This window comes from Lutjanus erythropterus, chromosome 22 (assembly GCF_056507025.1).
Source record: "Lutjanus erythropterus isolate fLutEry1 chromosome 22, fLutEry1.hap2, whole genome shotgun sequence".
Classification (NCBI taxonomy): Eukaryota; Metazoa; Chordata; class Actinopteri; order Lutjaniformes; family Lutjanidae; genus Lutjanus; species Lutjanus erythropterus.
In genome coordinates, this window is record NC_139338.1 from 10566208 (window position 1) to 10703992 (window position 137785).

General features: G+C 39.7%; 5 protein-coding genes across 6 annotated transcripts in view; 2 read left to right on the plus strand and 3 right to left on the minus strand.

The window, feature by feature from the left end:
- muc5e (mucin 5e) overlaps positions 1-7076 on the minus strand; it is a 21313-nt gene extending 14237 nt beyond the window's left edge. Inside the window, exons 1-11 of the mRNA XM_084711509.1 lie at positions 7028-7076; positions 4915-5140; positions 3431-3560; positions 3189-3252; positions 2257-2339; positions 1765-1960; positions 1537-1662; positions 1302-1422; positions 601-736; positions 429-506; positions 241-310 (exon numbers count right to left, since the gene is read on the minus strand). Of these exons, the coding sequence (XP_084567635.1) occupies positions 241-310; positions 429-506; positions 601-736; positions 1302-1422; positions 1537-1662; positions 1765-1960; positions 2257-2339; positions 3189-3252; positions 3431-3560; positions 4915-5140; positions 7028-7076 (1279 nt within the window). The remainder of the gene's footprint in view (positions 1-240; positions 311-428; positions 507-600; positions 737-1301; positions 1423-1536; positions 1663-1764; positions 1961-2256; positions 2340-3188; positions 3253-3430; positions 3561-4914; positions 5141-7027) is intronic.
- Positions 7077-12068: 4992 nt separating this feature from the next.
- slc2a13a (solute carrier family 2 member 13a) lies at positions 12069-96831 on the plus strand. Of its 2 annotated transcripts, XM_084711491.1 has the most exons (11): positions 12069-12240; positions 12348-12924; positions 25266-25425; positions 27225-27427; positions 62923-63031; positions 87138-87301; positions 87383-87503; positions 92561-92686; positions 92881-92999; positions 93589-93741; positions 95158-96831. In XM_084711491.1, exons 2-11 carry the CDS (start codon positions 12375-12377, stop codon positions 95382-95384), a joined length of 1932 nt encoding a protein of 643 aa, XP_084567617.1. In that variant the 5' UTR covers positions 12069-12240; positions 12348-12374; the 3' UTR covers positions 95385-96831. The 2 variants fall into 2 exon arrangements, with proteins under 2 accessions (XP_084567617.1, XP_084567616.1); XM_084711490.1 differs by having other exon boundaries at positions 12069-12924.
- Positions 43543-46077, minus strand: LOC146306665 (uncharacterized). Its single transcript, XM_084711489.1, has one exon. It carries the CDS (start codon positions 45971-45973, stop codon positions 43796-43798), a length of 2178 nt encoding a protein of 725 aa, XP_084567615.1. The 5' UTR covers positions 45974-46077; the 3' UTR covers positions 43543-43795.
- A 2449-nt stretch (positions 96832-99280) lies between the features above and the next one.
- On the minus strand, positions 99281-106960 carry redic1 (regulator of DNA class I crossover intermediates 1). Its single transcript, XM_084710968.1, has 15 exons — positions 106774-106960; positions 106648-106687; positions 106388-106535; positions 105420-105552; positions 105131-105191; positions 104910-105024; positions 104676-104785; positions 103401-103528; positions 103165-103319; positions 103012-103084; positions 102886-102916; positions 102612-102639; positions 102418-102512; positions 100534-101159; positions 99281-100449 (listed from the first exon to the last, which is right to left on the minus strand). Exons 1-15 carry the CDS (start codon positions 106794-106796, stop codon positions 100257-100259), a joined length of 1959 nt encoding a protein of 652 aa, XP_084567094.1. The 5' UTR covers positions 106797-106960; the 3' UTR covers positions 99281-100256.
- A 1169-nt stretch (positions 106961-108129) lies between these two features.
- On the plus strand, positions 108130-130136 carry abcd2 (ATP-binding cassette, sub-family D (ALD), member 2). Its single transcript, XM_084711256.1, has 10 exons — positions 108130-109314; positions 111817-111997; positions 112687-112808; positions 121056-121218; positions 122644-122738; positions 124708-124853; positions 126953-127098; positions 128242-128326; positions 129635-129760; positions 129899-130136. Exons 1-10 carry the CDS (start codon positions 108370-108372, stop codon positions 130101-130103), a joined length of 2214 nt encoding a protein of 737 aa, XP_084567382.1. The 5' UTR covers positions 108130-108369; the 3' UTR covers positions 130104-130136.
- The last annotated feature ends 7649 nt before the right edge of the window (positions 130137-137785 follow it).

Genomic DNA, 137785 nt, shown 5'->3' on the forward strand with positions numbered 1-137785 from the left:
ACAGGGGTTAGGAAGTGATTGGGTGGGTGAGTAAACAAAGCTACATTTTCCTACTTTTTCCTTTTACTTTATTTTTTAAACATACTCTTACATTCTGTGTCACACAATTAGGACATACTACTTCATCATAACAATGTGCCTTGAACTCTGACATTGTTGCTCGGATTATAGGCTATGAGACATACATATTCACATTAAGGACACCTAAAATAGATGACAACAATACATCACATTTTTTACCAGTCTGATGAAGCTCTGTGATCTCCTCTTCTCCAATTTTAACTATGTTATTTGAGAATGTATACATTTCCTGCAAATCCAAAAAGAAACACATTTATATTTAGTGACTGTACACTACTATTACTTGACATTTGTTTGATTTAGCATGTGATATTTTTATTAATTCAACCTTCACCGGCTACTTGTACCTGAAAAAGCTGAAAAATGACTGTTTTCAGAGACGCTGCCGTTTTGGAAAACTCAACTGTTATTGTCCAATTGAATCCCTTAAAAAAATTTAAAGAGCACTTAATACCAGAAAAAGACAATTGGGTTGTTGTCATATAATGTTAAATATTGGGGTAGTGGGGAAAAACTCACCTGTGAGGCCACATATGTACATTTACCAGGGAGGACATATTGTTTGCCATCAAATGTTGTCACAAACTGCCCTTCAATAAGACATCTGGTGGGGCAGAAGTTGTCTGAGCATCGCCAGTTCCCACTGTCACACACACTGTGGAGAGAAATGAAGATAAAATGTATTGGAAAATTTTAAATGGGTTAATTTTATTGATCCTGAATAGAAATTCACAATTAACCCTTCCAAAGTCCCACCCCATTTGGGACCTTAGCCAACTTTCTCCTTGCCTGCTTCCTGCACTTAGATATGCTATGGGTTACGTTTGTCTATGCTGAAAAGAAAATCTACATCAGTCATTAGCTAGCTGGTTATATCTGATAGCTAATATTAGCAAAATCTAGCTAATCAAGCCTTAGCTAGCTGGTTAGCATTTTTCTATTAGCTAAATTGAGATGTGACTATATTACTTGCACAGATTCCCCAGAAACATCTTGAAATCATCATAAAAATTTGGCTTCCTTTCCAACACAGATGAGCCTAGAACACTTAACTTCGGTTCCACAGGGTACTAACTTTGCTCAACTGCAATAGCAAAAAGGGGCGGGACATGGGATCAATAAGATGAAACACTTTAATGTCTTTGTCTAAATTTTATTTTAAATTTTGTTAAATTTACGGATATTCCTTAAGTACCAAAACAGTTTTTCTGTCCACTTACCATGACTGACACTTGGTGCTGCGTACGTCTCCAGTTGAGTAGCTCTTGCCAGCAAACACACAGGGGCAGCTGGACACACTCACACAGTGGAAGCCGTCTGTTCGATCATTAAGCACCTTCCCTACAACACAAGTTTGTTAACTTGTTCCTCTTCAGTTTTTGTGGGTGAACAAAGCAATTAAACAACAGATCCAGTTAAGTGAAGAGCTAAATCATGCAGTCAGACAGTGCTTACCTGTTGGGCAGACACAGGAGCTCACAAGATCCTGTTTGAAGAATCTGGGGTTCGGGTTGGAGCAGCTGGGAACAAAGGCCGCACCCTGTTCTTCATAAACCAGATCTCCTGGACAACTTGGTTCCTCTGTTTTCAAGCACAGACACAGACAAATCAATCATGAAATAAGTAAAACATACATTTAAGCCAATCTGAAGAGCTCTAAATCAAGTTTTAAAGACCACTTACCACAGGTGGTTAAATATCTCCACCTGTTCCAGACATAGCTGCTGTTTCCACAGTGATGGACAATCTCTTTGAAGAAAGCACAGCTGATGTATTTGTTCTGCTCATAGCTGTAAATGTTCTCCTCACAGAGCTGTATATAATCAGGCGTCGTAGCTTGTAGACAATCCAAGGTGTAAGAAAAGAACAGTCTGCATTCCTGCAAATGTCATCAGAGAAACCACCTGAACATCTGAAACATCTGGGACATATTGTAAGTAAACTGTAACTGTAAAATGTTAAAGTATGACATTTATGGCTCAGTGTTTCAAAACTGACATAATTATATGATGTCATTACTTTATAACTAAACAGCCACTAGAGTCAGTTAGTTTATTCTCTGGGATTTTCCTTTCTATGAGGTCAATGAGTATAAATAACCCAAAGAAACTACAGAACAGCGGTGCAAACATCAGACTAGAAAGCACAGTATCATCTCAACAACACTTTACTCACTGAATTCACAAGGTAGGCAGAATCTCGGGTTTGACATGTGTCATCTGCAAGCACGCTCTCTGTGATCGACCGCTGCTTGTCACCTAATTTCACCAAAAATGTACATTCTCAGAGCAAACTATGCAAAGTTTCCATGGTAACACTGTAGTTGAAGGACGGTGCATAAGACTGACATGACGCTGTCATAACCACGACATGACACCTGTCATGAACATAATAGAGTCTTTATGAATATTAGACTGTTATGTGTCATTTCCTCAATTATGTCAGTTTTAGCCTTGTTATAAAGATGTAATGGAGTTTTATTACACTTTCAAATGATTTTATAATGGTGCCATAAATAATCCTCAACTACAATAAAGTATCGCCATTTGTACCTTTCATTAAGGTGTAATTACATGTTATAAGGCCAGTTATAAAGCAGGAAATACAGTACAAAGGTATTAACAGAGTTTTCTCATGGACAGATAACTGCCTATTTTAGCTACCTTTGGCTAGTTTGTGGTTACTTGTTGCTAAAGTAACCACAAATGACTCAGCCCCAAGGTGACAGGAGCCAAACCCGGAAAGAAACCACTTTGGTACTGTATTACCTGTCGTCAAACTGGCCTCCGTGTGTCTCATACGCTGTGTTCAGTCCTGTTTTGTTCATTACAGGTGTCATTTCATGGTTATGACAGTGTCATATCACCCTTTATGCACACACATTCAGGTAAATCAGATCCTTTTCTAGGCCTAGTTTTCATTCATTTTGTATTTATGGTTTCACTTGACTTTACATGTACAACTCTTTTCTAGCTTGTAATAACTACAAGTTTTACTATTTTTGCTACCAACAACACTATCACTGCTACTGCTACTACATTATAAAAGTATTGCATACTACTACAACAGTCACACTAGTTAGTCCATTCCACATTTCATCATCATACTTGGGATGTTGAATTTTCCACACAGTCCGCTCATTTCTGTGCTCAGCTCCTGTTCCAGCTCCACCTTAACAAGTTTAAAAGAAAAGTGTCAGTGTTAGTGACATGTTAGTACTCTACAGTGCAAATCTAGCTGTAGATGATACACCTAACTTAGGGTGATGCATTATGTGTGTGTGTTTGTGTTTTCTTGTGTATGTATAGTATAGGCTGTCAACATATATGAAGTGTCTGTGTCCTCTCACCCACAAAGTGTCTATTCCTCCAGGTACACTGTGCCAGGTGACAGACAGAGGAAGCAGTGAGCTCCTCAGTTTGGTGTAGATGCCGTAGTGGAAGATATGCTGATAGGTGTGATCGTATGGAAGGGAAACACTGACAACAAATAAACATACAAAGATCTGAGTACAGATGCAGGGAGCAAGTTTTAAAGGCAAATAAGCAAAAATTATTTTAATAAAGGAAAGCAAATAAAGAAAGATATTTAGGTCCCATTTTCACAAAGTAATGCAAATAGGAAGGTTTTTCTTCTACTTAGATTTTTTTGCCCAATATGCATTCAAATCTGTTTGTATTTTTTTTTTCTTTGTTAGACAAAATTAAAGGGATAGTTTAGAGGAAGTGCTGTGGACAGGGTCGGCAGCAAAACATATTGTAGCCACCTAAAAACAATCAATATCAGTTTAAGTATAAGCTATATTTCTACTGGGAATCTGCTGTTACATAAGCCAATTATCTCTCTCTCCAGAACAACCAGACTCCATGGACAAAACCAGTATTAGCATTTATAGGAACTAGATGTGTATTGGTGTTGTATGTCTTGTTTTGTTTTGTTTTCCTTTATGTTCTTGAGTTGGATTGTTTTGACATTAAGATTATGTGTCTTTGTTTTGTCGGTGTGGAAAGTGTTTATTGTATATAATGAAAAATCTAAATCTTGATAAAATTTTGAAAAAAGAATCAAACAACCACTGAAGTAACACAATAACACAAACTAACTAACTGATTCACTCTGTTCTGCACAGAAAATGGCTTTTTGAATTTGGTGACTTTGGAGAGAGTAATATATAGCTTATGACGGCGGTTTCTCATCAGAAAAGTGGTGAAAATATTCTAAATATTGTGTACATTTAAACAGATATTGATCTATTTTGGTGGGCCTTGTTTAAGCAGCTAAAGTTTTCTTTTGCTGCTGACTTTGTCCACAGCAGTTCATATCCTAGCTTCCTGTACCAGTACTCCTGCTAGTTCTCCAAACTGGGAGCATGCCAACTTCCTTCTACTGCAGATAATACACTGACTATGGAAAAGTACCTCATACAACCACATGTCAAATAATCCGAACTATTTCTTTAAGAGCACCACCTGAGGTAAAACAGGTTTTTCTCTCATTTTCTGACAGATCAGAATTTTTTTTTTTCACTTCCTCAACCTGAAAGTCACTTTGAAACATGCAATATCTTTGCATAATACTCAATTTCAATTTAACTTGAATGGAGAGACAAATCATTAATCATGCTCAGTATCCTGGAGTCAAAGCTAATAATCAACTAACATTGATGACATTAAGAATGCATAAAAAAGTCAATCACCTGGCTGTGTGGCTGAGTATGAATACCATTTGAGTGAATGACTTTTGTCTTTGTTACTTCCTTACACTCAGTGTTGTGGCTGAATAATATTATTTTTTCACACTATAATCTTGGGGGGATAGACGAGGAGCCCAAACCTTTTCTTCTCCACCACGATGCTTCCATCGTACAGAACAGTCCTGATTTTGTTGATGATGATCTCGACTTGAGCCAGAAGCCCGCTGTCACCTCGCCTTGTGGTGATGTCGCACTCCACCCGGTTGTGGGTGAAGCGGGTGAGGGTGAACGGGCAGTTGGACCGCACGTAGAAACCTGAACCATTGAAAGGCTGGACAACCCCGCTGCCAAAAGTCTTGCAAATGTCTGATCACAACAAAAGTCAATTTACTGATTAGATGATGGCTGAAGTCAAAAATGAATCCACAAATCAATTCAATTATTTTGTTGCATTGAATTTAGGGTTTAAAATATTACTCTCAGAATCTAATCTGTTATTTGTTTATGTTGCTAAAGGAGTAATCCGCAATACTATTTTTCTAATAATACATTCAGAGCTCAACAATAAAATCTAGTAACTTTGACTTACTTCTGCATAACGATCACTCCAATTATGAAAAAGTCAATTAATTCTTTACATGTAGTACAGTAGATTTATAATGAATAAACCTCATAATCAACTATTACTTCAGTTTTTATAAGACGTGACTTATACTTACATTTCTGAGTTTCTGTTGTTGCGACTGAATTCCCTGTCCTTAAAACTAGGAGACAAATACAGCATCAAGGTGGAGGTAAACATGAATAATTAATAATAATAATAATACTGACAATTATTTTATAGATGTAGTGGTATTGATTTTAAACATCAGTGAAGTAAGCAGCATTCAGATCCTTTCTTTAAACAGAAGTACCAAAACTGTGATATTAAATACTCCATTACATGTTAAAGTCCTGTACTATCAGCTAAAAATCTACTAACAAATGCAACAACTAATGATGCATGACACACTTAAATATAGTAGATTAAACTAAAATGAATACTATAAGAAAACTGTAAATTACTTTTCGTTATTTGTAAAATACAGCTTGGCATTTTCCTGAGCTAATCCTCTTTTGTTGACTGAGGGTTGGTCAATAACTAAATCAGTCATGACTGTGAACATAAAACTGTCACAAAATGGCTTGTAATAATAATAATATCTTAATATTTTTAGGCTATGATCTTGTAGAATATGGTGCATTGCGATGTAACTATCCAACACTATATAAAGCAGGGCTGGGCAATATGGACAAAATCAAATATCATAATATCTTTGACCAAATACCTCTATTAATATTGCAACAATATTGTGGGGATGACTATTGGGGCTTTCATAAAAATATGAACACAATGAGATTTTTGATAAATAATATATAATCAGTAATGTGGATAAAATGACTGAGTGGGTAAAGACAAATAATAAAACAGCTAGAACAATTGGGTAAGTTCAAAAAATTACATCACTTTAGTGTAACGCAGCCTTTAAAAACACAAAAAGACAACACTTATTACATCTCAGGATATCCAAAACTATATCTAGTCTCATATCAACTCATTTCCCCTCAAATTTTAATAAAAGGCAGATTGTACAAAGTCTACATAGAGAATCAAAGAAATTAAATTCTGTTAATTTCTATTTAATTGTTCAGTTATGTTAATTGCTACATTAATTATGTTATTGCATTATTATTAATAAAATAACTAGTAACTAAAGCTGTCAAATAAATGTAGAGGAGTAAAAACATTTTATTGTAATGTAGTAGACATAGAAAGTAGCATGAAGTGGAAAACACTTAAGTAAAGTACAAGTACATCAAGTTTTTTATTAAATTGCTTTATGCCACCATTCAGTACAACATTGATGGGCATTACTCGTCCTACTGTCAGCCAAATGTGATAAAGAAAGTGATGTGACTTTTTCTCTGTGTTTCTCTGTAGGTGAGCATCTTTATCAAGTTAATGTGCCATAAGCCCACTTACAAGCATAAGAAATTGTTATAAATAAGTTATTGTTTTGAAACAAAAAGCAATAAATATATTATAATATATATATATATATATATATATATATATATATATATATATATATATATTTTTTTTTTTTTTTTTTTTTTTTTCCTCTTTATGCTACTAAAATGCAATGGTAACTTTTTTTCTGCTTAGAATAATTAATTCATATTCAAATAACTGAATGAATAAATGTAAGGTACCTGAGGCCAGTGAAAAACAGACAGCCAGCATCCATTGCCGTGAGGTCATGCTGCCTGACGACTCCCTCGCTGCAGGAGAGCAGGTGAAACAGGAGGAACTGCTCAAAAAGGCCACCACACCTCTTATATATGCAGCACACACACACACACACACACAGATATGGGTGTGTAAGATGGTGTGAATTAAGTGCACAGTCACACATGCGCTTGAACTTCTCTCAAAGATAATACCAGGAAACTAGAAACAGGAACAAAAAAATCTGCTTAAACATTAAACTAAATAATAAATAGAAAATATGTAAATTAATTAATTTTAAACATATCCTGCTTATCCTCATTCACAGAAAAAGAAATCTATTTCAAGGTATAACAACACTCCCTCTGATATATACTAGAAATTAGAAGTGTGTGTGTAAAAGAGAGATTGTGATAAGAGGTCAGGATGGCTGCACACAGTCTGGAAGAACAAATCAGACGCTAAAGAAACCTTTGAAACCCAAAACTCTTCTGTTATTCATTTAAACCTCTTGTTTCCTTCCAGAAATGACAACACCTGGGTAATATTTGTGTCACCAATAATGAGTGAATTATTAAGTGGGGTATGAACAATGAGTGATGCTGACTTTTGGCAAACACTGGTGAACCAGACATTGTCTTACTGGTTAGCAGAGGACAAGTGGACAAAGGCAAAATGACAGATGACCCGGATGCATGAACCAGGATGTAGTTAGTTATTTTTCTGTATGAGAGCAGGGGGGAAAGTACCAAATGGCATTTAAACATACGTTCTACACGTACTCAAATTTCTGTTCAGGAAGATTACACAACGTGGAGCAGCAAACTGATTCCAAATCAGTGAGGTGGTAAAAGGATTAAGAGGCTTATCAACAGTCAGCAGGCTACATTAAACCTGAGATCTTTAAACGTAACCCACCACCTGCTAATTACACTTCACTTATTTTAATTGGTATGTGAGTCACACGTGGGTGTAGATATTAGTACTGAGGAGTATAGCTATAACTGTGGTAACTGGGTATTGATTGAAGATAAAACTAAATTCAAATGTAAGTCATTTTTTAAGTAGCTAAATATTGTTGTCATTTCACCGGCATACGGTATAATGAACTTGTCCACTTACCGTAGAAATCACCACATAAACCAAAATCTTTCATAATAGACTTTTTTTGTAGAGAGTCAACCAGGCAACAGTAACAAGTTTTGAAAATCACAAAATGTATCCATTGTCAACCTTTAAAGCTACGTAGATTTACATATGATCTAAATAGAATAGTTTTTTTTTTTTTTTGCTTGCTTGGGGTCAAAAGAGCTCTAAAGCTCCTCCAGGTCCTGACATACTATCCACCTTAAAAGGTTATAGCTAACACGCTAGCAGGCAGTTTGCTAACATTAAGAAAAAGAGCTAAAAACTGGGTGATAATTCTTATTGATTTTAGATTAACACCACCAAACATTTACATTTACACCAGTGTAGGACAGTTATATTTATTCAAATAATTACTTGGGGTGTAAGAAGATATTGATACACTTGAATATTGCATTATCATGTTTTGTGATACCGTATTGATTCTCAAAAACCTGTATCACGATATTGTGATGCGTGCAAAGATTCATGGCTGTGGTTCATTTTGTGTTTGTTATGTTTAAACCCTCGGTTGCTACATAGCTGTATTGTTATCTATCTTAATAGATCCGATTGTATAAAAAAGAAAACTTTTAAGTCAGATTCCATGCCTGTGGTGGTGTATTCTTTATACTATCACATTTTTTCCTAAAATAACAATATTACTTATTACCAGTATCATAATAAATTGCAATATATTGTATAGTAACCCCTATATCGCGACACGTATCGTATTGCTAGATACTTGCCAGTGATTACAATTATGAAAGGTTGAGATTTGGTTACACTTCCTTAATTTAACCTTATTGTCTCGCCTTCATTCCGCTTCACTCATGCATAACCTGCCCTGCAGTCCCTGTTCTCCAGCTTCACGCTCCTAGGCTCAACTAGCAGAGCTCTGCACTCTACTGAGTGCACTCTTCCAGTTACACCTCTGCTGATCTTCCTGCAGTCAAAATGCCTGCTGTGAAAAAGGTCCACAGGTTTTAGATGCCAGCCCACTGGGCACAGTAGGTTCAGAAAACCGAGCTCCTGTTCTCTTGCCTCTTTTAGAACTGTTGCTGCATTGCTTTCATGTTCTCCGTAGGTTGCAGACCAGTCATTACACAGTTTCCCTCCCACAGGATTGAGTTCTCTTAAGCCTGTACTTTCTTTCTGTAATGTTGTTCTTCAGCCTGCCCGACAGACTCATTTTAATCTTTGCAATGCTGCAAATGTTCATGGTGGTGATTTGTTTGATTGCACAAATTAAGTTTGAGTATGGAGACTTGATTAAAGGAAGAAATGGCTCTGTTAGTGTGATGAACACCCCAATAAAAAGTTGTGTATATCGACCCTTGTGACGCTACCACCTGAGGCTGGGCAATCTTACACCCCATCAGGATTTGTCTTCTACCATTTTTCAAGATGGTTCTTCCCTTCTTGGCTGCAAACAACACACAGACAGTCAATATATAATAGGAACACAATGGAAGCTCTTGTCTTAGTGCAGATCAATGAAGGAACACAATTGAACTCGCACTTCAGGGCAGAGCCAGTTTATTTCCAATATCTGGATGGAAATGCATTAAAAACATGAACACATAGTTCAGCGTGTTAAAGAAAGTAACATAGGGTGTTACTTTGTGATGGATTTTGATCATTATCTCCACACTATGTTCCTTCTCAAATGGCATGACTGAATGACAGGACAGTCTACAAGACATTGAGAGAGATCAAGGATATCTCATGCCTGATATATGGAGCTGAATTTAGATCTTTTTGTCCCTTTTTATAGTGCACTTTTGATATTTAACCATTAATAAGTTCTCAACCTGTAGAGGCACATTTATTAGTTAGCTAGCTGGCAACAGCACGATCAGTCAGGTTATCACACGCACACTTTTTAATGTTCAAATCAAATTTCGCCCACCACGATCCTGTTTCACTTGGAAATAGGTCATGATATGGAAGCTAGATACTCTAGAAAGGCCGTTTCATCTGGACTTTATGTAGTAAGCACTTGGTTAATCCTCTGAGGAGGATACATTTGGCACTTTTTTTGGAATCTGAGCATGTTTTCAGTTTTCCTTATGTAGGAGTGTGGCAACATTGACCTGATGTTGGTGCTAGAGAAAAGATCATGGATTTCAAATAATCAGGCCAGTCGTTGTCAAGTGTTGGACGTCTTGACAGAATGACTGACAAACATTGACACCCGTAGATGCTGCTAGTCAATCAACCGAGTCACAAGGTTAATTTCCAGGGAAGAGACATCATAGGTTTTCACCATGAAACCATCTACATCACTATGTGTGCAGGAAACATGTCCCATTATTGCCCTCTGTCTCTAATGGGATCAATCATGAGCCATTATCAGCCTGTGCTCGTTCTCCATTTTGTGTGACACCACTGTCCACATATTGATCCCCCTGCATGCATGAATGCATTTATAGCCATTTCATTTCTCCAGGCTGCAGCCGTGCAGCATGTTAGCAGAGATTACTTTTTCTCTGTTTTAAGAGTGATCAATAATGAAGAAGGTGGGCAATGACGGTGGTTGAGTGTGTGAAGAGGAGAGACGAAGGATTTCATGGAGTCATGGAGACATTTTGTTGAGTCTTTGGCTTTAAAAAGACAGTTAGGCATTAGGATGAGGGATGATACTTTGATCCTTTCCTTTGTCTTATGTGATAATAAAGTGAATATATATAAGTTGTGGACCATTAGTTTAACAAAACAAGTGATTTGAAGACATCACCGTGCACTTTGGGAAATTTTATAGACCAAATGATTAATGATTAAATTAAAAATAAAAACAACTGGCAGATTAATGGATCAATTCTAAAAAGGTTTGTTAGTTGCTGCCCTAATTCTCTCACACATGAGTGTAGCTTTTTTCAGCAACTCTGATTCAGTAAAATGTGAACAGTGTGATAATGTTCCAAATGTCCAAATCAAGATTAATGTGACTCAGTAAACTGCACTGCCTTTAGTCCAAGACACTCATCAATCTTTTGTTAGTGTTGTACATTGTTTTAGCAAATGTTAGGTAGAGCTTAAGTAAAATAGCTATTTTGATAATCAATAATTTAATTATTTTAAAATGCCAAATATGTTACTGGTTTCAGGTTCTCAAATGTGAATATTTGCTGGTTTTATTATTATTATATCATTAAACTAAACGTCTTTGGGTTTTGAGCTGTTTATTGGATAATACAAGCAATTTGAAAATGTAAACGGGCTTTCTGCGGGCTTTTCATAATATAATACTACTTAAATGCTTGAGAACCAAATCTCCAGACACATGGACCTGTAATACCAGAGTCAGGCCTGCAGGGGGCAGCCCTTATCCTATTAATAATGCCCGAGGCAGCCTGTTGTACGGTAACAGGTGAAACATGAAGCCAGTTTGAAATGAGTTTCATTAAGAATCTATATCAATATAGATATACTGTAATTTCATTTATAGCTCATAGGTATGCGTATCAATAAGTAGGCAATGGACCTTTTCTGCGGCAGCCATATTGATCTAAATAGTAGGGTCAACACGGACTAAATCTTAATTAGTATTATTCCTAACACCTGTGTTCACCCTACCATTTCATTTAAAAGTGGCTGCCATAAAAAGGTCTGTTCCTCATGTCTGAATAAAACTTTTTAGACCTTGCCTGGATGTTTTCACGAACCCAAAACATTAAGCACAGACTGCCTTATGCCATTAGTTAATTTTATTGTATTTCTATTGGATTTATTAATCTGTGGCGTTTCTTTGTAACGGACTGAATCCTCACGTGCATGACGCTTTCAAAACAATGTTTGTTTGCGTCACGCCGACGCTGGTGATGACGAGCTGCTCCACTACACTCCTCCTATCCATCTCACCTTTCCTCCCCACTCTTCTGCAACTCTCCCATCAGGACCACAGGGATGTGAGACACTGAGACACACCACACAGGGCTGGAGAACAACTTTACTCAGCAGCCGGCAGCAGCGTTGCGTCTGGGAGTGGTGTTTTTTTTTTTTTGGAGACGCACCGCGGCAGCAGTAACTCCAGACTGAGGGAGGGGAGGGGGGTAAATTAGTTCAGTGGGTGAGTGTGTTTTTGTTTTCTTTTTTGTTTTTCTTTCTTGGAAAGGTTCAGACACAACTCAGCAGCCCTGTGTACTGTGTTGTGTTTCCCATATGTCGCGAAAGCAGGTCGACCATGACTACAACCTCCGTAGTATGAGCAACCTGATGGGCGAGCGGTGGAAGAAAGTGAACGACGGGGGAGAGCGGAGTCTCATCAAGGCTCCGTCCAGCGCCAGCATCAGCAGCCAGGGCGCCTCCGCCTCCGCCTCCGCCGCCGCTTCCACCGCCCCAGCACCAGCACCCTCCTCCTCTTCCACCGCCACCAACACCGGGGACCTGGAGAGGGCTGCCCGCAAGCAGTTCCAGCAGGATGTCACGCCCGGCTTCGTCTATGTCCTGGCCGCCTTCTCCGCCCTGGGGGGCTTCCTGTTCGGGTACGACACCGGGGTGATTTCCGGGGCGATGCTCCTGCTGAAGAGGGAGCTGGACCTGAGCGCCCTGTGGCAGGAGCTGCTCATATCAAGTACTGTAGCCGCGGCCGCCCTCTCCGCCCTGCTGGGCGGCTTCCTCAACGGGCTGTTCGGGCGCAGGGTGTGCATCCTGCTGGCCAGCTTCTTCTTCACCGTCGGCGGGATCGTGCTGAGCACCGCCCCTGGCAAGGAGGCGCTCCTGGCGGGGAGACTCATCGTTGGAGTGGGGCTTGGTAAGTAAGACTAAACTAAAGACTAAATGCTTGTTTGACCATCACCAGTTTTTTAGCCTATAGTGCATTTTAAACCCTGCAGAATAGGCTCACTTTATGTGAAAGTAAGTAAAATTCACTTTGCATCAGTTTTAAATATATCATTTTATTTAACTAGAGAAGGCAGTTTCTGAAGAAATTATTAGTGTGAATGCTGGATCTTGAAAAATTAAAAATGTTAAAAGCCCTTCAACATTTCACTGAGCCAGAAAAGAGTTGGAAATCCACGAATGCACAGAAAAAGTGGAATATTTCATAAAGTATTAAGAGCAACAGTAATGTACTAATTTAGTTTTATTTTTATTTTTGGTCTAATTAAGTTTCTACGTTGAAAAATGTGGAAGGAGGTAAAATCATCACAGAGGAATAATGATTATAGAGAAGTGTTTTGTAGAGGAACTCGTGAATGCATTCACACCAAAATACTTGCCTCAATACATTACATTGAGCCTATGCTGTATTTTAAGCCACACAAACACATTCTGTTTTTGTGAGAGCAAGTAAACATTACTGGGTGAAGCATTTGCAGCAGTTTTAAATATCATCTTTTAACAAGAGACAGCAGTTTCTGAAGAAGGTGTGAATGCTTTATGTTGAAAATGTGTGAAAGATGTGGAAGATGTAGATGTTTGAATTGTGAAAGTGTGAGTGGGAAAGATTTGAAAATGCATGAAAAAAATGTATCTAATAAATCCAATATTTATCAGCTACAATTTCAGCATTGAAATAATAAATAAAAAAAATTCTCATTATCAGCCAATAATTTATCAGTCCTGATATTTACTGTGTGCAAACCTAATTAACACTGTCACTGAGGGAAAGACAAAGTAGCTTGTAATTGGAAACCAGTAAAATTATCTCACCTCACTGGCAGCGCTAATGATGATGTGATACTTTATTGATTTTTACCTTAACATTTCCCCTGCACTTGCTCTCCATCACAGAGTTCAGAGGTCAGACTCAGCTTAAGTGCACCTTGGTGTCACGGGTCTAAAAGCCCACTTTCTGCCTCCTGCCCCACATTGAATACCTTTGGTTTGCTGCTGTCTCTCCTCACTCTGCCTCCCTCTTCCTCAGGCCTGGTATTTGCAATTACTCACAGCTTCTAATTACACAGCGTGGCCCTGTGCTCGCTCAGGCTGCACGCCACTGGCTGTTAGACATCTTGCTGTCTTTGTTATTATCATCATTAAGATTATTATTAGTAGCAGTTGGGTACCATTAAGTGATAAGGGAGAACTCATTCTGAATAAGAGGAGGATATTCGTCACAGCACGCCCAAAAGGAAACTCACAGGAGACTTTTAGTGTCAATAAGGTCGTCTCACTGATGTCAGACTTGCATTTATCTGATTGGCTGGCCTCGTCCCTGCTTCTGCTTCCTTCCCCGCATGAATATTTTTCACTCTCTGCATCCTCTTCTTTTGAATCATCCCTCTCGCTGCCTGTTCATCCCTCCACTCTCCACTCTGCTTGCTTTTACATGCGATGCGGCTTTTGATCAGAATTCAATGTACCCCAAATTATTTATAGTGGCTGCTGTTACACATGAGTCACGGCCTCTGAGGAAAGGGCCGTTAAAACTGGTTTTCCAGGCTGAGCGCTGCGTTGATGGCACTCTTCTGCCGCCTCCGTTGAGAGTAGTAAGCGCTCTCCTCAGTGATATGTGGAGGAATTGCAGACCATTATCTGTCCTTAGTCAACCACTGGGACTGGAGAGGAACCTTGAAGGGATACTTTGGATTATTTGATGTAGGTTTGTATAAGGTATTTATTGATAGTCAGTGTATTACCTACAGAGATAGCAGTCAGTACATCCCTAGTTTGGAGAAGCAGAGAGGAGTTCCTAGCTAAGCAATAAGCTACATTTAACATGATATTGATTTTTTTAACCCATTTTAAGTGGCTAGAATGCCTTTTGTTGCTGACTGTGTCCACAGCAGTGCTTTGCTTAGCTTTTGTGCAGGTACTTCTGCTACTTCTCCAAACTAGGCAACCATCTACTGTAGGTGATGCACTGATTATAGATAAGCACCAATGCAACCTTGCATTAGATAATCTGAACTATCCCCCTGACTAAAGTGAAGAAGAGCCCTGTGTTCACATCTTCTGCAAGCTATTTTCCATCAGACCCCTTTTAGAACCGTTTGTAATGCTTCTTGTGATAAATGGATGTAGTCTGGTTTCTTGTTGTGTGATCTAAATTAACCATACTATAATTAGCATATTTGGCATCATAAATGTGCACGATGAGTGTTTCTTTGTTAATTTTCCACAAGGTGGGAAGGTGTGAGGGCATCACTGCTGAATGAATGGCTGAGATAAGCAGGATATGATGATTTAAACGGAGATGTCATTTCCCATAATTATGTTTCAGTGCATGTTGGATGCAGAGTAAACTTTTCTGTTGAGATAAAAAGTGCAGACCGGATGCAACACCAAACTCTGTTTTAGTTTTTAGGAACTCCCCTTTTTTATTGTGGGCGACCAGGTGATTGACAACTAAGTGCTGATATGAAAACACCATGACTCAGCTTTGACGTAACTAAATTAAAACTTCATGTTTCCTTTGACAACTTATACAGCTTGGGTAACTTATAAGTCTGTGGAAAATGCTGTTCTTACAGGACAAGAAAAGAGCAAATCAGAGATTTGGCAGAGCTTGTGAAAATGAAGCTTAATACCCTCAGATACCATCTGTCCAAACACCACTTACTTAAATTTCCTTTTACTAAAACAGTTCTTCAGCGATGGCTATAAAGGCGACAATTGTGACTGCTCTGATTTCTCTTATCTTTCCTGTGATGTAATTCTCCAAACATGTTTTCTATGTGAAATCAATTAGAGCTATTTCAGTAGAAAAGGAGATCAGCTAATTACAACAAAGTGCTGGCACTTTTTATGATGAAAATGAATTAAACAGAATGTGTAATTTTGAGTAATTAACATAGCAAATTAGTCTGATTGTTTGTAATTATACCAATTTTCCAAAAGTGTAATACAGAAATGTGAGCTTAAAATGATCCATCCATCCACCATATCCTATTACACATTTTGAATGTGTTCATAAAACACCTGAATGAAACCTTATCAGGATCAGTTTACTTGTTATAGGGAGTATTACTCTGTGAAAACTGTTGAGTAATGTCTCCTGTGGCTGTGGAGGAGCTTTCTGCAGTCTGATAAAGAATTACCTTCAGTGTTAACTTCTGTTTGAGAGACTACATTTATACCAGAAAGCCTTTGCTACAAACTAGGAATAAGAGTTTGAAAAACCTGACCATTCCAATGAAGACATGCTATTTAGATGCATTATGGGAAATGGGAAATGATGGATCCACATGTTGCATGCCAAAAATGGAGCGGGACAAAAACAAGCTATATTGTAGGGCAGAAACAATTAGTCGGTTCCTTGATTAGTCGATGGTAGTCCAAAGTCTTTAGGGTGGTCCTTCATATCGGGGCTTACTACTGAAGAGGGGGCGGAGCATTGTGTCCGGTAAGGTGTGTCCTTCAAAAAACGTAAGGGGAGTAGGTTTGTTACTGGTTGTATGCACCGTTCTACCAACTACCTTGCATTTACAAATCCCTAGACAATCGGTAGGCGAGGAGATTGTCTGGTATTGTGAGACAGGCAAGATGGTGTGTAATGGAAATCAATAAATACAATAATTGTTAGTCACAAGCCTAAATCAAAACTAGAGTTTGTGTAAGTAAAACAACCCCAAAGTTTGCCACCTTAATTCATTGAAACACACAATATGTAAGTTCTGCTGCTCTCACATTTAAACAATAACAAAAGATGGAGTTTGATAATGTTGTGAAGTAGTGTGGGATCATGGGAGTTTTCATTGTTAAACAACCATTAAAATTTATCTGAGATGACTCAGGCAGAAATCATGTTCATGTATGAGGTAATAGTTTTATTCACATAATATTTAGTTAGTCCGTTACATTGCCTTCCTTTCTTACTCACATATCCGAAGTATCCCATGTTTTCCTTACCTTGCGAGGCAGCTGGATTCACAAGATCGCAAGATCACTCTAGAATCCATCTTACTTGCTTAAAGTTATCCTTTTGTGTCTGCACCAAAAGCGGTGCAGCCAATCAGCGTCCTAGGAGGGACTACTGGCAGCTACCAGTGTGGTTTTAGGTGTGACGATAGCAAGAAGCATCCATGAAAGCGACTGGTCTTGAACAAACAATCGTGACTCCTCTGAAGCTCTGAAGGGGTTAGCATAGATACTGTGATAGCATCAGTTATATCAGAGCTGGTGCTGAATACAGAACGGCTCTGAAGGCTTTTCTCAACGGAAGAGATGTTCTTGCTCTTCTCCTGACCAGCTTTGGCAAGAGGTGTATCTGACTGGTTGAAGTTAGCTTATGTTAGACGTGATAGACAGATGGCTCATCCAGTGACCTGCCAAGTGGTTTTTGAAAGTGCCTGCCCTTTTCCAAACAGTTTCTGAGGATGACTTCCCACATGGGTCTCTGTAACAAACCATCTGTCTTGTCAGGTTAGTATTTTCCCAAAAGTTACAGCAGCTAGATGCGCTGTTACAATGAATAAATTTGAGATTTCCTGGGGTTTCACCTTGTGTTGTCAAAACTATTGAAATATCAATGTATTGCACTGCCATGTTTCCACAGTAGCTTAGAATATATATGTACATATATATATATGTATAAAAATAGAAGGTCAGGAAATTATATTGCCTTTTCCCCAATGGCCATGTGAAATGAGGACTGAAAATGTAGCAGCTTCATTTACACACACAAGCTGTGATTGCTAATATGGGGAAGAAACTAATCACCCGGGTCATTTGAGCTGTTACATTATAAGTGGCTGTTTCATTATAAGTATCCCCTCCCCTTTCTGCATCACAATCTTTTTCCACACAGTCGTCTTCATTACACAAGCATGCTCGAGCTGGCCCTGATAGATAATGAAACACATTCTGGTGGCACAATTAGCCACCGGAGACGCTAATAAGGCAACATTTTTCATCGCGTGCAATTATTCTGGGCCGTGCCTGTCACCTGCACGCTCACATTAACATGACCGCCGGTCCTCAGGAAAGCTAGTTGCTTTGCATTTCTGAACTGAACTCAACAGAAAGGTCATTGGAGCTGTTTGTCAAACCAGGAAAGGCCATACGCCGCCAATACCTGCCTCCCCTTATTTCTACCCAGAAGCCTCTGGTTTGACTGCTACCAGCCGGTTATTGTTGATCTGACCTTTGCCTGTGCACATGGACTGTTTTGTGATACGAGCCGTGGCTGGCAGTATTGAACCGGACTGTCAGGACAGACAAGGATTCATCACATAACTTGGCATTTTCAATCAAATTAAGAGGTTTTCTTGCTGCACAGGATATTTGTAGAAAGATGTTTCAATCTTGGAGGTGAAATCTACTCATGTTAACTAGCTCAGATGTGTGATTTGTGTTGTAAAATTGAACTTACTTCATAACTAAGCTAAGTAATTTCCTCTAACCAGTCTTCTCCACACAAACAGTTAGTGATTTCCTACATAACAAAAGCAAGGAAGACTCTAAACAGTTTAGTTGTTTCAGGAAGGTGGTATTGGTATCAGCAGATACTCAAGGTTAAGTTATCGCTGACAAACGTGTATCAGTTAAAAGTACATTTTCAGGGACACCTGAACTACGACTAATGACGACTTTGGCTGTTTCTATTAGTCACGTGACCATCGCCCTGCGGGATCACAAGAGTCTCGCTCTCAAATAATGTATTCTTTGTGTGCTCTCTGTGGCGACAGCTCGACTTAGAGGGTCAAAAATAACCATAAAATGTTTCTCTTAAAAGAAACCTGCTCTGATGCCTTCAGCCTTCGTTAGTCATAATCCACCGACTCACACAAAGACACACAGTCACCCTCACAGTGTGTGTATAATCATGTTTTCTGGCTAAATTATCCAGCAGTCGGAAATGTTGAATTGTTTTGTCCTTGGAAACAGTTGAAGACGGGGCTGCTTAAAGATAGTGCTGTTAATTACAATGTAATAACATTTAATTATTACCTGGGGGCTTGATAATTAATTGGTTGGTTTATGTAATTAAGTCACATCTCTCCTCCTAACTAGGTGGAAGCTGAGTGTAGATTTAATGAGGAGTTTGTTTACGCGCATATTATTGTTTTAATGTGGAAATCACACCACTAAAATGTCAAGTGTACAGAAATGAGCTGTTCTTGGCTTGACATTTGTACATTTATTTATTTTTTTTCCCCCATAAATGTTTTTACGAGAACATGAAGTCATAGAATTTGCAGTTAAATGGTATATTATGCTTTAATTTGCCTTTAAACAAACACATTTGCGTTGGTAAAATCCAATATGAAATTAGGCACACTTTGCTGGATTTAATTAAAAAAGGGGACAACCTCTCCTGCTTTTTTACCACTGAATTTAATCACCACTCACAGCACTTGGCCATTTGAAAGTAAACAACGGCTTTATCTGGGGGAGCTTTATCTTTTCCCCACTCCGCATTTTCAAGGATCCTCCATTAGCCTCTAATTAGCTTCCTCCATCACAAACAGCTACTTAGCAGCAGAAAATGTCCAGCCTGTCTCTTTTCTACACCACAGTGATGGAGGGCCTGGTGAAGTATCTCACTCATACTCTGATCAAGTGAGTCAGTGCCTACAGGCTGCCTTCACAAGACCAGACAGAGCCTTTGTTTAAGTGTGCTGCGCTGCTTTGAGGCCGAGGCTGACCAGACGTTGACTTCAGAAGCTGTGTGTTTGTGCGTGTGTGTGTGTGTGTGTGTGTGTGTGTGTGTGTGTGTGTGTGTGTGTGTGTGTGTGTGTGTGTGTGTGTGGAGAAGGGAGTGCTGGGGGCTGTCCCTGGTGCTGAAAGGAGAGCTCATTAACGAGACAGGAAACACAGGGCGACTGTGTTTGTAAGGGATTCACATCCAAGCAAGAGAAAGAATCTGGAATATGTTTTTTTGCTTGTTTTCAGCACAGTGGAGAACAACAGACAAATATGAATACTTGTATCAAAATAATGTCACTTGACTCTAGATATGTCCTCTACTGATACAGGACAAGATTTACTCAAATTAAATCCACTGTCTTTCTGCTTTCCCTGCTGAGTGTAGTAAATCTTTTGCAAGAAAAGTCAGCTGTACGCAGTAGAGCTGCAACAGTTAATCGATTAGTTGTCAACTATTAAATTATTCACCAGCTATTTTGATAATCAATTAATTGGTTTGAGCCATTTAAAAAAAAAGTCCAAATTCACTGATTTCAGTCTCTCAAATGGGAATATTTTCTGGTTTATTTAGTCCTCTATCACCACGTTGGTGCTGATGATGATGTTGATGTTGTGCGAGATGAGAATGGTTTCACACAAAACTAACTGGTACTTTATCTTTTACAAATATGGCACAAACAGGATTAAAAAATTTTTTGTCCCTTGCCATTGGGAGAAGGGGAGGAATTCAGTCTCTGTACTGGTCCAGCTAACTTTACACTTAATAATTCAAACACTTCCTTATGACTCCGAACACTGAAAGTAAACACAGAAATGAATTAGCTATAATAGATAATGGATCATTCTACTTCGTATATTGGGGCAGGTAGCTCGAGTCTCTTCACTCTTTCCAAATAAACGTTTACATAAATGATTTCAAGGCTTTCCTCTGAGTCTGAAGTAAACACAGACGTTAGCCCCCCTGGATAAACTATTTTTCCTAACTGCAGAGAAAATCACCTTTTGGAGCAAAGACTGGGCTAACAAGGTTAGCCTTTTGGTTAGCAAATTTCCTCTCAGCAAAACAATGAAACTCAACAATCAACCCGACCCAAAGTGTTGGTATTTGATGACCTGGAAATGAGACTCAGCAATCAGCCATCTTTCTAGAGAATTGCTCTCCCCATCTTTAAATCAGATTCTAGCATTATCAGCTTAAAAAATGAATAAATCTTCATTTTGAAAGCCAATGCGAAATGAGATGAGTGTGTAGCTGGCCTCTAGACACTCTTAATTTCAGGCAGTCAATAAGCTGAAGTGAAACTTTACAGTATTTGACCTTTTTACTGCCCTGTAATGGTATTAGCTTTAATGGGCTCAAGCATATTTTCCCCGTCACCACCTGCAGCAGGATGTGAAATGGAAATGATCCATTACTCAGTAAATGCATCAATATCAGCTGTAGTATCTCACTTATAGGCATATGGGCTGTTTGTGGCAGCAGGAGTGGCTCAGGCCTGAGACAGACTGGTGATACATATGACTAACAGATAAAACAGGGACACTGAAGGAAAGCAGCAAGAAGAGAGGAGGATGAGCTCTGGCTGTATGAGGTGAATGCAGATAGAGGCATTACAACAGATAAGGGTCTTTAGGAAGTGTTTGTGTTAAATGTGTTTAAATCTGTGCTTGTCCGTCTGTGTGTGAGTCTGCATAATGTCATGTAAGTGTGCAAACACACAGTTCAAACACACGCAGGAGCTGTCAGATAGAAAAAAAAGCAAACAGATTTCAGAGCTTTTGGTGTTTGCTGTCTCCACTGATGAACCACTCTGCAGGTTGGCATGAAATCTGTCTGCTGCTCTGTCTACCTGTTACATCCAAACTTCATACTTATTCTAATATTACACAAACCTGTTTTCAAACATGCTGGATTGAACTGCATTCAGCCACGTACCACAAAATTTATGGAGCTCTCAGCCACATCTTGTAGCCCCTCATCAGTGAATAGAGTCTGCTTAGTCTCCAAGGAGATGACACACTTGACCTAAATATGGAATTTCAGTGATGTGATAATAGTTGAGGGGGGTTGTAATCCCTGCCTCTGTTCGAGGAAAGCATTTGCTGTTCAAGGGAGTGAATGAAAATAAAAAAAAATATTACATTAAATATCAAACAGAGCACACGTAGAATAGTGAATGTGTGAAGAGATAGCTCTGAGATACAGTAGTTTTAGGGAATTTTACTGTTGTTTCCAACTTTCCCAGAGTCAGAAAGCAATAAATGCCTCAGCACAGACCTATTTTATGTATTTGGTGTAGTCTGAAGAGTGTCCATGTAGTCAAACTACTATAAGAGGTCACTCACCTCTGATTGATTTAGTCATAATTTGCACATGAATTCTTGAGTTATGGCAAAAAAATGTGTTTGGTGAGCTCACCAAAATCTTAGTAGTTCACCCTTGATTCCAAGTGGATGTTTGTACCAAATTTGAAGAAATTCCCTCTAAATCTTCCTTAGATGTCACATTTATTAGAGTGGGATGGACGTCAGGTTACACTGACCTTTGGCCTTTCAAAACCTAATGAGCTACTTCCTGCCTGAGTAACCTTTGCTAAAAATAACAGTTGTTTGGAAGTTGCTAAAACTAAAATGAAAAAAATGAAAGAATATGTCTGTAATTGAGAGCTGGGAAATTGCGCAATGGGAAGGCAAGTAGTCTTTTTGTGGGACAGACAATATTGTTAGCCCTATCCTCTGAATCTACTCCATCATATTCAACCAAAGATTGATGCCTTATTGTAATTTAAAATTGGTACACTCACACTTAGAAGTCAGTGCCCTTACAGTATAACAGGTATTTATAGACATCTATGAGCCTACAGCAGCTCTTCCCAATACAAGCCAGGGAACAAGATGAAACTGACTCATGTTTCATTTGCTCTGGCAGATATATCTGGCCACCCTCCCCTTCAGACAGATTTCAGCCTGTCCTGCATCTCCTTGGATATAAAAAAACTCACATCAAACACTCAAACTAGGCAGTGCTGATCAAATATGAATCAAGATGCTGTTAGTGCATTGCCTATTTCGTGCCTCAAATGTTTTCAGAAACACATTTTAGTGCACTGTTTAGCCATAATTTGAGAAACCAGGATGCTATTTTGCATGGCCCAATGTTGGGAGTGACCATCGCCTGCCAACAAATGTCTTGACACAAAGAAAAGATGTGAATTCGCACCCACTCCCCTTAATTCATGTTTGTTGTGACTGGACCTTGTTGGTTGTGGGTCTATCCAATTGGCAGAGGCATTTTGGTCTGCACCTGCTGATAATCCCCCCTGGAAATAAAAAAAAATAATTTTCATTTGCATTTGTGAATAATTTTGGTGATGCCAGGCTAGCCAAGTTCAGCTACAAGGTGAAAAGGAGTATAAAGGTGTAGGTGTAGGTTGTGAATCTGCAGCCTTGTGTCTTTCTAATGTTTCTGAAGCGCAGAGCAGCAGAGTAGTGACCACTGTAGCTGAGTGTTAAAACAAAAGTCTCTTAACATACAGTTCTTCTACACACTGGCCACTATATGTTTCCAGAAAAATCAGATTGTGCTTAGAGACTTGCAGACGGTGTCACAGATGGTACATACCATGCCTAACTGCTCTGTAACCTACGTCACAGAGGTTAGCTTTTCCTCCTGTCTGTGGTTCTGCAGCATCTCTCAAAAGCTTATGAGTGTATTTTCATGAAATTGGCCCGAGCAGACAGACTCAATGCCAAAGTGCAGTTGATTAGATTTGGGCAGTGATCTGGATCTCGGATTTCCGCCATCAGATGATAATCCTTTTTTAAGCCATAACCAAGATAAAGACTTGCCTGCAAATCCTTGGGGTATGTTTGCACAGTCAAGAAATCAATTTGAATTTAAAAACGTCAGAGACCAGACTGGTATCTCTGGGTGTAACAGCAGGCTGGAGAGACTGCGAGTGCCTCTCCTCTGATCATTCAACACTGAACAGTAATCCAGGCTGAGATGTGAACGCAGGGCTTTAAACTGTGCCTGTTAACTTTTACCATAGTACAGAAGTATGTTGTTATGTTGTGCACTCTTTCAAGTACTGTAACAGTGCTTTGAAATGTTGATGATGGCGATTTTCTCTCCCAGAGCGCTCCGCTCTCCTCTGTGCGGTGTCGTGTGAGAAAGCAAGAAAAACAAGAAGAAATCCTCCTTGTTCTCGGTTATCGATTTCCCTTCCCCAGAGCTGCCACAGTGTGGTGCCCGCTCAGAGATGGCTCGGCTGGATTCCCAGCAAAGCGGTTGCCATAGCAACAGGTAGCCACGTAGTCATGGCGGCCATCGAGGGCAGGGTGGTGGCAGCAGAGAGGGGAGGAGAAGGGTGTACAGAGAGCAGTGGCAGACTATTAATAGAGCTTATCAGGAGCCAGCTGCAGAAAGCTGCGGTCTCATGGCACCTCGTCACATACGTCCCAGACAAACACACTCTGTTTGTTCTGTGCGTGTGTGTGTGTGTGAGGACAGAGGCGTGCATGTCACTGTATGTGTGTGTTGTTGTGAATGCGTATACAGTGGTTGTGAGTGAAAATTGATGTTTTCCAGATCAGAGTAGTGCAGAGCCCATTACTGAGACACTCTGTAGTATTTGTTTGTGTCTCCTGGGTGACGTCACTGTTGCTGTTGTTGATGTCAGGGTAAAGGTCAAAGTCATTTTAAATAAGCCATGCTTTACGGACAATAGAAATTATTGAAATATCTGTAAGCAGTAATAATGATTTAAAACTCACTCACTCTGTAAAACACTTTTATACGATTTTAAAGTGAACAATGTAAAGCTGATTTCTTTTCAAAGAATGTCAATTCCCCCTATGTATATGTGTGTATTTTTCACAGTGCTTTAATTAAGTTAGTGTTACATTTCTACAGTTGCTTTGTTCAGTCTCACTTTTGAATGCATTTTTCAGAAACATTTTTGTTGTGATCACTAAAAAAAATAAAATAAAATAAAAGCAACATGGAACCAATAACCACTATTGTGCAGCTTGCCCCAGTTTATTGGGGCACACTCAGCTGCTGGACTTGGACTGGCACGTGGTCTAAACATCAGTCATATAAAAGGAGTTTCAAACCATGTTTTGTGATTCAGACATCACTAAAACCTTTACACTTTTTTTGCCAGCATGGATGTGAAGTAGGTCTTAAATTGCATTTATTGTCAGATAGAGTTTCAAAGGCAAAGGTGGTTGTTAAATGATGAAGACAACAACTCCCCTGATCCCACACCACTTCACAACATCATCAACCTACGTCTTTTGTTATTGTTTTAATGTGAGAGACCTGTAGTATGTTGCCTTTAAACATGCCTTAATGGGTTTTTTCATTTTCATTTTTCATACAAACGGTATGTAATGAAAATAATTGCAGCTCTTTTAATCTAAGCCCACATTTCCTTGGAGATCAGGAAACATCTGCTGTACAAGGCTCAACCTCTGAGTGCCTGTCGCCTTGCTGAGCAGAACCTCCCGCTAACAGTCTCCTCTCTCCTTCTTTTTCCCCCCCCTGCTGTGTAGGTATTGCTTCTATGACCGTGCCTGTGTACATTGCTGAGGCCTCTCCGCCCCATCTCAGGGGGCAGCTGGTGACGGTTAACACCCTCTTCATAACCGGCGGACAGTTCACTGCCAGCCTCATCGATGGCGCCTTCAGCTACATGCAGCGCGACGGGTGGAGGTCAGACACAGAGACACGCAATTCACACGTACAGGAGATGTATTAAGTCACAATTCAGAAGAATAAAGCAAGAAATAACATGAAGCACCTAGTATGCCCATATAAATATACTTCAGGGACTTTTCAAAGGCTACGATCTTCCTTTACGATGGACCGTATAGTCAGATATGATATTAATGTCTTTTCTTTGCGTTCTGATCACATCAAATGCCAGAAAAAGTCATTCGAAATGTCAACACATGCACAGGTCAGCCCCTAACATTTGCTGAGAGCAGCCATACAGTTGGTTTGAAACATACAGTATGTCACTTTCTCTGTCCTTCTTTTCTCTTTTATCTGTTAAAGTCTTTGCTCTTTTCTGCTTCTGTTTGCATCCCGTCCTGCTGTCGCACTCGCTGCAGGTTTACAGCCTCCAGAGTGTTTGAACATCGAGCTGTGAGACGCTGTAGATAAGAATCATCCTTTCTGCAAGGATTTGCTTCAGCTACGGTTCTGACGGAGATGGCGGAAATCGTTTAGAAGCCCCTAGATTGGTGTGATTCATACATGATAATGGCCTTTTGCAGACACTTATCGAGTTTAGAGCATGAATGTTGTCTGATTGACGTCTTTGCCAGTGCAGCAGAAGAAAAGCCGTATAAGTCTGGGTGTTCACGTCAGTAAAACTATATGGATTTTTTGGAGTTGTATATAATGGCAAACTGCTGCTTCTCCACTTCTTCTACCACTGGAGATAAAACTCTCTAATACTATATCATTATCACAGTCTTTTCCTCCTTCATCCCTGGCTCTTGTACCTTCTTTCTTCACCTTCCTGCCTCATCATTTTTTGATTTTGTACAACAACCCTTTTATAGAATGTGTTGAATCCTGATTCTGTGCATGAGTTGATACAAAGAAAATTTTCCTCTCAGCATAATAGTTCAGTGTATCAGTGGTTTCATTTGGGTTAAGTTATTCAGTCAGGATATTGGCAATTAACGTTTTATAGTTTTAGTTTGATGTCATAAATACAGAAGTTAAACACCAAAGATTAGTTTAATCTAAGATTAGTTCTAGTGTTTGGCAAGACTATGTTTAAAATGAGTAAATCCAGATGTAAAACTGAGCAGAGCTCTGTTGCATGACTAAGCTCTGGTAAAATGTAGTAAAAGTTTATTGATGTAAACCAAACTTCATTTGAACCAATATGGAAATGTTTGCTTACCCACTTTAAAATTAATAGAAAATAAATTCCAGTCCTGTTGGGACTGAGTAGGCTAGACTAGCAAGTATATTCTTTGAAATTGATTATTCATCTCAGAAAGGTAGTTATTTTAAAAGTTAAATCCCCTCAAGTGTTGGTTAGAAGTTAAAACTGGATCAAATATTAAATCGAAGTTTGGTGCAAAATGAATCTTTGTTGATGCAACCCAGCCTTTGAGAATATCTGAAGAAATGCTTTGCACTACATGCTTCTACTAACTGAATCTACTTATTACAGCACGTCATCTGTTACATTCAAGTTAAATGCTAAATGTAAATGTTAAGGTTATTTTAAGCCGAAGAATCTGAATGAAGCCTTGACATTTTCCACAGCGTTTTAATTTTAATGAACTAAGCCACCTGATGCTTGCTGGTAAATAGCTCAACATAAACTGAACACAGTGGCGACAGTAACAAATGTTCAAGGAATTAAAATTTGCTTGTCTCACAAAGCTTGCAAACAACAAAACAACAACAAAAAAACACCTGCTTATGTAATTTCTGTGATTGTGGTTAGATGTCTCACTCCGTCTATTCCCTCCCTGCCTCTCCAGGTACATGTTGGGTCTGTCGGTGCTTCCCGCCGCTCTCCAGTTCATCGGATTCCTGTTCCTGCCAGAGAGCCCTCGCTGGTTAATCCAGCGAGGGCTGACCCAGAAGGCCCGCCGTGTGCTCAGTCAGATCCGGGGCAACCAGAACATCGACGAGGAGTATGACAGCATCAAGAACAGCATTGATGAGGAGGACAGCGGAGGAGGTAAGCAGGGAGGATTGGGACAAGAGAGCAGCACAGGAATCAAACATTTTTGCTTTTTATTTTAATGACATTTGCATTACAACCTACACAGGTATCCAAACAGTGGGTAGCTGTTGTTTTATTTGTATTGAATTTCAGTCTAGCAAAGGTTACCTCCTGATGTTTGATGCAGGAATTAGCTTCCTGGTGTAGCTCACTGCGTGCACTGATCAGTGCTGCCCCTGCCTGTGCATAGAATCTACACATGTACATACAAGTCAGTCTGATTAAACTGTAAAATCTGAGGCACCCTGTGAACTTTGTAAACCTTTTTGTCCTTCATCTGCATGCACATGAAATCTCACACATGTACCTGTAGCACGAGGCGAGGAGATACACACTCCTGCTGACAGTTTCTTGGCAAACATAGTAATTATCCAGAAAGGGCAGGAAAGAAAAAGCTAGCAAACAAGAAGTAAACAATGCGGGATCGGGGGTGGTGGTGGTCAGATGTTTTATGAGGAAAGAAATGAACTCAACATGTTTGTTAGGTGTTGATACACATGATGTATTTTGGTGAGAAACACTGTAATGTTTGTTTGCTTACAAGGAAAAACCCCAGGGTACCTTTAATATCCTGTGTTTCCTCTCCCACTGACTGACAGAAACAAAATATTTGGTATTTACGTAATTGATATGCACTCTTTTTATTTCAGTTCAGAATCAGAGAGTGCGTTTTGCTCACGGTCGTAGTTTCTCTCCTCTCCTCTGGCGGCTCCACACAGACAGGAGCAGAGGAGGTACAGGTGAAGAACTATAATTAAAATGACCAGTAAAAGCTTCCCATCAAGAGCAGTTTATCAGTGTAATCTGTCCAAAGATTTATGTGTGGCTGCTGAATGAATGACAGACATAAATGAAAACTGTGAGCCAGGCAGAAGGAGCTGTAGGATAATATTAGCCATGACAGCTGTCAGTTTGTAATACAGCAGCTCGGGGGCTGCATCAGTCAGCTAATCCAGTCTTTTACTGAAAAAAAGTGTTGCTATTTCAATGGAAATGAAGTGTAACTAGAGCAATAGATGACCTCCTCTACGGCGAAGGCGTACAATGTTGTGGAAGTCAAGGAATGATTACAAACATGTTGGAAAATCGCTGTCTAATTCTTGGGTTCGCATTATTAACACCTCCCAGCTGACAGTCACGACCCTCGAAGCCTTGACGGCAGCAGCTTCCTTTTCATTCACTTTGATGTCCTCCTTGGCGAGGCTGATTAGACCGTTCATGCTCCCTCCCGCTGCGTGATAAAGTCTGTCCTATTGAAACAACAGTAAGCCATTCAGTCACTCTGTTGACTCCCATGGCGACAATGGCGACCCACCAGTCAAACAGTGTGAGCAGTAACCTGTAATTTTTTCTCACGGAGCTCTTGTGTCTGTCTCAAGACGACTTTGTAGTTCTTCTGTTTATTGAGAAAGACACCTGCTGCCGCTAGAAATATAAAACACATCATTTAATGTACAAAAATGAATGCAGAAGCAGGTAATAATAGCTTTGTTGAAGCTTTCATTAATTGATTGAATCCTTTGGTGTTTGCCATCCCCTGAAAATGTCACAGATTACTCTTCTGAGCTGAAATATTTTCAATTTTCACACCCACGGCTTTACATGGTGAAGTCGCTGTAATCAACATTATATAATTTCAGCTTTCAACAAGGTGAATCAGCGCTGTTGTTGCTATAAAGGCAACCAAACAGAGTGGAGGAGGTTAATTTGACGAGTAGATAGAAAATACTCTCTTCTTCACGGTCAATTATTGTGTGAGCTGACCTTTGCTTGACCACACGGAGGCTGCTGTTTGTTATGAAGCTCTGCCAGCGTGAGCAGACGGTATCGAACAAGCTTGTCAGGATGACTGAGCTTTATTAGCTAATATTGCAGCTTCATAACACCACTTCTGACAATCATGAGATTTTTTCAAAGGTACACTCCAGTCCTACCTTCTAATCTTTTTTTTCAGCCCGTGTGCAAACCAGTCCACAAAGCAGCCACTCAAAAACAAAGCAAGCGCACACTCATATTTACCCACATTTTTATCATACTCTTTATCCGCCATCTGTTTATGCTTGGGTGTGTGAAAGAGAGCAAAAGTGAAGTCCAATTAAATCCACAAAAGAGAGACATTATGCACATTCACACACACAGAGCATATGGTGTCATAATCAGCGCAGTGATGTGGATTTGAATCCAATCCCAAAAACTGTCTCTGAGTTTCTGTCACGCTTTACAACCACTCAGTTTCTTTCTGGAACCCTTACTATCAAAATTCTGGTCAGTTTGTTTAGTTCAGTTACATAGGTTTAGTTCAGTTTTTTTTATTTAACATTTACTTCACTGTAAATGTGCCAGTGTTAGCGAAATGGCAAATTTTCAACTGTTTTCCTTTAATTAGCCATTAACGTCACAATAAAGAAAACAACGTGCAATATTATAACAGGAAAAGGCAGGCAAGAAAACACAAGCAGAAGATAAAAAGATAAAGGCGCTCTTTTACAAGGTTCTCCTTTTAAAATGTGCCTGGAAACAATAAAAAGTCAGCCGAAGACAGTGTTTACAACCACCTGACTAAGCTAAAGTTAGGTTAATTAGCTAGGTAGCTGTAGCTGATAAAACAACGGTTGTTGTTTCAGCCAGCAGATCAGTGTTTGTATTGCATTTTTAATGGAAGGACAGTGGTGTGTTCAGTTGGTGAGTCGCTCATTTTTACAGGGGGTACGGCAGCCGAGACGCTACTTAAAGAGAAATATAGGAATAGTTAGTGTATCTCTATGATCCTCTTGTTCCTCTGTGACTACACATCGTTGCTTATTACTTTGATCATGAATCCATGATCCAAGATGAAACTGACAGAAGGGCGGAGCACTATGATACAGATCGGTCTGCTACTTCAGCACGTTGGACGGCGCCATGGATTTATCGATACACTGCACAGTTTCAGGGCCATGGTCGGGGCAGTAAGTTCTAACTTGCATAAATCTCAGTCACATAAAGGACTCATGAGTCAGGCAGACCAGACTAACATATTCAACTAAACAACATCTCTGCCCCTGCGTTCTCTCTGCTACTGGGAGGTGGAGATGGAGGATGACAGGTTTTGCTAACAAGGAGGCATCAAGGAGTTTTTCAAGGATGTTGAGAGCCTTCACATTGTCAGGCTTTTATTATTGTATCCATTGTAAGAGACCAAGTGGATAAACATTATTTTTAGTGTGAGAGAATCATAGTGTGAGCCTAGATTTTTGCAGCTTGAGGGATTTTTGAATTAATTTAACACATTGTAGGTTGAATTTGGATTTTGCAACAACACGCAGAACTTGTTTTTTGAAGCTTAGTCTGAGCTGAAGTTAAAATTTGGTGCATTGTGGAGTGTATTGGAGGAGCTACAAGCCACAGAAATGGAATATGGTTCCCTGCTGTGTATCTAAAAATTTGGACGCAATGTTCCAATTTCTCAGTAATTGGCGATGAGATCCATGCTGACTGTGCGAGGACATCAGAGTGATACTTGTATCTTATTCTCTGGTGTTTTTTTTGTTTTTATAACTTCCTCTACGGAGCTTATTGTTAGTCTGAGCCTGTCTGCAATCAGCAGAGTCTGGGCAGGTTGGTGCAGTGGAGATGGGACACTCGATTAACAGGCGGGAGAGGACAAGTGGCCAAAAGACTGAAAGACCAGTAAAAGAAGGAGGACGAGGGGAGAGGAAGGAGGAGAGGAGAGGAAATTGGATTCATCCTGCAGCTAATCAACCTTGACAACAGAGAACACCATGTCTCTGGAGTGGCATGCATAGATCCCCTGGGTCCATGTGGCCTGCAGTGAAGAAGAGCCTCTATCACACACACACATATAATCACACTTTGGCGTATAAAAACACAGTGGAGTGGCGTCCTTGTGCGGCTCAGTGTGTGTCCAGCAGTTTTCTTTTTATTTCAGTATCTCTCCTCCCTCTAACTCATCCCTGAGGTCATCATCAGCTTGTTACCTTGTAGCCACTGGTTACCACTTTGATTCTATGTGAATTGTGGGTATTGGACAGATTTTTAGGAATGTTTAGCCTGAGTTCGTTACAGATTTCAGCTTCTCTGTAATTCCGATGAGTCTGGCAGTAGATTGAAGAGCATTTCTGGTGTTTCTGCAGAGATGTCGCTATTACACTGTATATAGTGCATCTTTCATTTGGTTTTGGTTAGGATGATGATGGAGTTGGAAGATTGAATCGATAGCATGCCCACGGCACATTCATTAAAAGCCAAGTGAGTAATAACAGTACTGCACACTCAAACATGCCAATTTGCACTAAAATTTCACTCTGGCTGGCTGTTTCTTCTTAAATGTCCCTGAAATATTGTGTGCACTCTGCAGCCATATTGTCATGTTTATGCTGTTTGATCACCTAGATCAGGGGTTCTCAAAGTGTTTATGAGTGCCGTCTTTAGCTAACAGCACTAGCATAGATATTCCTGACCTGACAGAGGCTTGTTGCCAGGGTGCAGGTTGACACAGTTCCTGATTAGTATATTAAAACTAGTCCACTGAAAGTATTAAGATAGAGCACGGAAGATTAAACTAAACTGAATTTCATATTTTGTTTGGGGGTCGCACAAAATGTTTCTGGGGGCTGCCACTTTGAAAATTCACAACTTAATAATAATAAAGGCGAGATTCAAGAGCATCTCCTGAGCTCAGCATATTTCAATATTTTGTCAGTTCTCCGTTCTAACTATTTGTTTTGTTTACCTCAAAATATAAAAAAATCTTGAGGTAAATTAAAACCGACAGATGCAACATATGCAAGCATTTTGAATGAGTGGTTATTTAGAGGATAAACCTCTTGAGATGCATCATCATATCGTTGAAATGACGTATGTTATGTGACTTCCATGACATACTTAAGGATCAGTACGCCTTGGTCATGTCTGTTATTTTGGCACTTAACCAGATCTGTCTGGATATGTCAATTTAAAGAAAATAAAGAGGTATGTATCAATGATTTAATAATGAAATAAATCTAAACTATTGAAAGTAACATTTTAAGGTAAATTTGACTCAATAGTATTACACACTATATAATCCAGAGGGGATTTGGTAGCAAGTTATTTTGCCCAGAAGACCTTGATTTACTTTTAATAACAGCATACATATGTGGAGTTTGGAAGAAAGCTGAGAATCGATAATAATACCAAGGTGTTTTATTAAATCAAGTTGTGACATTAAAGACTCATCAGTGCTTGTAATTGAAAAGGTATTTGAGGATTCACTGTTTGGTGTCAAGAGAGATTTCTTTTTTATTAAGAAGCAGCTTCTTGAAATGAAACTGTCTCTGCATGGAATAAAAATCTGAGTTTAATTCACATGAGATTTTCATATATCTTCAACTTTTATTTTGAAGTCATAAATGTAGCCTTGTCATCCAGTTATGTAAGTTGAACAGTAACAATCTATTTAATGGGGTGTGCATTAGACTTACACTGTCATAAGCGTGTCATGACTCCTATCTTGAAATAAACCTTCATAAAGACTCCTTCACGTGTAATGACAATTTTATGCACACTCTTTTAAACGTGTTACCAATCAAACCTTAAATCCTAAATAATATATCCTAACATAACAAGTCTTTGAAACTTTTATTAGAACTTTGTGAGGAAAGAGCAGAAAAGACAGACACTACATGACACAGCACCATTTGACCTTTATAATTTACCTCCACCTTTCAGCAGAACATAATTTGCTCATGTACCCTCCTTTTCTGTCATCCAAATTCAGCGTTGTTCCTTTCTTTTTCTTTTTTCTTTTTTTTTGTAGCCCACATGTGTTCAGACGCTCCAGCTCAGGATACTTTGCAGCACTATCTGGTGAAAAACACCTCAGTGTTTGGTGTTAAAGAATCTTTTGCTGTGTGACCACCATCTATGCCACATCATTTCATGCCTGCACCTCTAGTACGTTTGCAACTGACATGCTCTTTTTAGGGCCGACATACAACCTGTCGCTTAGCAACCAGACAGACAGATAGGCAGATGGAGAGGATAGAGAGATTGGTAGACAGACAGATGGAGGGAGAATCAACAAGAAAAAAAAAAACACTCTCAAGGGTTCAAAACTATTTATTAGGTTACCGAGCATCCTGATTGGCTCGGTCATGGTCAGGTGACATCAAACATACACCTGATTGATCCCGGAGCAGGAGGTTCTTGTAGATAGCAGGGCTGAAGTCAGAGAGATGCTGCTGTAGGGCTGAGTCTGAATAGTATTGCTTTTTTTTCCTTGATGGAAAAAATATCTGACAAGGAGAGGTGTGCTAAAATGCAGAAATCATGAGAAGTTAGGAAAAGATTTATTTTATTTTATCTGGTAAATGTCCTGGGTTTTCAGACAGCAATCAATGTCAGAAGAGTGTTTCTACAAACACTTTTACATTTTTACATATGTTTTCCAAAATAGTTCTTAAGAGGGAGTGCATGTACACACTGTTAAGACTCCTTAATGTCAGCTTGCTGTGGTTTTGGAGTGACACTTGAATACACTTAGACGTAATGTTGTGAATTTGACTTAAAGAGACAGTTCAACATCATATCAAAGATACATATTTTTCCTCCGGCCTGTAGTGCTGTTTATCCATCTAGATAGTTGTGGTGTGAGTTGCAGGGTTTTGGAGATATCAGCCGTAGAGACGTCTGACCTCTCTCCAGTGTAATGGGACTAAATATCACTCGGCTTGTGGTGCTCAAAGCGCCAACAAAATACATTTCAAAAGTTCAAAACCAGTGACTCTTTCCAAAAATCATGACCAGGTTACTGGAGATAATCCATGATTTCTGGAGAGAGACAAATCCAAAAACATCAAACTGCTTTAAACTATTTTATCTTTTGTTGCCTCAGCTCCCTACCAGGTCCTACCGACTGTGAGAGAGGTGAACTGAGTTTTATTAGCTGTGTTTTTTACCTCCTCTGTCAAAGTAAACTGCTCCACAAGGCAGGAAAGGTTAGCAAGTCAAATAACAGTTTACCAGAGAAAATACCAGGGTGAGTAAACTGTACAGAGAAAATGGGGAGAGCGGGGAACTATTGTTACTGACTACCACAACTAGTCGACTAAACCTGAGAGGCCACTGAGTTACTACAACCACATATTCCATGTGGGCATTAAAGGTCCAGTGTGTAGGATTTGCAGGGATGTATTAGCAGAATATGGCACAAGTGCAGTATGATATCATGTTGCTCCACCATGTTTCAGTCGTCCTGAAAGGACAAACCAAACACAGGCTCAAGATACATCCTTGTGTAATGGCCACCGTAGGTTCTCCTACACATTTGGAACAACAGGAAGTGTTTGCAGTGTCCAGACTCACCACTAGATGCCACTAAATCATACACACCGGATCTTTAAGAAGTTAAGTCTTAAGTTAAGATGCTTTTAGGAAACACCTCTTCAGCTTAATGAGGTTTGTAGGACTGATTTAGATGGGAGAGGGAAGTGGAATCTTGGATAGAAATATTTGGTCCTGCAAAATAAAGTGAATCTGTCTCCAACATGCAGAAAGTTCGGTGTGAGTGACAGATTTTTCTACATGCATTATAAGACCGTTTGTGTAAAAGATTACTGTAATAAACATTAAAGGTTGTAAGGCCATGTAAAGTGCAAAAGAATAGCAGGAATTCCATCAATTTGTCTGTGTTGCCCTTTAGAGGACTCATTAAATGTGCTGTTACACTGCAGCTGAGGGTTCTCCCACGAGGAACCTGGTTCAGGTCCTCAAACGCCATAATTAACCTTTTTCTCTGTAAGACCTGGTCCTCTGGTTTGCTGTGTTTGTCCCTTGGCCCTTGTAACTGGTGGTCAGCGGCTCTACTCATGACTCCAGCAAAAGATATGGATGTTTAGCTGGAGCTTCGTAGTGTGTGTGTGTGTGTATGCGTGTGTGTGTGCGTGTGTGTGTGTGTGTGTGTGTGTGTGTTCTCACCTGGAAAACAAAGGCAAACCGTGCCCCTTCTCTGACATGTCAGTTACCATGGAAACAACACTTCACACTTCCCTTTTCATCTCACCTTAGACGTAACAGTGATTATAGTGTGTAAAACCCTTTATTTTTCCTCTCTCTCTCTCTCTCTCTCTCTCTCTCTCTCTCTCTCTCTCTCTCTCTCTCTCTCTCTCTCTCTCTCACTCACACACACACACTCTTAACACATTGTGAATTTCCAATGGCATAAAAGGCCCAGTGGTCAAGAACTGATAATGACAGAGGGATTAATATAGAACTAACAGCAGCACACACAGCGATCACCATGTGGCTTTCATCACCTCCTGTCAAAACCTTAGACTCGTTCGCCCGGAGAATAGACGAGATCAGGCGGCCGCAGCAGGAGGTGGTGACAAAACGCTGCAGTCAGGTTGGACAGGTTCCAGCAGACCTCAGAGACCACGTTTATAGCCCAAGTAATAAAGTGCGTTCTTGATCTCTGATTGGTGTTGAAATAGAAGAGATCCCCCCTCTGTTACATGGAGCATCTGTTCTTTTATCTGCCTTGTAAAACTGTTCATTTGATAAGTCATATGGCCTTTATTATTATTATCATCTGCTCGATGACAGATTTAAACTTCATTGCACAACATCAGACTAATATATCCAGCGTTAAATATTACAGTTACAAATATTTTATACAACACGTGGTGTTTATTGTCAAAATTAAGAGCCAATTGGAGCCTGTCAGCTCATCAATCAGGTGACAGCCAGGCGCTTGCAGTTAGTGGAGAGCAACTGCAGCGCCTGGTTCTAAAAACTGTGGCCACCTCGATCTTGTGAGGTTATTATCGCCCCATGCATGTGTGTGACATCAGAGCGAGTCAGGCTCAAGTCGGACACAAATATAACTGGCGTGCATTGTGTGGCGATCGCCGGTGATCCATTCTGTGCAGGCCTGGCTCATGTCAAATGCATCTCTTGTCAGTGTCCTATTTAAGGAGCAATTTATATACGGTTTTCAGAGGTGTGCGTGACAAGTAAAGAAAATAAATAATACGCTTGTAGACTGTTAAAATTAAGGTGAATTCATGGTCTGTCATAATGTTAAAAGCAGCTGTTAAGGCTGAGAAGTGGACTCAAAATAAAGACATGGATATTGAGCAGGTGGCTCAAATGATAAAATAACGAAAGTCGATGTACAAAATCTCACAGAGCAGTCCAACAAAGGAAAACAAATTTAAAAGAGGAGGCAGAAAAATCAGAGTCCAGAAAACAAGAAAAAAAAATCCAAAAGTCACAGAGGGGGAAAAAACAATGGGAAAAAATCCAAAAGATACACAAGGAAAAGGAAACACCAGGACGCTTGACAGAAGATGAAAACAAATTAGGAACTAAGGAGGGAAAGACACCCGACTAAATACAGAGGGAAAGTAATCAGGGGCAGGTGAAAACAATCTGAGATCAAAAAAGGAAAAGGAAAAAGACAAAGACGGGAAGCAAAACCAGAAACAAGATAAAGATAAATTCATGGTAGAAGCAAAAAAAGCAAGAAGCAAGAAAACAGAAGTAGGTGGGCAAAATGCTCCACTGCTGAAATACTTCTGAAACGCTGCTGGCGGGGTTTGCAGCAGTGTAAAGGACGGATCAGACCGTGCTTGGTGGCATCAACTGGTTAGAGGGAAGTTCTTGCTATGGAAACACACAATGAATGATGATTCATGATTACAGAATCATGAATCATGATTATTTCTCCCCAGTCTTCATGTGCTGACATTTGTTCAGTAGAAACAAAAATCCACTCAACAGAACTATACCGTTTAAATTGCAGAATAAAAGAAAAGTCTTCCTTTTCTTCTAGACATTGTTTAATAAAACTAATTTTTCAAGCCAAGACAAGTCAATTCCTGCTGAAAACATGACTACATAAGATGATGGTAGCCTTTGTTCTCAGAGAACAAATTCTGTCATAAAAATTAAATAAATCTTCAGTTTTCCTGCTGATTTAAATATGTGGGTTTCATTTTAGTTCCTTGTCTTGATCAAAGCTGCTTATTTCCAATTAAAGATATTGAATCTATGATTGACCTGTGTTTTTGGTACTTAAACATCAGACTAATGTGGAAGGAAGGATGTGGAAAAGTCTGAGCGCCTGCTTCATCTTTTGATGTGTTGTCAGCCACAAGTCAATGAGCTCTGAGTACCGTCTTTCCAGCCCGAGAGGCGGAGACGGATGAGAGGTGGGGGGAGGAAAAGAAAGGAGGGTAGGAGAGGTCGATGACAAAGAGAAAGTGGAGTGGAAAATGAAGGTGTTGGGGCAGGAATTATGATGGAGACGCAATACCCTGGCAATATTGCGGGCCAATTCTGTCAGCCATTATATTGTCATTCTTCATGAGAAGCTTCACAGCGCAATGTATTGAAAACATTGATTTCTTTGGAAGGCTTGTTCGTAACAATCTTGTTCACAAACAACGCTGAATGGGCTCAGATGTAACCTCACAAAAACAAAGGTCATAAATGGACACTGAGCTATGGAGGCAGCAGAACACTTTAAATACCAGCCGCGAGAAATATTTTTCTCTTTTTCTACAGCAATCAAGGTTAAAGCAAAAAGCAATAAAATTCTAACCTATATTTTGTCTAATTTTGCAGAAAGGATTATTGGTGACTACAATCTGTTTTCACTGTCGAACAACTCCCTTCAAAGTGATAGATCACCCAATATCTGACTGCTGAATATATGTGACACTCTCCCACTAGACTTTAACGGTCAGTTGAAGGCTGTGGCCCGCTTCGCTTCATGGCGGTAAAATGTTCTGAACCACTCTAACAGAACAATCCACTTCTCTGCTGTCTATATTCAAGTTGTTGCTAGAAGTACTAAGCCTTCTCACTTCTCAAGCACCACCCTGTCACTCGTGTGATAAAGTGTATATAGTTTGTAGTTTTGTTAGCTTTTTTTCCATCTCTTCTATCAGGCAGATCAAGTTTGTACTAGCTCTTCTCATGTTTTTGTCCACTTAGCAAAGATAAATCCAATTTTTATTCTTCTTTTAGCTCTGTTTTGGTCTCATCACCTCCCAAGAAAGTTATATTTGGTTCCTTAGCTGCTAAAAGTTCCGCTATGTGCGCTATTTGATGACTGCTAATAAATAAAACGATTAATACAGGGGCAAATAAAAATTGACACCAGGCAGGTAGATTTCTGACCCGCTTATCTGACTGAGCAAGTGAGAAAAAGGTCAGTGGAAGAGGGGCAGGACAAAAACCACAAACTGTGTCCCTCTCATATGAAAGTGCTCTTGAACCCGGCTCAATTCAACCTCAGCTCTAGATCCAAGAGATGATACTTACTGAGATGTTTCCTCGCCCACAAAAATGTCATCAGAGCTTTCCAGATGCAGCTGAAGAGCTGAAGAGAATGCCAAAGTTGTGTGATAATTCTCTATAATGGGCTTTTCGCAACTTCTTTTGCATTTCACACATCCAACATAAAAAGATTTGATAGACTTGGGGCGCAGTATCCCTTTAAAAAAGTTCACTTTCAGTCTGCTTTTCCATTCTGAACGAATCAGTTTTGATTTGAAAAGGAGAGATGAAAGAAATTGCTCAATGTCAAGCGCGTTTGACATCAGTTCAGCACAATGAAATCACTGCATTACCTAAGACGTTTTAATTGGCAAACAGGCACAGCCAGTAATCCTGATGAATAGGTATATCATTTAAAGTAAGGCTTCGTTTGAAAGCTAAAAGAGACTGTCTGTACCAGCACATACTTAATCACAACATCGGGTAACATGTAAGAAAACAAATCAGTGTTACATAGAGGCTGTTTTATGTTTATTTATTCATATTAGCTGGAAGAGAAAATTGTTTTTCCCTGTGTTTATTCAAGTAATCTCCTCTTCAACCTGCTGTTCTCTTTGGCTCGTGCTTGTTTTTAACCATCTGTTTCCAGGTAATTGAATGGTACACTGTGTGAGCTATCAACAAAAGCGGGCTGCATTTATGTCCCTGCGGTGCATCTGTGAATTATTAATTTTTTGCCATTATAATCGCTACTTATTCACGTGAACACACAGGCCGCAGACACACCTGATAGATGTCTGAGGGAGTTTTAGCATCTACCTCCATCGCAGTCCTAATTCTCCCACTGATCATTAATAATTCAGGATATTTGAACATTTTATGAAACTCCACTGCTGCTCTGGGTCTGTTTAAATCCACAAGGAAATCATTATGAAACCAGGGCTTCATACAGAGGGAGGAGTGTGTGGAGTCACCAAACAAAAGTCTCTTCACTATCTTAAAATTAAAGGGATGGTTTGGATTTTTTACTGTGGGGTTATATGAGGTACCTATTGATAAGTTTAGTTTATTTAAGAAGCAGAGAGGAGTACCAGCACAGAGGCTGAGCAATGTACTGCTGTAAATGGGGTCAGGAAACAAAAGGTACTTTAGCAATTTAAAAAAAGGTCCTCCTAAAAATGTATATATGTCACTTTAGGTGTACACTATATTTAGAATATTTTCACCCCTTTACTTTGCCACCAGACAGCCTTTTGTTGTGGGAAACCACCAGATATCATCTCTCCAATCCAACCAAACTCCATTGGCAAAACCAGTAATTTTACCTTGAAGTACACAGGGATTGCTGGTTTATAGCTGCTTCAATCTGTTCATGTGTTTGAGTTATTGTGTGATTTCAGTGTTTCAAAAAGTTTGTTTGTTTTCACCAAAGTCACACAATAATACAAATGAACTAAAACATCGAGGCAGTGGTGGACCAGCAACTCCCATTTTCTGTGAGGTAAAATTACTGACTTTCCCAATGGAGTTTGGTAAGTTTGGAGAGAGTACTATTTGGCTTATGTAATAACGGTGTCCTGTCAGAAAAGGCTGTTTGATGACACATGAAAGCAGTGAAAATATAAATATAATGTACACTTATAACTAATATTGTTTTTTGAGGAGAAACTTTTTTAGGCGACTACCTTTGTTGATGACTCCATGCACAGCATTTCATTGCTTAGCTTCTGTGCTGGTGCTCCTCTCTGCTTCTCCAAACTGGGGGCATGTCAACCGCCGTCTACTGCAAGAATACACTGACTATTGATAAGTACCTCATACAACCCCACTTCAAATAATACAAACTGTCCCTTTAAGCATGACCTTCTCCTTTAAAATTGTGTTTATAGATGTCCTTGTTGGTCAAAATGCTTTACCATCACTGTCATTAAACCAAACTCAACTGGTTTCAAAGTAGCTCACAGTAGTCAGCTCACAGCCAATCATCACTATTTACTGACATAAGCTGGGTTCACTGCTCCGCTTCCAAATAAGACTTAATTGAATCTAAACATGCTAGAGGCTTTGTCTCCCCTGCTAATCTATTTTTCCGTAAATATGCTTTCTGCTCTAGTGGTTTTCATCCCCGCTTCTTGTTCCACCTCTCATGCTTTCGCGTTAACAAACCCAAATCAGCTGCCTGACAAATATGTTCACAGGGGTAATATGAACAAATATTTTGATATGAGACTATTGGAAACGACACATTTCTGCCCTTGTTGTCATCAGCTTGAACAACAATGAGCTGACGGTGGGGGTTGCAGGGTGGAGTGCAGGAAAATGAAACCAGAGTCCCAACTGGGAAATTATCATGGAGGCTGCATTAGCAGAGGATGCAAAGCAAGACAAGCTGCTTCTGATGAAAGCAAAGAGGGGAGATTAGGGAATTATCTTTCTCTTTACTTCAGTAATTGGCTTGTTTCTAAGCCTACTTAGTTCTTGTGAGTCCAAAAACAAAAATATAAATGCAACTTTTGATTCATGTCATCCAATATTTTATTGCTGTAAGAAATGAGTAAGTGACTCATCATCAGCCACAGAATTTCATTGATCTTCTAGTAATTAGCAGGCGTTTGTAGGTGTTTACAGCATTCATTAGTTTTTGTTAAAAAAAATCAATACACAGCATAAACAGTGGGGAGCATGGGAATAGCTTTTTTTGTATTTTCAGCAAAGTAGAAAAATACAAATAAGCCTGCAAATTTGCAAGTCAATAGTCAGAAATAAGCTGTTGATGATACATGGAGGATGGGTACCTCTGGTAATTGTATTTTTAATAAATAAGTTAAACAGAACAAAAACAAAAAAGTCTAAGTTTGAAGCCATGAACCTGTTGCATTAAAATGAGGCATAAACCGCAGCACAAAGAGAGAAATGTGAAGATCAGTACCAGTCTTATATTTGTCCTTTAAACCAATTAAACCTGTCCTTACCATTTTAAAAAAAAAGCTAAATAATAATCAACTTATTAAAGGTTCAGTGTGTACGATTTACTGGAATATATTTCAGAATAGGGCAAAAATGTATGAGTATTCATAGCGGTGTTTTTATTTGTGTATAATCACCTGGAAATAAGCCCCCTGATATGTTACGTGTGATTTGTCTATGTTAAAAAGAAAACCAGATTTTGAAGGTGGTTAAAAGTTGACAGACCTGTAAAAGTGACATAAATGCACACTTAAGTTAACTGTTAGCAAAATGCTAGCTAACTAGCTAACCAGTGTACATAAAGTATTAGCTAAATAGTTAGCTGGGGTTTTGCCAGAGTTAGTGTTTCTGAGTTTTGCTAACTTAATTTAACATTAGCTCGCTTAAGATGTGAAATTTTATGGTGCTTTTACAGGAAAAGGAGAAAGTTGACTGAGGTAAGTTTGCTCAACTGTTACTGGAGCGCAGAGCAAAAGGGGCGGGACTTATGGAATGGTCAATCTTTGTTTTTTTTGTTACCTTAGAATGAGCCGTTTATATCTGCAGAGGATGCTGGCTCCTCTTCCATGGAGTTCGCCATGTTGCACTGCCATGTAGTGCACAATGGACAAACCAAACACAAGCTCTACAGGGGGACTTCTTGCACCTTTAAATGTGGCTGTTCAGAACAGCTATAAACATCTATAAGCATACTGAGAACTTAAATAGGACAATTTTAGGCAGGATTTTTGCCATCCTGGACGAGTCCCCAGTTTATTATCGCCTCGCTCTGTAGCCATGGCAAAAGAGATAGAGATGCAGGCTGAAGGCAAACAAAATGTATTTTATTTAAGTAAGGAAACAGGTGAGCATGAGAGCTAAGCTAAGGATAGGTATGACTAACAAGAGATGTATAGTTGCAAATAAAAACCGCAATGCACAGGAGAAGGGAAGAAAGACTAGAAGCTGAGAGCAACGGGCGCAGGTGCATCCAACTCGGCTGATCGGTCCGTCCCTCAAGTACCTGCTGCATTATAGAGAACACAGGATGACTAAACAGGCCAGGGAACGTTCACATCATAGAGAGCAAAAAAAGATAAAGAAGTTTGAGTTGTATTTTTCAGCATATTGAATTTTTTCAGCTTTGAATACTCATTACTCTTTGTCAACTCACAATGGAGGAACAACAAAAGGAGATTTTAAATGCACCACTGGAGCTTTTCACTTATTCGAATTGCAGGGCAGAATGTGATTGAAATGAAGGCTACACTAGCATGCAGCAGCGTTCTTCTGAGGACGCTATTCCAGGGTCCCAGTTTCCACATGTAATGACGCCAGTGAACCTGTGACTCATCCAGAGATGCCTTATTCAATTAAAATACGCTTGTTGAATTGGTATGTTTTGGGTGCAGAGGCCCTAATGTGCCCTGAGTGAAATTAACAAGCACAGTAATGGTTATGACTCAGATGTTTCATCCATAATTGTGGGTTTATTAGGCCAGTAAATTATCTTTGGCAAAATGAGCATCCAAGTAGGCATTAAACAAAGAAATGAGAAATTATGATGATATAGGTAACAGTGCTTATGCTTGCTGTTTGCCCAAAGCCTCTATGACTCATAATCTCTTATTTCTGTGTCTGCGTCTGTGTGTGTGTGTGTGTGTGTGTGTATATGTGCGCCCGTGCCCCTAAGGAAGACCCTTGTCATTTGCATTAGGGCAGGTGTGCAGCTGGGAAGCCATGAATCTCAATAACTCTGTAGATTGATTACCAGCAGACTTCAAAATGGCTCTAGAGATCTTAAGGGATTAAATCGATCGCAACTGGACTGGTAAAATTGTCTTAGAAGACGTTTCGCCTCTCATCCGAGCAGGCTTCATCAGTTCATGCTCATCAGACTAGATAGGACAGCTCTAGTCTGATGAACAGTAGTTGGAATTCAGTTATTTATCCTCTAGGAGAGGCCGCCTCCAGACCAAGAATGGTTTCACTCCCTATTGTGAGGCCTAACGACAGTCGTTTGGGTTGAGTGGGGTGAAACCCCAGTGAGCCAACAACCGTCGTTGGGGGGGTCTCACTCGTTAGTGTTCCATTCTGTTCTAACGATGGTCGTTAGGGGCACCTGGAGCCAGGTGTGGCTGGACTGTGTTGTTGGTTTCTAGAGGCTAAATTATTGAATCTTTTGGGAAGGGATGAAAGGACAGCATTGTAAGTTGGGGATAGGTGGTGTCTTAGGCCTCCCCCTCTGTTCAGGGATGGCTTCTCAACCTTGACATAGATGGCTTCCCTTACTCCTCTTTCAAACCATCTGTCTTCTCTGTCAAGAATATGTACATCTTCGTCCTCAAAAGAGTGTGTTGTCTCTTTGAGGTGTAAGTAAACAGCAGAGTCTTGGCCTGAAGCGTTAGCCCGTCTGTGTTGTGCCATGCGCATACTTAGTTTTTGTTTAGTTTCCCCAATATAAAGGCTGGAGCATTCCTCGCCGCACTGGACCGCATACACCAGATTGTTCTTCTGGGTATGAGGCGTGCGGTCTTTAGGGTGTACCAACCTTTGTCTGAGGGTGTTACCAGGCTTGAAATGTACTGGGATGTTGTGTTTGCTGAAAACCCTTCTGAGTTTCTCAGATAAACCTGAGACATATGGAATGACAATGTTGTTTCGTCTGTCCTTCTTTTCTTTCTCCACCAAAATGTCATTTTTCCTCCTGGAATTAGCCGCGCTTTTTGCAAAGGACCAGCTGGGATAACCACAGGTTTTTAGGGCCTCCCTTAGGTGTTTATGTTCTTTTTCTCTGGCCTGTCGGCTGGTGGGAACATTATCAGCTCTGTGTTGTAGAGTTCTGATAACCCCCAGTTTATGCTCCAGTGGATGGTGTGAGTCAAAAAGTAGGTACTGGTCTGTGTGTGTGGGTTTTCTGTATACCCCAATGTGGAGGCTTCTGTTGTCTCCAATGTGGACGTCACAATCCAAGAAGGGCAACCTGTTGTCTTTGACATCTTCCCGAGTGAACTTGATGTATTCATCCACTGAGTTAATGTGCTCGGTGAAGGCCTGCACTTCTTGTCTTTGGATTTTGACCCATGTGTCATCCACATATCTGTACCAGTGACTTGGTGTTGTTCCCTCAAAGGAGTTTAAAGCCTTTGCTTCCATGTCTTCCATGTACAGATTGGCCACAATGGGGGACACTGGTGAACCCATAGCACAGCCATGTTTTTGCCTATAAAACTTCCCCTTAAATTGAAAATAAGTGGTGTTTAGGCAGAGTTCCAGTAGGCGACAGATCTGATCCGCGTTGAGAGAGGATCTGTTTTGGAGTGTTGTGTCATGTAAGAGCCGTTTTCTCACAGTTTCTACTGCATCCTGAGTTGGAATGCAGGTGAACAAGGATGTGACGTCGAAGGAAACCATTGTTTCATTGTGATCCAGTTTCAGGCCTCTGACTCTATCTACGAAGTCCATAGAGTTTTTGATGTGATGTGGGGTTTTGCCCACAAGGGGTGCTAAGATGTTGGCAACATACTTAGCAATGTTGTATGTCACTGAGTTAATGCTGCTGACAATGGGTCTGAGTGGAGCCCCTTCTTTGTGTATTTTCGGGAGCCCATAAATGCCGGGAATGGTTTCCTGAGGATATAACCGGTGATATTGTAGACGGTCAATAGTTCCTTCTTTTTGTAATTCCTGTAGGTAGTGTATGATTTTCCTCTTGTAACCACTGGTTGGGTCACGTTTTAGGCTCTCGTATGTGTGAGTATCACTGAGAAGCGAGAGGATTTTGTCATGGTAGTTAGTTGTATTGAGAATTACCGTGCATCTCCCCTTATCAGCTGGCAGGATGGTGATGTTCTCATCCTTGCTCAGCGATGCCACAGCTCTTCTTTCCTCGAAAGTGAGGTTGGAAGGGGGGGGCTTGGCATTGGAGAGAGCTGCCGACACTTTCAACCTCAGTTGTTCCCCTTCAGTTTCATTTAGGTTGTTTTTCCTTATAGCTGATTCAGTAGCCGTGATGAGATCAACTATAGGAAGTTGTTTTGGTGTCATGGCAAAATTCAATCCTTTGGACAAAACCTCCTTTTCCGGTTGGGTAAGTTCTCTGTCTGACAAGTTCTTTACCCATCTATTCTGCATGTCATTCTGTGTTGGATTCTCAGCTCTTTGCCTCCAAGTGAGCAAATGTGTTTGTGAAAGGTTGTTATTTTTCCGCTGTAACTCTTTAAACTTTCTTGTGTGCCTTTCCTTTGTTTTGTTATGTTGTGCCATTTGAGCTTTCATGGTAAAGTCCATGACTTTTCCATAAACCCCTTCAGGCAGTAATGCTGTCAGTTTGTGGAGTATGTTATCAATTTTCACCTTTAAGTTATCAATCGTATAATGGGTCTGTCTCACTCTCTCATTGAGTAGCTGTTTCTGTGCCTTTTTCAGGATGCTATCGGTCCTGTAGCCTTTCAAAGTGGAGCGTAGGCGTAGGCATGATGGTGTGAGGCCATTTTGTCTGCATCTCAGGTTGAACCTGAACAGAGGGGGAGGCCTAAGACACCACCTATCCCCAACTTACAATGCTGTCCTTTCATCCCTTCCCAAAAGATTCAATAATTTAGCCTCTAGAAACCAACAACACAGTCCAGCCACACCTGGCTCCAGGTGCCCCTAACGACCATCGTTAGAACAGAATGGAACACTAACGAGTGAGACCCCCCCAACGACGGTTGTTGGCTCACTGGGGTTTCACCCCACTCAACCCAAACGACTGTCGTTAGGCCTCACAATAGGGAGTGAAACCATTCTTGGTCTGGAGGCGGCCTCTCCTAGAGGATAAATAACTGAATTCCAACTACTGTTCATCAGACTAGAGCTGTCCTATCTAGTCTGATGAGCATGAACTGATGAAGCCTGCTCGGATGAGAGGCGAAACGTCTTCTAAGACAATTTTACCAGTCCAGTTGCGATCGATTTAATCCCTTAAGATAACTATGACCTGGATGAATGAGAATATTCACAGGCATGGCTCTAGAGATGTTATTACTGGCCAGTGGGAATGGATAGATGGATGAGGTTGTGTGTTTGCATATATGTGTGTGTGTGTGTGTTTGAATGTAGTTGTAAAAGCTGGATTCACCACATTTACAGCACAACTGTTTGGCAGGTTTTCGTCAAACCTCAGGGCAGTTATTCATTTAGACTGGTTCATTTCGCCTGCTTAGAACAAACCTGATCAAACCAAGGTATCAGAAAAGATTTCCTCAGTATTTATAAGCAACAAGCGTTCTTTCTTTTGCTTTAAGCATAAATACTCCATGGGAAAAGCCCCATCTGGACTGATTAAGCTACTCTGACCAGACAAGAACACAACTAGTCAAAGTTGCCAACCAGTGGTGACAACATGCTCTTTCCTGCTCTGTAAAGTTAAGTTTACTTAAAAAACATAGGATACCGATTACTTTGGGGAAAAGAAAGTAAAAGTACTTAACTGTGTCAAGTTGGGCATTACTGCCACCAAGTTACTCAGAAAAAAACAAGTAAATATGATAGAATGAAACAAGTATGAGGGCAAAAAGTACTGGAAACTCAGTATAAGACTTGCATAAAAGGTGCCGCAGTGCACCAGAGCAGCACACTTTTATTTTGCTCCAGTGAGGGTGACCAGGTGAGAATGCATGAAATTCAACATCAGACACTTATTCTGATCATTTGTTTTTTATATTATGAAGACTTATCACTTTCTCAGGATGAAATGAAGCACAGTATCCTGGTATAATGGACCATCACACACAGGTGTGTTACAGTCATTATAGAAATCACTGAGCAGCTAAGATTGTCATTAAGCTGCAGGAGCTAACAAACACATTTTTATCACGAATTCCTCACACAGTGTTGTCCTCGCTCTCTGTCATCTGGTTTAAAAAAGGTTGAATGACATCAACAGTTTGTTGTGTAATCTGTGCAATAGACAAGTGAAAACACATCTGTTGGTGTGTGCAGATGATAATTTATTTGATCAAGCCACTCCTTTCTTCGTAACTTGGTCATATTATCAAAAAATAAATTTGTCTGGTCACCCTAAAGTGAGAAAACAGAATATTCCCAGTACCAGTTCAAATTCATAATTTCAGTCAGTTATGGTTGACTCATACATGTGAACTTGCCACCATGGGAACAGGAACAGTGGTTACATAACCTTTGAATCAAGCCTCATGTTAACCATGCACATGTGGTACTTAAACAAATAACACCACACTGTAAAAACAGAAAATCTGAGAAAGCCAAACTCAAACTCTTAAAAAGTTTTATCAACTACTAATCTTTTGTTGATATCATTTTCTTCTCTAGATAAACTTGAATCTTTAAGCTTTAGAAACACAAAAAAGTTGTATTTTAAACATGATTAAATAAAGTCAAAGAAGTGAAAACAAGTAGTAGTTAATTTTTCAAGTTTCACTGCTCACAGGACCAATTTTTGAATTTTTTTTGCAAAACTGAAAACATTCAAACTAATCTAAAAGAAGAAACAGAAATTTTCTCAACTAAAGTTTAAAGGTTGTCAAAACTTGTATTTTTAGTTTAAACTCAAAAATCTATTGCAGTAAACTGCCGTGAAATTCCGAGTTGTCTCAACTTTTTGTTTGTCAAATAAAAAACTTGACAAAGGAACATTTTCCTCTGTGCTGTCACTGAAACTAAAGAAATGAAAAGATTTACTCTCTTTTTGTATCTGTCCAAAAGTTGTCCGCTGGTTTCCTCACAGCAGCACAGTTTTCTGATCGCTTTCTGGAGACAAATCTCTCTAAGATCTCGCTTTCTCCTCAACACACGTTTGCTTCCTTTTATCCAAATTTTAAAGCACCGAGCTCTCTCAAATCACTGAGCCAGCATTTTAAAGCTCTGATAAGAAGTTTCAAAGGAGTATTTCATTCACTCTGTATCTCGCTGTTACTGGGTCGTATCGTCCTCCTGAAACTAGCTTTTCTCCCCGAATCTCAATCTTTTTTTGTCCTCATCTGTATCTATTTGCCACTTTGTCTTTTCCGCAGATAGCTGAATGGATCAGCCAGACATCGATTTGTTTACTTTATCTTCTTTTAGAGGCTTTGTTTTGAGCGAGGCTGTCTCGACACATTGTGAACCGCTGCCTCTCACTGTGTAGTACAATTGCTGGGTACATGTGCTACCAAAACCCACTCAGTTTGTCTCAAGGCTGCTGCTGAGACAATAGGTACCAGTGACTCATGCCGAGACGAGACGGTGTTTAAAAAGATTTTGACAGGAACAGATGTGTGAACTTCTTTGCTACTAAACTCTTATCGCCTCCAGGTGAATATTTTGAGATGCTGCTAAATCTGTGATAGCAGCTGCGACGTTGAAGTCTGGGAAGGGAAAAGCCTCATATCAACATTTTGTTTTTTTGTTTCTCAGTTTTTAGTGAACTTTTTAAAGAGTGACATTAGTTTTTTGTTACCTGTAGTTATTGTGGCACCGGCTTAAAGGTTTCCTAATGCTGCGCTATTAATTATTTACGCATCAGTGCAGTAACAGACAAAGTGAGTACATGTGTAGATGCTGTCTGAATTAAAGCAGCATTATGAAGATGCCATGGCAGTTAAAACACCAGCAGGTTAAATATGGACGACAGCCTGCTGTTTCCAATGACAACAGATCCCTTTTCCCCCTGTAGGTCTCCGCTCACCTCTTCTTAACTCGCAGCAGCGTGACAGCTGCTAATTTCATTTCCTCTTATTTCATTCCCTGTACCACTCTTTCCTGTCTTCTCCTTTACCTCTCTTCTGTGTCCTTTCGATTTCCTTTCCTTTCCTTTCCTTTCCCAGTGTTTCCTTTACTTTACTTCTGTTCCCTTCCCTTTTTCTTTTCTTCACCTCTCGCTTCTCCTTTTCCCAATATTTCTTTCATTCTGTCTCATTTCCCTCCATTTGTTTTCTTTAATTTACTTTGTTTTCCTCTCCTCTCCCCTCTGGTCATGTCCTTCCCTTTGTCCATTTCTCTCTAGTCCTGTCCTCTCCTTTTCTTTCTTTTACCCTCCAGTCCTTTTCTTCCCCTTTTTGTCCATTCCTTTCCTTTTCTTTTCTCGCATTTCCTTCCCTCTTTCTTATCTCTTATTTGGTTTCCCTTCACCTTATTTTCTTTAGCTGTCCCCTCCTCTCATTTCCTTTTCTCTGCTCTCCTCCTCTCTGTCTTCCCATCTCTCTTTTCTTTTCCTCTCTGATCTTGTATTTTTTATTCCTCTTCTTATCCCTCCTTAATTTTCCTTCACATTTTTCTTTAATTCACTTCGTTGTCCTCTCACCCCCCCAGCCATTTCATTTCATTTCCTCTCCCTTTTTCCCCATCCTCTCCATGATATTCCTTCCCTGTTCTCTCTTTCCTGTCCTCTCCTCTCCTTGTCCTCTTATCCAATGTCTTTCCCTTTACTTTCCTCTCTTGTCCTTTCTTCATCTTCTTCTCTTTTCTTTATCTCACTTTTTCCTTCCTTCCCTTTCATTTCCTTTAATTTCCTGTCCTTTGTTGTCTTTCATTTCTTTTCTGACTCCTCTCCAGTCCCCTCCATTACTTTGTACACTTTTCCTCTCATTTCCTTTTCTCTTCAGTCGTTTCATCTCCTTCTGTTTTCTTTTCCTCTCCAGCCCTCTCTTTGACATCCCTTTCCTTTCCTGCCCTCTGTTTTCCTTCTCTCTCTTTCCTTCCTCTCCTCCTCTCTCACACGGAAACATATTTGACCAATTAAACTGACTGTGTAGCAGATCAGATTCAGATCACAAGTCACTCCACCCAGCAGACATGAAGGTCATCTGTGCAGCTTTTGAAATGCAGATCACACTTTGCTCCCCTGCAGCTTAACACACTCTTTTACCAATGAGTCTCTTAGAAACGCTGACATCGCCAATCACTCTGCTTTTGTGAGTCATGTTTGGGATTACTCGTCTTCTACACAGATTGGTGCGCAGATTGGACTCACTGTCTGCATTCAAAATATGTGCCATCTGTTTGGTGATTGACTCTTGACTTGAGTGGAATGAGACTGAGCAATCATATCCTCCTATGTAGAACTAACTGTAAGAAAAGCATCGTCAGTGTTATCTTCCACCTGTCTTTGCAGTTTTATTCTTAATTCTTTCTTTACATAGTTCAGTATATAAATAACTCCTTTGATATAAAGCGCTCTGCGTAACAGCAGGTGAACGGAGAAGGGAATGGGAAAGGATAAAATCTGAAGTCCAGAGAGATGACAGAGATATAAGGTTGAAATAAAAGCACCATACAGTAATAATAAAAAAGTGAGACTGCAAGTACTAATACATTCCCATCTATTGTAAAGATGCTATGAACTACATTACAGCCTTACTGCCAGTTTTTCCCAGTGGCCACTCACTGTATTGAAGCGAAAAATTTCCCATCAGCCCAAAAAGCATTTTCCCCCTTATGCCACTGTTATAACAGAGACGTCTGTAAAACTGTTGACAGGACACCTTGAACTGCAAAGAAGGTCAGTTATGACTCTATTATGAATTTTGATCCATAGAGTTTTTTTTATATTATATATAGTAAAACTTTCTCGAAGCTGAACAAAGCTGTTAAAAGATCTGTGACGTCATCACAGGGTGGGCTGAGTGGAAACTCACAGGAGGGGGGAAGGTGGGGAAACACGGCTGCGCATATTCAGTGGTATAACCAGGAAGTAAACATGGAAGCTAGAAAACTTCTTCGGCTCATGAGCCAGGAGAGCAACTCTCATTGGACTGAATGGAAACCATCTTTGCGTTGCACTGCATTCTAGTTCCTAATAATATGTGTATTGCAGAAACATAACATACAGAGTGACAGGAAGTGGAAAAAAGCTTCACAACACAAGAATTCATACCTGTTGCAACATGGTTAGGACACTAGAGTGTGTGTGAATTAACTGAATGTAGCTGTAGGTGAGCAGACACAATGTAGTGTATGGAATAATACAGAAATATCTGTATGCGTAGACAGACTCCAGCAGAGATCGTTCCACCCTCTACCAATCAATTTAAAAGGGATAATATAATATTTTCTTAGCCAGAGTCAAAAATGTACTGAATGTTCTCATCTAGCTGAGTGGATTCATACAGTGGCCATGGGCTGTACCTTTTTTAAGAAATTGTGGAATGAAAAAGATAACGAATAATAGTTTTTTAGTCTCGAGTCTCTGCCTCTCCAAATATGTGTCAGCAGTCTTCAAACTAAGTCTGATGAGTGTGCGTGGGTCATTATGTTGCAGAATAAGCAGCGAGGAAAAGCAACAGTGACAAATAGTGAACAAAAGAGCCTCTTTCTCACACTCTGTTCCCCCATAGGTTTTAAGCAGCTTATTAATAATTGAGCGAGGAGAGTTGTGCGATGGCAGATCTATCATGATTCCCCCTCTGCGCCTGTCACAAGCCCTGCATGCTTAGATGGATATTGAACCAGCCTCTTTCACACTCTCGAGCGCAGGGTGTTTTTGGGTGGGGGCACAGGAGGGCCAGCTGCATCATTTCACTGTTTAAAAATGTGATAATGAATTTCTGTCGTCGCAGAAGTTGGCTCAGGCTGTAGGAGAAAATCCCCACATGTCAGATGAGACAGGATCTGTGGAAAAAAAGAATACAGTATTTGCATGTAATGTGTGTGTATATTTAGTTCAAACGCAGTGTTTTCACAATGGTGTATCATCCATGTGTCACAGAGTTATTAAAATGCCTGTCACAGTGTTTTGTGTGTGTGTGTGTGTGTGTCCAGTGAAATAGTTCATCTCTACTACACAATAATGAGAAAGAAAATGGAAAATGTATGTGCATAGTTTTGTGTGTATAGTATGTGTGCTTTTTTGCCTGTTTCCCTGAGGCCATCAAGATGCCTCATTTCTTTCAAACACACACACATGCGTACACACACACACACACACACACACACACACACACACACACACACACACACACACACACACACACACACAAGTCTTTCCTCTCTGCTCATGTCCCTCAACTACCCACCAGTTTTGGGTCAAACTGGCAGCAGCAGCTGATTCTTGCATAACATTTAGTTTAAACATGCACAAAATACTACAGTACGACACAGAGAAATAAAGGTGCTAACTAGAACCACTTGGAACACTTTCAGAGAGTTCTACCTGAAGTCCAACACAGACAATTAAAGGTAAATCATTTGTGAACTGTTTCCCTCAAAACCCCATGAGAGGTTCCGCAGAGGACCTTTCTATGATGTAATTGTTGCACCAAGAACCCTCTGTAGGGGTTCTATCAAGAACAATTCCACCTTCTGGGTGCTGGGTTCGACGGAGAACCCTTTTCTGTTTCAAAAGTTTTGTCTAGAACCCTTTATATTCCAAACATTTGATTTTCCAAAGGTCATGTGTTCAACCCACTTGGGGCGGGCTTTGCTGAGAACCTTTTGATATTTGAAGGATTTTATCTAGAACCAAGAATCCTTTTCTATTATGGTACAAAGAACTCCTGACCAACCCTTGATTAAAGGATCGTTCAGATGCTTGAAGGATTCTGAGGGTTCTATCATGAACCTTTACACCTTCTGAGTGCAAGAAACCACTCAGAAGGTTCTACCAAGAACCCTTTTATATTCCAAACCTTTCATCTAGAACCTACTAAGGGGTTCTACCACCCTTTCATATTCCAAAAGTTATCTAGAACCCATCTTATGGTTTCTACTGAGATCCCTTTTATATTCCAAAGGTTTTATCTGGAACCCACCTGGGAGGTTCTACTGAGAACCCTTTTGTATTTCAAAGGTTTTATCTAGAACCCTCCCAGGGGGTTTTACTGAGAACCTTTTTATAGTATGATATAAAGAACCCTTGACCAACCCTTGATGAAAGAGTTCTTCAATGATTTTAACCATCATTGAAGAATTATTTTTTTCAAAAAGGTATTTTTTAGATGAAAAGAGTTCTTAATGAAACATTCAGTCTTACAAAGAACCTTTAATGAACCCTGTCTTTAACAAAGCATTCTTCAGAGGCAAATGGTTCTCAATAGAACCTCAGCTCTTGAGGAAGAACTCTTACTTCTAAGAGTGTGTATAGGTGTCATTTCCTCACTGAGCTGTCATTTACACTCATAAAATCAGTTCTGTTCACAGAACCAAAGAAAGTCATCCTCAAACTTTCTGGCTGTGAAACTTTGCATTTAATGGCAGACAGTGTGTCTGAGGGGAAAGCTGTGTAGCTGCTGAATAATAGAAATCTCAGTTGGAAAATCAGATGGAGTTTAAAAATGAATGTGCCTCTGTGTTGAGTCCTCCTCTCACCTTCAGGTAGCACTATTGCCTGCTGGTATGATCTGATTCTGGGTTACATAACCAGGCAGGCGGTGACTTTTTCAACACTTTTCTAACCAAGATGGAGAAACTTGCACTTTCTGGCTTCATTACCGCTCCTGTTTCTTTCTCTGCCTTTTCTTGTATAACCCTTTTTCTTTAGCCACCAGTCTATAGACCTGATCGGCAACCTGCAGTGCTCTACTGATTGATTTCTTTGATGTGATTAGTTTTTTAGAAAGTTCTCCCTGAGTTTTGACACCCTGCATTACTTTGTTACAAATTTTCCTCATACTATAATGTACAAAGTAGGCTTATATTGTGTACTGATATTAAGTTGAACTTTCTTTTTTTGCTACTGATAAAAATCAATATGGACTTTATTTAAACTTTCTGTCTTTGGCTTCTAGTCAACTGTTGTAATGGTTTAGCTATTGTGGAGCTATCCACTGGAGACCCTGGCTGATGGAGCATGGTGCAAACCGGACCAAAAAAAACATGATTCAACTTCAGAGAGACCAGAGCTGATGTTGAAGGTTGGAAGGTGTTCAATTTCAAACATGAGGGAAGAAGCGCTTCAGCTTGTGTGTGGATGCGAGCTGCTTGCTGGGTCAACATATTTGTAATAGGGCCCTTTAGGTTTGTGCAAGAGATGCTCATCTTTAGCCGTAGGGTCAAACTGAATCTGCAGCTTGTACAGGAATTTCACAGACTTTTCACATCAAAGTCTGTTTATAGGTCTTGGGGAGTACTACTGCATAAGTAAAAAAAAAAAAAAAAAGTAGTATAAAGGCTTTGTGTGGAGCTGTGTGAAGTCTGATGTCACTTAAAGCAGTGTTGGTTTGGGTGTTGAAGATAAAAAGTTTGCAAATGAAAAAATGTAATGGTGCAAATGGGGTTTGTTGGGTTTGTTTGGAGTTGGAAAGAAGTGAGCTTACCAGACCGCTGAATTTAGCTGCTACTAGCATAACACACAAATCTCAGACAGAACTGTCCGCGGTGGAGTTGCAGTGTGGCGCCAGGTTCTGATGGAAGACAAATTGATGCTATAAAAAAAAAAATCTTTTGTTCCACTACATCAGTTTTGATCCTTTTGGCCAGAGGAAAATGCTTCTGTGTTGTCAGTTCCATCCTTGTGGTTGAGACGTCTCAAGAACATCCTTACGGAATTCCTTCAAACTGGGATGAACTGATTGGATTTTGGTGGTCAGAAGTCACTGTGACCTCACGTTTGTCCCATCCTTGTGAACCTGAGACACCCCTTGAGGACGTTTCTTGAAATATGGAAGAAATGTCCACTTGAATTCAAGGAAGAACTGATTGGATTCTCATGGCCAGGGGTCAGGGTCACTGTGATCTCACAAACATAATTTTGGCTCAAGAATTCATACACTAATTATGATAAAATTACACACAAAGGCTTAATAGGATAAAATGATGTGGTGATAACATTTTAAATCCCAAAGGTCAACCTCACTGTGACATTATAATATTCAGTTCTCTATCAGTCCTCCACAGCACGTTTCTCATGGAAATTATTCACTGCAATCATTACATGTCAATACAGTGATAACTTTTATTTTATAACAGGTAACAATCACACAAGCTTTAAAGGAATTTGAACCTATTGAGTAAAGGACAAATCTGCTGCATCTGCTTACTATTTAAATTTGGTGAATATTTGCTCAGGTCTAAGTAATACACAACAATTCTGCTATGCTACCACATGTGTACCATGCTGATAATATATAAGAATGTTGAGCTAGTATAATCTCAAGCGTTGTGCATCTAGTTCTGTCCGTCACAGTGTGTGAAGACTCCATTCATCCATCTAGTCTTCCATCCATCTGTCTGGTGCTCAGCTCCTGGCAACCGCTGGCCCCACAGTGCCCTTAGATAAACACAGCTGCTCCCCTGCATCTGCAGACAGGACTCTCTGCTGCTGACAAGATTTGATCAGCTCCACTTAAAATGCTGTTTCATCCTAACGCTACAGGTCCAGAGCGATTCACAATTATCCAGGAAAGATCCTCGCTCTACAAAAAACCACAAATCTCTAGGATGTATTACCACAAACTGTCTTTCACATCTGTAATATTAATACCGCATCATGTGTCTTGTACGTAATATTATCACAACAGGCCACACATGCTTCACGTGCAGGCGCCAAGCAAGTTTTTCTTCCCTCAAACTGACATAAGTACTTGCAGCATCTTCTTTGGCTGATTCGATTTTCTTCTTCTTCCTCAAGGAGTACAGAAGGCTCCCACTCACGCTAAAAAAAATCTAATCAGCTGAATGTAATTTTACCATGTGGCAATTTCCACATAAAATAATCAGATTAATATACCTGTCTTATTGTGATTGCTTCATGTAATTAAATTGTTAATACTGAAAATATCAGTGACATTGAGCCAATGAGATTTACCTCACACTCAAATTTGGCTGGGGACTTTTTCTTCAAGTCATATGTAACTATATCATCATAATTTAACATTTATATTACATTGACCTAATGTAATTTTCTGGTTGGTCTAACATGACTATGTTACATTAATATAATGTTTTTCTCCATCAGTTAAATATTCCAAAATTATATTTCTCAAATGCATTTTTTTGTCCATATTAGCCACACCAATACAAGTGTGAATATGTAGTAGTTGCTTGCTAAAACCATTTCTTTCATGCTGTCGTATTTTAAGTCCAGTGTGATTGAAAAAAAAACAGGAGAGGCTCCCTGTCTCTAAAAATCACAAGCTAATTATGAGAAGCTTGCGGGCAGTGGTTCATGGTGCTATAGCCTCCCTTTAGTTCATTAAAAAGTATTTAAAAGAAAACAAACAATCTGTAAAAAGGCTAAATTGACTTCTGGTACCAGATTGAACCAGGCCTGTCATAATTATTACATAATTACCTGATCACAATTATTTAGGCTTACCACAATTATTCTGTAGAATCATTTCCACAGATTTCCACAGATATGTATATATAAAGTTCAGTAATGAACCTGAATGGAGAATCAACGCCTTTGTAATAAGTTATAATATTTGCATAATGGTAGTGGATTGTTACAAGAATAGGACCCCCCCCAAAAAAAATTTGCTTTGTGTTGCATACAGAGCTTTCTGTTAACAACTATGTTCGCTAAATCACCAATGTGTCTAGTTCATTTCACGAGGTGGGAGTACAACTCTGATGCAGATGAGAATAGTTTTAACAATGTGACATGAACACAGTAACAGCTAGGGGATGTTAGCTTAGTTTAGCCTAGCATAAAGACTGGAAACATGAAACAGGTTGCTGGGCTCCTTCCAAATGTAACAAAATTTGCTAAGCTTACTGATGAACTTGTTATATCTCTTTTGTTTTATCTGTACAAAAAATTAAGTGTAAAAGTGACACTTTATGGTTTTAGCATGATTTTTTTGCCTAGCAACCATATGATGATGACAACAGTCACTGCTCTCTGCCAAGAAATAGTCCCACACATAACTCACTATTAAGGGTGGGATCACAACTAAAGGTCTGCTTCCTGAATTGAATCAATACAAGAATGATTAATTGTTTTAATTCTCCAGTTGGTCCAGTTTGCGTTCACGTTTCTTAACTAATTGGTTAAGAAACAACAGATACATGATATGCTTGTCTAATTGGTATGAATGATATTCACACCAGAAATGAACCACCCCTTCAAGGTGGACCAGAGAATGGCCGGTTGGTCCGCACCAGAGTTCGAGCCAGCGTTCACACCGACCCAAACAAACAGCTCCAAGGGGGTTAACGCTCCAGGGTTTGGTTCAGACAGACTAAACAAGGCCAGTGTGAACCTGCCCTAACTCTCAGCAATAAAATGAATAAGAACATGTCCCAAAATGACAAACTCCTCCTTTAACATGATGGCATAAAAGCTTTGCCTAGTGTAGCTTTAAATAGAGATAGAGTTTGATTTCATGGTGGCTATTTAGTCGTAACATTAACAGTTTGGAAACAGCCATTTCGTTTCGTAATTTAGCGAAATGGGCTGCATAGCAGTTCCAAAAAACCCACTGCAGTGATAGACCTAATTGCTATTCTCCATTAGCTCTGACCTTCTGTTCTGATCCTCAGTGTGAGCAGTGTGAGGTACCATGATCCTACTCTGATGAGGAAGAGGAGGAGAGGTGTGAAAGGAGAGAAGAAGGGAAGTATGTAGAAGGAATAATTAGAGGCGAGGCCAGGGTTGAGGCAGGAGGGCTGCAGATTGCCTGTTCAGGCTTGGGTCCTTGATTGCAGCCCGCTCGGTTACGTAAGTAAAGCCCGTTTCCAGCCACTTACATCCCGAGGACGTGTGATTGGACGGATAGAAAGCTTCTTTTATAGACTGACTTCTATCTTTATAATTCCTCCTGTGCTTCCATCCACCACCTTTTTGTTTCCGTGATTGGCCATTGTTCAGCACCAGCTTTTCCCCTCTTGATACCGTTGACCGCATATTGACCCATGGATAGAAATACATTCAACTGATTAACAAAGGATTGACTATATACTATCAATATGGGGATCAGTAATCATACAGTAAGTCCTGCGAATGGATACCTGCCAACGTTCCTGGAAAGCGAGCCACCCTTCCTCTCCTCCTTTCTCGCCTCGCCGTGTGCTTCATTAAGCCGACTGTGACACGTGTGTCAAGCATGAATAAAAAGAAACATCTGACAGGGCTCGCACAGCTAAACGGGTGCTCTAATTGGCCGCGGGGGTTGTTGTACGGAGAAATTGTGGTGTTTCCTGAAAGCAGGTAGCCGAGGATGAGAGCTAATTGGAGATTCCTTCAGTGAATATCAAAGAGGAGAAGAAAAAAGAAGAAGAGGGGCCCAATTCTCATTACAAAACACATTCCAGGCTTTCCTCGCTCACTGTGCAAACAAACCGTATCATGGTCTTAGAGTGAGGCTATTAGTGTTTGCTGGATTGAATGCTGATAAGATGTGAAATCAAAGGGGATCTGAGCAGGTAGAGACGGCTGAGAATGATCACAGAGCTCGTGTGAATAGACTGACATAATAAAAGAGAGTTGTGTGTGTGTTGTGCTGTCTACATTTGGGATTTGTGTGCTTTATAGTCACCATCAGCACTTGTCTCTCATAAGAAATGTGGTGTTGCTGACTTGTATTGTTTGTGCTTCTAGCCATGAAAGGATCATATTTAAGGCTAGTGGTTCTGCATTTTCTAAAGTGTTGTGACATTTATTATTAAATAGATGCACAATATGACGGGGGATGTAATCTCAAGGGGTTAAAAAGGCATTTTCTAAATGTCATCTCGTCTTGAAAGTTTTCTGTGTATTTAGTTGCGCATTCAGTATAGAGTAAATTAAAGTAAGTAAATGAGATAAAAGATACAGTTGAAAAGGTTCAATGTGGAACAGTGACGTGCAATTATACTGCTGTGCTGTGAGACTTAATCACCGTGCTTGTGGCTTGCTGGTAGCTCGTTGACTTGTTTTTCACTGCCATGCTTCTTCTTCAATATCTCATCTGATTAAATTACAGCTGGGTGGTGTTCAACTGAGGAAATGAAGCTGTGTGTTTTGTAAGCTTGTGTGTGTTTGTGCATGTATGTGAGACTGTCTGTCTGACTCATATATACATATATTAGCGAGTGTGAATATGTGTATTTTAAATACTGTTTTTGCAGAAAAACATAGATATGTGCTGTATTTTTAACCCCGAAGAGTGCAAGAGGGGGAAGGATACTGTGTTGTCATGCTTGTGTGTGTGTGTTTTTGCGGAGTAAATTTAGCTCTTCAGGCGGCCATCGGGCCTTCACTCTCTCGATACTTGACTTCAGCCCATGAATCCTGATTTCCCTGTCGGCTAATCAGATAACAGTCCCCTGCTCTGGTCTCTAGGGATCAACCAATCACACTCCACCAGGTTAACGCAGTTGGAAATGGCTCATCCCATAAACACATCACTTCCTCTTCACTGTCTGAGGTTTAGAGCTCTGCTTTACATTAAGCCTTGACTTTGAAAGCTGAAACTGAAACTTATAGTAACTTATTTAAGACCTAAATCTGACAAAAAAAGCTGTGATTAACTATTTTCCATCAATATTTTTCTAAAATATTTGTAGGCTAATAGATGCATTTTACCTAACCTGAGCGAAAAACTCAGTATCAGCACACAATAGAAAGATATTAAAAGAATATAGATACCCTGACTTTTAATCTATTACTCCTAATGCACCTGTCCATTCATTAGATGCCCCCTGCCTGATAAATGCCCATATCTTTCTAACTCTTGTCCCAAGTTCGTAACAAAGAACCTAAAGCCTCAGTGGCGCAATTAGCCAAGTTTGCTGACTAGATATTATATGTTATTTATATCAAAGTAGAGCCATCATTTTTTCACTACTGCACAAATGTGTGGCGTGGGTGGATGGTAATACACAGCAGGTGCTGGTTGTTAATGATAAACATGTGAATATTGTAGTATATGATATTATCATATATGCTTTACCAACGACTGAGCTGCCATTTGAGAACTCTGGCATGTATTTGAATCGCTCTGTGATGCAACACTAATTACATTATCATTGTAGAAAATAAGCACGATCCTTTTGGAGGTGCTGCATTTAATTAAACTGTAAACTGTGATATGATCCAGTTATTTGGTATTAATTTGTGAGTCCCAGGAACTCAGTCATTGAAGTATAAAAATAGATTAAAGAACAAACGAACAAGAAAACCAATAGATTTAACTGACAAAACACCACTACAAAACTGTAGGGGTAAACTTTTCTGATTTTGACCACTGCGTTGTCACATCATAGACAAGAGTTTTGCAACTCAGAGGTTCTTAAATTATGTAGTTTTTTTGTACTGCCAAGAGTACCTCAGCAATGTCTGGGAGGTAAACTGGTGCTTTCTAGCTACCAGTCTGCACTCTGTGCTGGATTTGAACCATCCACCAGTTCCCAAGCCAAGTTCCTCGCAGACCGGGACAGTCCCACCACAAAAAAGTCAGTGGTAGTGGTGTTGTACTTGTCAGTGATATAGATGCAGTACTACATGAGTAAATACACAAAACCTGATGGCCAAAGATACAAGTTTCTAGTTTGATTGCATAAACTGAGATTAATTTCAAGATTTTATGAAAATTACAACTCATAAAGTTTTGACTGCTTCAGAGCGTTCTGTGAAAATTGCCTCTCCGCCCTTTGAAAGCACAAGAAGGGGCTTCCGCAGTGAAAATGAGGACAAATAGGTGACAGTTAAAACACATCTTTCAGCAAGTCAGAACCGAAAGAAATCAGGGATGACGGAAAGAAAGAAGTCTGACGGGCAGCCATCAAAAGGAAGGCTTAAGTGTGTTTGTATGTCAGCAGGAGCCTCCTTTACAGAGTCTGCTCTGCTTGTCAAGCAGCTAAAAAAGAGATGTTCACTGGTTCAGAGTCCTCCCACACACAGCTGCTCCCCAATAATCAGCCTGTGTGTGTGTATGTGTGTCAATTTATATGTGCAGGCTCATGCATCCTTGTTTATGACATGTTTATGATATGCTTGTGTTTGCACGGTCACTTGTGTATTCTAGCACGCAGTCGTACGTGTCACCGGTGTGTTTCTTTGTGTGTTCAGGCTTGTTTATCAGATCTTTTGGCACCGCGTGTGTCTCCCTCTTTATCCGACAGCTCCATGCCTGTCCAGCCGCACTCTCATCCTATTAAGACTTTTTCTCCCAAAGAATCTGCTTATGTGTGTGTGTGTGTGTGTGTGTGTTGGAGATCACAGTCTGGCTCTGCTGCTGAGCCAAGTGGGACTCCGCGAAGGCCAAAGCTGGGGTGTCAAATATTTGTTTCATCCCAAACTGAGATCTGAAAAAGAACAAAAGGCAGATGCTGTGCGATACTGATCCTCAAGAGAGAACTTTCTGTTTTTACACTTCTCCAGCACCATAGGATGGCCAGAGGTCAAAAGAAACAGGGCACCTCCCTGAGCAAATAAAACCTTTAGTGTCTTGGTGTCATTTGTGAAGAAATGTCAAACAGGCAGATGTCACAAAGGCTTTAACAAGGTAGAAGAGCATGCCAACTTAATGCCCAAGTCATAAATATATTATGAATATGGGAATTTAGCTAACAGCAGTGATAAAATAGGTGATTTCTCTGTATGTACTTTGGGTATACGAACATATTCTTGCTTGCTTGTTTTGTTTTTTTGATGACTCTAATCAGTTAAATAAACGCTGTGATTTGCCTAGCATTAAAGGAAAAGTTCAGTAGTTCCATAATAACCTTTAAGCATAATGTAATCCAGGTGGTCAGGGATAAAATTCCCATTCCCAAAACGCCAGTATTTGACAACCTGGGAATGAGACTCAACAGTCAACCGTCTTTCTCCAGAATTGCTTTCTGCACCTTTAAGGTGCAGCCAGAAGCTGGTAAGCTTAGCATCGCACAAAAACTGGAAACAGGGGGAAACATCTAGCCTGGTTTTCTCCAAAGGTAACTACCAGCACCTCTAAACCTCACTACTTAAGACATAATGTCTTATTTCCTTGATCCTTACAAAAAACAAAGTGTAAAAACACCAAGTTGTCCATTAATGGGAGTTTATGTGCTCGGCCAGGAGCAGTAACTTCCTGGAGTCTTGTGCTAAGCTAAGCTAAGCAGCTTCTGGTGGTAGCAACATCATCAAATTACACTCTGCAAGAAGGTCAATAGAAGAAATGTCAAACTATTCCCTCAATGGTTGTCTTGTGTTTGTAGTATTTTATTTTTTATTACCATTACATTACATTGGCCATACTTGTGTAGCATCAGATATCTTCTTCTTATGATTAGTAGCTTACTTTGGTATGAAACTCTATTAATGTCTGGGTAGTGTTCACAGTGAAGTCATGCTGAGTTTGAAATTAATTTCTGCTGTGCCTTTGCTTGCGTGTCTCCAGATGGCCCGGTGATCTGGCGGATGCTTACCTACCCCCCGACTCGGCGAGCGCTCCTGGTGGGCTGTGGTCTTCAGATGTTCCAGCAGCTTTCAGGAATCAACACAGTCATGTGAGTGAAAACCATCCCTCCAGGTCATCCAGGACAGGTCTGAATTATTCTCCCATTCGGGTTATGACCGTATAAAATCTAGAATCATCAGCGTAAAAGGGAGTATAATGGACCAAAAACAGTCACTATTTGTAGTTAATAAGTATGCAGCTGTTTAGGATTCAAAGATTCATGGTTTGATGCCAAGTCTCTTTACACAATAACAGTTTCTAATGCCTTCTAATGTGTTTGAAGTATTTAAAAAATACATTTGAGTCTGCTGCATGTGGTGCATGGACTTAGAAGAGCAGTTAGATTTAGCAGGTTTTGCTTTTTGCAGTATACCTCACATGCACGACTCAAGTTTCCTTCATTTCCACGCTCATCTTAGTATCCCTAACTGCATTTAAAGTGAATTTTGCTCCATAGAAATGACTTGAAAAGAAAAATTATATACAGCCAGAGGTCTGTCACATTTAATTTTCAAAAAGCTGACTATAAATTGTTCTGACAGACTTTTAAATGAGGATTAATCACAAAAAAACCCATTCCCCTTTGAAGTAAAGCTTTTGAAGTCCAGTTCCTGTATGTTAGACCAATGGGTTAGCAGCTGTGCATGTTGACTACTTAACTGATCTACAATTTGTACCCAAGGAAATTATCAGTGTCAAAATTCAGGGCAGTTGGAGAGAGAATTATTGATCAAGGTCATATTCACACCAAGGATGCATTTACTGTTTTAGTCCAGTTCAACTTACATTGAGACAAGAAATCACACCAGAGGAACCACGCCCACTGAAAATCTTAATTAGGAGCAAGAACATTGAACTAAACTACAAGTTGACCATAGAAAGCCTAAATATACAGAGGATGAAACTGATTGTCTCCTCTGATCAAATTCTGTAAATCCAGAGATTAAGCCAGAGCTTAGCAAAACCCTGATAAGCTTCTAAATGTTGTGAACCTAGCTTAGCAGCAAAATATAAAATAGCAGCATATGTAACACAAACTCTTCCACTATTCAGTCAAGGGAAAACACATCATGTTCAGATAGATAATAACACTGCCCGTAAAAATGTAGCACACTCATTCCTTTTTAATGAGACTAGATAACATTTTATTTACCCCAACTTTTGCCAGCAAAGCATTGTCTCCGATGTTTAACCTACTGTTGAGAAGGTGGATAAAATAATTGTTGCCATAACTTTCTGGAGCTATAAATCATGCTGCCGTGCAGTGTTCTAGCATCTGACAAGCCTTTAAATTCATTGATCTGTTACCCGAATCCACCTTCCTGGATTGTATTTCATCTTTTCACCTGTACACACCCACAGTAACACAGGGTTGTTTTCAGTCTGAACACTGAATAATGGATACGAAACAATTATATTTCCCATGAAAACATTAGTGGAGCGCTTATCGCTTGTGTGTTTCCTCTAAAACAGATAGCTATGGGGGGTCTTGTCTTGGACAATGATTGGTGTTTACAGTAGCCAGTAGTGCTGAAGCTGTCTGGCTCTCCCAGACTGATACCTCCTAGTAAACGTTGCCGGACCAGGACCGAAACAACCCCTGAGACCAATGGAGGAAAGTTTGATGATAGGGAATACAGTACTGAGGTGGTTTTCTTGCTGGGTTTGGCTCCCAGCAGCCCAGGCTGAGTCCTGGCTAACCGAGCCAATGGCAGGTAGTGGTTAGCTGTTACTTTAGCAACAAGTAAAGCTATCTCTCAATCAGGAAACTCTGTAAATGACTTTCACTGTATCCTTGTGGTGTCATAAATTGTCATTTGACCAATTTAGTGTATGCCCTGGAGTGCAGGATTAGTCAGCAACTGTTTTTAATCAGTTTACAGGAAAAGACAAACCTGCCTTTAAAAATTAGAGCCCGACTGATATTATCAGCCAGATATTGGCAGCTGTATCAGCCTATATAGCTATCGGGATAAATGTTGTCCAATATGGGCTGACATGAACATCCCCAAAAATCCAATGTGAATTGGCCAAATTAAAAATACCCAAGCATACCTACAAAACAATGTCATTGTTGGACCATATACTGGCGTATAGGTGATGTAAAGGTCAATAAATACATCATAAAAACACTCAAACATCAGTTCTGATGTCTTGGGAAAACATATACGACAGTATGCGTACTTACATATACATATACATACATTAAAATCATGTACTAATACTGTATACTTAAATATATCTCCTACCTGATAACTGGCTGGTCCTTTAATGTGTGAAATCACAATAAATGTACTGGTGCCACTTGAGACTGTGTGACTGTGTCACTTATCTGTGCCATAGATCAAACTGGAGAGACTCATATTACCACTGAAAAGAAACAGTTCAAGTATGCTTTTATCTCTTTGGCCCTCAGGGTTAATCAAAGCAATGACCAGACACGACAGTGAATCTGTCACCAGCGTCCCGTTTCAAACACAAGAGTGCTCCAGACAGATGTATTTGGTTTAGCAGCATAGTATTAAATCACAAAGCATTTCTTTCATCTTTCATAACACATCTCACACCAGGGAGCAGCAGCCTCATCGTGTTACTGCCCACTTGTCTGTGAAGGGACGGACCACCTTTCCTCTTTTATTCTTTTTATCTCTCCATCTGAGGAGATTGTGTCATCTGTCTCTGTCTCGCCTCCCCTTTGAGATGAACTATATTACAAGCTCTGTAAACAATCTGTGGATATGTGCTGTTGCTTAGCAACCGTCGGAGGTGAGAGCAATAGGATAAGTGTGCGCCTCTGTTTATGTGTGTCTGCATGCATGTGTGATTTAATGCACAAAATGTGACACTATGGACTTCAAGGACGGCGCATGCGCACCTGTGTGACGTGTGTATGTGACATGTGAGCTCACGTGGATGTGTATGTGTGTATGTATGTGGTTGGAGTTCAGTGTGTGTCTGAAGGTTTGGACATTTGCATACATGTGACTGCAAGGTGAGATTTGACTTGAGGAAGTTGAGGAGAGAGAATGAGAGGATAGACAGACTCTTAGAGAAATAAAGGTGATAACTACAACCTTAAAGGGTTCTTTGGTTTGTCCTCACAGTAGAACCTTTTATGAAGGTTCTGCTTGGAACAGTTTTAGAGAATTCTACCTAGGAATCAATGCAAAAGGTTATACCTACAACCAGGAGGAGGTTTCCCATAAAACCCCATATGAGAGGTATCTATAGAGAACCCTCATATGGTGTAATGGTTTCATAAAGAATCCTCACTTAGGGTTCAATCAAGAACCTTTCCACCTTCTTGGTGTTAACAAAAAAACACCCCCCAGAGGTTCTAACAAGAACTTTTCTAAATTCCAAAGCTTTTATCTAGAACCTGCCCAGGTGGTTTTACTAAAAACTCTTTAATATTTCAAATGTTTTATCTAGAACCTACTCAGGGGGTTCAACCAAGATCTATTTTATGTTATGGTACAAAGAACCTTTGACAAACCTTGGACAAAAAAGTTGATCCAGGATTTCAACAAATCCTTGAAGAACTCTTTCTTTCAAAAAAGAACGTTTTCATATTCAAAAGCTTTTATCTAGAACTCACCCAGAACCCTTTTATATTAAAAGAAAGAACCTTTGACAAACCTTTTAAAAAAAGTTAATCAACAATTTCAACAATCTTTAAAGAACTTTCTTTTGTGTTTTAGATGAAAAGGACTCATAATGTTACCTTCAGACATACAAAGAACCCTTGACAAACTTTGTCTTCAACAAAGAGTACCTCGGAAACAAATATTTCTGGGTAGAACCCCAGCCCTTCAGAAAAAACCTTTTTGAAACCCTTATTTGTACGCGTGTAGGAGTGGTGGCACACTTGATGTGTCACAAATGTCTTTAAATACTGGTTTCTGTCTTTTGACTGTCTGTGTATTCATCTTCATCTCCTTTTGAACAGTCTGAACAGCAGAGGACAAACTAAATCTGTCACAGCTCTGTCCCTATCCACCTCTCCGTCTCTCTGACTTGTGTATCTGCCAGTCGCGTCTTTCTGAAAAGGTCTGCCTGCTACTTTATCTGTGTCAGCAGTGGCCCATTTCTACTGAGCGGTGTGTTATGTTTACACCTGCCATTAAAATGTGCCTCCGGTCTACAAATTGAAATCTGATTGCCCTTTTATTTGCAGAAATACCTGCTGTGGCTCCCTTTGGTGATGATTACATCCTTAAGAACTGACATTAAAGACTTTATCCTGCTGACAATCAATTTATGACAATAATGTCTCAATTTGATTTGTTTTTCCACTTTGTACCATTCCCTGCTTGGAAAAGTTGTATTCAACTCGTGCAATTATATTAGAGCTATATCAGAGTCATATTAAAAAGTCAACTTGAAGGTGAGCAGAGATTTGCTGTTTGTTACAGGCAAGTCCATATACCTTATAAGTAATATACTTACAAATACTGCTAAAACTGATGATACGTTTTGAAGGTATCTAGTCTTAACAGATGCACCACAATTAACCAAAAATTGAGGAAAATGTGCCATGTTCATGTCTTGGTTATTACAGGTTTCTGACTTCCAAGTTGTAATTACGACTAGGAAAATCAGATTTGTCCATAAGCTACGATATTTATAAAATACAAAGGTGAAAACCAAGCAAACAATGTCCAATGAAATAATTTTTTGCATTGCAGAACAGTTACATCAAACTCATGCATATACGCTGTTGGAAACTTGTGTGGTTTTGTTTCACTGAGAGGGATGACAGTGTGCTAGTTGTAATAATATTAATAATAAATTTTATTCATGTGGCAACTTTCCAAAGCAGGGTTTACAAGGTGCTTTACAGAATAAAAGCATCAGGTGCTAAGTCTTCCTCCTGGAGACTGTGTTGTGGGTTTCCTCAGGGTTTAGTTCTTGGGCCGGACATATACTTGCTGTTTAACCATGCATTTGTTAGTGTTAATTTCTGAGGACACGCACAACCATCACTCCAAATGGACGCAGGATACATGAGGAACACGGTTTTAAATTCCAGTAATACCATGTATTCAACACTGCCACTGCTTCTTAACCGAGCACCAAGTCCATTACCACTACGTTAAAAGATCCAATCAGGGAGAATAACTGGAGGCACGTGTGTAAACTGAACATGGATATGGGTTTTAAAAAGAACCATGGAGGTGGTTTGTGCAGTGAGATTCAAACTCTTGTCTTTAGTTGTATTTCTACTATCCAGTCATCCAGGATATGTTAATTCCAGATGTAACTTTTTCAAAAACACCTCTTAGACAAAATATCATCACATCCTGGTTGTAATCATGTGGAGTGCCAGAATCAAAATGCAGACAGCAGAGGCTTGCCAGGTGCAACTGAAGGAGACTTCACTCTTAGATAATCCTATAATCAATACAAGCTCGAAACAGCAGACGGACTGGCTGTATGAGCAACAGACAAGAACAACAAGAAAGGGGACACCAAGAACACCAGGATAACAAGATGCAGCTGATGACTTTTAAGATTTTTAGACTACATACTAATTATAAGCAGGTTTTCAGTGTGAAAACTGCACAAGTACAAATAAGCATTATAAGGTTGAAGAGCATAACGTTGTTTCGTTGTGGTATCCCAGCAAATAACACTATATTTCAATACTTACGGTAAAAGGGAGCTTCAGTTGTTCAATAGCTCCTTGCAGGCTCGTGGCCTAGCTGTGTCTCACAGGCCTAACAACGACCTCAAGCCTGTATTTACGCTTCAAGTCCATTTTTCGACAATGCACTTGTAAGTGGAAGGTTGTTGCCCACTAAAAACACACTGAATAATTATAATGTATTTAACTACATTTTGCAATCTAGACATATCATAGCCATGGCCAGGATTTCCCATTATGCATTTAAAATAAATGCAGTGCTGGACTGAGTAGTGTCTATTTTACATTATTTCATTACACCAGCTGTGTTTTGTTATGTTCACAAACTTTCTGGCACCTCTTTAGAAATTAATCCATAAAGTCCTGTCGATGACACATTACATTACTTTGTTGCAGCTAAAAGTAATTTATTATGGAAACGTGTGACATGATTTTTGTTTTTGTGACTCTACAACAACATTGCAACCTAAAGCGCACACATTTGCATTCTAATGTCACAATTTGATAAATGTCCATCTGCACATGTATTGCATTATTTTTTTGTCAGTATAAAAAAGAAAATTACATTAATTTCACGTCTAACAACTAATGAGACACTATACTATGATACAAACGGTATTCATCAACCAGATACTGTCTAAGATGAGTATGGTGCTGGGTGCTGGCTGTGTTACTGTGAAAACACTATTCAGTAGTCCACTATATAGTATTCATCTTTTGTTATACTCTATATTCTGGACATTTATTATCCCTCAGTGCAACATGAAAAGGGGTTTGCACTCTATGGTTATTACTCAAGAGCTAACTACCATTATGCATCGCACAGGCATAAAAAGGTACATGTAGACGACTGATACAGGATAAAGGGACTGACCTGAATGGTGTCTAAATGTGTTTTTTTGATTTTGGAATCAAATTAAAGTCCCTGGTCAATCAGTGAGGGATGGCTGGGTGACAAAAACTAAATATTGAACTCAACTTAAAAATTGATGGCAAGATTGTCTTTTTTTTTTACTGGCCTTGAGTCTACATGGTGAGTTCTACCATCCATGTCTGTACCTTATGTTTTAGTCATTCTGGACAGCTTTCTGTCTTTTTTCTTTCCAGCACTGATGTCACTCATCCTGTGTGCTTCTTACCTCTGTATACTTTGCCAGCCTGTCTGTTTACCACCTGCCTTTCTGTTCCCATGCGGAGCTGCCAGGCTTGCCCTATTAGCCAGCGAGATATAAAGGAGGTCTGGGGACCCAGTAAATCAGCCGGGCTTAGAGACAAGCTCCACTCTGCCTGTCCCCAGCTGCTTTCCCTGATTAAACCACCGGGCTGGCACAGAGAGAGGAGGAAAAGGGCAACGAGAGGAGCTGCAGACTGGCTGAAAAAAAAGGAAAGAAAATGCAAATCAAAGTAGAGAGGCACATATTGTCTGTCACTCTGCTCGAACAGTCCGCTCCCTCAACTTGGGAACTTGACAGGAGCGGATTGATGGAGTTCACAGATTTTTTTTTCCCATCAAATATGCTCACTCAAAGTTCATATTAGCACATTGTCCCACTCTTCCTGTCTTGAAGTAAAAGTTTCAACAGAAGTGAACCTTTGTGGTCATCAGCAAGGGGAAAAGGACTGCCAATAGTGTAATCGAACAGCCGACTCAGACAATGATGTAGTTCGCCAACACATTTCTCATAAATCTGCCCTTTCAGGTCTGACTCACTTGCTGCCTCTGAGAAATGTTTGTATATGAATCCCAGTCTGTCAAACACCACAGATACATGAGACGACTCCTGATATGCCACTGTGATGTAGATGGGAATTTGTTCATCCCAACATGATGCAATCAAACCAGCTGTCTATGCTCAGCTCTGTACTGCAGCATGGATGTACAGTACGATCAAAACTGGATACAGTGTTCAAGATGCAATTTTAGCAGCAATTTAGAGGTACATATGGCCTAATAAATGCAGAGCTGAGATTATGAATCTTCGGCTAGGCACAGAATCTTGGGTCAAAAGTGCACTTTTTATTCTTGATCCTCCCCTGTTCTTTGGTCAGACATGTTTTAATTGGGTGGCTCAGGTGCACAGAAACAGACGGGGGTCACAGAGAGGCTGGCGGACTGTCAGGACGAGACAAGTTTGACAGAGAGGCTGTGAAGAACAGCAGAGGTGCCGTGGAGCCTGGACACTTTGATGGGAGTGGTGTGAACCCAGTAGTCGCTCATCACAGAGAACAGCACTGACATCCTCTCTGTCCTTAAGTCACACTCACACCGAACACACAGTTCATGAGAATCACAGTGTTCTGCCAAAATCAAGTATCATCAGTTCAATAATCCCACCTTCCATACAGCAGTGATTAACTCACTCAGAGATGCTGGTTGGATGATCAGTGCTTGTTCAGCTGCAGACATGCTTGCAGATGACACTTGCGTGCTAATTAGTTTCCTCAGTGGTGGCAGTGTGCTGTCTATAATCACATGCACAATCAAATTCATTTATGCACGCAAGTTTGCATAAACATATTCCAGTAAAACCTATGAATATACAGACTAATAGTATATTTATCAATTAGACATAATTGGCAGACAAGAGGGTCAAACAACTCTTAGTAGTAATTGCATGACAGTTTGCATGACCAGATGACCAACTCTGTAGGATGTTTGGTAGTGTTTGTGTCTGAGGCTGTACTTAGTTATAGTGGTGGCTTGAGCTAAATGCTAACCAACATGCTAAAATGCTCACAATGGAAATGGTATGATTCCTACCATGTATTATATAGAGACAGGTGAAAATAGACAGGAAATGGGGTAGCGACAGGGGAAGATATGCAGCAAAGAGCCTCAGGTTGGAACTGAACCAGAGCACTGATAGCCTCAGTACATGGGGCGCGCACTATCTGAGTTTACCTCCTTTCTCACCAAGTTGCCAGCCAGCACCAACATTTTTGAAAAAATTCACTGATTTTGCAACTCCCACAGAATATTCAGTTCTGTGAATATGTTAACATGGAATATAACAAAAGAAAGAACAGATCTTCTAGTTTCAGACACAAAAACTGTTTTGTTCCAGCTTCATTTATTCTTTTTTATGAGCACTTGAATGTTAGTTTGTTGCATCAGAAAATTCCAGACAAAAAACAGAGAAAACAGTATTTTTGTAAAAGAGATATTTTTGAGCAGAATATCGACTTTGTGTTTTTATTATAGTTCTTTTTAATCCATTCATATTCATATTCATCAGTCTGGTTAACATTAGATGTGTGTGACCCACCCCCCCCATACTAATTGCATACTAATTAGGGAGATTGAACATGTTCTTGGCCTGATCACGACCGCAACCATAGCTCCTGAAAAAGGTGTAGCTGCTCACCTACCTAGCCTGTGGTATGGTTGATTTATGTGTTTAACCAGCATAAACAGCCAGACGGGCCAAGAACCTTGCTGTCTGCTGCACATCAAAACATATTTTGTGACCACTGACCCGGTATGTACTGAAAACTGCAGAATAATATGCTGCATGACAGGTATGTGAGTACATCGTCACACAAATAACACTATTTTTCACAGTAGGTTGAGTTGAACTCATATGTCAGGAACACTCTCTCTGCACTCTGGTTGTTATGTGAATAACCTCCCAGCCTTCACACTCACAAACACACACACACACACACTCGCATCACTCACACTCACTATAGGCCTGTCAGGGACGCCTGTGTGGTGAGAGATGCGTTTGTCAATAATACATCTCTCAGGAACTAAAGAAGTGTCAGGTGGTGTGTCTGGTCTGCTTGTCTTTCTGCCCGCATGAGTTTGTGTCCCTGAATGCCTCGTCGCCTGACTGTCTGCCAGCGGATGAAGGGACAGATAGGTGTACAGATTACATAGATAGAGAGACAGGTAGATTTTTCTTTTCTCAGCTAATTGTCCTCTTTGTTATCCTTATTTCCCTCCCTGTTGTTCAGTTCAAATGCAGAAAAAAGTGTGGTACAGCAGTGGATCAAACTAGATACATCCACCACTGGATCATTTTGATTCAATTAGCCGCATAATCTAGCATGTAAAGGTCACTGTGGGCTGGTGGGGACTGCTGTGTGTGTGTGTGCTTGTATCTTGTCAGGGCAGGTCAGCAGACTGTGTTGACAAAGCGGTGAGGGAAAGAGGGGGAAGGAAGACAGAGAGAGATTAATTGAGCAGGAGAGGGGAGGAAAAAGAGACAGATAGGGTAGGAAAGGAGGGGAGAGGAGGGCGGAGGGGAGATGACATTGATGGTGATGCGGTGGAGGAAGGCGTGGAGGGGGATTAAGGCAGATGACAGGCGGACAGGAGGGTAAAATAGATTTATGGGGGAAGACAGAAAAAGGGACAAGAATTATTGAGTACAGGAGGTGTGGAAGAAAAACACGTCTGTTGTGTCATTTGTTTTGTTGCTGATGCTTTGATGCATTTTGAAACAGCAGTTTCTGCTCCTGAGTTCTGGTTTCTCAGGAGTAAAAGAAAAAATTTTATTATTTTGTGTCTTTTTATTTGCCACAGTCAACTTGTTCCCTGTTTTGCACTTGAGGCTGTGATGTTCATAATGTGAAATTGCATCGGTAGGAAGGGGAACAAGGAAGCAATTGGTGAAAAGTCCTGGTGTGACAAAAATATCTGTGGATTGTTGACACATTAGCCGTGTTTCCCTCGCCCAGCTCTACAGGAAGAGGTCAGTGTTAAAAACTATTTTGTCAGTGACGATGGAAGATGAAGTGAAAAAAAAATAAATTCTCGGTTCCTGATAGCTCAGTTGGTGGATCATGCGCCCCATGTACTGAGGCTGAATCCTCGGCAGCAGCTCTGGTTTGATTCTCATCCCTCCCGTCTGTCCCCGTTTTCCTATAAAGTCTTCAGCTGTCCTGTCTAATAAGAGTAAAAGTGAAAAAAAATAAGAAGAAAATTCTGCCATTGCTGTGCTAGCAATAAAATGTTGCAAGCTTACGTCTACATTTTTGTGTCAAAAAGGACCAACGACTAGTGAGTAGTTTTCTTGTTCTTGTACCACGCTAACAATGTTAGCTAACCTTATGTCAGGATACAGAGGGGCGTCCTATTTTCCCACACAGGCAGCTAATAATTTTCTTTGCCTGTGCTTAGATTTAAGCCCTTCTTACACAGAGATCGCACAATACTGCTGTAACAAAGACTCGCTTGTATTTTGGACAGAGATCTCTTTAGCTCCACAAACTCGACATGACTTATCACAAAGGGATAACTGCTCCACACAAGTGCTCAAAGTGAAGCAATGAGCGACCTGTTCTCCTCCTCCTCCTCCTCCAAATGTGTAACTCCAGACATAGATTCAGTAGGCCAAAAACGTCTCATTTGTCTGGCAGCCTGTTATTCAAAAAACCACCAGCCATGGCTCCACAAGTAAACTCTCCCTGTAGCTGTCAGTCCAGTGCCTGTTGGTGCTGTCCATGGTGCTGAATCTGTGGGGATTTTGCCCCTTTTTTTTTTTACTGTTGCAGAGAAACTGATAATGATGGAATAAAATCATGAGAGCTGATGCACGCCTTTATCACCCAAGACATTGGGTTGTGGTTCTGGTTAGAACTGCAGGGAGAATGCCTATCTTCAGAGCAATGGGTGTTTCTTTTGGGGATAACAGGCTGTCAGACAAATTGGCTTTCTATTCAGTGGGATATTTTATTGACAATTAGGGATTCGGAATAATGGGTCGTTTGAACAGTGGCATAGTACACATTGTACACTACCATGGAACACCAATTAAGGAGCATAAACTGTCTATATGGGGTGTTATTAATCCAGTTCTATCATTGCATAACATCCAAAAAAGCAGAAAAAGATGCCTTGTGAATCTATAATATGTCATGTTATGATATGATGACTGTGTGTTGTTGTTGTCAGCGGGCAACTAGATGTTTTGTCGTCGACACAGGCCAGTTGGCCCTCACAGATGGTCCCACAGACAAATGTCATGTTGGAAATGTCACAAAACGGCAGTTTTTACATGGTCACTCTGCTGGCAAGCCTGCTAGGAGCTGGCAGAGTTCACTCTGTTGTGTGTGCGTGTGTTTTGTGCGCATGGTGAGAGAAATGCCCAAATTGGAATCGTTTTTTAATGTGCTCCTGTGTGTGTTTGTATGTTTTCAAGCGTTCATAAGCAGCTTAATCATGCCGACCTGCTCCACTGTCTCCAGTAGAGTCGCATCGAGATACTCTTTAATGAGAAATATTCTAATTTCCCCTCTAATCAAAAGCACATACACAAACACATTATGCTCATACACCCCTCACCTCAGCACAAATATCTCATTTACTTGGCACAGCAAGATGTCATTTGTGAGGCATGCAAGATGTCATATGCCAAGCATGCTTATTCTTTAGATGGTATTGCATTTCCGATGTGTAAATGCAATCCCTTTTGTTCATTACAAATGCAAAAGTCCCTCACTCTCCACTGCAATCTTTATGATTTGGTGGGTTGGATGTCACTGACCACTCACAGACAACAGCAGTGATATATTTTCATCTAAAAAGCTACATCCAGCCTACCTCTCTACCTTTGTCGTGTCAGCTCTGGTTAACAGCTACACTCCTCCAAGTGGTTTCTCAGGTTTTAACTGATCTGGGGAAAGTGGCTTTTTCCTACTATGCACCGTGCACCAGATCTTAAATTAGATAAACTCATATCCATTGATAAATTTAAGGGCATCATAAAGAATGTGGTGATGGAGACATGCTTGTTTTTCTTGAGAAGCCACTATGTTTTAATAGCTGTTGTTGTTTTATTGTGGATTTTGTTTGATATGTTGTATTTGTGACATTTTGAAATGTTGTGATGGCTGATACCTTGGTCAGGGCTCTCTTGGGAGATGGGAGATCCTGGTTAAATAAAGGTAAAATAAAAAATAAACAAATGAATATAATACATATTTAAATAAATGCAAATATTACACAAAGTCTTATATAATAGATAAAGCCATGCAAAATACAGAGAATTGCCAGCAAATTGAACAGACTGAAAACTTCATTCTGAGTTTATTCACCCACACAAGTGTTTTCACTTGTTGCCTGAGTAGACCTCTTCTCAGAACTGTGGGTGTGTGCAGACTCTGCTTGACTGGCATCCCCCTCAGCCTCTTGTTAGTTTTGAACCTAAAAGGTACAAACAACAAAATATACAACAAAATAACAAAATGTTGACATCAATAGTATCAAAGCACCAAGGCTGTATGTCAGACTTTATCATCCTGCTTGAAATTAGGCTTGAAGCACAGCAAAACCATGACTTATTCTGGACCAGTGCAGGTTGTTAATTTTTAAAAGAAAAAAAAAATTCCATTTTGTGGACCTGTGGCTGGTATTTTTTTCTTTTTGTTGTTGTATCAAAAGAATTGTTGAGTATTGGGTTTTTACACTAGTATTGAATTAATTGTTTTATGACAAATCTAAAGTTCATGGAGTTCAGTTTCCTCGTATACTTGTCTTTTTTTTTTTCTCAGCCTGAGCAATTAGTGAGGCTATTAGAAACACCTGCGTTCATGTGCAGGACCTTTAATTAGTAATTAAGCAGAGATATTAAAATGCAGTGCAGGTAAGTTAGGGTGAGCAAGTTTAAAATAAATGGAAATTTATTGACTGTAATATGCCAAATAACTTAACGGGCTGGGCTTTGAAATATCTAAATATGCAAAGCTATAACATTACACTTGTTTTGTCCCCTGTTCTGTTATTTCTGTGATTGGTTTGGATGATCTTCACTAGACAGGCCAGAAAGCAGTTGTTTGGTCCGTGCCGTGGATGGACCATGGATGTACTGGTCCTTTGCAACTTTGCAAGTTTATTGTTTACTGCTTGTTTGTAAAGAGAACAGCGAATCCAGTTAACTCAAAAGTGATTAAACTGGCGTAGTTATTTACAGTAGTAAATACTGTTTGGTGTTGCATAACTGTGCCTTGTGTTTGTTGTTGATACGCGTCTGTTCATTTTGCCACTTCTTGGGGGTCAGTGAGGCGAAGAAAGCTGTGTTTTCATTCAGTGAAGATGATAGACATCTGCAGATGCTACAGTTTGTACCTCGTGTGTGTGTGTGTGTGTGTGTGTGTGTGTGTGTGTGTGTGTGTGTGTGTTGTTCTGAATCAAAACATTCAATCTGCAGTGAGTGTATGTATTTGGGCTGAGCGTTTTTGTTCCAGCGCATAAATGTGACGACGCAGCTCTGTGTTCGTATGCATTCATTTGAAAAATAGGCCAGTTCCCATGAGACTCTCCATGTCTCTCTCTCTCTCTCTCTCTCTCTCTCTCTGTGTGTGTGTGTGTGTGTGTGTGTGTGTGTGTGTGTCTCCATCTCTCTGTGTCTCTCCAGCCACATTTTTTCCTGCCTGTCCATTTGTTCTGATTTTCACACCCACATCCTTCCTTCTCTATTTTCTCCAGCCATTCATTCTTCTTCTCGCCTCTCCATCCTTTTCTCACTTACTTCCTCTCTCGGTGAGTCGGTCACTCACACTCGCACACACCCAAGCGCTCAGTCGCTTGTTCATTTGCACCCACTCACACACTATGTGCCCACTCACATACACACTTACACTTGTTTGCTCACTCAATCGTCCCTCTTACAGTGGATCCTTCCCTCTGTCTCTGACTCCCTTTGAATCCATACTATTAGGTTACATAATTAGATCAGTGTTCTGTCAATAAGCAGCACTCTGTTAGAGCGATTCTGTCATATACATGAGGGAACTCTTCCCTGTAGTTCTCTTTCACACCCTCACACACACAAATACAGGTTTGTCATCAGTCATCATTAACTTCCTCCAGCAGCATCATGACCTTCTCTGTCACTCAGGCAGCTTCCTTTGTTTTCTATGTAAGACAAAGAGAACTTCTGGGAGATTTTGAACAATCATAACATTGATTTAGCATGTTTTATTTTTTATAAATAATGCAGTGTAACCATTTTCATAGAAAACTTATTGTTTACTGTCTAGGTTTGATTATCTGATGGCATAGCAATAAGTCCATATACGTCAGATCATGGTCATGAGTCAAGATTAGAAAAAAGTGTGCCAAATGGATTAAAAATTAATTTGACCCAGGGCTGCACAATGAAGTGCTACAGAGATGTCCTGACCAACAAAGCTTGTTCTCCAGATGTAAAAAAAAATGTTTGTTTGGTAAAGACCCAACAAATGTTACGTCATCATGATTTTTGATAATTGTTCCAGTGAAAATGAAAAGTATGATGCAAAAATGATCATTCCCACTAATTGTGAATCATAGTGCAATCACAATATCTGAAAATCATTACAATCTAGTATTTTTTAACCATATAGTGCAGCCCTAACTTTGACCATAAGCAGCACGATTAAGAGGTTAGGAGAAGCTTTGCTTTCCCAAAACAATCAGTGAAAAAAAAAAATTAAAAATTTTAAAAACTGACCTTCAACAAAACTGTCAAGCATTAACTCAACACTAATTTTAAGCTTTTATTTATTTATTTATAATGATGATACATGGTAACCTAGGTTATCTGCATCATTTCCTTTTCCTAGGATGCAAAATCTTAAGCTAGTTGTGAAAGTAGTCACTGATAAGGTCCAGTAAAAAGAAAGGAACCCCTTGATAGGACAGAAAACACAAAGTCAGGACAGAATCTCTTAATCTACCCCCTTCAATCGAGGGTCAGTCCACGGAGGGTGAGCCTCCCGTATTGGTAAGCACTCCAGCAGATAAAGATGCAGATACCTGCTGTCCTTCTGACGTGGGGAATAAGGATAGCTGTCCTGGACTGCTTTCCTGCAAGAGTATCCTAAAATAAAACTTGGACTTGAGACTTGAGCTTTGAATATTTCAAAATATTTTCATAGCTTGAGCATAGCAAGCGGGTAGATGCCATATTCTGTTTCTCATGCTGACAGTGTGTGTGCAGTGTTTGGAGCCCAGTTTTTTCTCATGGTGGGGTCAGTGACTGGAGAAATAGCCTATGAAGAAAAATCAGTACCATAGTGAATCTGTTCAACACGAATGTGGAAAAGTGGCAGCTCTATTAAACGTCAAAGCTAAGTGACTCTGTCACTGCTCAAATGAGCACAGCTCACAAGAAAACCATGAAAGACAATCTGGCATATACCATCTCCACTGCTGAGTATTATCTTGTTTTTGGGAAAGTACTGGATTGCTTTTAGAGGACATAATGGAAGTGAAAGCTCAAGCAAACAATCTTTTCATTCATATGTATGAGTGTGATCATCTCAGACAATAATAAAACAAACATCTCTGACTGGTAAAGGCAAATTGACCTCAGGGTAAATGAATGTTAATCTGTGTGAAGAAGGATAATGAGAAATTTGATTGTAATCTTGAGTCAAGTGCTCACAGTAAATAAGGTTTATTGAGCCGTATTTTGTCAAGATGAGAACTTTCTTATTTGTGTGCAAGTCAAAAGCAAGTCTCGACGTTCAAGTCTCAAGCAAGTCCCAAGTTACTGTGGTGAGAATCAAGTCCAGTCCCTGCTGTAAGTCAAGCCAGTCACACGTCAACTCATACAAAATTGTGAAAAAGACACGTTCATGTACCTTTCTTGAAGGGTTTTATGGTGATGGATGAAGTTGGGTGGGATTTTTGAGTTGCAGATCACCTTACTGCTGTTCTCTTCTTACTAACTTTCATCAACATAATCTTTGAATCAAAATTTATTATTATTATTATTATTTTTGGACAAGTGCCTTCCATGATAGCTGAATTGTGCATTGTCCTCTGCTGGTCTACCGCGTCCTAGTGGGTTGCACTAGAAATCACCCAACCATTTTTCCAAACCAAAATGCAACTTAGTCCTTTTGAGTCATTTTGAGCCTTTTGAGTCATCTGTCTCAAGCCATGAATACCAAGACAAAGTCAAGTCTTTTGTCAATTTGTTGGGTTAAGCAAGAGTTGGACTGACCATTGGGAGCACCCAAGGGACTTTGATTGTGCACTGTGATCATTGTTGGCACTGCTAGAGAATAACCTGACACGCCAGATGGTTTGTTACACAAAAACATCTGGGAAGTCCTCATTAGAAGGGCAGGCACTTTCAAAAAACAGTAGCCAGTAGTCCCTCCTAAGATGCACACAAATGCACATATGGACACAAATGGATAACTTGAAGCCTGGCAAGATGGATCTTGCGACTCCTGCTGCCTCACAAAGTAAGCTAAAAAATGCTTGTCAGGAAGATTTAATCATGTCAATGAGGCATTTAAAACAAATTGTTTTTAGGTTTAGCCTATGATAGAAATAACTGAAAAAGGTCTCTGTCTGATGCAAAGCAAAGCAACTGTAAAACTTGTGTGAAACTTTGGAAAGTGGTTTGCAGAAAAGTAAGGAGTCATTTACGGCTAAGGGGCTTCAAAATACAAAGCCACCAGTGCGGTCCTTAAAGACCTCATGTTGTGTACTCCAAAGTGTCAGCAGTCTCCAAGATGATCCAGTAATGTGTCAGTAAATGTCAACCATGAGTCAGCGACTTCTTTTCACCACCACCCATGTGAAATTGGCTAAGAACAGCGGGGAGCGAAACAGCAATCAGGCCTGTATTCATTTTACAAGTGCTGCACTCATCCGATGAGTCTCCTGTGCAAATATTTATTTTCAGTGGTGATGTGAAGTAGACACTGACAGAAGGAGATTGACAGACTTACCAACCACGTCTAAAAAACATATTTGGCTGGAGTCTGGTTTCAGTGATTTGATTTATTCCACTCTGAGCTGGTGTAAGTGACTACCTGACAAGTTGACGACATGTGATACAAGAACTAAAATGGATCCATAAAAGAACCTGTGAAACGTGTCAGTGCCATTATATTGTCTCCTCTACCTGTCACTCTTCACCCGTTTGCTCCCTACAGCTATCTCAGTTCTCTCCTCTCATTGCGTCTCCCTCTTCCCTGATGCTGGAGTTGTCGCTCCCCTTTAATGTCCTGAATGAGAGGTTTGGAATCGAGGCGTGACAGGAGCGTGGATCCGCGTTTCCATTTTTAGATCAGGGTCAGGGCCGGATCACACCTTCTCATGTTTGCTTCGCACCGTCGCTCTGCAGGGTCTCTTATGTAAAACACAGTGGGTGTGTTTGTGCAATGACGGTGTGCCTGAGTGTGTTAGCAGGACGGAGACAGATGACATCTCTGTTGCTTGGTGTGTGTGTGGTGTGTACAGGAAATAGAGTGCGACACTCAACCACTACCTCTATAATTTATTTTTTTTACCAGCTCAGGTAAAGATGATCACTTTGTGGAGGTTTTACTTATCAAACCAAAATTACTTCAATACGGTCTGATCATCAGGATTTTACCTCATAACCATCTACAAACATGTTTTACTGTGACAGAGGAGGTTAAATGAAAGTGTATTGTGCGGCACAGCTTCCTGTATTTTGGACTCTTTGGCTCTTTGTTCTATCAGTGGTCAGCACTGTCAATACTGTTTGCCATTGGTCGGAAGCGCAAATTTGCATATCAGAGTTCACCAAAGTTAGTCTTCGGGAAACATTTGTTCAGATTAATTTCACGTCCTCCATTGGATCCTCTGATCACAGTAATTCCACTGGAATGAATATATTCTGCAGCAAAATTTTAAATCCCGGTGTGAGCAGACCGACAGTCAGCAGTTTCAGTCTTGTCTGCGCCTTTGACTCTTTAGACTGTCCTTCCAACCAAGCAAAGAATCAGCTTCTTCATAAAGCTCGGTGAAGACCCATAGCTGTTGGTGTGTGACGTAGTGCCGTACGGTTTTATGGCAAATCTTGCTTCTTTTTATTCATAGTCTTTTGACTTGCCTTTCATTTAGTCATCTGAATTGTTTTAGTTTTAGTCTAGTTTTAGTCAACTAAATATAATAAGATTTTTGTTGTATTTATTTGTTGTAATTGACAGTGGATTTAGTTGACTAAAGTGAAATGCAAAGTTTCTCTAGAATCTCTAGATCTAACTCATACTCCTGGTGGAAACATTAACCTGTTATTGACTGTAACATTAAGAATACTATATTTCTTCACATTTCTTCTTGTTTTTGTTACCTTTTTCATATATATATACAAGGGCAAATTGCTAATCTATGGTTATATTTATTGGTATGTATTATAGGCCTGACCTCTATGAATAGTTCCAAAATTATAAACCATGATCATGCACGTTATTGCACTGCTTTGCAGAGTGTGTGGTAAGACTGTGCAGAGCAGAGGGCAGCTTACCCACAGCCGGCTTCTGAAAGCCGGAGGCCGAGGCAGAGCGTCTGGAGGAATGAATATCCCGAGTCATATCAAATTCTGCTCTAATTTGATGTACTTTACTTCATGAGTGCACACAGACATACAGACAGGAAACAACCAAAGTCTCTTGAGTGCACGGTTCAGTCTGAGGCTGAACTGACACACCATCAGTGCTGCCTTGGAGACTGGGTCCATCCAGTTCACTCGTCCCTCCCAAACTTTTTCTTCTAGTTTTTATTTCTTGTCCACTCAGCCAAAGTTACATAGCGCAAGAACAGGCATTTGTGCTCGGAGTGGGAATGACAGAGGCACCATTCTGCCTATTACAAGTTAGTGTAGTCAGTGTACCATGAAAATGATTACAAAGCCGTTATTTTAAGGCAAAAAGTTGCATAATGTTGCTTTAATTAACAACTGCTCAGAATGAAAACATCCTGGATCTTGGTGGATGAAGAACCAGGCGACTCCATAAAAAAGTGTTGAGTAAAAACAACCCTTCAGGTAGCTTAATCCTCCAAATTGAAAGGCACAGAATGGCTGCATAATGGCAGCATTTTCCATTTTCATCCCCTCAGCGCAGTTGATAAAATCACTGCAGGACAGCAGCAATTCACTGCAGCTCCCAGAGGTCCAGGTAATTGGACCATATCCAGTCCTGACTGATCTCTGACCCCCAAATGACAACCTATGATTAAAGCCAGCTCCCATTGTGAACACAGTTGTCACTGTTCAATGAAAGACTGTACCCTTTTCTCCCACTCAGATGTTCATATGGATGAAGGGTTTTTTAGGTTTATTGTCAAAGGCTGGTCTGTGTCTAACAGGATCAAATGAAAAGCAAGATGAAGAAGATGTATATTTTTTGACACTTTATCCGGCATCTGGAACTGCCTCGGAGGTGTGTGTCATTCAGGTCCTGCTTTACTGTCAAGGAGTATTTCTTGTCACTTTGCGATTTGTGTTAATAGTTGACAAGAAGTGGGAGTTTCAGACTGAGAGGTGTCACTTTCTATCAGGGGTGACAGCTTAAACCTGTCCCATTCTGGCTTGCAGCACTGCCAAAAAATATAAATCTGCAATATCATGAATATCATAGAGAAGGCATTCCAAAAACTAGAAATTAAGCAAGAAGTTTAAAAGGTTAGTTCATATTTATTAGATATATTTATATGTAGAATATTTTCACCCCTTTATTTTGCTGTCAGAGAGCCTTTTCTTTTAGGAAACCGCTGTTACATAATCCAAAAACCACTCTCCCCAAACCAACCAAACTCTAGTGGTGAAATTAGTCATTTTACCTCACAGAACACAGGGGTTGCTGGTCTACCATTGCCTTGATACGGTAGAGAGTGAGTGTTATTGTGTGACTTTGGTGAATCTGATATAATATTTTAAAATACAGAAGTCACACGATAACACAAACAAGGCAGCAGTAGACAAGCAACTCCTCTGTTCTGAAAGGTAAAATTAGTGATTTTGCCAATGGAGTTTGGTGGCTTTGGAGAAAGCAATATTTCGCTCATGTAACAGTGGTTTTCCATTAGAAAAGGTTGCAGTAAAGCCGTGAAAAATCCTAATAAATATTGTCTACCCTTTAACTGATATTTTGTTTATATGGACCCTTTTTAAATGGTTAAATTATGTTGTTGGTGACCCCGTCCACAGAGGTTCATTGCTTGTCTTCCGCTCTGGTACTCCTCTCTGCTTCTACAGACTGAAAGCTTGCTGACCACCTCTTTTAGGTGATAGATTGACTATCAAAATTTCTGTCATACAACTGTACTTCAAATAATCCATACAGTCCCTTTAACTTTTTTCACTTTTAGCCAGTGTATATCGCCACTATTAAAATATAACCTTTGTATTTCCAGCATAAAACAGACATCATTGTCATTCATACCGATTCTACTCACAAAGAAATACCTTGGCTCATTAAGTGCACATTTTTAGCAAGAAAATATAAACAAACACTCAACAGCTTTCTGTACCACAGTGTTCTGTCTGTGTGTACCCATTATAATGATGGAGAATATTTCCATGAGAGTGCTGAGCAGCACTTCTTCATGCACTGATCTCTTGTACCCAAATTTCGGTTTGTCTCCAACTATTTTTCCCCTTGAGGCTGTGAGATGATGAGCAAAAAAAGCTGGCTCATAAGCAAAGCTGATGCTCTTTGCAGATCTGCAGGGAGACACAGAATTAGCACGAGCACAAATGAAGCTGCACACTAATATTTTCAAGGTGCTGCCTTTTCTTCTCCCGCAGACAGCGATTCAGTCACCTGTTACGAAAATAACAACTTAACACTTTTCACAGGAGTACTCGGGGGAGTATACAAGGGTGCAGAGGATGGATGATGACAGTTATCAGAAATTAGGCAGGCTCAAGATCACTCCGTGAGTGTCTGTCGGGGGCTTTTTAAGGCTGAGGTTCCATTTCTGAGATGCTTTTAACACGAGATACACTTCTTGGCACTGTGGTCAGAAAAAAATGATCGCTTCGTCGCAGGCTGTTATTCACAGTAGTTTTCGAGTCAGTGAGTGTGTGTGTGTGCTGCAATCAGTAAAATGCAGGGCTGGAGATGGAACACAGCAGGCTGCACTGCTGAGAACAGAAATAGTGTTTTTACTCCCGCAGCTGCTCCAAAACCAACGCACTCTTGTGTTTCTGAATGTGTATGCGTGTATTTGCGTCTGCATGTGTGTGTCCGTTCAGTACATGTATGTGTGGGGTAGTATGAGGTTCTTATTGATAGTCAGATAGTCAGCAGCAGGTGTAAGCTAAGGTGAAGCTAAGCAATGTACGCATATGTATGTCAGTGTATTTTTGTTTACATGTACACTAGGTGTATTTTCACTGCTATACCTTGTTGTCGGTCAGCCTTTTCTGATGGGAAATTCCTGTTATATAAGCTAAAAAATTGCTGTTTCTTGCTCTGTCTGTTCTTGCTGGTCCTTCGCTGCCTCGATCTGTCAGTTAGTTTCACTTATGTTATTTATTGTGACAAAGTGGGTAAGATCACACCATTTGTCCCATTTTCATCAATTTCATATCCAAAATTTATGGTTAAAGTAAAATACGCACAAGTAATTGTTAAGTTTAGTCATCGTTTATTGGGTTTGTTTTGCGTTACTCAGGTTAATTCATTCATGTTATTGTTTGGACCAAGGACAAAAACAGGGAGGAGTCCATCAGTCTCTGTATTTATACCCTGGGTGACATCACTAGTGATGTCAGTAAACTGAATCAGCAAATATGCTTGCTAAACCAGACTCCACTGACAAAAACAGTGAACACGGGAGTTGCTGGTCTACCACTGCCTCAATCTGTTATTTTGTGTGTCCTATTATTTATACTGTTTGTGTGACTTAAGTGTTTTAAAAGGTTAGTTTAATTTCACAAAAGTAACACAATAACACAAACAAGCTAACAAATCAAGGCAGTGGCAGACGAGCAACTTCCATGTTCTGTGAGATAAAATCACTGATTTCTCCAACGGAGTTGAGCAAGAGAGAATGATAGGCAGCAGTTTCCATTTGGAATAGCCTGTCTTAAGGTAAAGTGGAGAAAATATTCTAAATATATTGTACACTTAAATTGATATTGATTTTTTTCTATCTGTCTTTTTTTAAGTGGCTAAAATTTGCAGCTGACTCCACAGCAGTTCATTACTCAGGTTCTGTGCTGATACTCCTTTCTGCGTCTCCAAACTGGGGGCATGTTGAAAAGCATCTACTGTAGGTGACACACTGACTATCCATAAGTGCCTCACTCCACCCCACTTCAAATAATCCAAACTATCCCTTTAAATTTGCAGATGATGAATAAGGCCATCTGTAACTTTAATCACCTGTCAAAACTTGCACGAGTGCAGGTCAAGCTTTTAAAACGGTGAATTTTATGCCATCTCATGTCTTTTCCTGTTCTCGTTCTGTCTGAGTGGATACCATGACAGAAAAGTAAAGAGTTATTATGCAAATCCCTCAATTGAATGTCTTTGTTTTGGGGGGGGAGAGAGAGCAAGAGAGAGATAACAATTCTTTTGAAGAGATGAAAAGCAGAATGCTAATTCTGAGTCGCCTGTAGAGACACGGAGAGGCACACAATGCTGGAGACTTTTTATTTTGGATTTTTGTTTAATGAGTAGTACCTTCTTTGTATTTGTGTTGCATTCTCTGAGGGATTTTGAATGCCATGTGTTTGTATGCAGCTTGTGTGCATGTGTACGCACCTCTCTGTGGCTAAGAGTACCTGTTTTTCCCTCAGTCGAGCACATCATTTCCATAATGATGCCTTAAATAGAGTCCTTGCAGGTGCATGTGTTTGCATGGCCGTCATATGTGTACTTGTACCCCCGATCATAGTTACATCAAATCATAGGCTAATTTAAGTGGGAAATGGACCACATGCAGGTGTCTGCATTGTTGACCACAGCCTGTTTAGAGCCGTGTTGATGATGATTGGAGGTAATCTGCCTACGTGGAGCAACACGGTGCCAGAGCTGCAAGTATAATTATACTGTGACAGAGGGAGAGAAAAAGAGAGGGGAAGAGCCATTGAAAGTGACTGGTGAGAGGCTATTTATAGCTGATCGCTAACTGTCTCTAAATGAGTGGCTGGTACTCAAGTAGAGAGGACATGATTGGTGGATGAGTGGTTGGCTTTTAAGAAGAGATGTTATGGTTGGTTTGCCAACTTGTCTTGACTAATTAGCTCATATTAATTTTTTCAGAAAATTCTTTTGAGACGTATGTATTATTACTGCAAACATGTTTATGTGGCGAGGATAATTCCATAATTTTCTGGGTATCCCTGCATCATGTATGTACAATTTAATGGCAGCAACATGTTGAATGTTTTCTTCTGTGGCGTCTAAAGTTGTTGTTAATTGTATGTAAAGCATATTGTAATTTTTAGACTTCAGTTTTTGTACAGATTAAACAAACAAAATATAAGGTGTTAATAAACAAGTTTTAGAGATGCTGATAGGTGGATTTAGTCACCCCTGGACAGAGCCAGGCTAGCTAGCTATTTCCTGTCTTTTTGCTAAGCTAAGCTAGCCAATTGCTAGCTCCAGCTACAGGGTTACTGTGCAGATGTTAGAATGGTAATGGTCTTCTCAGCGCACATCTGATGAGGTGTATGGGGAAGTCACACAGGACAGAGCAGAGTGTTTTCAAAACTTCTCTATTGGATTGGGATAATCGTTTTTTAATGTGACAATGACACTTACTTTTTCTTTTTTTTTCTGTCTTTGTGTCCCACAGGTACTACAGCGCCACCATTCTGCAGATGTCAGGAGTGCGGGACGACAGGCTGGCCATCTGGCTGGCTGGACTCACCACCCTCACCAACTTCCTGTTCACTCTGCTGGGAGTGTGGCTGGTGGAAAGAGTCGGCCGTCGGAAGCTCACCTTGGGCAGCATCATAGGTAAGTCACACATCGGGTAGCGACATCTTCAGATCCGAATGGTCATTTTTTTCATGTTGTGTGTGTCATGTTTTTTGACAGGCACATGTTTGAGTTTGAGTCTGTTGGCCTTCGGTTTTCTGATGTCTGCCCAGCACAGTCCTCCTGTCACCTTCCATCCATTAGACCCAGCTATGGCCAACTCCACCTGCTCTAAATACCAGTGAGTACAAACCTCTACAGTTCAGTTTGGTTCCAAGTTACAGTGGACCCAGTGCTGCTGGGAAACTGTCTGCTCTGCTATGAACCATAAACCTTTTATCATCTTCTTTCGCTACCAGCCAGCATCACTTTTTTAATGGGGTGTGCATAAGACTCTCATTATACTGTCATAACCATGTCATGACACCCATCATGACCATGATGGAGTCTTTATGAATGATTATGACCATTGTCATTAAGTGTCATTCGGTACATTATGTCATTTTAATGCAAAGTTGACATGGTTTGACGTGTTTGTTCTGACAACTTTACATTAATCAAGCCAGTAATGTCTTTGTTATGACAGCTTGATATTAAACATAACCAATCATGTCGTGGTTCTGACAACTTGACATTAATCAAGACAAAAATGACAAACTGAGCCAGTTTGATGACAGGAAATACAGAACTCAAGTGGTTTTCTCTCTGGGTTTGGTTTCTGACTCCTCTGCTAATTAGGTGGCTAGCTCCACAGCTAACTGAGCTAACTAGCTAACACCAGCTACAGATTACAGCAAACAGTGGATAGCCTATTTTAGCAACAAGTAAACTGCTCTTTACTCTGTATGCTAAATCACCATGGTACTGCACTCTGTCGTTAAACTGGCTGTATAACATTTAATGACATCTTTATATGAAGTGGTCATGACACACTTATAATGGTCTCATGACAGCCAGTGTCAAAACCAACCACATATATGGCAGTATAATTTAATGTTAAAACATATAGATAAATAGCATCTTTAAGTTTGATAATGTCATGTTGTCATGACAAAGACATTGACAGGTTGTATTGTCTTGGTTAATGTCAAGTTGTCATTAAAAAAAAAACAAAAAAACATTTGTCTCATAATGAAGACAATATTGGTTTGATTAAGGTCAAGTTGTCATAACAAAGACGTCTCAAACAATGTCATCTGTGCATTACATATGATGTAAATGACTGAATAACACTTAACGACAACAGTCATAAACATTCATAAATACTCCTTTGTGGTCATGACAGGTGCCATGACATGGTTGTGACAGTCTCATGTACATTATGTCATGTGGAACACCGTTATCCCACATATTCTGATACTATGGTCTAAATAAGAGCTGTTAAAAACTGCTCAGCACCTAAAATTGATTGGTTTGAGCCCTGGGACTATTCCTGCTGCTTATTACCATCTCAGAAATAAAACAGAAGTATTGTGTTTAGATACTGAATAATTCAACATTCATGCGTCTTCTGAGGATTGAGCTGCAAACATTTGAGATGTTTATTTAATAATTAGAAACTTTTTTAAGAGTACCAGAGGAAGTATTGGAGAGATTGAAGGAGTACTCCGCTTGCTCTTCACAGAGGTTGATATGAAGTGTCATTATTCACACTTTGTCACATTATGCACAGGTGTAGATGAACACTGAGAGCTATGGCGAGACCACTATTCACCTCGGAGCACTTCTGCTCTTTGTAAAAGCACTCAATACTTTGCAATGTCAGAATATCAATCCAGAGAGCACACTCAGTGGTGGAGAGCTCCAGAGGATAAAACCTCTTCTAAAAGGATATTTTCATAGACGTTATTGCAGGTTTTCACACATACATTAATAAAGATCTCTATATTTTTCAGCACTCAGACTCAAACTCAAAATTAGTGCCAGAATATATTAAGGCAGAGTCCCGCAAAGTGTGAACTAGTTGAACGCTTGGGCTAATTAATCCAAAGATGAAGAAAAAAACACAGCTGCCACAAGTCTGTAACCCTCTTCTCTTCCTATACTCTTTATACTCCTGTTAATCTTCACCAAAACAGCATGACAGTACAGTACAGCCAACTTTACTCTTTGGGTTTCACAGCAGAGTCGTCACTCTCACCTGTCCCTCATAAACAATGGAAGATAGGAACTAATTAACTCTTAAAACAATAGTTAGTGTTAGATAACCAGCAGGAAACAGCAACAACAATTTGTTAGAAAGTGAAGAACATCTGATGAAAATAAAACACATTTTTTAAAGTCATTATAAGAACTTTGATGGCGTTATTAAGTACTATGTGCTCAGTATCAGCGTATGTAAATGTAAGTACTCTGAAAAAAAGTGATATCAGTGCATCCCTGTCACAGAGAGGTGAGGCGGAGCAGCTAGGCGACATCGGAGGGAAGACCAGAAAACATTTTCTCCATAAAATATGATTTTGTTTCACCAAAATAAGTGACATAGTTGGTTGTTTGTGGCTTTTGATCAATTTGGCCCGAGAACAGATTCACCCAAATCCCTGATGAGGACTTCTCAGGCTGTTGTGGAATTCAAGCCATCGTAATCACAATGTACTGTGATAGCATCTATTTTTCACCAGATATTATGACTGGAGAGATTCGAATATTTCACACTCACATAGATTTTCCTGGTAAAAGAAAAAAACAGTAATTACCAGATAACAGAAACTCTGACATTAGATATGGTCTGAGTCATATTGTTCTAGATACACGATTTATTGTGTTTCCTCTGACCGACCTATTAATAACTGGATAAAACAATGAGTTGTCTTGGAAACAATACTCTAAAGATGTTTTGTAAATATTGTTCATGTCTATATGGCTTTTCTCACAAACCTTAGTACTAAACTGCAGTTCACTTCATTGTCTTCAGTGGCAACAAAAGGCAAACACACACAGAACAGTGTGTTTCATGTAAGCCGGAGATCAGGTGCCTCTGTGTCCCAATTTACTCTCACTTACACGAACACAAGATGAAACTCGTGTGTAACAGCGGCCTTTCATCATAACAACAAACAGCGCCTAATGGACTCGCCGTCCAGCTCCCACACACTGTAACAGGCCACACGCCACCGCGCGCACACACACAAACAAACACAAACACTGAGGTAATTTGAAGAGATGAGTGCTTTTACCACACTACAGTGGCTTCATCGAGTTCACTTTACTTTGTTTGAGCCCACACGTCCTCTCGCTGACCACGGCAGCGTCACAGGAGCACCAGAGCCACCACAGGCATCTCACATGATTTTGTCAGCAGATTGACCACTCAGAATTCTTAATTGTTTTAAAAGAAAGGGTCCTGATTTCTAGCCGGTCACCATCAACATTTCCAGCTGAAATGTCAACTCCAGCTTGCAGATTTAGTTAGTTCCAGCTAGCTAGGTAATTATGTTAACATTAGCTTCATGAGTTGGTTGAAAATGCATTTCCGACTGATTGTTTAATGCTGCCAGCTAGCTTGTTTTTAAAACAGTAAACCCGTGAAAGAGGTAATGCTAAAAGCTTGAGGCTAAAACCAGGCAGAAATCATCAGCTGCTGACGGCCATTCAGATTTCTCAGTAATCTTTCAAACAAGCAGTCCTTTCAGACAGAGATGGACAAAGGCAGTGTCCAAATTTCTAGCCAGGAACCATTAATTTTACCAGCTGAAATGTCAACTGCTACTACCAAAATGTATTAGTTCTAGCTTGCTAGCTAATTAAGCCAACTTTAGCTCCATGAGTTGGTTGAAATGCTTTTTTGACTTATCGTGTAATTCTTCCAACTGTAGAAGGGGTCTTATATATGTGCAGTTGAAGGATACATACATGGTATTGTGTTAAAACCCCAAGGCTGAAGCCAGGCTTTAGGTCCCATAGGCCAAAAAGTGTCCCAGTGGACCAAAATTCCATTGTTCTGAAACCACACACCCATTGCGCCGAAGGCCAATTAGTCAGGAAGTACACTCTCCCTTCAGTTGCTAACCCTAACCCATAATGACTCTGGTGACGGGTCAGTGCACCAACTGAAGTAAAACTCTCATGATTTTATTCAGATATTGGAAATTTGTCTGTGACAGTAAAATTGCTTGAAATGTTGTTTGGTGTAAGAACAGAAAGTAGCCTTTTAAAGGCAGAACCCCAACCAATTCAGAACCATGGACAGGAATATAAAACGGAGACTTAGTTTTATACTTTTTGCATTTCTGTCCAGCACCCAGTAGTCACAGTTTTTGGATGTGGATGCTGTTTTTTTAATATCTTTGCAGTCCCTAGTTAGTCCTAGTATCAGTAAAGTATGATGTTGTGTAAACCTGCCCAAAATGTAATAAAGAACAGGGCAGAGCTGCTAATGTTATCCTAAATATAGTACCATCCAGGGGCAGCTTCCACACAGTGGGAAAATTGTACAACCTGCAGCTTAGTGCAGATAAACTCACTTAATTCCATTCCTTTTCGTTTTCCTCTAGTCACATGTCCACTGAATAATAGATTTTATTAAAGGTTTTACACACAAGCCGTACATAAGCCTAATATGACCAATATTATACACATTTTCAAACGTCACCCTCTGAGTTTTAGCTGTTGCTGAGCTGTTGAACGTCTCCCCTCACCTTCCCACAGTATTTACTTTAGCTTCCCTGTGGCACTAATACATGGTTTTATTTTAGCCTACGTGACATCAGTGTGTAATGAGAGCAAGGTGCCCTGCACAGGGACTTCAAAAATAGACCTCTGAAACAAAAGACACACATTTCGTGCACTTCCATCAGCCACTACAACAAGAACAATCCTGATGACAATGCACGAACAACACAGTGTGTCCTTGTGAAAATTTAATTTGTGAGTAGGTCAGCGCTTGAAACCATCTTACATGTGGACTGCTAATCACATAACTGACTGTAGCACATGACAAGATGTACTTTTAATAAACAAAGACATGACAGAGAGATAAAACAGGATAAAGATGTAATGATGGTGCATAATTTTGATTAATCTCTTCCCGTATGTGGAGAACAGTGCATACATTAATTGAATTTGGGTAATGAGGGAAATCTCAATTAGAGTCTTAATTAGAGGAGGTGGACTGTTGTTTTCTGTTATGGTCCCATCTTGTGAAGTGGTATAGGCAGATAAATGTTTTTCAGTATACTACAGATGTCACTCAAAAAAAAAAAAAAGACAATGAAAAGTAAATGATAGTGACTCCAAGAGCTACTGTGCTGTGTGATTGATTGCATTCAGTGAAATTATAGCTAATGTTTCTGCTCGCAGGCTGTGTGAGCCGTGCATGCTGGACCCTGGATGTGGTTTCTGTTACCGTGAGAATGGCTCAGCGCTCCTCACCTCCTCCTGTGTACCAGTCAATAAGGCCTCCACTGAGCAAGCAGCATGGGGCAGGTGAGTCACAGGATGCTGAGCGAGTACAGTACGTGCGTGTTTAGGATGCAGCAGAGGGAGGGAACACTGTAGTGGAAGAACAGGATTAGAATATGTGTTTAGAGCTTTTGATCAAATCCAACCGCTTAATGTGAAAAGACACATTTCACTTTGAATGATTAACAACAGCCGATGAGTGTGCCTCCTTCTTCCAGGTGCTCCAACTCCAGCCTGATGAGAGATCACACCTACTGGGCCTACAACTACTGTCCCACCTCCTTCTCCTGGCTGGTTTTACTGGGTCTGGTGCTCTACCTGGCTGCTTTTGCTCCAGGTAACAAATTGAGCCTGTGTTTTTTTTTCTTTGTTCTTTGATTCAACTTTTGTGTTTGGTTGCAGTTATACTTATCATTACTGTGCTGCTTCAGCCATGCCAGTATGATTTTAATGCATATTTATGACTATATGCTCTATCCTCTTAACCAGCTGATAGGTAGCTCAAAGACATGAACAACTGCTAGGCTAAAAACAAGTCTCAAGTTTGAACTTAGTATCTGGTTTATTGTTTCCTTATTAGGTTTATATAGTTAGTTGAACCCAGATCACCCAGTTACAATACCATTACACTATGCTATGCATCTTTTGACATGAAAGACCAGGCTAGACAAAAAGACACAACACTGTACTGTACAAAAAACCTTTGCAGACCTTCACTGTTTACATCTGGCAGTTGTTTGCATTGCAGTAGATACTCCAACATCTGTTTCCTAGCAATGCATATTGAAGCTTTGACTGTCCTCTCATACAAAAGACACGAGTGCGGACAGGTGGAATGTGATCTCTATGTGTAGGAGTCAACCAACCCAAGATATACTATATCTCACTATTGACCTTCCTGTTGAAATTTGTCTCCATGTCCTCAGGGATGGGTCCCATGCCATGGACCATCAACTCAGAGATCTACCCTCTGTGGGCGAGGAGCACAGGGAACGCCTGTGCAGCCGGAGTCAACTGGACCTTCAACATCCTGGTTTCTCTCACCTTCCTCCACGTGGCTCAGTACTTCACCTACTATGGTAAGTTTCTGGGCTGCAGAATTTTGAGCAAATAAATTACCTTTAGAGCTTTTCTTCTTTGTTTTTTGTGAAACGAGGAGATAAAGGAGGTGAACTCATGTAATTTAAATAAGACTAAACACTCTGGTCAAGAACGATCACAACCAGTTACTGACGCTGTCAGTCCTTATCCAATGCTGCCGATCCTTACCATCCAACCCTTTCGGCAGATATTGTGTAATATGCATTCATCCTTACCTTATGTCAAAACCAACAAGGAGCTGACAGCTGATTGATACCCCAAGGTGTTTCAAACCTTTTTCCTTTTTTCCGTCCTTCATCTATACCTCCTCAGTCAATGTGTCTCAACAGCAGGTTTCTCCTCAGACAGGAAGGAACTGACCTTTCATGGGAGCTAGCGATCGATCCATCAGGGGTGATTGTGGAGGCATCCTGAAGATGCGCCGGGGTTAATGATCGATTTGACTTGCTCATCTGGTTTATCAGAATAATTCACCAAGAACGAAAAACATAATGATGTTGTCATAGAAACAGTAATGGTATTTAGCATAATTCGCACATGGTTGTAGCTTCAAAGTGTCATTCTGCTCTGACAAGAAGAAAATAGAGGTCACAGTGGGCAAGAAATCTCATTAAACCTGTCACGGTGTTTCAGTATGAAGGCTTGTTTCTAGGTGCCTTAACACTGCAGTAATGTCGTTTTGGCGAGGGCATGTTTTTCCACTTTTAAGTTATTGTATGCTGAGCCTGAAAGCAATATTTCAATTTGGAGAAACATTTTCATCTGTTTGCACACTCACATCTGTGTACACTCTTTGAAATAAGGGTGTTAACCAGAACCATAAAGGGCTAATTGGCTTGAGAACTCTTTTTAGTTCCTAGTAGAACCTTTTCTGAAGGTAGCACTTGGAACCCTTTCAGAATGTCCTACTTAGAACCACACACAAAGGGTCATATCTTGAAATATCTGTCAAACTTTTCAACCAGAACCTCTGATGAGAGGTTCTACACAGAACCCTTCTTTCTTTAAGGATTTCAACAATCCTTGAATAACATTTTTCCAAAAAAAGGTTCTAAGGATGCTTGAGCCAGAACGGTGCTGGTTCCATGTTGGTGGAAAAGGACCCTTAAAACCCTTTCTTCAAAAAAGGGTTTTTTTAGAAGCACAGGGCTCTGGGTAGAACCTACCTCAGCCCTTTTGGAACCCTTATCTTTAAAAGTGTAGAGGTTCGTGGGCATCCAGCATTCATTGCCCTCAGGATCTGCTGTCACCACCAGTTTTTCTTTTCCTGTTGATAAATGAGAACAAGAAAACTTATTTAGTAAAGTGACACAGCGCTCAAAAAGCTGCGGCAGTGTGTTCCTTGTGTTTGTGGGTGGCTGTCCTTGGTGACAGTGCGCTCTTTTGTTTCTCAGGAGCGTTTTTCTTCTACTCCAGCCTGGCTTTGCTGGGTTTCTTCTTCATCTATGGCTGCCTCCCGGAGACCAAAGCCCGGCGTCTCGAGGAGATCGAAGCCCTGTTCGAGAACCAGCTTTGTTCCTGCGGCGCCTCCGATTCAGACGAGGGACGACAGGTGGAATATATCCGAGTCAAAGGTTCAAATTACCATCTATCGGACAACGACGCGTCCGACGTGGACTAGGAGTTTGAGCATTTCTAACCTGCCTCTGGGTGTTTCATTTGCTTCAGTGATTATTGAAACATGCAGAGTGGTTGGGTCTGTAATATCTTTGTCGTTCTGAGTGTGAGCTGGGAAACCACTGGTTACCCTCACCTGTTAAGAGGTTAAGAATCAGTTTCAAAGGCCTTTTGCTCATATCAGTAATGTGAGTGAGTTCACTTTCAATCCAGTCACTTCAGGAATCCAAAATCAATGACATTGTGTGAGCAGTTAGCAGGATATTATTCTCTGAATTGAGGGTGAACTGACGCAAATCTGGAGTTAAACCCACACATATCTCAATTAAGGAAGGCTAAAACATTGCCTTTTCCACACTTAACAGACGTGTCTTTTTCATGGACACTTGGACAGGAAACATGACTGTTGAAAACACACTGTATGTACAAAATATAAGGGACACTTCATCTCTCATGAAGTCCACTGCTGATGATGTACTTTACCTGGGCTGCAGCTCAATATAAGAAAGATGTCCCTAATATTTTGTACATTTGCTGACTAAATGTCATGTATAATTTATATATGATATTGTACATACAGTATAAAAAGTACTCAACCACCCTACAATGTTCTGCTTGAATATGTTTCTGTTCAAATTCCATTTAAAAAGGTACAGTAAATGTGGTCTCAGGTTTGTGTGTCCACAAGACCTTTGTTGACATGACTGCAGTTGTAATTTATTGTTGATCTATAGTACCATTATGCCTTTCTATATGAGCCACATGTCAGTTAAATGTTGTTTAAGCTTGTAGCATAGCACAATAATGTCAGTTCCACATCTGATGACAGTCCTAGGTTGTGGTCGTTTGGATATTTTTATGAAACGCAAACACCAGAGATGTACAGTATAATGTTCAAGTTTAGAAAACTTGTTTTGTCAGTTGGTGCCTAAACAAAAACACTCACCAATCTAGTAGCACTGAAAGGAATCCAAGTTCTGTTACTATGGTTTATTTTTTTATTGATTAATTTATTGAAATAATATTATTTATCAATCAGCTTTGCAACAAATTACTGAATAACCCTTCCTAAGTCCTGCCCTCTACCTCTGGCATTTTTCTTCTTTCCTGTTTCATGTACGTCAATATGCTATGTGCTAGGGTCATCTATGTTGAAAAGAAAAATACATTTTGAAGATGGTTAAAAGATGTTGCAGGAGGACCTGTATAAGCTGCGTAATGTAAAAAGAAGCCCGCTAGCTAACTAGCTAGAAAATCTACATTAGTGGTTAGCTAGCTACAGCTAGTTACATCTGATAGCTAAAGCTACTAACTAGCTGGCTAAACAAAATCAAGTGTTAGCTAGCTAGTTACATCTGATAGCTGATGTAATAAAAATGTGGGCTTACTTGCTAACTAATCTACATGAGCTGTTTGTTAGGTAGTTAGCTTTTCTTGTTTCTTGTTTTTTAAACAATGGCTAACTTAAGATGTTACTGCAGTATATGTTGCCTTTACAGTTCTTTCATCAATCTTCTAATCATCTACAAAATTTGGTTTTCTTTTCAACACATGCAAGCCTGGCACATAGCATATCTAAGTACTGGAAACAGAAAAGGAGAAAGTTGACAAAGGTTCAGTCGGGTTCCGAGTTTGCTTAACTGTTATTGGAACACAGAACAAAAAGGGACGGGACTTGGAAAGGGTCGGTTTGCTTTAACATAATCTAATCTTTGTTTCTATTCTGTTGCTTACCTGCCTCTAAATATTAGTATAGGTTTTTAATAATACAGTCTTGTGTCAGTTTGTCACTTGGTTGCCAAAACCTAAACTATGGACCCATGTTATTAACCTACGTATGTCATGAACCATGGTTGTTATTGCTGGGTATTAAACGTGTCATGTCCCACAAAGAAAGTAGTCAGTTAAAACCATGGTTTTATGATTAAGGCATCATTTGTTTTTCATTCTATCTTTATCACAATAATATTAGTGCCTGTGTATTGTGAAGGTGCCTAATGGCCGTTTTTCAGTCCAAATCCCGAAGTGGATGTATTGTATCATGTTATGATAATTAAGTCTACATAGCTTTTTTTTATTTGACATGTACATACTGTATTTGCATTTCACCTGTGATGGAATAATATTTTTTTACTCTTATTTAATGTATTTTGATTTTTGTCTTCCTCCATAGCCTTATGTACAAATAGCAGAGCATATCATTTATGTGGTTCTTGTGTCAGAAGTTGAGAAATAGGCTTTAGTGTAATTTGCCAATGTTATTTTGTAAAATTGTAAAACTGTGTGAGATTACACCTTGTTAGTCAAATACACATATGTTTGTGTGTAGCAAAAATTGTTTAAAAGTAGACTACAGAGTAACTTTGTGTAACAAAACAGGTAATAAGGCGTTAACAAGCAGCGCTGTTCGTGTCCAATGAACGGGTTTCTCATGTCAAGTGAAGGACAGTCCATACTTTTTGGCATGTGGGTCCTAACCCGTCATGAATTAATAAGATATAATACCTCTTTTTAATAAACTTTTCAAATAAGACGTTTATCAAATGTTGTGGCACAATGTAGTGACATTTTCAGTGGCACGTCAAAGTTGAATGAAGTATTCGCACCAAGTATTGATATTTTTAGTGCTGTCAAGGTGTCACATTTGGATGCCTATGGTAATGGTTAATAAAGGCACGACAGTACTAAAATGCCATATAAACACTGACATGAGGAAACCCTATAACTGTATTTTAAACAGCTTTTAAAGCACCATTTTCAGCCCATTATTTGCAAATCATTGTATTTTATAACCGCAGACCATTTTCCAAAGCATGATTAATTTACCTCGGCAGCAGTCATTGATTTCATATCAATAATCAATGACAATCAGCTTACACAGACTTTTACTTTGCTTGAAATAGTAATGGGTACAAAATGATGGAGAAAACTAATAATGCTGCACAACAAACTGATAAGGTCATAGTATGCTTTTGAAAATGATCAGCAACATCATAATATAATATGCCCTTCCTACGCCCTGCCCCTTTTTGTTCTGTGCTCCAAAAACAGTTGAGCAACCATGGTACCTGGCGGACCCTCGATCAGCTATCTCCTTTTGTGTCATGTACTTAGGTATGCATTGTGTTAGGGTTGTCTATGTTGAAAAGAAAACCAAATTTTGAGGACGGTTAAAAGTCATTGCTGCGGCACTTGTAAAAATGACATAGTCACATGTTATGCTAGCTAATGTTAGCAAAATACTAGCTGGCTATCTAGCTAATTCTTGATGTAGATTAGTTAGGGAGGCTTTTGCTAAGATAAGTGATTAGATTAACTAGCTTTCTAACATTTGATGTAATGTTAGCTAGCTTTTTGCTACAGAGCTAGCTAACTATTGAGCTAACAACTAATGTAGATTAGCTTGCCAGCTGAAACGTTATTGGAGCACATAGCCAAAAGTGGCAGGTCTTAGGTCTTAAAAAGGGCCTATTAAGGGACTAATGGTGACTATATTCGAGTACAAGTTATAAAAAACTTTTTTGTGCTTGATAAAAATACATTCCATGGTATTGTGTGCATACAGACACTGTAGGAACATGTACACAGACAGTACTGTATGTACGACTGATTTAATGAGACACAACTACAAATGAACAGCTTTCACTATTGTTGATGCGCGGAGCAGCCATATTGGATATTGAGGTCAGGGTTAGTGACTTTCCAAGTCGGAAATCTGACTTCTGGGGGCCTTCCAGTTGAAATTTCCAATTGGGAACTTGGAAATTCTGATTTCCCAGTTCAAATGGAACGCACCATTAGGCCATATACACACATGCGTACAGGCCATTGCCTGGCAAGGCAAACAAGACATACACACATCTTTGCTATTTGTTGAGGCTGTGACCCCGCCTCTCAGAGTTCACCAAAGTTGAACTAGAAGCAAAGAAAAGGACACAAATTTGTGTATGAATGACTGCGCAATAAAACGTGCAAAATCTCCTGTGTATGGTCTTTGAAGCCGATAAGGCAAATGAACCAACAGCCTGGGCTACATCATGCTTGGAAACCAGTTTTCTACATTGTGAATTGTAGTTAAGTCAAAAGTTATTCATTTGTCCTTCAGTTTCCCAAAATGGGCCTGCTCACATTTCCATCCAAAGGGAGATTACTGTATTTTAAAGGTGAAGAAAATGACTTGAATATAATTCAAAATGTGAAGGTCTTGTTTTATCTGTGCAATTTTCATTTGGTCTGGGATGAGCTGTCTTAAAACCACACAAACTAGTTTTGTACTGAAAGTATTACTACCGGTTAAACACACACACGGATGAAACTCCATAACACAGATTGTGTGATGAAACTCGTGTTGACCAAACATTTAACGTGATTGTTTCAAGGCTGTTTCACTTCGTCAAAGATCATGTGGTGTTCAGCCGTTAACATCTACTTGTGCTAACACCGTCCTCCACCAAAGCGGGGACATTTAATGTGTACTTCTGGTGAAATGGTTGCATTTTTTTTTCAATGTGAACCAATTATGTGTGTTTCTACAGTTTACGAGGAATTACAAAAAATACTAATTAAAAAAAAGAGTGCTGTATAGTATATTTGATTAATGTTCAAGCTGTAAATGTTTTGCTAGAGTTTATATTCTATAAAGAATAACTATCTTCATGAAATCTTAACACTTGAATATGTATATGGCGACAGAAATAAACTCGTGAATCAGAGTTATGCTTTGGGGCTTTATTTCAGTTTGTCTATCGCAACATTTTGAACAAACACTGCATATTTTATGTGGTTTCTATCATTAAAACATATACTTTTAATTAAAAAACATGCACAGAACAGGCATGTTTTTTTCCTTTCTCCCTTCCGTCCTTCCTTATTGCCCCTACTTCTCCCTCTGCCTGAACAAGAGCAAAATGTCTGCTATTTCCTGTAGTGTTTTGGCCTCTTCTGAGTGTCCACTTACTCTTTTGAGAGATGTGACCTCCTCCCTCACTTCAGTGGAGAGATCTTCCATCAGGTGACCATTTTCTTGTTGCCCTCTCTCATCAGAAACAAGAGCAGAAAACACAGTTAGGTAACAGTTATTAGTAACAAAATGCACAAAAAATGAATTTCTCAATTTACACATGAAGTGACACTGAAAATTGTAACTTTCATGTCATACCTCTTCCAGAAGGGGGTTTATGGGTCCCTGTAGGATCACTTTGTTTCCTGACGGGGAATCAGCCCAGGATTTTTTCTTGCTCCAGGGTGTGTGACGCCCTCTGCTCCTTGTCTCGCCTGGTGAAGGTGTGTGAGCATTTGGCTCTGCAGTAGTGTCAGTCTGCCTCCCTGTGGCTGGACGCTGCACTGACACATCAACAGGTGGCGGGCACAAGCTCAACCCAGATGCTTTGGCAGGACTGTATAAAGCAAAGCTGCACTGAGTCGAGGCGTCGCACGTTTCAGCCCTGGGCTTGTCGACAGTTTGAGTTCCAGCATTGTGAGTTTCTGTGGGTGTTTTCTTGCATTTGCACGACTCTGAGTTCTGAGTTTTAGGAGAATCAGACTGAGCTGTGTTGCTTCCTAAGGCTTTATCTGATTGAGCCGCATTCTTCATCACTTTCTGATCATCTCTGAAGTTAGTTTTGGGGTTTGGGAGTGGACTGAGAACCATGGGCTGGCTGTGCCTTTGTTTTGGATTCCCCTGAGAGCCCAAGTTTAGGTTTAGGCTATCTGCACAACAGGCTTGGACCATATATGAAGAGGCAGTCTGGAGACACAACTTACAGCTGGGTTCTTCTTCCTAAAACAAAGTAAGAAAAGGGAAACACAGGAGAGAATATAGAGGGAAAAATATTACAATAATTTTTATATCAGTGGTCCAGAAAAAATGCCATGATACAAGATGTTGGAGATAATGTGGCACAAATAAAGCAAATCACTTTCATGTTTTTTGGTGTTGCCCCCCTATTGGCCCTTATTGGCAGGAGGTAAGTAAATATCGAGGCTAAAATTTTGACTTACATTTTAAGACATTTAGGGGAATTGAATGTAAAAGAGCAGAGTTTCTGCAGGTTTCAACAAGTTCAATTTAAGACTTTTTAAGATCATTATTAGTGCAATTTAAGACTTATCTCACATCTGTACTGGCAAAAAAAAGTACAAGCACCGTTTGCATTAGTGGTTATTGGGTCAATGTTGGTTTAGATTTATGACTGTTGCATGATCAATACAAATGTTCCTAAAAACAAACTTAAGTTAACACAGCTTTACAAAAGTAATGTTAATGTCATAATTCAATCAAATTTTAAGACCTGTCAAAATCGTATTTCAGACACTTTTCACATTTTAAGGCCTGAAATTCAGATTATTGGATTTTAGACTTTTTAAGTACCTGCAGAAACCCTGAAACAGACAAACATATGTTCAGGATCATGTTTACTGATATACTTCAGTATCGCGATATTATGGCTGTGATGCTGTATCGATTTTCAAAAGACAGTATTGTGATACATGCAAACATTTGTGGCAGTGGTTCATTTTGGGGGTAGTAAAGGACAGATGAAGACACATAAGTAAAAATGGAGAGAGATTTGAGAATATTCTTTGATGTACCTTTTTCTTTTTAGTTATTTATTGTTTGTTTAATTGAAATACCTAATCTAAAGTGAAAGCTCAATAAAAAGAGAATTTAATAAAAGGGAATAACACAACAGTGTGTGTGTGGTTACAAGTGATACTTGAATCTCAAGCAATCTATCATGGGAAATCAGTGGCACTCATTTCCTGTGATAACTACTGCTGACAGGTGTTGACTGGAAGGGTTTTTGCCTGCCAGTATTATACTGTATTCAAAATCGATGGCTGCAGTCACTGGCACAGTGGTGATGTGTGATTTACACTCCAGGTTTCATTAAAAGCAGTGGCTGACTTGGACATCTCTCTAGTAAAAATCTCACTTTTACTGTATTGACTTTATATCTTTTTAATTCTGAGGTGATGGTGGAGTCACAGTCCAGCAACAAGGTACGCAAAAAACCTGTGGATGTAGCTTAACTTACATCAGTTGAGTCTGAACTGAGGTAACCTCTGCCACAAGCGTAACTTGGCGAACAGTCACAGCCTTTCACAGGATCATTGTTGTGTTCAGGACATGCTGTGGGATTGGGAAAAAAAATCTATTCAAGTTATTGTCAGTTCTCCAGCATATGCACAATGCATGAGTAGCTTAATTGGAGATGCTTGAGACACTTACAAAAGTTCGTGTCGGTGCAGTTGGAGAGCTGTGAATGAAACAGAATTAGCATGTAAAACTGCAACTGCCCACATCAGAAGTGCACTGAGCCCTCGTACCAGCTATCAACTATCATGATAAATGAACAAATATTGGTAGAACAGCTCAATATAACTGGAGAACCAGGTTATATCTTTAACATCTACTTAGTGCTTATTTCTATTATGTCAGTTCCTGGCAGTTACAAACTCTACCACTTGGTGGCAGTAAAAGGCTAACTTCTGTGGTAGCTTACCTCCACTCTGCACTGTGGGTCAGGGACAGTTCTGACAGTAAAATAAAGATAGTCCAATATAAAAACAAATTACATTACATATCAATTATAACAGTGTTTGATTATATTCTATGTATGAACACGTACTGTGGTGTTGAAGATTTGACTGGTGTTTCATCTTTCAGACGTATCTTTAATTTTCCTCTCCCAAAATGAGAAGCTGAAATCGTATTTAATGTTAGCCTGAGGAAAAAAAACAAAACTCATTGTGTTTGTGTTAAAGTTTCAAACAGTATTCACCTTCTCCAGTACTGAAGCCCCTGAAGATGTCATCCTCAATCTGCTGCTCGTTTTCTGACTGGTTGAAAGTGAAGTCCAACACAGGCTCACTGCCCTCTGGTTGGTTGAGAGAGAAGGGGACCTCACGTCTTGTATGGTCTCTGGCCTCTGTGTTACTGTAATGACACACACATGCCTTGAGTGGTTACAAAATGCCGATTGAAAAATAACCCATCAATTTCTAGTGCTGTTCTCACTATGGTTCTGCTCCTCCAAACAGGTCTTGGGGTGCCGCAGGTGTCTCCAGCTGGTAGAAGGGTGGGTTTGATCCACAGAACCAGGGGATACTGTCTGTCATACCTCTGGGCTGAGAGAAAGGCTGAAACTAGCAAAATTAAATCAGACCGGATATTAGAGAAGAAAATGCTCAAACGTTACAAATCCATATAATTTACATTCCTTTGTTGTATTAGATGGTACTTAACAGAAGTGTTAAGGTGTGTATATATTTGAAACACAAACATTTTCATTTGTTTAAATGAAACCACATTTTAATAGTTGAAATGCACAATATGCAAGTTTTGCCGCTAGAGGTCTCTCTCACATTAAAAAGATAAAAGATAGAGTTTGATGATGTTGTGAAGTAGAATGGGACCATGGGAGTTGTTGTCTTCACTGTTAAACAACCACCATCGCTGATGAAAATCTCTCTGACATAACTGAGGCAGAAATCATGTTCACAGACGAGGTAATGTATTAAAAGTTTTATTCACATTATGTTTGGTGAAGTTCACTGACTTCCTTCCAAACTCTCTTCTGTAGCCTGTACCCTGGCTCGTAGGAAATGCACTGTTACCACATCTGGGATAAGGTACTTAAACAACTCAATAAAATAACTTAAGTCTAGCATTTTTACAAATTTAAAGATGATAAAATGCAGACCAGGGTTCTAGTAGGTTGAACACTGATGTTTTGCTTTCAGCAAAAATAGAAAGGCAAGTGAAAAAAAAAAAAAAAAAAAGATTTGCACCTAGTATGAAAACAGACAGTGTATCTGACATGTTGTCCAGATCATGTTTACACCTACCCAAGGACTACCGCCAGTTGTTGTCAAGCAGATCTGATCAGATTCTAATCTTGTTGCATTTACATTTCATGTAGCAAATTTCCATTCGCATTAACATGTGTTTTTCCTTATCTAGATATCATACCTTGATACAGGTTGTATTTTAATACCAGGTGTAAACAGGGTGTTTGTCCGGTCTCTGATGTGTTTTTTACCTGTTCTTCAGACACAAACACACACGCTACAATAAATAATTTACATGTATGAAAATTCTACTTCCCTTTCTTAGCATGTCTGTATTTAGTCAGCACATTACACGCACAGTAGGTCCCAGTAAGACCTATGAAGCTACACATGGAGTCTAATGTTCCCATGCCTGTGTCTTAACTACAGCTGTAGCCATGACATAATGTGGTTAGTGAGGTGTGACTTATGATTCTAAAAATATTATTCCTCTTTTCACTACCTTGGTCCGCTCCAGACCTGAGGTGTCCCAGGGTGGAGGTGAACAGTGTGGAGGGAGCTGTGCCTGTGTCTGGCTTCTCTGCTGGAGGTTCATCTGCAGAGGGAACATGCCTGAGGAGACCAGTTTGACTGATTGTATAAAAATATACTCACGCAGAGCAAAAGAAAAAGCACAGTTACTCTTATGCAATTTAAATCATGAAAGTTTGTTCTATGAAATACTTTGCAACACCACCTTGGCCTGAAGAAGCTGATGAGGTGGAGGAGAAGGGGCTGGGAGGATCAGTTATGGGTGGCAGGTAATCAGATGCACTGATGTCTGAGAAGGCTGACTCCTGCACTGGTGACAGCTACAGGGACAGAAAATAAGTGACTTTTAATCAGAGGATCATAACATGTTCATGTTCAGTAACGATTAGAAATGCCTTTAGAGAGACTATGTGGAAAGTTACTGACCTGCTGACACTTGAATCCTTGTGGAATAACTTTTAAATTTCCCTTTCTTTTTCCTTGAACACTAGACATTGGCACAAAATAGACAAAATGAAAGACTGATTGGACCTTTCATTCATAGGTCAGAGGTTTGACTCAGCACGAGTATACAGCACCATGTTAAGGACTCAGTTTTCAGTTTCTACAAATGTGATAAAAAAAAACTGCAGTTTGGAAATCTCAAAAAGCTACAATGTGATCAGTATTGTGGTTGTGAGTGAAAGTGCCTTAATAAACCACAGTCCAGCTCTACCTGTACTCAGGCTGGCTCTCAGCAAAACTCAGCTGTGATGGAGAGCAGGGGCTCATTGGGAGAACCAGGGGCTCATTTCTGTTATGCTTAGATCCCCTTTTGGAGCTGCCAAGAACTCCAACTGTAGGATGATCTGAAGAAGACAAATATTGTGTACTTGCATAATTTTCTTTTCTGAGGGACTGTTTACAAGGACACTGCTGGATAGAACATTCATACTTGTAAAATACTGTTATTTGATCTTTTCATATTTGGAAAATACTTTATTTTCATGTATTATTTTTATTAGCTTTCACACATTTCATTTGTTTTAGTTGTGGAGGAAGTGATAACATGTTTTACTTAAGTAAAAGTACCAATACAACAGAGTAAAAACACTTACAAGTAAAAGCCCTGCATTAAAAATTATATTTAAATAAATGAACAAAAGTATTGACAGAGAGATATACAGATAGACAGACTGCAATTTTATTATTTCAGAATTATATATCATATGTATTATATTACTGGATTAAAATTACTGATTCATTAGTGTGTTGATTGTTTCAATGTTGCAGCTAGTAAAGGTGAGGCTTGTTCAAATTATTGTATATACTGTTGGGTAGCTTAATCTATAATAATACATCATAATTCATTATTTGATTATTTTATATTAATTATCTAAATCTGCAAAGTAACTAGTGACTAAAGTCATCAAATAAATGAAGATGATTATAAAGTACAATATTTATATATAATAGAATACAATATAATATAACCTTGATTAATGCCTTGATGTTTGTCTCCAAAAGATAGTAAAAGTATAAAGTGGCAGAAAATGAAAATATTAAAGTAAATTAAGCACAACACTTGAGTGAATGTGGGGAGGGAGAGTCCAAGGGATACAGTCTTAATCTTTAATTAACTTTTTAATAACCATGGTTGTTGACCTGAAATATCATCGTCCTTTACCTGCTGTTATTTCCCACCTTTATTTTCTTTCTTGGCAGCAATCTGGTTGACGACGAACAAAGTCACCAGGTCCAGGCTGCCAGAGCTCGTGCCTCGGGGGGATGCTGGCAGAGCTATTCCCAACTTTTTCAACCTATTTTGCATCTTCCTTTTTTCAAAGAACTCCTGACAAAAAAAACAACAACACCAAAACATTTAAGTATATGAATATATGCAAATAAGACTATAGTTACCACTTGCCTTGTAAAGTTGTGTAAATTGTATGTAGGTATCTCACCCTCTGTCTCTTTGCTTCATTCCTCATCACTAACCGGCTCCTGTAATGACAGGCGTTACAACGTCATTTAGCTTAGCTAACGTTTATATGCTAATGGTAATATTAGCACATCCTTCACTCTCTTACCTTGAACCACCAACCCAATTCATTTTCAACGGCTGTAACTACCAGGGAAGCGACGAAACCTTCAATACAGTGAGTGTGACAACAAACAGCTAACTTATGTGAGTATGAAAGTTCACTGATAATGTTAGCATGATATGTTTGATAGGTCACTACCTAACGTTCAATTAATAAAGCTGTTCATAAAATTTGTCGATATGCGCGAGGAACAATCACTGTGCTGTCATTCGCCACAAAGAAGTATTCACAAAGGTTTTTTTCTTTAATTACCGGTGAAAAACCTCGTAAAATTGCTAACGTTGCTTCTAGTATTACATTTTCTTGGATATAAAATTACTTTGATACATTTTGACAAAACCGAAATTACTGGGATACCACAAAATACAGTGTTTCTGATCACCGGCTGCGTCGGTCCAGTTGGAAACCCCAGAATTGCGACGCTCTCGCGAGATCTGTATGTGTTACAACGTCCGTGTACATACTACAAACTAATTATGTTTACTAACGTGACAATGCTGTGGTTAAGATCCGTTTAGGTGTGGGGACAAATGATTACTTGTTTAGGGTTAGTGAAAGATCACGATTTGGGTTGAAACGATCACTCTCGCAGGATTGTTCGCGGGCCTGGGGTTCCCATCTACGTGTGACCTCCATCACCACCATACAACCAATCGTCTTTTGCCGGGGGCGCGACCAATGAAAAAAGCCACTGGTAAAAGCGTTGGGCGGAAACATAGACGTAGCGTCAAGTTAGCTGAAGGCGAAAACATAACAATAAAGTCAGGAAGTTAAGCGAATTGACTTTATAAGATAAAAGCACAAATGTTCGTGCTTATTCTATGAACGTAGTTATTCGCATGTGCTCCGGATTAAAGTTGCTCCACCGACAATACCAACACCAACAACTGTACAACAAACAATTGTAATCTATTGAGTGGCTGGTAAAATTTCAATATTTATAAAAAAGATAATTTTGGACCCTGTCTATTAAATAGATTATCATTAGAAGACATTGTCTTGTTTCTGAATTGCAATACATGCTTACAGTCTATGAAAAAATACCCTTAAAATTTAGATTTTTTGTCGTCGAGTGACGTTATCACATCTTTAGCGAGAATGCTTAAAATCACTCCTAATATCCTATCTGAAATATACACTACAGACATATTAAAATCTCAAAGTTTTTACATTGTATAGACATGCGATTTTAAAAAACGTTTTTGTTTTAACTTACACATTTAATAACATTGTTTCATGCAGGATTTGTAAAAAAAATTCCTTTTAAAATGTAATGTAAAATGAAATTTGATCAATTAAAAAAACACAAAGTTGTTGATATAAATGTAGGGGATGGCGACCTTGAGCTTTTATTTTGGCAACAGTAACCGGAAGTACAGTTAACGTGGCCGTTACTTAGTTTGTGTGACTTGGCAGTGGTACAAAATAGAGCAGGATGTAGCGGTACATGTATTGGGCTCTCCTCACATCAACCCAGCCATCAGGAGTCCTTCTCTGTGTTTCTATCGACGCGGTGAGCCGGCTTGTTTGGGGGATGGGTGTTGTAAGGATTGTCAACAGAGACGACTAACGTTTGAAAACATGTCCAACATCCTCGATGCGGCGTCCAAAGTGAGATGGGACCGCACGGCTGCGGCTAAGCGAGCCGTGTTTCTTGCGGCGGCTGCTTACGGTGTCAAAACACTGTACCCCATCATCTGCAAGCAGCTCAGCAAAAACAAAGATCCCGGGAATAATCGACGGATTTCAAAGGCGGAAAACGGCTCAACATGTTTGGTAAAGACACAAACGGAAGCCGCGAATCACAAGAAGGCATCTCCGGGGGTAAATGCGGAATTTTTTAAGCAGATCCTCGAACTTGGTAAAATCCTCTTCCCCCGGCTGGTGTCCAAAGAGCTGGGGTTGCTCTCCTTGCACTCGGTGGCGCTCATATCCAGGACGTTTCTGTCTATTTACGTGGCCAGTTTGGATGGTAAGATTGTGAAAACGATCGTAGAGAAGAAACCACGGAGCTTCATCATCCAGCTGATCAAATGGCTCCTCATCGCCATCCCGGCCACGTTCGTCAACAGCGCCATCCGGTACCTGGAGTGCAAGCTGGCTCTGGCCTTCCGCACCCGGCTGGTGAACCATGCCTACCGGACCTACTTCACCGACCAGACCTACTACAAAGTCAGCAACATGGACAGCAGGCTGGCCAACCCAGATCAGTCCCTCACCGAGGATGTCATGATGTTCTCCCAGTCTGTGGCCCACCTCTACTCAAACCTCACCAAGCCCATCCTGGACGTGATGCTCACCTCCTACACACTCATACAGACTGCCAGGTCCAGGGGGGCCAACGCCTCCGGGCCCACCCTCCTGGCCGGCCTGGTGGTCTTTGCCACCGCTAAGGTCCTGCGGGCCTGCTCACCCAAATTTGGCAAGCTGGTGGCAGAGGAGGCTCATAGGAAAGGCTACCTGCGCTATGTGCACTCCAGGATCATTGCAAACGCTGAGGAGATAGCTTTCTACAGGGGACACAAGGTATGTACAGCTGGATGATGAGGGCATATATATATATAGACAGTGGCGGACTTGGGTTTTCTGAGAGACAAGGGCAACAAAAATAAAAAGGGCACCAGCTGTATGTGGCGGGGCTCCAGTGGGTCAAAAGTTGTGATGCATTTATCACGAAACATTTCAAATCTCTTGTTTAGATTAAAGTGTTTTATTATGTGACTTGAAATACAATAACCTCTGCACCGCTGTTAAAAACACACAAGTAACTATTAACAAAGCATTGGGAGGAATGCAGAGGTCAGCTAATTTTCTTAGCATGATGATGATCATGTTTTATCTACCATAGGGGCACCCTGGAGGGCACTTTTGCTGGGGGGCAATTGATGTTTGTAGAACATAGAGGGTGCTTTTATAGTTGCAGGAATGCAGCAATAATACAGAAAATGATGTGATGGTTACTAAAGTGTGATAAGTGTAAAATACAAGCAGAAAACCTGACCCATATTCCCCAAAATATATCATTAATAAACCATGTGCTTCAGTGTTCCTCAGTATTACATCTAGGCCTGCAACTAACAATTATTTACATTATAGATTTATGTGTTGCTCATTTTCTCATTTAGGTGTTTGGTCCATAAAATGTCTGAAAATGCTGCAAAAATGTTGATCAGTGTTTCCCGAAGCCCAAGATGACATCCTCACATGTCTTCTTTCGTCCACAACTCAAAGATATCCAGTTTACTGTCATTTATAACAGTAAAAAGCAACATACACATTAATGCAGCAGTAATATTAATCCAGAAACATCAGATATCATAGTAAAAAACTGACAGGGAGCATTTTACAGCACAATGACTACTTAAAGTAAATTTTGCTATAACTGCTATATTTTAGGGATGATTATTGGTACTTATTAAAATATTAACACAATGAGATTTTTGATAAATAATCATGGATCTAATGACTGAGTAAAGGCAAATAATATAACAGCGAAAATTTCATCACTTTGCTCTAATGCAGCCTTTAATACCAGAAAAAGGCAACATTTATACCATGACACAATAAAAGTGATTTATATCCAAGGACAACATTTCATAGTATCCATGTAATATCATTATATTACCCAGCCATAGCAGGCATGCAGCAGTATTACAGGCAACAATGTGGTAATTAAATTGTGATCAGTTTAAAATCCAGCCACAAAAGTTAATCCATATTCTCCATTAATAGATCAATAATTGACAATGTGCTGCTACGTTTCTGGGTATTACATACAGTCTGAATGTCCATGATGTTGATCTAAAATCCACTTATAAACAACATGAGATATTTTAGATTGTTTCCATTAACCACATTCAATAACAAATATCCATAAATATCCATTTATCTTTATAAGTGAAAGGTGTACACTTTTGATCCTTGAGCTGTGGTCACATGTGAATTTCATCTTATCTTAGCTTATCTTAGCTTAGTTTAGCTGATCAGAGTTAATATTGTGTAACAATAACATATATACATCAGTGTAAATGATAATTGCACGCAAACAGGCCAGTTGGTGCTTGACAAAATTAAAAAAAATAAGATTATTAATTGCACTGCTCTGCATTGTAAATGTTTGCATTATGTTTGTTTGTTTTACTTATTGTCTTCTGTAAAAAAAAAAAAAAAAAAAAAAAAGATTTGCAACTCGACTTGGACGGTAACACCAGTGACTCCTGACTTCACATGGACACGAGCCTTTTGACTTGAATAAAACTTAATCCACTAGAAACTACTGGAACTTCTTTCTTCCTGCTAGAAAGAAAGCAGTTTCTACATAAAAGTGCTGGATTATCTTGAGTAATCAGGTCATGATTTCTGGAAACAGACACTGGTGTTGAGTTTTTCAAATGTATTGTTTTTGGTGCTTTGAGCACCACAAGCCAAGTGCCACCTAATTCCATCATATTCAAGAAAAGACAGACATCTCTATGGCCGATATCTCCAAATCTCTGCAACTCACACCAAAACTATCTAGATGCATAAACAGGCCAGAGGAAAAATATGTATTTTTGGATTGGGGGGGCAATGTCTTTGTACAGTAGCAAATCATTTGTGAGGCTGGAAACTCACTGTTACAGTAAGGTCAACATTGTTTAGAACGACACTGATAACAATGTTAGGGAGTAAAAAAATTCTGATATTGATATATTGGCAATATTCTTTAATATGACATCAGGGCACTGCAACAGTAAAGTATTATTTTTGAGCATTATACACAACTCTAAATTTAAAAAAAACACACACACAAAAAGATTAATTAAGAAGAAGGATCAAGTATAGATAAAATGCTGCCAACAAAACTTAAAAAACACAATGTTCTGTAAAAAAAAGAGAACACATTAGGCAACATACAGTATAAGCCAATGCCGATATTAACAGGTATGGCTTATTGAGACAATAATATAGGCTGACTGATATATTGGACTGTCTCTATTTAGAACTTGGGACTTGAATGCTATGTATAGTAATAAACTGTCATTGCAGGTGGAGATGCGTCAGCTGCAGAAGTGTTACAGGGCTCTGGCAGACCAGATGAACCTGATTCTGTCCAAGCGTCTCTGGTACATCATGATCGAGCAGTTCCTCATGAAATACGTGTGGAGCAGCAGCGGGCTGGTCATGGTGGCCGTGCCCATCATCACGGCCACCGGCTTCGCTGACAACGGTAAGGAGGCCCGGAGGTGCCCCCAAACTTTCCGCATTTTCAGACACTCACAATTAAACACGTCCTCTGCTGTGGGCACGCTTTCAGTGTAGTTCCTTTGATTGTATCTGATAGTATCTGGTGTGTAGTAAAAAAAAAAAAATGCCGCCATAAAGGTTGTGGTGTAAGCGCATTTCACACGAAGATTATTAGCATCTCCAAACCAACAGCTTGTGCTTCCTCCTCCAGCAGGCGCTCATTAACACGTGTGAAAACAGTAGCTGCCTCCCACACGTCCCTCATGACATTTCACCAGCATCCAAAATAAAGCCCAAACTGAGTCCCTTTGTTTGCTGGTCAGCAGCACTACTGCCGTGCTAATGTTCCAGTGTCGCTGCTGTTATTTAAATCACTCATTTCCATCATATTCTAATGCTGCCTGCAGATACGAGCGTGAGATTGTGTTGGCAGGAGAATCACAGGAAAGAGACACAGACTTTAAGTCAGATAACAGAGGCCAAATGAAAAGTTTTGTTCAGAATTAAAATTGGTTTTTCGGTGACTTTTTCTGTTCCTCTAAATGTGCCTACACAGGAGCAGAATAAACAGCTAAGAACGAGGACAATAAAGCTAAACAATAAAGATAAACATGTCCGTAGTATCACAGGATCTTAGATCAGCTGCCTTTTGTCTCACTTTCCTACCCGTAGAAACAGCAGATGGGCAGACGCAGGTGATGGTGAGCGAGAGGACAGAGGCTTTCACCACAGCCCGGAACCTCTTGGCCTCCGGAGCTGACGCCATCGAGAGGATCATGTCGTCCTACAAAGAGGTGAGGATGCCACACGCTGAAGTTCATGTAGCCTCGCTGGAGTGCAGTGTGTCAGAGCCACTCTCTCTTTACATAATACAACGTGAGCGTTGTCTGTATCTGCGTCGGTGGCTTTCCTTGCCCCATTATTTCCTCTATTTTCAATTCAAAGTTCAAAATGAAACACTTCAACGTTACTAAAAAAAACAAAGGTTGGTCACTGCAGATGCACTTGATTTACATGTGTAGGCCACAAAACAAACCAGGTATCGCCCATCAAACAAAAACCATAAACAATTTCTGATTTCCCTTGTAGATGAGAAAAGAAATACTGCGTCACCACCACCTCACATCTCTTATTCAGCTTTATAAGCTGACCTTCTATTATGATGTTCAGATTTTCACTGCATCTTTGAATGTAGCCGTTGTAAAACCTTGTTTTTTGTTTTTTGTTTTTTTTTTACATTTAATAGGCCCAACGATTAACCTATTAATCAATTAAGTATTTGTCAGATTAAGCACCATCAGTCCTCCTCCCTTCGTCCTGCTTAAGTGTCTTGCATGTTGCATCCTGTCAGCTCGGAGTGCGATCCACACCTCAGGTGCAACGGCTTGATCCATGATGCTGTGGAACAGGTCTCTCTCTGTGGACACAACGGTCTCAGATTACTCGTTGAACCAGCCCGAGTCCTATTTTGTCCATTTAATTTTCCCAAGTGGACGCTATCCAGGAGCAGCCTTAAGTCACAGCTATACCATGGCTCTTCTCTTTGCTCTCCTCCTGCGGTGTCTGCGGCGCTGTGTCCAGCCAATCGGTATTCAATGTTCAGTAGACGCTATTCCATAGATACGTTATATGCTTGGAATTGTGGGTTTCTGAATCAGTTTCAGCTCAAATTAAGTTTCTGATGAGAAGATATATTTTGTTTTTATTTTGGCTTATAAGTAGTTTATCTATTAGTCAGAGCGCCTGTGCCTATTAACTCTGACAATAGAGCTGTAGCAACTAGTGATATCAGTTAGTCAGTCGAAAGAAAATTAATTGCCAGCAATTTTGAGCTTCTTAAATAAAAGCATTTGCTGCTTTTCTTTGTCGTTTATGATGGTGATTGAAGAGTCTTTGAGTTTTGGCTCTGGGAAATTGCTTTACACCACAATATCCGTAGTAATATGAAGCAGGATTATCATCCCATACTTTTGATTTTAAATATTTATCTTATTTCTAAATAATGTGATTTTTCAGGCTACAGTTTCAGATATTCACATATTTCATTGGCCCGGTTTTGAACGGACAAGTGGTCCAACAGATGGGTGGGTGGATGGATGAATGCACAGACTGACAGTGATTGACAAGTGCATTCTGTACAGTACATCCACCTCTCTCTCTGCTTTCTCACCATGCATGCACAAGAGTTTATTTGAGTCGTGAAGAAACTCTCTCACTGAATGAAAGGCCTTGTTCATTGAGGGCCAAATCCCTGATCTCTCGTTGCATTTTAATCCCCAAAAAATAGCAAGACCCATTCATGCATTCTCTCTCTCAGGCTGCGTTTTGAGGTCCATAAGAGGATTTGGCTGCAGCACATTTGTGGTGAAGCTGTGTTGCAGTACAGCTGGTTTGTGCTTGTCTACTTTTGATCATATGCTGCTCACCCATGTTTTGGAATGTAGTGTTTTTTAAATTATTCAGTACTTGATATTCTTTAGTAACATACCACTTTTACAAAAAGATTAGTGAATGTGTGCAGTCTTTTTTTTTTTTTTAACTCGCTAAAATTACCAGTAGATGGTTTTGCCTTGCAAGGGATGTCTATGCAGAGCAGAGAGACAGGTGTTTTTAAAAATCTGTGTGTTTAGCTCTCACTACTTTTGTAGCTTCTAACTGAATCTCTGTGGTTTGAGTTTCCTCTCCTGTCTGCCTATTTTTTACACAAAATGCCATGTCACACAAGTAAATCTGTCAATTCACTTGCCAGATCTGACAAGTGGTAAAAAAACAATTAAACTGTTAAACTATTTTGATAGCCCATTAATCATTACAGTAATTTTTTCTTGCTTAATGGCAGAAAATGTTATTTTCAGCCTGTCAAATATTTCCTGCTTTTGTCTGTTTATTTTCATATTAAAATTGTTTTTTTTTGTTTTAGACTAACTAAGTGTAAAGCCAGCTAGGGTTAGGATTAGAGTTAGGGTCGTCAGTCAAACCGTGTCAAACCGAGTCAAGTCAGCACATGTGTATGAAAATGGAGCAAAAGTATTGCAGAAGCTACCAGCGAAGACGAGAAGCCTAATTGCCTTCAACTGTTCAGCCGAGTGATGTTTACGTCACTGCTGGTCAGAGCTGGAGCCAATAAATACCTGTGACTGTTGCAGAGCCATTTGACCCTGAAATGAATGCCCTTTGTGCCCTTTCCCACTGAAGACAAATGTCAGATGTCCGTGGGTGTTACTGGGTTTTTTGTCCTGTGTAAAAGGGGCTACGCAGCATTTAAGTGAGGTGAACTTGCATAGCATGCTTGTGGCGAGGAGGAGGAACTGCAGGTCTTTTAAAAGTGCGAGCGGGTTGTTGTCAGTTTCTTTAAGCGTGAGTCACCTCTTCTCAAAAACTCCCCATTGTACCACTTTACTCAGTCACACCAGAGTGCAAACACTCGGGGCAAAACACACACAAGCTTGATTTTACAAATAAGCAAAAGGCTCCAACTGCTGTCAAATTTTAGAAAACACAAACCAGCTTCGAGTGAATTACTTTATTTTGTTAGTGTGCAGAGCAGATCGTCCCGACTGTCGTTTCTTTGCACATCTCAGGCTCAAAACTCTTCCCTGCAGGATACGAGTTATAGCCTGTGTTGTATACAGTGTTGTTACATGTGCAGCAGCAAGCCCCTGCATGCAAGGCCAAGAGACGTGCGAGTGTGTGTGTGCAATTTAACAGGCACATTCCTCAGGCAGTGTGCGCTGCTCACGCCTCCAAACACTCTGCCTATTTAATATGACAGTGTACAGTCATGTGAGTGGTCAGATGGCCCTATGACATGTTCCAGCTCGTGTTTGTTTGTTAGTCATCATGTAGACGCGGCTTTGTCCTTTGCTTTTGTTGTTCGAAGGCCTGTTCTGCCCCGTCAGGAGCTGAACCCTTTCTATTAGCAATGTTTTCTTCTCTGTCAACTTCTTTTGCAGCTCTAAAAGTTTTCTATGAAGAGGAGCTAAATCTTCTTGGAGTTCAAACTCAGTCAGAACAGCAAAAAAAAATCACAGCTTCAAACTATTTAAAAATGAAAAAACCTTCAAAATCTAAAACTAATATAGGTATAAACATATGCTATTATAATCATCTTTGTTTTAAAATCAATTTTTTATGAAAATGTTTGTCCCAGATTTCCATAAACTCCATCAGACTGGAAAACTTTCTACTTTTCAACAAATTCCTTAAATAATATTGCTATCAGATGTGTCTCACTCTCAACCATGACATATAAACTCTGTAGCTCCTCTAAATCACAGCTAAATAAAAATGTCTCTTTTGATTAGCATTGAAAGAACTCTTAGCAGCTTTAAAAAATTAAGTGGCTGCTCACTACGATTGACCTGTCAGATGAAAAAACATGTCAACTCCATTAGATTTTTTTTGGGTCGATGACAAAAAAAAGCAAAAAAAAAACCTAATATAGATTATGATATTAAAACATTACGTCAATTCATTGAGACGTACATGTATGACCCTTTGCGGCCGACTACCATGATTGACTTCACAGGAAGTTACGATGGTTGGTCAAATATTTGGAACACTTGCTGTGATTAGACAAAATTGCAAGGTCATGCGGAAATCACAGGAATTGGTTGAAGCATTAGCATTAGCATAAATTGTTGTGATGGCAACATGGCAACTTCCTGGAGGGACTGACGAAACTGATATAACTGACTAGTTCATGACATGCTGTGTTGTGGTTACATCAGTGCAGGTGTTGGAGTAAATTTCAGAGTTTATGATTTAACAACACAACTGGGTGAAGTTGCTCCTCTGAACACCGAAACCTTTTATAGGCATTAATTCCTCAAGATTGAATCTAATGCTCCTCTGATGTCAGTGTAGGTCAGCCAGCAGTGAATCTTGGTGGTGTGTGTGTGTATGTGTGCACGGGTGTGTGTGTTTGTGCGTCCGTGTCCAGAGCTCCTTCCCTCAGGGCTTAGCCTAGCTGTGAATAATCCTCCATCTGTTGATCTCTGAGCCTGCTCTTCTGCATCTCTTTCTCACTTTCTCGCTCTCTTTCTCTTTCTCTCAGCATGTGCTCAAACACTTTTTAAACACATGGGTGCAGGACAGTTATCGCATGCGTTGACCAGGTTTATCATGGCTTCTTATGGACAAAAACAACAGCAGAATACACCTGTTCAGTGCCTTTTCTGAAGCCTTTAATTTTTTATTCAGTGTCATTTTTGCAGTTTTTTGACTCGTAATAAACACACTACTCCAGTTGATGGTGCAAGTATCACTTAGGTTGTCTCCAAGCAAATCAGTTGACATAGATATGCTTAATTGTTAATATTTAGCAAAGACCACTGCAAACTTAAACTCACAGATACAAGCAAAGTTTAAAGACACAAATCTTAAGACTGGAGCCCAACCAATATATATCAGATGACCAATATTAACGGTCTGGTATTGGTCTATTACAGCTATATCGGTCAATATAGTTTACTCTTTTTCTGAATCCAGGTTTAATATATACATATGTTTTGATCTATTTGTGATTTTTAAATTAATATTTATTTTTGAATTTAAATATACTCACGAAAGTTCACTGTTTCATTGCGCTGATATCATTTTTGACAACAAAGTTTATGTAAAAAAAGCTGTTAAATATCTTGCCTCTGTTACATATCTTTGTCATAACCACTTTTGAGGAGCAATTGTGAAAAATGTGTGTTTGTGTACATATTCTAGATTCTGTATATGTATATTTGATGTAAAGATCTGTATTAGCATCAGCTCCAACAGTCCCGTTCTGGTCAGGCTCTGCTTTACTGACCCTACCTGTATTTGATTGCGTTAAACATCAAAGAAACTCTCTTAAAAGCATTTAAATTTGATTGTCCTCAATCATTCTTAAAGTACAAAGATGTGCATCTTGCACAGATTTTATGATGGATGGGACAAATCTGCACAATGAGCACTAGTGTGTCTCGCAGCGTTATCAAAGATGAATGCAGATCCTTTCAGGGAGGCCGGTCCACTCATTTCTACTATCTATATTTGGACAGAAGCCTTGTGAAATAAAGCAGAGCAGTAACTAATGCAGTGATGGTGATGTTTTGCAGCAGCCTGCAGGCCTGCCAAAAGTCATTCCATGTCCTTGTCTTCGTCAGTTTTGTAGGGTTGCAACTCAGTTTTTTAAAAAAGACAGATGCAGTTACAAGAGCCGTAAATGTTAATGATATAAAAACAAAATAATTATTTTCAGTGAGTATAGCAATATGAAGTAGTTATATTTTATGAACAATAATAAATTGATTATCAAAGTTCTAATGTTACTGCAGCAACATATTTATGGTGGATGTATTTTCAGCAGTTTGTCGATATATTTTTTGGTGATATCTTAAGACTAGAGTTGTCCCAATAACAGAATTTTAAACTTCGATACTACAATATTAGCATCAGAAAAACAATACTCATTTGATACCACAGCAAAAAGGGAAAAAAAAGTCACAGCCACACAAACACAATCTATTTTATTTTCTTCTTTAAAGATAACAACCTGCCTGCAGTGCTGGTACAGAAAAGTCAGCGAACACTGTCTGGTTTGCTGCAAGCCAAATTTCAGACAGAACGATAAAAAGTGAACTGAACTGAGGTCTTCGATACTCTCAATACTATGAAATTTGTGTTGAAACATGTGGTATTGAAAAGTATTGATTCTTTGATACTTTTGACAGCACTGATTTAGACCCATGCTAAAATGTGTCCCTGTTCTGATTCCGGATTGTAGCTTTTTGAGCTCAAAGAGGCTTTTGTCACTTTTACAACAGTCACATTGAAGCTGGAAATGTTCAGGGCTATATTTTATAATAACAAAATCAGACATCTCTCTTGTCTCTTCACGGTCAAAGTGACTGTTGCTTCCATATTAATGTAGACAAAAGTTCATTCCACGAGAAAATTTCCTCCACCATTTTACAGGAAGAACATAATCTGTCCTCCAAATTTTTAGATCTGTCCCTACCTCTTTAGACATATTTTTTTTCATTTGTATGTTGGTTTCTTTCATCTTTGTGTGAGTCACATCTCTGAAGCCTCACATGGTGTCTGTGAATTCCCAGAATTGGTGTTTGTTGTTTAATATAATCAAGCTGTGTCAACAGCCTGCATTGTCCCGCTGCAGGGTGCAGCACTAAAGCCAAAGCAACAGGGTGATTTTCTTTTGGTTTTATATCCTAATATGTTTGTGAGTTTTGTTACATTTTAATGCAGAATACCCTCTGGTTGCATATAAAGATGTTTGTTGGGCTCCTTTTCCTTTTAGACCTGAACACGTTTTATGTTTATCTGGTGTTTGTGTCATTTTGTGCTGTTTTAATCATTACAGTTGCTTCTGTTAATCTTCTACATTTATTTAAACAGATCTTCCTCATTTTTAAAATGTATTGTTTTTGTTTTGAAAGTAGGAGTCACATACTCTGGCTCCGTATGCATTTCTCTTTTATTCAGATGACGTTTCAGCCCTGCTTGTTGATCTCGAAGAAGGCCTGAGGGCCAAAATGTCAGCGGGATTGTTGATCTTGAGGGAGGCCTGAGGGCCAAACATCATCTGAATAAAAAAGAAATGTGGAGCTGAAGTGTGCGACTTTCCTACTTTTCAAGTCTACTTCCAGCAGTCAGCACTTCACTACAGCCCCTTACTGTCCTATATTATATGTTTGTTTTATCACATTTATAACATTTTCTAAAATACTTTTTCATTCACTCATCTTTCAAAGACAATTATGTACAGCAGATTCTCAGGTGTGTGTGTGTGTGTGTGTGGGTGGGTGTGAATCTGTGTGCTCACTCTACACACTGTAAACAAACACTGAAGAACACAAAACTCTGAAAGATTATACCTTATCTAAGAGTAAACTCTTGGTTGCGAAAAATAAAGAGAAAGATCCACAGCGGCAGCCACTGTGTGACTTTGGTGTTAGTGACATATTTGGATAAACTGTTACACATTGTTGCACACACGCTTACACACTGTGACGCAAAGGTCCCCAACCCTTTTCATGTCATTTATCCATTACATTTGGCCATTTTAACTATTTATCCACTATTTTAAGCCATTTCAACTAAATTTAGTCATCTATTATTTCAGTTATTTCTCCATAATTTTTGGCGAACCATTTCTAACATTTATCTTCTGCTTTTAGCTGATCATTTCATCCATTTATCCATTCATTTTAGTTATCTACTTCAACCATTTATCTTCTACTTTTAGCTAACTATTTGAACAATTTACCCACTGAATTTAGCTAACTATTGTAATCATTGTCTTCTACTTTTAGCTAACTATTTCTACCATCTAGCCATTAATTTTAGCTAACTATTTTAACCATTATCTTCTACACTTAGCTAACTATTTCGACCATTTTTCCATTACTTTTAGCGTACTATTTATACCATGTATCCATTACTTTTAACTATTTCAGCCATTTACTTTTAGTGATCTATGTCAAACATCTGTATATTATTTTTAGCTAACTATTTCAACAATTTATCAATTACTTTTAGCTAATAACAGCTTAATAACAGCTTAAACAGTTTATATTTAGCTAACATTATCTATTTCTATTAACATTAAATATTTCTATTTTCATTATATTTAACAAATTATTTCAACCATTAATCCATTATTTTAAGCTATTTTAACAGTTTATCTATTACTTTTAGCCAACTCTTTACTTCTATCTATTTCAACCATTTATTCACTACTTAAAGCTAACTGTTTAGACCTCTCTGCTTGCATGCTAACTAGTTTTCCTAAATTTTTAACATGTACTATTAGGTGTCACGGGTGGCTCAATATGTGGATATATATTTCTAATTTTAATCACATAGTTCATGTTCATCTACAGGATTTCACCACATACGCCCTGATAACCGCAGACATCCCCTGGTTGAGCTGCTTTAACACACGCACAGTTTTATCAGCACATGGTCCTGTTTGTGAACTTCCCATAGGTCACGCTGTCTTTTCTCTGACTTAACCTTTGACCGCTGTATGTTTGTCGGGACAGGTCACAGAGCTGGCAGGCTACACCGCACGGGTCCACAACATGTTTGTGGTGTTTGAAGATGTCCAGAAGGGTATTTATAAGCGCTCCTCTCTATCAGCCACAACGGGAGCAGAGAAGAAGAGCAAGCCTGAGATGCATATAGATGGACCGCTGGAGATAAAGGGTGGGCCTCTTCTTCTGTATACACACACATACACCTCTATCTGGATTAAAATACACTGAAAGTAAAAAGCAGGTAGTCCCCAGCCTAATTTGCCAGTCACAAACTCCACACGTCCTTGGTTACTGTTGCTATGTTGGGCAACTTTTTACCACTTCTGCTGTCTCGAGCAAGCTTGTGGCTTTGGTTGTTTTGTGTCAGTGCATTGTGTGCACTTAAATAACCCCAACTCAAACAGTCAGTCAGTGTAACATCCGTGTTACATTTGTTCTCAGATAGACTGGGCTCCACTAACAACTATTCATTCATTCATTCATTCATAAACCCAATTAAATTATGGTTTCACTTTAAATTATGTTGCACCAAACTTTCAAAAGTAGCTTAAAATTAAATAAGAAATCATTTAAACCTGTATTTAAACCTCAGTTTAGTTTTTACTCTAAACCTAGATTAAATTTAATTCTCTTGCAACAAAACTTTTTCAGGGTAAAATTAGAGCTTCTCTGCCGAGAGATCATGAGTAGGTTAACTAGGCTAACTACCATTTAGCTAGCTTAATGATATAAAGTTTTATTCATTGTTATCTGACTTTTGCTAACAAACAAAATTAAATTTTGTTAACTTTTTAGTGAATGTTAGCTAACAAACAGTATAAAGTAGCTAATGTGAGCTAGCAAACAGTTTAACATTTTGTTAATTATTTAGCTAACTTTGCTAGCAAGTCTTGCTAACCTTTTAGGTATTGTCAGCCAGCAAACCAACTTCTTAGCCACCTTTTTAACTAATATCTTTATATTCAATTCCAGTGTAAATCAATAAACTAGGATTTACTAAACTGAGATTAGTTTTTCTCAGTTTAGTTTTAAATCTGGATTGACTCACTTTAAACCTAGTTTTGCTGAACTGATGAGAACTGATCCTAGATCAACTTAATCTTTGTTGATGCAACCCAGTTATTGTCTTCTTTAGATTTCATATTGTCAAATTAGTCAAAACACCAAATGAACAGCAAAATCAGCCCCGAGTTAAAGAGTAAATTGTTACATTATAGTTACATATTCACTAATTTCAATAGTCACACAGTTACCTCACTGAGTTGGCCTTTTGTTGCACTTTCGTGCTACACTTCCTTGATCACCAGTGTGATATTAGTGCAGTATCAAGATCAAAGATCTGATTCATTGCATAAATATCTTTGTGTAATCATCCATTGGACCCTAGAATGCTGCTAGAGAGCTCTGTTAAGCTATGAGGCAAGTAAAGTGGTAAAGAGGGATTTTCAACCCCATAATTCCTGCAATGTAGGTATTATCCCCTCCATATCCATACTTATGCCTCAAGTCTAATCCTCCATTCCTGCTCTATACACTGTCATTCTTCTCTTCTGATCGTTTTTTTCCCCTGTCTTTGTCTCTTTTATCCCTTCAGGTGACGTGATAGATGTGGACAATGGCATCATATGTGAGAATGTCCCAATTATTACACCAAATGGAGATGTAGTCGTATCTTGCCTGAATTTTAAGGTAAGACAGCTCTATTCTCGTATGAGCTTCTGTATTGTGCCATTTTGCTTCTCTTTTATAGCTCTTCTTTGCCAGTCAGAATGGACGAACATATGAAAAAGCCCCTTAATGGTCATTTAATCTCCACTCTTGCACTAAAATCCACTTAATATTCCACATTAGCAGATATATTTGCCAGGGCTTCGTTTCAGATGTTCTCTGAACCCGGCTTCACTATCACACTTCCCTGAGGGTTTTTCTAGTCTATGTGGGGTTAATTAGCATTTAGGAAGAATCCTCTCTGGTCTCATTACAAATAAATACATCCTTGGGGTCACTGTGTTGCTGCCTTCAGACTGTGAATACTGTCATAATGAGCCGGAGAGGATAGTAGCGTGCTTTAAATTACAAACCAATGCTGACAAGAGTAAAATGTCACTTTTTTAACATTTCAGATATCATGACGACATTAACACCCCTTCCTATTCCTATATAAAGCCCTGTGCATAGTGCCTTTTATTTGTATCCATTCTGTTTATTGCCCTCTCAAACTTCAGAGAGGCTGAGGATCTGCTGATTCCAGTCAGGGCCCTGTTCTTTAAATGAAGATAATTGAGTTAGCTTGACTTCATTGCTGATAGTTTGACACAAGCCTGTATTTTTCAGTTCCTCAAAGCTGGCTTTACAGTTCATCTACAGCTGTTGTCAGAACAACATGTCTTAGAGCTCAAACCCGCTAGAGTCCAGGCTTATTCACAGTTAGCTGACAAAGATTAAGGTGATTCATTCTTTTGCCACGAGGCACAAATAGAGAAAAACATCAATATATTACATGTACACGAGAACAGGTCACTTACAGAGAAAACATCTAAATCAGTTATTGTGATTACCCCAAGTTGGCTGCATGAAAATAAAGAAGATCATTTTAGCTGGTTAACCTCATGTTCCCCGTCAAATAAAACATGCCCCTCAAGTGGCGTTTGATTTTTTTTTTTTGACATTTTGCAGAAATTCTGAATAATTTGCACTTGACGCTGCCTTTTCAAAGGTCAGAGCCTGCGTATCCCAGTGGCTCTTCAGAAGGTTCATGTTTTAGCACAGAGTTTATTAGATAACCTTCAGTTACTGAATCGAAATAAACAAGTAGCCACAATCATGTTCAGTTTTTCAGGTTAATAACAAACCAGATTTAATGAGAATCAGTTCAGAATTAAGAGAGTTGCAGTCGATTTCATACTTGTTCACTAGCGGATCTTTAATGCACCAATATGATGACCAAAAAGTGGTTGATTTTACAGGAATACATACATAAAATAAAAATGATAATAAAATAGCTATCTTCTTGTTTTTGTTCAGCCTTGTTATCACTTATAGTGTGAGTTGTTTTGAAATATTTAAGAAGTCACTCATGTGGAACTTGTTTGTCACAAATAATGCATCTCTCTGTATTTTTATCTACTGGTGAAAAGTAGCACCACGTTACATTTTCTTTCTGCCACCCCTCACAGGTTTGATGCGAAGTGTGTGACTGTGCACAGCTGCGTGCTCGGTGCTCGTGTCTAAGAGACAACCCATTCCTTCTTTTTTTATTTTGGATTGCTGCTGTACTCTTGGAAACAGAAGCGAAAAAACGCAGCGCTGCTGCCGCTCTCTTGCAGACAAACTAGGGGCATTTAGCGATACCTCCAAACAGTTTGTTGTGGCCTCCAGCTGTCACTCAGAATGCGTCAGTCTCAGAGACAGAACAGACACCTAAAACACAGTGTGTTCAACTAAAGAGCGCCAATCTCTGAGGACGAATTCTGCCACTCTTCCTGTGTTGACTTTTCATATCTCCTGCGTGTACTGACACACACTCATGCTGTCTAACAAAATCTACACCTACCGATGCTTCCCATCTCTCCAGAGCTCATATCTTAATGACTTTTCGTAATTATACTGAGAACTGACTGGGCTTATGGAGGATTAATAAATTATCTTTCCTTTTCAGGTAGAGGAGAGCATGCACCTATTGATCACAGGGCCTAACGGCTGCGGGAAAAGCTCTCTGTTCAGGATCCTCAGCGGCCTGTGGCCCGTTTACGGCGGCCGGCTACACAAACCCTCCCCTCAACATATGTTCTACATCCCTCAGAGGTACACACACTCACTTTAACACATTACTTATTCCAACATCTCACAGCAGTGAGTTGTACCGAAACAATTGAGTGGTTTGATCACTGAATCGGTGAACCCGACCAGTAATCTAATCCATTGTAACAGGACCTGTGTGAGTGTGTGTGTGTGTGTGTGTGTGTGTGGCTGACAAAGAGAAACCAGAGCTCTGGTCACAGTGAAATATTTACCACCCAGACACGGATTGAAATGCTTTCAATTACAATCATTTCTTTATCATTCGTCACTCGGTATCGCAGTCATTTAATAGTAATTTGAGTACCATCAGTGTGACTGAGCATGGATACAGAAATCAGCTATGTGTCACCACAGTGTCTTTGCTCCACTGATCTGTAATAACTCTCTATAGAGGGATTACTCTTTTAGGAATAAAAAGCACCTGATATTTTATGCTTTATTTCAAATTTATTTAACTATGAAAAAAACATACTGAGATTAAGTAGCTGGAAGTGGGGGTAGCAGCTGCCTGCCAAAACCCACGTAGAACAACCCATCAGGGTCGCATTTCCAACAATAAAACACATCTGATAACATTAGATCAACATAGACAACAGTTATTATTCTTATAATGCCCCTTAATTGTTCCAGTGTGTATGAGCCCAGAACAGCTGACCTGTGGGTTTTTAATCCACGCTGGAGGGAAACCCCACTGCCTTGCCAAAGTTTGTTCAGTCGTTCTGTCGTTCTGCGTCATTTCTTGCAGGAATCTTCCAAGTGAAGTGACAAAATAAGTTGAGATGTTGTAAGATGTTCAGTTTTTTCCTGTTTTTTAATAGAAATTTGTCAACTTCCTGTAAAACGTGCTCAGGTTGGGGTGGCATGGTTGCTCAGTTGGTAGAGCGTTTGCCTTATGCACAGAGACTGTGAGTCCTCTGCAGCGGACATGGAGTCGACTCCCACCTATGTCATCCCGCCACTCTCTCTCCGTCCTGTCATATCTTCAGCTGTCCTGTGAAATTAAAGGCATAAAAGCCCCCCAAAATACTTGAAGAAAGTACTCTAACTCTACCTCTAACAGTCTGTAACATAAAATAATTCTAGTACAGCTGCAGCATTTAGCCAATTAATCAGTTAGTTGACAGAAAATTAACACGCACTTGTTTTGTATTCTGTATTAGGGCCACTCTCAATAGAAATGTCACACATGTTCTACTTTCTGATCTTAAAGTGTGAGGATATTTTGCTTACATAACATGTTTGGGTCTTGGTCTTGGGGGTTGGGTGTGGGATTAACTACCCCATCCTGGAGAAAAGTGCGAGTTACAGTATTCAGTATTCAGTATAAATAATCTGATGTCCTTTTTTGTGTGTGTTTTTGTGACAAAACATTGTTTGGAGAGCGGACAGATTTGTCCAGGATGCTTCCTGGTGAAAGACAAAGATACATGACCCACTGTTGCTGATCAGTCTTGTGGTGTGCAAACCACAGCGACTTCCTACAATTCCTGATTGCAAGAAAGAGAGTTGGGTAGTCTGAACAGAATAAGCCATTTGAATGTATCACATTAGGCTCTGGAAAGTGCTGACGGGCATTTTTCACTATGCTGACGTTTTGTAGACGTACTCAGCTAACCGAGACGATAATCTGCATAATAATCAATGATGAAAATAATTGTTAGTTACGGTGGTGCATGGGAAAGATTTCTCAACTCTTAACAGGTACGAAGACCAATTGATCCCCCCAGAAAGGTACCAGCAGGACTGTCGCCTTTAAACTGAATGTAACTGAACTGACACAAGCCTAAGACAAACCGTCAGATGTAATCTTACCCAGAGCTGCTCAGAGCTGCAGACTCAGCTGACTCCCTCCTGCAGGGCGGTGAATATTTTATACATAGGATGAGACAACCACCTGGCAGCTGTAACAGAATCCAATACATTGTGTACAATAGTGTGTGTCTCTTTAAGTAGTTGTTCTTTAAGTGTGTAAAAGATGTGCCGCTTTGTACACACGCACCTTCTTTGTCAGCGCAGTCTTTTCTTTAGCACTTAATGAAATGAGGTGTTGACAAAGAAACACTCAGTAGATAAGGTGTGTGTTTGTGTGTGTGTTTCTCCAGGCCGTACATGTCCATGGGTTCACTGCGGGACCAGGTGATCTACCCAGACTCAGTGGAGGACATGGCTGCCAGAGGGCTCAGTGACAAGGACCTGGAGGCCATCTTGGACATAGTCAACCTCAACCACATAGTCACCAGAGAGGGAGGTAGGACAGTAGTAAAGATAGTTTACTGAGATGAGGAGCTGTGTGTTTCAAGGGAAAATAAAATTTAAATTTAAAGGTCCAGAGAGTGAGGTTTACTGGGGCACCAGTATTAAATTAAGAGAGTTTCATAACTGGTTCAGAAGTCCTTGTTGTAAGCTTATGTCAGAGATAATAAGTAAGATTTTGCTGGTCTACAAAATCAGTAAACTTAGTGCTAATTTTTGACATTCAAAGCATGCAAATATTTGCATAATTTGCACCGCAAATTGTAATTGTGGTGGAGTTTTGCTGGTGTTTTGAGATCACACAGATTACTTATGTCTACCAACCAGAAGCTTGATCTTATGCGCTCTTGTGGTATTTCTTGTATTGCCTAAACTTGAGCCTGTGGCTAATTGGCAGCCGCTCTCCTCTCATTGCCAAATAAACAGACCTGTTGTTGTGAGCCAACTACTGTACAAAGCTTAGGGCTTCAAGAGGGTTTAATTTGTGAATGGCTGCACTGTGAAAATGTTGAGAAATGCCTTGATCACACACGCATATGCAGTCACGGATCGTCAGTCATGGATGTGGGCAAACATGCAGTATAACTGCAAAGGATTTAAGCTACAAGAATGTCACACAGAAAGTTGTCTGTCTGTTATACAGAGCAACTAGACTGGTTAAACCTTTTAGCAAACATATACCTGCCTCTCCTTTGTAATGGCTGTTGGGTAATAACAGCTACATAAAGACAGTCTGTTCAGCCTCCTGCGTTTATATTTAAATTATTCATTCAAAATGTATTTTTGTGTAAAGGCCTAATGTATTTCACTTCCACAGAATACATCTTCTTATGCTCTGAATGCCATTCCCGACATTTCCACCCTGATATGAATAAAACTGAAAAATATTTGATCTCACTATCTATTATTCCTAAATATAATATATTAAATATAATATAATTATCTTAAATTACAACTTAAACAACTATTTTAATGTGTGACTAATGTTATGTTTTGTATTTTTTTTTTTGTGTATTGCTGCTTTTGATGTTTAAACCTTTATAAAGTGTCTTTGAGTACCAAGAAAAGCACCTTATTATCATTGTTTATTATGTTGGTGTTTTCAAGCTCATGTGACGTCTTCGTCTTTTGCGTCCAGGCTGGGATGCTGAGCTGGACTGGAAGGACGTGCTGTCAGGAGGAGAGAAGCAGAGGATGGGCATGGCTCGCATGTTCTACCACAAGTAAGGAGAAGCAGCAAAGCTGTTGTCTGCCCTTGCACCGAGGCTACTTTTGCACTGGACATGACACGTGATGCATAAAAGCTGCCACGTTTACTTCTGACATGAACAATAAGCCATTTATAGCCATGCAGCTTTGGTCCAGACTGAATTATTTCAACAACTTCTTTAAGGTTACCCAGTACTATAATGTATATGACCAAATACCTGCAAAACTTTCCCATCAGCCTCAGCTGTACTTTCTGTTTAGTGCTAATTAGCAAATGTTAGTATTCCAATATATTAAACTAAGATGGTGAGGTTTGTAAACATTATACCTGCTAAACATCGGTATGTTGGCTTTGTCATGTGAGCGTCACAATACTAGCATTAGCATTTAGCTCAGAGCACTATTAAGCCCATGTACACCCTCACAGAGATGCTTGTGTGGCTGTCTTGTTTCACAGTATCACTTACTGTGATTGTGATAGTGTTTATAATCACTAGTTCTCCATGGTTGTCACTTTACAAGAATACTTAGGATTTTTGATGTGGGCCTGCATGAGGTTTGTTACCCAAAGAAGATGGCAGTCGACACGCCTGCAGTTTGAAGAAGCAGCAGGTGCACCAGCACAGAACCTAAGCAATAAACTGCTGTGGATAGGATCAACAGCAAAATGAATTTTAGCCAAGTTAAAAAAGTCCATCTAAAAAATTCAACATCAGTTTAAGTGTTTAAGCCACCAGACTCCCTTTACAAAAATTTTACCTCAGAACATGGGAGTCGCTGGTCTACCACTGCCTCGATCTGTTTACTTGTCTGTGTTATTGTGTGACTTTTGTGAATCTGAACTAACCCTCTAAAATGCTGTAGTCACACAATAATACAAACTAACTAACCAGTCAAGGCAGTAAAAGACCAGGAGCTCCCGCTTTCTGCGACATAAAATCACTGATTTTGCCAGAGGATTCTTGGGGCTTTGGAGAGTGATATAATGACTTATGTAATGCCGGTTTCCCATTGGAAAATGCTGTCTGAGAGCAAGCTAAAGCAGTGAAAATATTCTAAATATAGTGCACACTTTGAGTGATAGGTGGGTGAAATACTTCTTGCTTCTCCAGACTGGGTGCTTGTGAACTGCCATCTACTGACTAAATACCTCATATAACCCCACTTCAAAATTAACAGGCCAACATGGTGATAGGGAAGAATGTTAGTAGTGTTTATGTCTTATCCAGGAGTCACTATGATGGTTTTCCTACTTACTAATCTCATTATTTACCCACTGGATGGATAGCAATCATGAATATAATTTCCCTTGTGTATGTCAGGCCTAAATATGCTCTGCTGGATGAGTGTACGAGCGCCGTGAGCATTGACGTGGAGGGAAAGATTTTCCAGGCTGCTAAGGACGCCGGCATCTCTCTGCTCTCCATCACGCACAGACCCTCCCTGTGGTAAGACACATCTGACAGAAAATTGTCGAGTCTGTTCAATAAAAGAGACGTATAACTTAATTTTTTACTGTCTGATGAAATGTGGTGGAGAGAAACTTAAAACTTTTTTCACTTTGAACCCTTCGTCTCTGCCTCCAGGAAGTACCACACCCACCTGCTACAGTTCGACGGCGAGGGAGGCTGGCGCTTCGAGCAGCTGGACACGGCGACGCGCCTCTCCCTCACCGAGGAGAAGCAGCGGCTGGAGGCCCAGCTGGCCGGCATCCCCGAGATGCAGCATCGCCTCAACGAGCTCTGCAAGATCCTGGGAGACGACTCTGTCCTCAAAACAGCCGAGGAGTGAGACAGAGAGAGAGAGCAGGGGGGGAGGAGGAGGAGGAGGCAGAGGGGCCCAGAGGGGAGAAGAGACAACGAGGAGAAAAGAAGAAGAGAAGTAGGGGGAGGAGTGTGGGAGACGGATGAAAAAAAAAGAAATCCGTAGGGGGGTTGTTAGTATTTTTTTCAAGCTTAGATTCTTTTTTTTGCTCGTTAAGATTTGAAGCAGGAGAGCTCTTAATGCCAGCAGCACTCCCTTCTGCTCCTTTCTCCCTCTTCTTTTACACTCTTAGAAATAATGGTTCTAAAATGATTCTTCCTGAATGGCTGGGATTTTACCTAGAAGCATTTGCTTCTTAAGAACCCTCTTTGGAAGAAAGGGTTTGTCAAGGGTTCTTTGTAAGACTAAGGGTTCCATTAAGCACCATTTTCAAAAAAAAAAAGAGTTCTTGAAGGCTTGGGTGCTCAAAGATCCTCATCCTCAAATGTTCAAATGTTTGCCCGTGTTTCAAATGTTATTTCTAAATGTAGATGTATCTGGAATTAAGTCAATTCAATTTGCTTGTGATATTTGTAGAACCCTTAGAAGACGAGTGTTCTAGGTGAAACCCTTACAAAATGGGGTATTTTTAGATCCCACCTGGTGGGTTCTAGTAAAACCCTTAAAATACAAAAGGGTTATCAGTCAAACCCCCTGGGTGGGTTCTATTTTATAACCCTTGGCATATAAAAGGGTTCTTGGTAGAGTCCACTGGGTTGGTTTTAAATGAAACTACTGGAATATAAAGGTACATGGTAGAACCCCCCTTGGTGGGTTCTAAATGAAACCCTTGGCATACAAAAAGGTTCTTAGTAGAACCCCCTGGGTGGGTTGTTGTTTGCACCCTTAGGAGGTGGAAGGGTTTTGGTTAGAACCCCAAAGAGGCTTCTGGATGGAACCATTACACTGTAGAAGGGTTCTCCATACAACCTCCTTTTGACAGACGGTTCTTGTTGTAACCCTTTATATGTGTGAAACCCCTGAAAAGGTTGCAGGTGCACCCTTTCTAAAAGGTTTTATCATTGACCAAAAGTCATTCTCCTATAGGGGCAAGTCGAAGAACCCTACATGGTTCTAGTTAGCACCTTTATTTCTAAGAGTGTATTCTCTCCTTTGCCCTGCTCCGACCAGAGAAGTGGAGGGAGAGTGAAGTGGATTCACAGTATTATCCTCTCCTTGTTAAACCCACACCGACTGCATAGATTTTTAATGTTTGCTTTTAGTGTTCTTCATCATTTGTCAGATCAGTTTGCCGCCTTTCAAAGCGGCAAAAATGACAAATCCAAATTTAATTTTAAGATAATGAATTTGTTTGTTTTGTAGCACTTTACTCTGCTTTTAGAGGGCTGTTTCTTTTTGTCGTCATGGTGAAATAAGGCGATAGCTGCGTTTTTAGCTGGAAAACTTTTAATGTAGAACCACTAAATAATGTCCAAAGCAGTATTCCACGCCCAGTACACTGTACTGGGTGGTGCAGGATCCACATTTGTCATAATTTAGTCATAGATTTTAGTTTTTACTGAACTTTAATGTGACCTCTTAGTTTTAAGAGGTCAAAAGAGACTATTTTTCAAAAATTGCCACAATATGCCTTTGTTTGATTTTGTGTCTAGCCGCAGTACAATCCCTTTCCTTATACCTCATCTCAGCCCTCACTAGGTTACTCCAGAACCTTGAACCTCTGTTACGGCTCAGTTGCAGACTTACACATGGCGAGCAAAGGAAAAGAGCCAATCTGGGGTCTATTATTGGAGCGATTAGTGACGCAGGTCTGACTCCAAAACTATAGTTTTCTGGTTTATTGAACAAATACAAAGAGCTGAAGAGGCCCTCTTCAAGAGGAGGCTGACCCTGGTACTCTGCTCTGTCTATGAACAGTCACACATACTGTACACTTTAACAGGTAGTTATTCAGACTGTCTAACTGTCAGATATACATAGCTGTGTTGACACAAAACACACTCGTGTGTCTGCTGTGTGTCAGATGCCCGCTGGGGCTCTGCTTTGTCAGCACTGCTGGTCGAGCTCTGTGGGTACTTTTTGAGCCTGTTTAGACGCTCACTATTGCATGATGGGTACTGGACAATACAGAAACCCTGAGAGACGAGTGAGGAAAAAATAAAAATCTGTTGATCCATTTTCTCAGTTTGATCTGAATAGTTTTTGACTCACAAACAAAAAGTTTTGCGGGGATAATCTTTCAAGATTTCTTTTTTTTTCAGTGTGAAACAGGAGGGAAAAAAATTGCCAGGTGATTTTTTTTTTCAGGATAATTTTTTAAGTGTTTGTTGCTGTAATACTCATTTCAGCCACAAGAGGCTGAAGAGCACCACAACACTGTGTTCTAAATAGAACTGAAAACATTCGTGTGTATTTTTCATTTTTCATTTCAAGAAAATTACCGAAGAAAGAACAAAGTAATACTTCTCCCCCTTTTTTCATTTGGAGAATAAAGTCTAAATGTCAAGAAATGGTATTCCAACTTTATTCTCAAACGTTCCCTCAATTATAACATTTTGGTTTTATTCTTTCAGAATGCAATCTTCTCATTTTCTCCGGCCCTAATACTCTTCCATACAATGTGCATATATTGTGTTAACAAGTTATGTAACATTAGTGTCATTTGTTTCTTTTGGCCACAATTATAAAACATTTCTAGCCAAAAGAAAGATATGACATGTTACGTAACCATCCTGACAAAAAATTCATTTCCCCTACCAGAACTTTTATCACAGTCACAGAAATAATTAAGAAAAGACTGAGAAAATGGATCCCCAGATTTTTCCTTTGGGCTCTGTAGGACAGTGAGCCAATGATGTTTATTTAGTCAAAGGAGACTTCACATATAATTGATCATGACACAAGAAATACTTTGCTCAAAGTCTTTTTTTTTTTTCTCACCTTTCTAAAGTGGAAGCTGGTTATCTTTTGATATCATGAAGTGTGTTTACATACACTTTGATAATCTCCACATATTATCATGTTATAATATATGAGGCCTTATTGGGTTATACTTAATTTGTGTATTACATAATAGGGCTAATATACAGTAGTAGAACGACGAGTGGTCAGGCTTGTTGATTTCATTTTTGGCTCAAGGACACTTCAGCATGTTGGTTGCCTCTTGACTAGTGGCTGGCATGAATCTTGGCTGTATACAGGAACAAACTTAGTTAGTTTTCCCTCATTTAGCCTCCATGTTTGTTACCAGCAACTTATTTTAAGTTGTGATACTGTGAAATTAGTGATCTGTTACATTAACATCATTTTGTTCATGGACGCTTTGTTGTCCTGTGGTGGTTTCGAAGCTTTGGTCGTGGCTGCTTTTACAGTATGTTCCTCTTGTGGTTCAGACCTGTGTGTGTGTGTGTGTGTGTGTGTGTGTGTGTGTGTGTGTGTGTGTGTGTGTGTGTGTGTGTGTGTGTGTGTGTGTGTGTGTGTGTGTGTGTGTGTGTGTGTGTGTGTGTGCTGTCTGCGCCCTGCACAAAGAGTAAATTAGGTGGAGTTTTGCCTCCCGAATTCTGCTGGAGAGGGGATCTTGGATGTTTGTGCCATTCATAACAAGAGCTATATTTTTGCGGTTTCATGCATTGAATTGGGCCTAAAGCCCACCGAGCAATACAAATTATCACTGCATTTGAAAAGCAAAAAAGCACCCAGAAACATTCACATTCCTTTTTTTGTCCTTATTTCACCTTTAATTTGATGTTTCCTTTGTAAAATTAATCTACAACAGTAGATCAGTACATTACAGAACCAGTTAAAAGTGCGAAAGCACTTTAGAAACACGAATATGGTGAAAACTGTCTGAGCGGTCCAGATGTCACCACAAAGAGCAGAATGACTGGACTTCTGTGTGTTATTCTCACACTGCACTGCATACAGGACTCAGACTTGGGACGGTGTAATGTTATCAAGTCATCTCGCTGGTTAGCATACCACTATTTTGTTATTAGGCCTCTGTGTGTGTTGCAGAGAATGGACAATCAGTCACATCAGCAGCAGAATACAAGTGCACTGCTATAATTCAAACTACACATGATTTTAGCTATATAACTTCATCTGCAACATCTAATTTGTTATGGAACTTATAATGTAAATTGAGTATGCTTGTCAACTCCCTCAGGTCTTTTGTAGACCGAGCTGGGCCTGCATCCAGGATGTCTAAAAGTGCAACATCTTTGCTCCATTGGAACTATAAACCTTTGCAACCTCCCCTTTTGGCTTTTTGTGTACAGATCAAGACCATTTGGATGCAGCCCTGCTCTGCTCAGGATGATGGCTGCTAGGTTACAGAAGGACAATTTCCCCCAAAAATGTGACTAAAGAAGAAAATAACTAATTACATTTTTTTATTCCTTTAATATCTAGAAAAATACTGACTGGAATGCTCTGTGATGGTCTTAGAAAAAATAATCCCGCTTTCATTCGGTACGCAAGAGAGCATCAAAGGCATTAGCGCAGGGCTTGAAATGGCATGGCAAGCCTTTTCAGCAGCACTCTGTGCCGGAGTTTCTGACCTGAAATAAGTTGTCTGTCTCTGTGCCATCAGTCAGACTCTGTTGACAGGAGGCCAGAGAGCCGCTGAATGACACAGAGTCTGCCAAGTGACACTGGAACATGAGGTCAGCTCAGGAGCAGACACTGCCTGACATTCATAGGCATGACCGTTAGCTTCGATAGTTAAAAAGTCACAAGTACTGTTACTTCATCTGAAAGGATGGGAGAACAAATGATGAGGTGCCAGTTTTATTTGTCCTTTAATCACACTACAAAACCGAGCCTAACTGAGGCTAAACTCCACCATTGGTTATACTTCCTTTGCAGTGAGACTTGGGCCAGAGCCCTGTGCAGAGAGGGGTTTAAAGGTGCTGGTTAAAGTTATCGATTGAATTAAATGGTTAAGGATTACTATATGAAAAGACCTCAAATCTACCTTTATTCTTATTTATCTATATCTTTAATATAGACACTGAGAATGGTATTGCTTGCAGTTATTTTTAATGCTGTCCTCCCGAGATAATAAAGCTTGTTTTTTGCAATAACAAGTTAATTTATCTGTTTATCAGTGTCTCAAGATCTTGAGATAACAGCATTAAGATTGCTTCTGTAGCTTGCGTTGGGTTACTTAGCTATTTTCGTTAAATCGGCCAAATGTTCTGAACCCGTAATGGACTGCAAAAAAAAAATTAAAAAATGGACCGAAAGCCCATTTATCCAACAGCCCATTGTCCTGAAAACAAACACCCACTCCTCTGATGACCCATTGTTCCAAAAATAACCCTAACCCCAATATCTAATAACTAATTTCAAACATTTTTGATTTTTTTTTTTTGGGCACAACCAAGACCACAAAAAAATATTTGTTTGTGACAGTAAATCGCTTCAAATGTTGTTTAGCGTATTGCCAGAAAGATAGTCTATTAAGGGCAAAACCCCCACTGATTCAGCACCATGGCTGGCAGTCACTAACAACCACAGGGAGAGTGTATATTTTCAGCACTTGCTTTGGGGATAATGGGCTGTCAGACAAATGGGCCTTTGCTCCACCGGGACAATTTGTAGACTATTGCGCCGTCTTAAGAATGGCCAGTCCCCGACTATATGCTAACTGCTTGGCACCTAATGGCACACAGACAAAGTTAACAACTAGCAAGTAAAAGTGGGGCAAGTGGGACATTTCGGTAACAGCTAAACAGCCTGATTTGTTCCCTCAGGAGTTTGTGGACAGCAAAATGCTGAAATGAGAGCAAACATGGGACTTACATAACTTCAAAGTAATGGTAATAGGCCACTTTTTGCTAGAAATTTTACTATATCAACATAAAACAACATGTTAACAGTTAGGATTATGTTTACCTTGTTTCTGCTGCCCCCAAGTGGCCAAAAATAATTATTGTAGGTTTAGGTTTTTCTGCCATTTTATATCCTCTTTGGCTGAAGATGGTCCTTGGCTAATTACAAGGAATAAAACATGGCATCTCATCATTTCTTAACACTTAAATAAACCTGTTAAAGTTGCGCACTTACCAGTGAAGTTAGGTCTTTAGCAGCCTAATACACTGTATGATCCTGCTATATACTGTAATGACATCCTTACTGACAAAACTTTGATACTGAAAGTTTTATGTTCTATCACCCCTTTTGTAAGTAAGAGATTGAATGTATCCGTTATGTATGATCTCTGAAGGTTACGAAGACAATGAATACATGTGGACAGGTCATCAAAAAAAATTCCCTCATGTTTGATTAATTGATCATTTTATAATTGTGTTAATAGTGCATGTAAGATTGTTTTATTAGAGCCACATTGTGGTGTTTAAATTTAGATTTACTGTACATGTGTGTGAACTGGAATTATGGGAGAGGAAAATGTTTGAAATTTTCTGCTTGAATTATCAGGTTATTCAAGTGGTGGACAGTCAAATCGATATTTATCACAAATCATCTTTGACAGAATGATAGAAATTAGGAAAGATAGGCAAGTTTATGAGGTATTAATTGGACTGTCCTGGAAATCAGAAGCAACATGATTCTCCCTCAAAGCCAGGGATTACTACACTGTGTAGTTACTACATACATACTTTAAAAGAGATCTGTTTGCAATCAAAACACCCCTACATATAACTGTTTTATATTTTGAATTCCTGGAACAGTAGCCCAGACTTCCGTTATTGGGATCTCATTGTGCATGTGTAGGAATCTTTAACTTTAGAACCAAGAGAGGTACATCGGCATAAAGGTCATCTGTTCAAAAATCATGTGCAACGGTCACTTTATGTTGAAAGATGAAGATGTATTTTCTTGTAAATAAAAAATACAGTGGAACCTCGAAAAATGGGCCCAGTGTGTGCGTTCTTTCACGTTTCCTTTCTGGAACAGAATTTACACCATTTCTGGTTTCAGTGCCTTTAAATAATTGTTGAAGTGCTCAGATCAGCTGGAGGATTTTGTCACATCTGTATGAGAAGTGAATGTCATGTTATTTATAGCCCAAGTAGGTGGTTCATAAAAATAAACCAGTCTCAGCAAGCTAAATGTCATGCCACCTCTTCACTCTGTGGGATATTACAGTGTCAGGTCCAATCCTAAAACGCAACAAAAGTCAGACTGCAGACAGTTTTAATAGCTGATTCACAAGAGTCGTACCTTTGGCCTGCAGCCTGGTACTTTACTGTTTTTATTGTTCAAGCCTGAACAGAAACTATGATCCAGTTCCATACCACTAATTCTAATCAGGTTTTCAAAATCTAGTGTGTTGAAAAAAGTGAAAAAAATAAAGAACAGTCAGTGTGCATAGATGAAAGAGATTCAACAACAGCTAAGAATAGCTGTCAAATAATGATTGAATGGTCTAGTGTTATTTCCTTATCATAAAAAGGATTTTTATGACTTACACTTACACTATGATAAGTAGTACAGTACATACTGTGCACAGGTTGTCTGTAGTCCTGACCTGGGATAAAGCAAGTGAGCTTGTGTAGCCATCTGCTGGAGAGATCAAGAGGACATTACTCCAGTGACAGTGAGTGCAATAATACAAGTTGACCATAAGATGGCAGCACAGCCAAGTATTCATATTCATTTGTTACATCAAACACCTTCAGGATGTAAACATGTATTTTAACATAGTCCTAGAAATACCAGATGTCCATTCAAATTACACCGAA

Coding starts and splice junctions, on each gene's coding strand:
- slc2a13a (XM_084711490.1), top strand. CDS start 12,333: ATGTCGCGAAAGCAGGTCGACCATGACTACAACCTCCGTAGTATGAGC. Junction 87,504..92,560: donor TCCACCTGCTCTAAATACCA/GTGAGTACAAAC, acceptor TTCTGCTCGCAG/GCTGTGTGAGCCGTGCATGC. Junction 93,000..93,588: donor CCTGGCTGCTTTTGCTCCAG/GTAACAAATTGA, acceptor CCATGTCCTCAG/GGATGGGTCCCATGCCATGG.
- LOC146306665 (XM_084711489.1), bottom strand. CDS start 45,973: ATGGACTTTACCATGAAAGCTCAAATGGCACAACATAACAAAACAAAG.
- redic1 (XM_084710968.1), bottom strand. CDS start 106,796: ATGAATTGGGTTGGTGGTTCAAG. Junction 105,025..105,130: donor AAGGATTCAAGTGTCAGCAG/GTCAGTAACTTT, acceptor CTGTCCCTGTAG/CTGTCACCAGTGCAGGAGTC. Junction 104,786..104,909: donor ATCAGCTTCTTCAGGCCAAG/GTGGTGTTGCAA, acceptor TGGTCTCCTCAG/GCATGTTCCCTCTGCAGATG.
- abcd2 (XM_084711256.1), top strand. CDS start 108,370: ATGTCCAACATCCTCGATGCGGCGTCCAAAGTGAGATGGGACCGCACG. Junction 109,315..111,816: donor CTTTCTACAGGGGACACAAG/GTATGTACAGCT, acceptor CTGTCATTGCAG/GTGGAGATGCGTCAGCTGCA. Junction 111,998..112,686: donor CACCGGCTTCGCTGACAACG/GTAAGGAGGCCC, acceptor TCCTACCCGTAG/AAACAGCAGATGGGCAGACG.